The 144,179-nt window shown below is 33.7% G+C and overlaps 2 protein-coding genes and 1 non-coding gene across 12 annotated transcripts in view; 1 reads left to right on the top strand and 2 right to left on the bottom strand.

Moving 5' to 3' along the window:
- LOC120634781 overlaps window positions 1–30,604 on the top strand; it is an 82,557-nt gene extending 51,953 nt beyond the window's left edge. For 3 of the 10 annotated variants that reach the window (XM_039905558.1, XM_039905560.1, XM_039905559.1), the window contains exons 4-19: window positions 3,606–3,709; window positions 8,322–8,471; window positions 9,800–9,929; window positions 10,891–11,008; window positions 11,869–11,986; window positions 13,464–13,553; window positions 14,691–14,944; window positions 15,394–15,497; window positions 16,320–16,340; window positions 16,741–16,926; window positions 17,821–17,909; window positions 18,818–18,918; window positions 20,645–20,732; window positions 21,501–21,713; window positions 23,221–23,373; window positions 29,145–29,219. In XM_039905558.1, the coding sequence (XP_039761492.1) occupies window positions 3,606–3,709; window positions 8,322–8,471; window positions 9,800–9,929; window positions 10,891–11,008; window positions 11,869–11,986; window positions 13,464–13,553; window positions 14,691–14,944; window positions 15,394–15,497; window positions 16,320–16,340; window positions 16,741–16,926; window positions 17,821–17,909; window positions 18,818–18,918; window positions 20,645–20,732; window positions 21,501–21,713; window positions 23,221–23,373; window positions 29,145–29,193 (1,968 nt within the window). In that variant the 3' untranslated portion in view covers window positions 29,194–29,219. Of the gene's footprint in view, window positions 1–3,605; window positions 3,710–8,321; window positions 8,472–9,799; window positions 9,930–10,890; window positions 11,009–11,868; window positions 11,987–13,463; window positions 13,554–14,690; window positions 14,945–15,393; window positions 15,498–16,319; window positions 16,341–16,740; window positions 16,927–17,820; window positions 17,910–18,817; window positions 18,919–20,644; window positions 20,733–21,500; window positions 21,714–23,220; window positions 23,374–24,173; window positions 24,292–25,240; window positions 25,271–27,560; window positions 27,672–29,144 lie in introns of those variants that run through there. The other 7 variants (XR_005659255.1, XM_039905561.1, XM_039905562.1 and 4 more) reach the window with 7 other exon arrangements.
- Trnac-gca lies at window positions 2,589–2,660 on the bottom strand. The gene has a single exon. It is a non-coding gene; the product is annotated as a tRNA-Cys (tRNA).
- A 14,103-nt stretch (window positions 30,605–44,707) lies between the features above and the next one.
- On the bottom strand, window positions 44,708–94,551 carry LOC120634761 (protein enabled). Its single transcript, XM_039905539.1, has 14 exons — window positions 93,849–94,551; window positions 81,789–81,954; window positions 78,618–78,773; window positions 75,544–75,659; window positions 74,605–74,827; window positions 73,141–73,253; window positions 71,179–71,284; window positions 70,249–70,299; window positions 68,606–68,809; window positions 48,326–48,502; window positions 47,454–47,559; window positions 46,631–46,716; window positions 45,716–45,836; window positions 44,708–45,050 (listed from the first exon to the last, which is right to left on the bottom strand). The coding sequence occupies exons 1-14, from the start codon at window positions 94,352–94,354 to the stop codon at window positions 45,022–45,024; spliced, it is 2,160 nt and encodes a 719-aa protein (XP_039761473.1). The 5' UTR covers window positions 94,355–94,551; the 3' UTR covers window positions 44,708–45,021.
- Between the last annotated feature and the right edge of the window lie 49,628 nt (window positions 94,552–144,179).

The raw sequence follows: 144,179 nt of genomic DNA on the forward strand, positions 1-144,179 counted from the left end.
CAAACGCGCCCTGGTCTAAGAAGAAGCCCGCAACTTAGCCGGTTGTTATTTAGTTTTTTATTATCACCATCTCACATTGTCATTTAAAACTATTAAAGAAGCAACCTGATTAGAGCAATAATTAACACCCAAGCATTTTTATCGTTGACGTAGTTCTTAAAACTATAATAGGACTTTTCTATAAGTATACGTTTAATACAAACTTTGAACTTTTTCAGAGACATCTCCAAGATATCAACTGGTAGTTTATTGTAAAATTGTATATTGCACTGCAAGTTTATTTTCACATTTTCTCTTAAATTTAGTTATATTTTTGTGAACATACATTAAATTTTCAAATGTGTATTGGCTTACATCTTTAAATTTATCTCTCGATGACTCGCTCGGACCCATTTTATAGATCGCACGAACAGCCCTCTTCTGCAGCACGAAAATAGTGTCAATATCAGCAGCATTACCCCATAGTAAAATTCCATATGACATAATGCTGTGAAAGTAGCTAAAATAGACTAACTTAGCAGTTTCTATGTCCGTCATGTGGCGTTCTTCACTGCATAGACGGCATCTTCATATCAACCCAATACCGGTCCACCTTAGGGCACGGGTCTCCTCCTACACTGAGAAGGAGTTGAGGCCCACCACGCTGTTCCAGTGCGGTGCGGACTCCAACATAACCGAGAACTCTCAGGCATGCAGGAGGTTTCCTCACGATGTTTTCTTTCACCGTTGAAGCAAGTGTTATTTGTATTGCTTAAAACAAAATAGGTTCTACATTAGTAAATAAATTTTGCATGTTTTGAAGTTTCGAGAAGGCAGTAAGTATGATGTGAAATTGCATTTTATGAAAAAACGTAGTAACTCCAAATTTAGTTTCGTCCCCGTGGGAAATTAGGTACGAAAAGTTGGATTATAAAAACTCTCCTTTCTACAAATGCTGAAACTAGACTACTTTTCAGTTTTGCGTACATATGGTATTTATAAATGTACCGACGACATAAAACGAGTTTCAGGTCACAGCGAGTGGAAATCCCTACAGAAAAATTTGAAATTATAAATTTCTAAATTTTACTCCGCCGGTTATTGTACCAGGGACCGCCCACTTATGAGACCACATATCACACCCCTGCGCCATGAGGGTCCTTGAAGGATATATGTAGACTCTCGAGATAGTAGTACAATAGTAATACTGAATTTGTAGTAGTACTGCCATGTTTATTCTGCCGCCAAGCAGCATTGTTGTGTTCCAGTCTGAAGGGCGTGGTTGCTGTTGTACTTCCAGGCACATCAGGCTAAACCTACGCCTCAGGTTTATAGACACCGCAGCACTTTGAGTTCCTTACATTATAAAGAAAATGGACTGTAGCAATATCAATTTAAATTCAAATTAAAAACTTCTTCATTCCTGTAGTCCTATCACAGGCACTTATGAAGCGTTCATACATACATATTTACGTTATTGTAAGAGGATGGTGATAACTTCGTTCGCCAACTTAAACCTAAAGCTACGAGGTTTCCAAACGCGCCCTGGTCTAAGAAGAACCCACAACAAACTTAGCCGGGTTAATTTTTTTTTTTGTTATCACCATCTCACAGTAAATTTGTATTAAGCTATGAAGCTTGAGAAATTCACACCCAAGCTTTTTCTATCCTTTCCTAATCCTCAAAATTATAATAGGATTTTTCTTTAAGCTTACCTTTTATATAAACTACTAGTATTATAAAAATATTAGAAGCAAAAATAAACTCGTTGTGCAGTTTACTTGACTACACAAAATTGCTAATTCTTTCAAGGGCAATTGTATATTAATTTATAACAAATTACCGAATAAAATCTTTGAGAAGAAAACGTAAGTCTTCAGAAAAATCCTAGTTTAATGTTCAGGATTACTTAAACCATAAAAAAAGCTTGGGTGTGAATTGCTCTATCTTCATAGCTTGATATTAACTTACTGTGAGATGGTGATAACAAAAAAAGATTACCCGGCTAAGTTTGTTCTGGGCTCTTCTTAGACCAGGGCGCGTTTGGAACCCTCGTAGCTTTAGGTTTAAGTTACACATATATGTATGAACGCTTCATAAGTGCCTGTGATAGACCTACATGAATAAAGAAATTTTGAATTTGAATTTATCGTAGGTCTATAAAAAATACGTCACGAAATTTCCCGAAATACGCCCATCCGAGCATGAAACAAGCGGCCCAGAACCGTGGATTTTGGAACTCTCTGTAAAAGATCTATGTCCAGGATATGAGATATCGAAGAGAGAGATTGAAATGATGATGATGATGGCACTTCAGATGAAATACCTACCTTGACGTCCTAAAAATAAGGATTATAATTCTTAAACATAACTTCAACAATCATAAATTAATATTGCTTTAAGTGATGTAGACCCTCGAAGCATTCGTTTTAAGTTAAGGAATTTAGTTATGACCGTCACTGACTGATGACAATGAATGTCCGTGAATAAAGAATTATTGAATGAGGACTTGCAAATTACGATTTTTATATATTTTGTATATATATGATACGAGACCAGGATTTTTGATGGGTATTGCAATAAAAGTTACATAAAAAAAAAACCGCTATAGGGGACACCCGGATTTGAACCAGGGACCTATCGATCTGCAGTCGATTGCTCTACCACTGAGCTATATCCCCTGATATCGGTTTCAACTAAAATTAGTTTCATGTTACATATAGATGCCTTCGAAAAAGGATGCGTGGGATGTAAGACCAAATACAGAACTGTATGTTATGTGCTATATTGGAATTTACTTCTTGGAGTTAGGGTTGATTTTTGTTTGCTCACGTTTTCTTTGTCGTGTTGACATGTTTAAAGGTAAGCGCCCACGGGACGCAGAAATTCATAAATCGAATGTGGCTATTATATAAAACTGGTTCGATAAATAACATAAAAATGCAGATAGCAGAAACTGGCCACTTAGTAAAGTTTACTCCAATAATTGGACACTACCTTCAGTCTCACTTCGAGGAAATCCAGTACGATGCGCGGCACGCATGATTTTCAGAGTAATATTGAATAAAGTCATCGGTGAAGGAAAACATTGTGAGGAAACGTGCATTCCTCAGAGTTTTCCATAATGTTCCCAAGAGCGTCTCAATCGCCTACCAATCCCCAAAATAAAAAAAAGGGACGTTTAACATCAGTGATCGCAAGATTTACGCCTGTCGCAAGCCTGTCGCGAGATACGTATACACCCTGCCGTTCGCCGTTATAATCCCTGAGTCGCCTCGTACGATATCCACGGGTTGGTGACTACTGTATTCTAATCTGACTCATACAAGCGCACGAAGCAAGCACGATCACACACACACACACACACACACACACACACAAGTACACGTACATAACAAAATCGCACTCACACTGCATGTTTTACTCGCATGTCAGAATTATATGAATAAATTGAAATAAAAATTTGTTTTATAATGGAAGTGCGAGATCTTTTGGCACAGGTTTTAAGTTCTCCGCCTTAACTTCTATTGTTTTATGTGAACAAATACATTTTCATTTCATCTGCCGTCACCACAGCGGATATATCATTACTGCGATTTATTGATCCGGCAATGTCTGTGTTTCAGACCATAACCTGTGACTGCGAGGCTACTCCAGCGTTCCAGTTGAAAGCTTTCAGCCAGCGCGGGGAGAAGGTGGAGGTGTCACATTACAGGGTTAATGTTAACAGGTGAGTGTTTATTTGTGCCACTTAACTCGGTAACTCTGTCGGTACTTTTACCACCATTATTATTTATTATTTATCAATAAATTAATTCGTTTACTCATCATACTAAATTTATTATGTAAATTAAGCTTAATTTGCTATACTCCGCGAACAGCAGGAGAATCTGTATGGTGTTATTTATAATTTCTTCATTCCGTATACTCCACACCAAACAGATCGTCGCCACTGTACCCTCTTCGCACGTTTCCCTCCGAAACCGGAGCATCCTCAGGAGATGTTCACTTTACAATGAATAATTGTTAAGACAAGAAGTGTTAAGATTGTTGTTTGCTTAAGCATTAGTATAGCAAATTAAGCTTAATTTACATAATATATTATGGATTTCTGCAAAGTAACGCCTGTTTCTATCCAATATCAACGTGCCGCTAAGATGTGGAACGCCCTCCCGGCAACTGTGATTCCTGCCACGTATAATTTGAGTACCTTCAAGGCAAGAGTGAATAGGCTTTTTCTAGGCAAGCGTGCTCCAACCTAGACCTCATCATTGCTTTCTAACGGGCATGATTGTCGTCAAATACTATACTATACTATTGATAAAAATCAATATACTAAATTAATTACATTATTATTCTCATTATACATATGAAATAGCCATGTTAGAAGTATCTCTACGTGATCAATTCAGAAATGAGGAGATCCGTAGAAGAACTAGAGTTACCGACATAGCTCAGCGAGTCGCGAAGCTGAAGTGGCAATGGGCGGGGCACATAGTTCGGAGAACCGATGGACGTTGGGGTTCCAAGGTGTTAGAGTGGCATCCCCGCACCGGTAAACGCAGGGTCGACCCCCAGCCAGGTGGACAGATGACATCAAGCTAGTCGCGGGGAGCCGCTGGATACAAGCGGCCCAGAATCGTGGAGTTTGGAACTCCCTACAAAAGACCTATGTCCAGCAGTGGACGTCAGCAGTGGCGTGCACAGGGTCTTCGGCCAGGGTATGCATAAAGCAGATATATAGCGTAAAATAGAAATATTCCCCTCCAATACGAGCAATATAAAATAATTTGGGTATGCAGTGCTTAAGTGCATGTATGATATTCACGCCACTGGACGTCAGTAAGTCGATTTGATGATGATGATGACTTATGACTTATGTTTTTTTTAAATCTAAAATATTCTACAATAATTCTACAATAAATTACCCATTGACATCTTGGAGATGTCTCTTAAAAAGATCAAAGTTTGTATTAAACGTAAGCTTATAGAAAAGTCCTATTATAGTAAAGGACTACGTAATCGACAAAAAAGCTTGGGTGTGAATGATTGCTCTAACCAGGTTGCTCTTCTAATAATTTTAAATGACAATGTGAGATGGAGATAACAAAAAAAAAACACCCGGCTAAGTTTGTTGTGGGCATCTTAGACCAGGACGCGTTTGGAACCCTCGTAGCTTTAGTTTTAAGTTTACGAATGTGGTTATCGCCATCATATCACTACCGTGTAATTCTCGTATACGCATCAAAAGTGCCACCTATGGACCTATATACTTTAATAAAGGTATTTTTGACTTTGGTAAAAAAAGAAAAGAGAGGAATACTAATAAAAATGGTAACAATAATAAAAAGAAACAAACTCGTAGATAAATTAAATAAAAATTACATCAAATAGGTAGTCAGTTACATTCTTTGAGAAAACTGGAGGAACTCGCATAGTAATTTATTGCAGTCAGTTAGGAGACTCCTAAAAAATTTTATTTAAATAAATAAACAAATAAATATACTACGACAGTACACCCATCGCCATCTAGCCCCAAAGTAAGCGTAGCTTGTGTTATGGGTACTAAGATAGCTGTTGAATTTTTTTTTTTTATGAATATAATACACATCAATACTCATAATATGCAGATAAACACCCAGACACTGAAAAACAATCATGTTCATCGCACAAACATTTTCCAGTTGTGGGAATAGAACCCACGGCCTAGGACTCAGAAAGTAGGGTCGGTCGGTCCATTGCGCCAGTCGGCCGTATTTTATTTAAAGGAGACAGTTGAATTCAATTCAATTTTATTTATTTTCTGATACAGGTAAATAGGTGTTACAGAAGAAAATATGCAGATCTTAACTGTATCACGCCAAATTGGTATGCAAATTGTGGTCAGGGTAGTATTTAAATTTTGTTTGATTTTACTACTAGGTACAATTAAGATATTGGCAATTACAATAATTCAAATTCAAATTCAAATTTTATTTATTCATGTCGGCCTTACATAGGCACTTATTAAGCGTTCATACATATACGTTTACATAACAATCAGGAAAATTAGACAGCTTTCCGATGTTGAAACAGCTAGGCTTGTTTATTTCGCATACTTTCACAGTATTATGTCCTATGGGATCTTGCTGTGGGGAAAAGCTGCAGATATTGAAAGTATATTTATACTACAGAAAAGAGCCGTACGATCAATATATAAACTTGGATCACGCGAATCGCTTCGTGAAAAATTTAAACAAATAGGTATTCTTACAGTAGCTTCGCAATACATTTATAATAATATAGTCTTTGTGAGGCAAAATATTACTCTTTATAAATCAAAAGCTGAAATTAACAATCGACTTACCAGAAACGGTCATAAATTAGTGATATCTGCATATCGTCAGCGAAAGGTGCAGAACTCCTTTGTGGGGTTGAGTATACGCTTTTACAACATGATTCCTAAGGAAATTCTTGACCTACCAATGCATACATTTAAAAAATGTGTAAAAACGCATCTAGTACAGCGAGGTTACTATACATTTGATGAATTCCTCAATGACAAGGTAGAATGGAAGCAGCCAGCCTCGCTCTCATCTCCCGCAAGATAGCAAAATGATTGTAAATGTTGATGTTGGAAAAGAGCAACTACTGAGTTTCTTGCCGGCTCTTCTCGGTAGAATCTGCTTTCCGAACCGGTGGTAGAGACACACAAACATGCATACTTGACGTTTCAAAAGTGCTTATAAAGTAGGCCTACTTGAAATAAATGAATTTGAATTTGAATTTGAATTTTTAACTGTAAGGGATGGTGATAACTTCGTTCGCAAACTTAAACCTAAAGCTACGAGGGTTCCAAACGCGCCCTGGTCTAAGAAGAGCCCACAACAAACTTAGCCGGGTAATTTTTTTTTGTTATCACCGTCTCACAGTGAATTTATATTAAGCTATGAAGCTAGAGAAATTCACACCCAAGCTTTTTTATCTTTTAAGTAATCCTTGATATTATAATAGGATTTTTCTGTAATGTAATAATATTAATTACAATTATGAAATAATGCAATACAATTAATAAACAAATAAACAAGAAAAATTAAACCAAATTAATTGCCTCGTACCGCAGGAAGAGGGGTGTTGACCAACTGTATTTTGATCTGAACTCAAACAATAAGAACTTTTATACTGTTATAGATTTTTTACAACAACATTTGTTGCATTATTTGCATGCAATACACTGTAACCTAAAACCTTTTTAAATATGTAACAGCTTTAAAACGTGTATTTTGCAAATAAAGAAGTAAAATTAAAAAAAAAAAATCACAATTAAGTTTACATGTACTAACGAATGTCATTTTAAATATTCATCAATAGTATAAAAAGAATGTCTATTTAAATATTGAAATAATTTATCTTTTAAACATTTTGACATTTATTAGTGGCTTCATTTCGTCAGGTAATTTATTGAATATTTTTATCGCCATTATAAAAACTACTTATTGTTATAGAGAACGGTTTTATGTGCGGGGAATCTTGATCTATTTGTATGACGTTTATTTTCAAATTCCGTTAACAATGTTAACGGCCGACTGGCGCAGTGGGCAGCGACCCTGCTTTCTGAGTCCAAGGCCGTGGGTTCGATTCCCACAACTGGAAAATGTTTGTGTGATGAGCATAAGTGTTTTTCAGTGTCTGGGTGTTTATATGTATTTTCTAAGTATTTATGTATATATAATTCATTAAAATATTCATCAGTCATCTTTAGTACCCATAACACAAGCTACGCTTACTTTGGGGCTAGGTGGCGATGTGTGTATTGTCGTAGGATATTTATTTATTATTTATTTATTTATTATTGTTTTTATACTAACTTAAAAAAGACTACCTCATAAATATATAATGATGGGAGTGTTAATATGTCAAGCTTTAACAGTAAGCTTGGTATCGGGGATCTAGCGCGACCATGCTTATATGTGCCTTGCTGTGTTCCGGTTTGAACTGGTTGCCGGTCCAGTTCAGCAGTTAAACCATCTCCTTTCTACCATCGAACTGGGAGGTACCGAAAGAACCTGCACCGTTACGTAATTGAAATCAGCACGTACGAAGCTTTTTGCTTCTTCCTATCTGATCCGCACCGCAAAGGCCTGGAATGCCTTCCCATCTTCCGTCTTCCCCGATACCTATAATCTGGGTACCTTCGAATCAAGAGTGAACAGGCATCGTCTAGGCAAGCGCGCCCAATCTTAGGCTGCATCATCACTTAACATCAGGTGTGATTGCAGTCAAGCACTTGTCTATATATGTATTAAAATAAAGTGGGCTGTTGAAGGCCCAAAAATGAAGATGATGTAAAATTTGGTTTCCAGATTCCGCGCCCGTCTCCACGTGGTCTGCATAACGGACAAGTTGACTGGCGAGCTGAAGTGTGACGGCTGGCCGGATGTCAAGGTGGCCCTCGCGCCCGTTGGACCACTGAGGCCCAACGCTGACGAGTCCGAACTGCAACAGCTCATAAGGTATTCCAACGCTCCCACTTTGGCTATCACCGTTGCCATGAATACAAACTAGAAAATAAAATATTTTTTTTTATAAATGAATTGTGCTACAACTTTATTTATTTATTTATCACAACCAAAAAAAAAAGGTTCACAAAAGGCGGACTCATTTTTCATTTAACTTTAATAGAAAATTTGGTAGAACTCCGATATACTGAATTGAATATACCTTTTCGATGGTACAGGCGTGGTATACTGCTCTAACGAACAGTGATTAACTCTTACTCATATTTAAGTATGTTTTAGTATATATTAGTTTATTATTATTAGTATTTTATGTGTATCTTGATAAGTATTAGTGTGATATTGTTCGTAAGTATGTATATAATAATAATACACCCACCAATCGGTTTCCCTTGGTTTTCCTAATCCTAAGGTTACCTGGAAGAGATCGCTACTAAGCGATAAGGCCGCCCTTTGTATCCTACTTTTTAAGTTGATTTTTGTTGTGTCCATTGTTCTTTTTTACTATTTGTGGTGTACAAATAAAGTGTATAAATAAAAAAATAAAAAAAATAACGAACATTGGTTCTGAGTCTGTTTTACCGAATATGTTAACTAATCTGACGGTCCAAAAGTAGTGCTGTCCTTTTCACTCTGCATCTCCTGGAAAAGAATTTGAAAGAGCTGATGCTATTGTCGATGTAATGAATAAAATTTAAACTTATGTCGAGTCGACCGTTATTGTTCCGATCGGCCTTTCAGTCAATGGTCTTCTCGTGAAAAGCTTCGACCAACATCTTAAGAAGCTTTTGCTTGGTTGTTGGACCAAGGGTCGGATACAGAAGGCAGTCCTTGAAACGGCGCGTATTGTGAGGAGGTTCCTCACTTTGGAGCCCTGACCGCCGGATGCTTGGGCATTCAAAAGCCCCCATTCAAAAGAGGGTGGATATTTTTTCTTATAGATTTTTAAAAGTGTTTTATTTTTCAAGCACTGATATTTTCTTGTTTATTTAGAACAGTTTAAAATAAAATTATAAATATAAAATACTCAGCACTGATAAGAATTAAAAAAAAAAAATGAAATTCAACCAATGATATCTAGTAAATAATAATTATAATTCTTTATTTGGTAACTATCTACACTATTATTTAACAGAACAATTATAAACAGTAATAATCAAAAGCTAAAACAAAAAACTTACAGGAGATATCATATTAAATTTACAAAATAATAACAAATTAGAATTTCTGCCTTCACACAGCCTTCATCAAACTCCATAGTTTAATATAAAGCTAGCAATATTTAAGATATATTTCCCATCTTAATTGATTGAATATATTCACAGTGACATAGTAGTGAGCGCTCTACGGAACACTCATCTGTACTTCAACTTCGCGCATTACCCCACCTGTCCACGCCTCAGACGATATGTACCCGAGGCAGGACCGCGGTTACCCCTCCACTATGACTCTATGGTAAGTGTCAATAATACTTAATAGCAAGCTATAAAGCATCGTATAACTATACGAATAGCTGATCTCGCTCAGTGGCGTGCATAGACGTTATGCACAGGGTATGCAGATGATATAAATTAAAGAAAATCTCCAGTATGAGTTAGAAATACTTAAATGTAGGCTTTTTATGACTCTTACAAAGCCTATCCTTAAGTTTTTTATTACTCGCACTGGAGATTTGCTTCATTTTATATCATCTGCACCCTTCAACTAAGTGCAATTAAGAGATCGGAGACATTGCGCTACACAAAACTTAGCTTTTCATATAATTAACATAACTGTAATATAAACATTGATTAAGTGTACTTTTTAACTGAAATAAATAAAAATTCACTGCCAAAACCACATCCTTAGCCACCGCAACCCCCTTAACCACCCCTACTCACAAACTTATAGGCATAGCCACACCCACAGTCGCACCCACTACCACAAAAAAGTGCCACAACCACAGCCACGCCTTTGGCCTCTCCCACTCCGCCAGCCACAGCCACTCCCATTGCCACAGCCACACCCACATCCACACCCATTACCACGTCAATATTCTTAGGATTGTATTGTTTTTAAAGAAAAACCCCCCTAGCGACTCCCACTACCACGCCCTCAATCACACCCAAAGCCACTCCCATAGCCATACCCACATCCACACCCATTACCACGCCCACTCCCGATCCCACAACAGTCCACGCCTGGACTAAAGGCCTCTCCTAACGGGAGAGTTTGCCCGTAATCACCACGCTAGGCAGACGGGTGTTACCTAAAAAAATTAGAGGTTGGATGGGCTTCGAATTCGGCCCCTCGAAAGTGAAGCCGAATTCCTAACCACTTTGCTATCATCTACAAATACATATCTACTACAAAATATACTTATACACATACCTACATATATGTACTATAAAAATGAAATGCCCATCTTTATTTCCAGCTGCACTCCGACCGTCAGAACATGTACACCTCTACCCCGAACTCGACGGCCGGCTGTGTCCAACTGCTGGGCGAAAAAAGGCTCCTAGTTAAGATCGTCAGTGCTAAAGACATCGGGGGTAAACATGGAACATAACTTTATTACGTTTGTTATAAGTATGTGTGCGTGCGTGCGTGCGTGCGTGCGTGCGTGCGTGCGTGCGTGCGTGCGTGCGTGCGTGCGTGCGTGCGTGTATGCGTGCCCGTGTGTGTGTGCGTGGGTGTGTGTGTGGCATTGTAACACTCCAACGTATAACACATTTAGATGTTTATTTTTTTTGGTTTGATAGGTGCATAAGTCGGGTGTGTTCGTAGCTATGTTTGATAAAAATCGGTTCAAGATGGCCGCCGCTATATAATTTATTTATTTATTTATTTATTAGCTTTTCAAGGGAAACAAACAGTATAATTATACATAAAAGTAATGCCGTATTTTTGTATCACATAGACCAATAAAGTTTCCACAACTTGGTTATACATATAACACGATAACATTAACCACAATTGCTTAGGAGTAAGTACCTAGCAAGCAATTATTATACAAAAAAAAGAAAAAATAACAATAATGTAAGTAAAACAAAAATGAAAAACAAAAACTTTAAAGCTATAGTACTTATTTTGTCAAAATAAATTTTCTAAACGTGCCAATTTTGACATGAAAAATGTCCGTCTCACAATATTTGTTGTTAAAAGCCTTATACCTTGTCTTCCATCTAGCCCACGCGAAGGGAGGTTTACGCCTTGCATTTAACCTACGACATGCAAAATCGATATTACTTAGAAGAAGTGGCAGATTACTTTTTTTTGTTTGAAAGGTGCATAAATGTCCTATTGACGATTTTAAGTGCAATAATTTAATTTAAACCTCTTCCTTTTAAGTCGGTTAAAAAGTAACCTTCTCTCTTATGAAATTGACACTAATATCATTTTGGTTCCACAGGTAAAACCGGCTGCGTAGCGCCATACTGCGTGGTGGAAATGGATGAACCTCCGCAGAAGAATCAGACCGGCTTCAAGAAAGACACTACCAGTCCTCAATGGGAGGAACACTTCCTTTTGTAAGTTAAAAAAAAAAACCAAAACATAAAAAGCTGTAATAGATAAACAACCACAGAGTTAAGAACATACAGAATCCGCTTTCAGCTATTATAGTATGCAGTGCATTGTGTCCCAAAAACGGTGGAAACCCCCTGCGCACTTCTCACTTTACAGCCGCGGAAATTTGCTAGCTCACAAACTTTATCCTATTTTTCCCATTTCAAACAGACTTCAAAAAGAAGGAGGTTCTCAATTCGTCGACGTCTTAACTTCTAAATATTCTATTTTCGTTTAAAACATACACTAATGGCATATTTTTAATTCAAAATTCATTTATTTCAAGTAGGCCTAATACAAGCACTTTTGAAACGTCAAGTCTGTCCGTGTGTAGTGACTCTACCACCGGTTCGGAAGGCAGATTCTACCGAGAAGAAGCCGGCAAGAAACTCAGCAGTTGCTCTTTTCCAACATCAAAAATTTACATTTTATATTTTAACATTCATTTTTCTATCTTGTGAGAGATGAAAGCGAAGCCGGATGCTTCCAAGCAACCTTGTCATTAAGAAACTCATCAATTGTATAATAACCTCGCTGTAATAAATGTGTTTTAACACATTATTTAATTTCCATTTATTCTCCAGGTGGTCCCATTTAAATTTCAACCAAATCGGTCGAGCTGTTATTAAAAATCAACAATAATGTAACAAAATACCAATTTTTTTTTGCTTTTTAGTTCCTGGGCGTATATTGAAGTCGTTTTTTTTTTTTAAATATAAAAATAATTTTATGATAAACGTTTAGAACATTAAAAATTATTACTGTCAACTGCTAAATGGTATAAGGTTACTAGTGTCGTGTCGTGAGGTTAGGACTTCGGCCTCCCACTCTGGGGTACCTAGTTCGATCTCCAACACGTACCTCGTAATCTTCGTAAATATCACTTGATTTAAAAAAGAAGGAAAATTGCATAACTGAGTTATTTCCATAATTTTCCAAATATATACGAGTATTTTACGACCTAAAAATAAAGATTATGATCGCTATGAAGCGATAAGGCCGCCAAATTTTATACGTTGTTTTGTTATACTTTTCTTTTTAATGTTCTTTTTGTGGAGTGCAATAAAAGTATATTCATTCACTCATCCATCCATTCATTGACATTCATTTTGACGGCCGATTGGCGCAGTGGGCAGCGACCCTGCTTTCTGAGCCAAGGCCGTGGGTTCGATTCCCACAACTGGACAATGTTTGTGTGATGAACATGAATGTTTTTCAGTGTCTGGGTGTTTATCTATATATTATAAGTATTTATTTATATTATTCATATAATTATTCATCAGCCATCTTAGTGCCCATAACACAAGCTATGCTTACTTTGGGGCTGGATGGCGATGTGTGTATTGTCGAAAAAAATAATAATTCATTAATCCATTCATTCATTCATTCATTCATCCATTCATTCACCCATTCATTCACTCAAAGATTGTTCTTTTACAGCGATCTGTCTCCACAAACAGCAGAGTTGTTGTTTGAGGTGTACGACCGCACGGGGCCGCCGTCTCCTGGAAATTCTACCTCACAGCATCGGTAAGTACCTTTATACAACGCGGAAATGAAAACCGAAATAATACTTCATATGCTTCAGAGGTACGTTATCTACTGTCTATGAGACTTATCTGTGAAACTGAAACGCTAATAGTTCTTGAGTAAACCACTGCCAAAGTTTTTACTGAAAGAAATCAGCATAGGTACTATGCGCGTGTCGGTCTTTTATCTTCAATAGGGTTGCCACACTTAGAATGTTTTGAATTCGTTTGTATTGAAAAAGAAATATGCTTCTTTTGATTTAATATTTTTACATGGTCATGATTCCTCATGAATTAAATAACTCGCTTTCAACACAAATCGCTTAAGGACACGTCTCTGTCGGAAAAGTGGTAACTAGCCACGGCCAAAGCCTCCCACCGGACCAAACCGCTAACGATTCATCATTTATTTATTTATTTATTGTTATTAGGTACACAAAACAGGTAATAACTATATTATAGTGAATATAAGTAATAACAAGTTTTGTTCTAAGCTACAACCCAAAGTATGTGTACACAACTTGGAATTAAATTAAACAAAAAGTAAAGATAAAATTAAAGTTGAAACAAAAAAGAATCACTTAAAAAATAATATATATCTTATATCTTAATATATATAAATCTCTTGTCACGATGTTTGTCCGCGATGGACTCCTAAACTACTTAACCGATTTTAAATTATATTGGCACACCGTGAGCAGTCTGTTCCAACTTAAGAGATAGGATAGTTTAGATTTTTAATTATAGTCGCAATTTTATTTTATTGCAAATTATTTTTCTATAATTAATTGACAGTCAGATGTTATATATATATAATACTACTATACTAATTTAAGGCTTAGCGATACTGAATGCTTTAAAAATACAAAAACAAACGCAGACGAAGTCGCGGGCAACAGCTAATATATATATATATATATAATTTCCCTTAAGATTTCCTATTTGTATTAAAAGGTTTTATATTAAATCATACTATATTATGATTTAGATGCCCCCTGAAACTGTCAGTGGTACGTAGGTGATAGGTGGAAACGCATATAAATAATTCAGGAAAAAAAAACTACATATCGCGAAAGGCGTCTACTGAACCCTACATAGTGCGTGGAAAATATACCCTTGACCTTTTTTGTTATTCCAGGTTCTTGGGCTTAGGTCTTGTGGGGATAGACGAGCTGCTGGCAGCACCCTCACAGCGCCAGCAGATAGGGCTCCAGACGAGACCCATGGAGGACCACGATGTCAGCGGAAGCCTCACCGTCGAGTTCCTGTTCATAGAAGGCGCGGACATACCGGACCTGGGTTCGAAGCCTTTCAAGATCAAGGAGAGTCTCCGCACAGTGTCGCCTCAAGGACGTCTCACCACCACCACCAAAACTACTTTCCAGCAAAACGGTAAGATGCTCATCTAACGTCGTAATTGTGAACTCATTACCGGTTCACTACAGGGCACGGGTGCACCAAATGTGAAGGGTTTATTATGAAAATTAAGCTTAATTTGCTATACTCCGCGAAAAGCAGGAGAAATTAAATAATTCAAATTCATTTATTTCATGTAGGCCTATTTTATATGCACTTTTGAAACGTCAAGTATATGTTTGTAGTGACTCTACCAATATTAAAACAATTAATAGTAATTTATTTAAATGCGACTTGGCAGGATATGTGACCAGTGATATTTATTAAAATTTATGAACACCTATCTAAACATGTTGCATGTACCATATTCAAGAAAAATAAAAATTGATTGATTGAAGGGCTACCTTGAGTAGAGATATTTTTGACTTTGACTTTGACTTTGACTTGTAGTGGAATTAAAAAAAAGTCTTGTTGTCTGGTTCCAGGTCATGACACCAGTCAGCTTACTGAGTCAGCTCTGCGTGAGCTGGAACTCAGCCCAACCAGCGCAGCCAACAAATCCACTCTGATCATACACTCTGTGCAACGGGTCAGTTCCTATTCTACATTATCTGTGGTTGGCTCAACATGTCTTCTTAACACTTGAAACCACAAAAACAATATTTTGGTTCTGGCATATTTTGGGACCAACCTTCCTTGGGATTTTTTATCATGTACACAGGGTTGAATAAAAATATCAGAAAGCTCCCGACCTGTGGTTGTTCGCGTTAAAACAAACAACTTTTGCTCTACAACTTTTTTTTTTTACTCTATAGTTTGTGAAATATTCAATACTCAATATTTAACATAGTAACTCTATTTGTTACTACTCTGTAATGTCACATCGGCAACAGCGCGCGAACCGAGTCTATCGTGCGGTCAATGACCCGACTACGCCACGTGCTCGAATCACATGTATTTGGTTTCACAGTGTAATGTCACTTTACAGAAGTAACATGAGTTATTAATTTTTTTGTGTGAAATAAATTAATGATGTATTTAAAAAAGTCGTAGAACAAAAAGTGTTAGTTTTAATTATAGGAACGACAAGGCAAAAACTTTCTGGTTTTTTTTTTAAACTGTATATATAGACGAGCGCTTGACTGCGATCACACCTGATGGTGCACCCTAAGGTGGAGCGTGCCTGCCCAGAAGACGCATATTCACTCTTGATTTTTAGGTTGTTTTTTTTTTTAATTTTGTTTACAATGCGAACTATACCATACGGTAGACGAATTTTTCCAAGTACATATTTTAGTAAAAAGTTTCATACATTTTTTTGTTAACAAAAAAACATGAGTACATAGATGTAAATAACAAACAAATGGTTTTTGTTTTTTTTTTTGCATGCGTATGGACTTAAACGTCGCAGGAGCCGACGAAGTCTATCAAGGTTAGTTTTGATTGCATTTGATACTTAACATGTTAAACTTTTAACTTAGTATTTGATGTCATTTGTTCATGCGATTATAGCTCGTAACATTAATCTTGTAAATATTTTTTTGTTTATTGATTTTTTATCGCATGCTAGCCCCCAAATTAACTCAAACTTAAAATGTGTTTTTTTTTCGTATATTGGTAACAATTATGAGAGGTTTAGTATTTCAAACTCAGAAAAAAACTTAAAATAATTTTAAAAAAGCTTTAAACAATGATATTTTAAAGCATTTTATAAAAAAAAAAAAAAAAAGTGTTACAAGTTATCTGTGTACCAATCATAAACTAAGAATCTCAAATTGCTACTAAATGTGTGCAGTGTTGCCATACTAACCCAAAAAAACCTCCCAAAAAAGGTGGAAATAACAGACTCTGGAAAATTTATTGAAGTCGAGAGGGAAGCCGTAGAGAGCAATCTACCGGTCATAGACAAGCAAGAGTTTAAAGAGCAAAAGAGTGTGACCCCTAACCAATCTCCCGCCAAAAGTGTAAGGATTAAAGAAAACGGCGCCAAGGCTAATGGCGACACAGAAGTGATAAAAGTATGTTGTTTTTTTTTTTTTAATATTTTCTTTACATTTTTATTAACATTTACTAAATGTTGTATGATTTTTGTTGTTTGATTTGTAGTTTTGCAGCACTTTGTTACTTTTCTCGACTTTCTGTGTTTAGGACATATACCTAATTAAAAAAAATACTTGGCTTATTTAGTCATGTTTTTAGGGTTTAATAAAATCGATAATTACGTCAAATTTAAACGATTGGTCATCTTTAATCGCCTTTTTAGATAGTAGGACGACTTCTTAAAATTGCATTCCTGTCCATTTGAATACGGGCTGACTTGCCAATAATAAATAACTTAGCTGGAGATCCAATTATACAGGTTCTCAACAGCTATCAAAATGTTAAATTTATTCCTTTATTTTTTTTTAACTAGCTGTTGCCCGTGACTTCATCCGCCTTATTTACGCTTTATTTATTTTTGAAGAATAAATGAGTAAATACTTTAACCATGTAGTACTATCATGTAGTACAAAACTTTTATGTATCGAATACTTAACTTTTACGCAAAATTTTGATACTTTAGGTAAAATTTTATAAAGGATCTTTTAACTTTTTTTTATAAATAAAATTATTTTCTATGTTACTTCGTGCTCATTTTGCTTTCTTTAGGTAAAACAATGGTTAAAATCGGTCCATTAGTTTTGGAGCTTATATATATAGCTTTGTACCCAACAAATAAACAAAAAAAAAAATTATCGTCGTTACAATATTTTGTATAGATAGGCCCTTAAACATTCAATCGTTATTCGATTCTATCAATTCTGGTCGGTTTTTTTATCGTTATTTTGTATTTTCTTTTAATTTTAACAGGTATCGTTATAAAGTCGAACTTTGACTTCAATTTAACGTTTACGCTTGTAATATTTCAACAGCAAGGCGGCTACGTCCAAATGGAAGCTACACCCGAGCCTGCACCCAGACAAAAGAGAAAAAGGGACTTCTTTGGCACTATCAAACGGAGGTACTACTTTCCAAACTTATGTAAATTCAAGAGAACAAAATTAATTAACTCTCAAACGCATCAGTAAACATACGAATAAAAAATCTGCTATACACATGTTAACTCTGGTGATACTGAATCTTAATAACGATTTTATACGCTATGCGAATATTACGATTTTATTGAGCTGCATACAAAAGAGCGTAACGGTAGCGGTGTTAGCCCAGTGGGAAGGAGCTCGACTTCACTTTCGGGAGGCCGAGTTTGAATCCCAGCACGCACCTCTAACTTTTCTAAGCTATGTGTATCGGGGAAAACGGAAGATGGGAGACAGGGTTGCCAGATCGATTCTTCATGTTATCAGGAGCAATGACCGATTTTTAGGGCTTTGGTCGGATGAAATAAAAAAATAAGTTAATAATATATATATACATAATATATTTAGTAAACAAACATATTTTTGCATTGCAATGTAGATATAAGAAAAAAAAACATAGTAGGTATTTGTGACACATAAGATAAGAACGGAATGAGCATGTTTATTGTTTTTGTTCTTGCCATTTGTTCGAGTACTTGTAATTTTTTTTCGTGTGTTGTTTGCAAGTTTCGTTTGACGAAAATGTGATCTTGAAATTATCGAACTTGCTTTTCGGGAGATTATTTGCTTTGTCGGGAGTCGGGAGGACATACGAAAATTCGGGAGAATCCCGCCAATTCCCAACCCTAATGGGAGGGCATCCCAGGCTTTTGCGGTGCGCATCAGAAAGGAAGAAGCGAAAGCTACGTGCTGATGGTATTCCAATAACGTAACGGTGAAGATTCTTTCGGTACCTCGCAGTTCGATTGTAGAAAGGAGATGGTTTAACCAAATCGAATAGCTCCTGAACACTTGCTAAGCAAACTGTTTATTACCGAAACTCCCTTTTCAGGTTAGGCAGAGCGCGAACTCGCGGCGCCTCCTTGGACCTTCAAGACCAGGATATGGAGAACCAGCGTATCAGAAGTATCAGCGCCGAAAGAAATAGCCACGGTAAACTGTTTTTAATTAATTAATGAAATGACACTAAAAATCCATTACCGGCCCACTACAGAACACGGGTCTCCTCCCACAATGAGAAGGGGTTAAGGGTGTAGTCCACCACGCTGGCCCAGCGCGGATTGGTGGGCTCCACACACCTTTGAGAACAGTATGGGGAACTCTCAGGCGTGCAGGTTTCCTCACGTATTTTCCTACACCGTTGAAGCATGTGATATTCGAATTACTTTAAACATAAAATTACCAGTGAATAAAAGAATTAATGAATGAAAGAACGAATGAAAGAATGAATGAATGAAATGCACTTTTATTGCAGACTACAAAAATTACAAAGACCAGAAAAGAAATGACAACACAACATAAAATTTTGGAGGGATAATTGCAATTGCGTAAAAGACTACGGAAAAGGGTTTTTAGGAAGTTATTTTACACACACTACAAAGTACTTTATCACTATCGACCTCCCAGGCACATTGGCGAGCGCTGTTTGTCTTATAATTGGTAAATCCAGGTTTCTACACCCGGCATAGAGAATTAGAGAATTTTTTATTTCCGTTTTTTTTTCTGGTCTGGTCTGGGTGACGGGATTTGGTGTGGCTAGATAAAGATGTGCAGCCAAGCGATTTATCGGTTCCGGTGAAACGCTGCGTAGAAACCGATTAGTGGCTTACCCTTATTTTTATACCCCTAACAGTCGACTTACAAGAAATGGTCATAAATTAGTGACATCTGCATATCGTCTGCGAAAGGTGCAGAAGTCATTTGTGGGACCTACCAATCCATAAGTTTAAAGAATGTGTTAAAACACATTTATTACAGCGAGGTTATTATACAATTGATGAATTTCTTAATGACAAGGTTGCTTGGAAGCATCCGGCTCCGCTATCATCTCTCACAAGATAGAAAAAATGAATTTTGAAATGTAAATTGTTAATGTTGGAAAAGAGCAACTGCTGAGTTTCTTGTCGGCTTCTTCTCGGTAGAATCTGCCTTCCGAACCGGTGGTAGAGTCACTACACACAGACAGACTTGACGTTTCAAAAGTGCTTATATTAGGCCTACTTGAAATAAATGAATTTTGAATTTTGAATTTTTTGAATTTTTAACAGGAGAGAGAGAGGGAAAGAAAAGTAAAAAATAAACCACTCTTTTTATACTATCTTTAATTTTATTTTAACAATACAAAGCGTGGCATGTTCCTTACAACCCACACAAATATGTCATGGAGCATCTCTTAAGTAGACACACGAAGAGTAGACAAACATACTAAGAGTATATTTTCAGAATGAGTTCTTTTTTTTTGCATTTATACTTCGACAATAGCCCCAAAGCCAATTGACATCTAGCCCCAAAGTTAGCGTCACTTGTGTTATGGGTACTGAATATTATTAATGTATAATATACATAAATACTTATAATATACAGATAAACACCCAGACTGTGAAAAACATTTTCCAGATGTGGGAATCGAACCCACGGCCTTGGACCCAGAAAGCAGATTCGCTGCCTACTGCTCCCGTCCGCTGTCATTGTCTTTGTTTGCCAGCTGAGTTTCTTGCCGGCTTCTTCTCGGTATAATCTGCCTTCCGAACCGGTGGTAGAGTCACTACACACAGCCAGACTTGACGTTTCAAACGTGCTTATATTTGGCCTACTTGAAATAAATGAATTTTGAATTTTAATGTGAGTAAATAGTGAGTTGTTATGTTTCTTTTTTCAGACAAAGCTCTCACTCTGCCCAATAGAAATGTGTACTCAGCTGGTGCATCTCCCGCGCAATCTGGAGATGAATCTAGAACTTCACGAAGGTGTGTACAATAATTTGGTTTTAAATAAAAAAAAAAGAATAAAAAAAAAAAATTTAGTCAATATATAAATTTTACAACCAAAAGTTGCTAACTTGTACATATTTTTATTTTTCTGTTATTTTTTATTATTATTTAAATCTATTCGAAAGTTAGTTATATACAAGTGCTATATAACAGGAAAACTTTAAAGCGCTATAAGTTATAATTACTATACATGATATTATTATAACGTGGTATTTATTATAACATAAAAGTCGTTAAATATAGCTTTCTAACAGTTAGGTCCAATTAAATAATTGTATTTTACGCGATTATAGATAACATTAGCACTAAATGTATTTTTTTTCTCTTTTTCCATCTGGCAACACTCACGCTGGGGATAAAACGCACTGCAATCTGGTAACATTGGTTTTTCATACTAATTCTTCTACTCTCTAACTTTCTGAAACGCTTGAATAATCGTTTCCCCATAATGCTTTAATAAATCTTTGTATTGGTTTTTATTTTCCATTAATTTAAAAAAAAAAATTTCATTTCTCCATTTTCATGAACTTTCCCAATCATAACTTAATAAAAATAAAACTTTAAAACCATAAACAATCAAACATTTTTTGGTTCATACCAACATTTTTTTTTTTTTTAATTTTTTTATCAAACTCGTATCATTTCTCGTCCGTTTTTATCTTCATTTGAAAAAAAATGTCGATCATCACTTCCCAATCCGTAACAATACATCGTTCCGCGAAAAATTCAAAATTAACGGACCAGATCGTCCCTCAGCGAAGTCTCCGGATTCAGTACAGCATCAGCCCGGACCTTCATCCACGAGGCTTCCACCCTGGTCCTGGAGACCTTAGAGGCGGGGATTAAGAAGCATTACCTGGTGCCTTTGACAGTTGCGCAACGATCCAGATGGAGGCGAAAAGGCGTAAAGTTGCATATTTTTAACGAGCACACTTTCATCGCTAAACATCTTAGTGGGTAAGTAAACATTTTTTTTAATCAATTTTTTTTATTTTAAAAAAGAAAGATAAAAATAAAAAAATTGCTTGAATGTGTGGGTGGTCAAAATAAGTTGTTTTACGATAATTTAAATACACTCCTAAAATCTACTGTCAACGAGAAGCAAATCTTTTATGATTTTATGGACTCAAACTCATTCATAAAAAGAAAAATAAAAAATAAAAAATATTTTTTTTTATTTATGGAAATAATAATTATAGTTAAAGATTTCAAGTCAAATTTAAGATCAAATTGTCATTTAAATATATGTTAACACTGCAGTAAGTTTCATCGTTATGTATAAACGAACCCAAATTTAATACAATTAATTGTACACCAAACCATTATACAAAGTTTAACTACAACAATATTACAAATATTAGGCAGGTGAAATAGTCGGCCTTATCGCTAACAAGCGATCTCTACCAGGAGTTAATCGACAAACTAAAATATATATATATACATATATTATTACGATACACACATCGCAATCTAGTTCTCAAGTAAGCGTAGCTTGTTATGGATACTAAGATAGCTGATGAAAATGTATAATATACAACAATAGTTATAATATACAGATAAACACATTGACAAACATTTAGGTTCACCACACAAATATTATCAGTTGGAATCGAGACCCACAGCCTTAGACTCAGAAAGCAGGGTCGGTCACTCCTACCTGCCTTCCTGAAAAAAAAAATACATAAATATACTTTTGAGTACTGAATATTTGTTGCTGAAATGGTGCACTGTGTCAAAAATATTAGAATCCACATTCTAAATTCATATAAAATTAAAAAAAACTTGTCTAATCTGCCAAGAAAATATTGTGTGTGGTTATTTATATGATGACTTAGTGAGAACTGTGGGTTGGTACAGTTCCGCACAACTATGTCTAAATACAAAAAAATTAGAATAGTTATGATTGTATATGTATCGGTATATGAGTGCGGATTGGTGGACTCCACACACATTTAAGAAAATTTACGGAGAACTCTCAGGCATAAATATTCTGCGTCAATACACACATCGCCATCTAGACCCAAAGTAAGCGTAGCTTGTGTTATGGGTACCTACTAAGATGCCTGATAAATACTTATAATATACATATAAACACCCAGACACTGAAAAACATTCATGTACAGCACACAAACATTTTCCAGTTGTGGGAATCGAACCCACGCCCCTTAGACCCAGAAAGCAGGGTCGGTGCGTCGCTCGGCCCAATGCGCCAATCGGCCGTCAGGCATGCCGGTTTCCTCGCGACGTTTTCCTTAAACGTTGAAGCAAGTAGTATTTTAATTCCTTAAAACGACCATAACTAAGAAAATTTTCATCATCAACTCTTAATTGATTTAAATAAATATACTTAAATAATTATGCTATAGAAAACATTCAATTTTGATTTATAGATATTCTTTAGGGTTTTATACGACTAGCTGGCCCTAAAAAGTTGGTTTTCACCGTCGGCTTTGTTTCCCCCCAGTGGAACAGTATGTGAGGTTTGCAACAAGACGGTGGCGCGTCGGCTCGGCAAACAGGGCTACGAATGCCGCGATTGCGCCATGAAATGCCACAAACACTGCCACGTGAAGGTCCCCAACTCCTGCCCGAAGTCCACCGTGCACAATATGGAGCTGTGAGTATATGCTTTTTAAAAAAAACAATAAAAAAATACGGCTGTACAGCACTATATCTTGGTCTGTTAAAAAAAATTAAAAAAAAATTAAAACTTTATGGTATCTGATTTCTTTTTTAAAGAAATTAATAAAATTCTAATTCTAAATAAAAGTAAACTTCAAAGAAAGAAAGGGCAACTTTTCTATAAATAAAAAAAAACATCGATTGAGTGCGGTTTTTAGTTTGAATAAAGCAAATCATTACAAATACAATTTTTTTTTTTATATATTGACTATTTAAGGCCGATAAGAAAAATATGAAACTATATAACACAATTAATTTTATAGTGGTGATTTTTTAGCGGGAAGTACTACTCAGTGCTTTTATTCAACTTTTTGACAACTTTTTTAACTAAATTATATACGCTTTGACGCTTGTCTCTAACAAGCGTCAAGAAGCACAGTTCATTTTATTACTAAAAAAAAAATTAAGGGTGAACTGAGTTTTATTAGAACTTATATTCATGAATGCTAAACTGATATACAGTTATTTCTGCAATGCTATACTTCTAGCACTTCCTTCCACCTATATTATATACTACCATACATTTGCAACAAAAAGTTACATTATGTGCAAACTAACTAACGTAATATAGCTTTATTTTCTTGTCAATTAATTGTAGGTTTTGAATGGAACAGTAGGTACACTAGTAATTGAGAATGTCATAAACTGTCAAATAGTGACAGTATAGTTCAATCACAGATAATTAATATAATTATTTTCTATTAATTATATATTTATTGTAACATACGTTCTCTGGTTGCCTACCCAATGAACACGAGCTTCCCAAGCAGCTTAAATGGTAACCTGACGTAAATATGCTAGAATTAAGTTAACAGAAACCGCATCATTCCAGCATATTGTAGGCAAATACATAATCATTGTTGTGCTTTGTATATATAATAATATACCTATGAAATGGTGGTAAGTTTATTAAGTAAAACGAGATTTTATTGCTATTATAATATAATACTTCAAAAAGTTTATTTAAATGGTACGCTGAGACATTTTGTTTTAAATTAATTTTAAACATTATTTTAATTTTTTTATAATAATAAACTTCTAAATAACAATTACAACAATAACTATTAAAGTATTAGCAAATTAATTAAAAGTTGTTGTTAATTATTATTAAAAAATTACACAAATTGTTAAATCATTTCTGTCTGTTGTTTAAATAAAGCCTCGTTTTATATAAGGAGAAGTTAAATCCTTACATACGTTAATTAACTCATTCACAAAACTTACAGAACATGAATTTAATTTTATATTTAACATAAACCACAATTTAATTTATCAGAAAGTAGTCTTTATGCTTGTATTTTTACAATATTGATAAAGAATGTAGATGTCATGCTAATAGCAACGATTATTTTTCTATAACTATACGTGCTAGATTAATATTTTTCTTAAAAGCCGCTTTTAAGAAAGAACTACGAAGATAAAAAATAGTTTACGAGATTTCTAATTTAAACATATTTAACTGGTTAGCCCATATTAAGATCGATTGCTTTATCTTAAATTGTTGTTGTTGTTCTTGTTTAATCGTTTTTAAGTCAACTGTGTCTTTAACTTTCCAAATGAAAACTTTGCTGGTCTAAAATGTATTTCGTGGTTCTATCGGGCAAGACAAAAATAGTTTTATTTTTCAGTAAAAGGTTTGAATCGTTTGAGTTTCTGTTTCTTTGGTTACCTAATTATTTTGTAAAGTTTTTTTTTTACCATAACAACATCAATTAACATTTACAACAATCTCGTAAACTCTTAAACCTAATTCATGATCCGCTACGCAGCTTATATGTATTTTGATTTTCAATGCTGCCAAGGTCCCATTCCCATAGTTTTGGAAATGGAAGGTATTTTGTAGTTCATTAATTAATTTAAATCACGCTTTTGTCACTAAACATCTACAGATATGCGAACTAGCAGACTGTCGGTTCCAACTGTTAGTCGGATGTATAATTGGAGTAGTTTGACAGGTCCATATCAATACCACCTTAATAAAATTAGCGTGTGCATGCTAAGTAGAAAAGATAGAATTTCATATTAACTCTATCCTCGCAAAAAGTTGAAAATTTATAAGTATATATAATACTTATAAATTTCACGCGATTTTAAATCTGGTAATAGTTTAATAATGTATAACCTGACTGGAATTAATAATTAAGTCGGGCTAAATTTGCATGTCTGTAGACAATAGTAAATATTTAAGTAGTTGTCTACTATTGTTGTGTTACAATTAACAACTGTAATGTATTTACAAATAAACGTGGAATGACGCCTTAATAGTTTTGCACTATTCAACAGCTGACAGCGCCTATCGAATGACACAGCGTGAAAAACACTACATTGCTATTCAGACTTCACGCCACGTTTATTTGTTAAGTCATTATTGTTGTTAATTGTTAAATATCTTTTTTTTAATGTGTAATTGTAAAACTATTGTTCTGTTATTTTGTTTATTTTTTCGTATATTAATGCGAAAATAGGAAAGTTTGTGTGAATCCACTATGCATTACTGAGCGCGCAACACTGTTTAAATGTTTGTCATATTGATGCAATTAAGTACATACATATATTTTCTTTTGTTTTGTTTTACTTTACTTTATTTTTAGTATCACTTAAAGATTTTATTTAACTAACTAACTTATTTTTTAGTGTAAAGTAAATAAAAAAACAACTATTTTTATAAATAATATTCATTTTATATAATCATCATCACAAGCCTTATACGTAAAGTTAGGCACTGGGCTACTCCAATGTGGAATATAAGGCTTAAAGTGCTCTCCGAGGAACTGGTTGTATACCGAATTTCCTATAGCCAAACTGGTACAAAGAATTCCTAACAGAAAAATCCAGTACCCAATAATTCTTTTCCCAACCCGGGAATAGAAACATACTAACCTAGTCGTGGCTTTAAAACTAAAAAGTTATGGAAAGATTCTTTGAATTTTAAGGCAGATAAGAAATGATTCTTTCCTTTTGATTTACTTAACTAATGCCCGTTTTCACTAACGAGAAACTAGGCAATGCCTAAGCTAGTAACCCCTAATCAAAGAAGATTCCAAGATACCTTTTACCCATCGATTTTCACTAGGCAACTCATTTAGCTTGTCTATGGTTCTTGCCACGAGGTTCGGTATATTGTGTTTGTATTATCTTATTTTTCATTATTCGTATGGATCTAAGGTTATAAAAAAAAACTAATTTATGTTTCTTTCATCTGTCAAGTGTCAGGTTACGAGCTCCCAAACATTACGCACAGCTGAATCAGTGCCGTAATTTTAACGTCTTTAGTCATCATCCAAGAGTTGGTGAAACGTTTTTTTTCTTCTATGCATCACCCAAAACATTAGGCATCCGTCTTAAGCGTTTTCTAGGTTTAGTGAAAACGGACATAAATATCTTAACATTATTCTACGGTTTTTAGAACTATATTATTTTTAAAACGCTTTCGCTTGTTTTCTTCCCTTCTGTCACCTTCATTTTTAGATGATCAAGCTTTTGCAATAAGTTTGAATCAAATTTTGTTGTGAAGTCGGAGGCTAAAATTAATGCCTTTATTTATAGGATACCAGTGAGATATAGTTTTATTATAAATATTTAACTGACATAGTATAGTAAATTAAATATAACTACAACAAAATTTATAGATAATATTATATACATGGTTATTTAGAAATTGTTGACTACCGTCAGAACCTTAATTTATTTTTTATAAATTACTGATTGTAAGATTCAGTTGTAATTGGAAGGACTTAAAATCACATTTACAAGTTTATGCGTGTGCGTATGAACGTGGGTGCGGATTGTTTCTTGCAAACCCAAAACCTTTTTGTTGCCTATGACCTTAAATGTAAACACAACTGATGTTTTGGTTGTCACTGCGTATTCTTTTTAACCATTCTACGTATTATAAGTATTGTGCTCAAGAAAAACTGTTTCTACTTTACATCCGCAGTCGACAATTTTTAATTGATCAGTGTTAAGTGTTATATGCACGATATCATTAGTAAAGTAGTTGTTTTTAGCTAATATACATATATATATATCATTCAGATTTACTGTAACTTTAATGTTATATATTCTTAGATATAGTTCATTTATATTTTTATAAAATTAACCTTCTATTAATTATTCTTCTAGATCCATGCTACCAGTGCTAAGCGAATAAAGAAGCTAAGAAGACTGCAAGAAAAAAATATAAAAAAAAATAAAAAAAATCGCGAGCTATTCAGGTCCTTTGAAAGTACTAAAGTCTGTAGTCGCCTTTATAATTGTTTGGCTTGGTTTTTTTTTCGTTGTTGCATGCTTTTGTCGGAAATCTTTACTAATACTGTAAAAGCGAAAATGACACTGTTTGTTTGTTATTGAAACTTTTACTTCGTTCGCATATGAACAGTCTCAGAAAGACAACAAGGCCAGAGTGTCTGGGTGTGATTATCTACCTACTTATACGTATTCGATCGAGTAACAGTTAAATACGATTTACATGGCATCAAAAGAGCGTCCCATCTAATGACAATACTATTTCCCAGTATTGGAGGTAGCAAATTTCACGCTGGGCACCGTTTTAAAAAAAAAACTGAAACAAATAAGCTTTAACTGAGGAATCAAAGTCACGTTTTGACAGCTGCTTTCGTCTATGGAATCTTTCTAATTGATTCTTCACGTAAAACTTTAACGATTGAAAAATTTTCCCCGTAGTTTTTACTTTTATTAATTGGTTTGTTGTTGCTTACCAAAATGTTGTGTGCATGTTTTTATTAGAACTAGATCCAACGTATGTTTTTCTCGTAAAAGCTACACTGTTTGATTATATTTCTAGCTATATGTTTGGATATACTTTTTAACACTGTAAATGACATAGTTAAGACAGCACAAATCTATCGACTGCGTTTGAGTCATGTTTGTATACATTGTGATTACCGACGCGCAAGCCAACTTAGCGTTCGTTACGCAAACGTCGCGGGCAGAGGCGGAACTACGATACATCCCAGCCATTCGTTGCCCTGAAGGATATTCCAAATATGACTCGAATAGCACGTTAAGCCATCATTACGATCATAAATCACTGACACCTATAAATATACAAATTGCAATATATTTTTTAAATTTGTATTAGTGTTTTTACCTACACTTGGAGGAAATAACAATTTTATTAATTTTTAAAACTCATCTAAGGATTACAGAAATGAGAGGATTTGAACCTGCGACACTGGAAACGCTTTGACAACTAAGCTACGGATCTCCTACCGCTGATGCTGAATTTTTTTAAAACACAGACAAAAATTATGGATTCTATCGGATCCATAATTTTTGTCTGTGTTTTAAAAAAATATAAAATTGCAATGTTTCCTAAAACCTCAAAGCTGCATTGAACGGTGTAATTTTTTTTCTTACCTGTTTGGAGTATATTCTAAATTATCTTCCTGGTCCTTTTTTTTATAAAGTACCTGTGTTATAAAAATAAATTAAAACAAAACAATTGTGTTAAAAATAAGTTGATACGTATAAAAATATTTTTATACGTATCAACTTAATAATTTTTTTATTCGACTTTTTTATGACTAAAAATATATATATATTTATCTTTTAATTAATAAGACTGGTGAGAAAAAAATAACTATTCATCCCTCTTTAATAAGGGAAGAGTACGTTTTATGCTGACCACTGATGTTTATAGTCTATGGTGCCAAATAATTAATTCAATGTTTTCCGTTTTTGCAGGGCTTACATCACGTCTCCATACACAGACAAAAATATAAGAATGTTGTGATCTTCGGCTTATGCACAAATAAATAAATAATAAAAAAATAACTAATTGAATGCAGCTATGCGAAAACATTCCAATCGAATTCACAAATCTCAAGTCGTCATTTATGTACCGGCAGTATACCTACCCACCGCAACTGAACGCACGTCCGCGCTAGAGTTTCATAAATATGGTCTGAAGAACTGGACTATAAAATGCGAAATATATTACGCAAATCCTGGTCGGTAGATCTGAAGATTAGAGCGTTGGACCAACAAACGCAAAATATAGACTTTTCTGTGTAAAAATCCCACAAAGAGATACTAGAAAGAATAAGACGTAGCTGCGTCGGAGCCCGATTTGAATAATTGTGGATTAGAAAGTTTTCGCAAAACTACGTCGAAATATTTTTCGAATGCTTAGAGCGTGAACTTAATTATTGTTAGGGTAATATACTAGATTCAAATACTTTCTAAGAATTTCTTTATACATGAATATTTATATTTTACTTTCAAAAAGAATCAGCGGGGTTAATGACTGTAATTTCGTGACAATTACTAATTTAACGTCACAAAACCAATTGCATGCGTTCACTCTCTAAGCTGACGATTATTATAAATAATTATATATACTTAAATTATTTAATTTATTAAGATTCAAGTACAAGTTTCTCATATTGTACGCTACTTACTTAAACATATTATAGGCTTTTTTTACAAAAATATATTTATAAATGTATGTGAAACGTTATATGAAATTGTATATTAGGTTTAAGAAACGTAGTAATCCCATTGTCCTTTAGGGTTTTATACGGACAATTATTGATTGTATCGTAAAATCGATGTAACAATAGATTTCAAAGTTCTCGCTCTAATAAGAAAACTACGCCATGTAACCACAGCTTTTTGATGCAGTGGTTAAAAAAAACAGCTCTTATTAAAGTCTCTATTCTATTTCCAGTTAAATTAATATAGAAAACCAACTTTTTAACTTGTATGAAATAAAAAGTATGTGGCGCCTAGACGATGACGATGGGCTTATAAATGAGTCAGTGTTTTGGACTTTATAGTAACAAAAAAGTCACTGCCAACCATTAATAACTGCTTTTCATTTTATGAGGAGTTTATTTTAACTGAATTGTTCGTATAAACGTCGCCTTGTAAAATTTTATAAAAATAAAGTTCTTACCGCTTTTCTCACTATTGGCGTTAATGTTAGATTAGCTTAGAAATCGCTAGAACCCACCTTAAAAACCATTTCCAAACGCATCATTCACTTTATTACCATATTTATATTAAAAATAAAAAAAATAGCCAAAGTATATCGAAAGGAGGATTTATTTAAATCGCTACCTCACTTTGATGTTACGACAATACTTATTATGTAAATTTGTTACCAGTAATAAAAACCAATTAAAATAAACTATTATTATTATTATTTAGGTTTCCTTATTAATGAAATATTTTGAACGTCTTTTAACTTATTTATTTTTAGTGAAATCAAAGTTACCTGTATCGAATATTAAAAAAAATCTTAACATAATTTTATTTGTATTTAGTTTTTAACGCGGTCCAAATGATATCATCACAACTTGGTTTTAATATTTACGAAGAAATGAGGAGCATTAACACTAAGAAAGCTCGAAAATCAAATTATAATTACTTAGTTTTTAAGTGCTTGCGCACAAAATTATACTCTCGAATTGTGCAATAATATTGTCAAGCTTTAAAAAGGCTTTACCAATTTGTTAAAAAAAAAACACGCTATAAGCTTCGATTTTCAAAATTTTACTATCACGAACGTAATTTCAGTATGGCAACATTTGACCACCATGTTTTGTTCGATTTTTGTATTTAATGTGATTTTGTTAAACGAGTCACGAGTGTTTGATACTTTTACTATTTAGTGTATTTGCTACAAATATTTTTGAAAAATTTACATTTTAGTATCATATTTTATTTAACTTATTTTTTTTTTTTAATCTGGCACCTAACACACAAATTATAGTGTCGTAGAAATATTTGTAGCAATATCTTTTTTTTGTTAAATGGACAATATGCAGAAATGTACATGACAATGTTTTCTGGTACAAAATTGCTAACGCATAGTTATTTGTGTCGTTAAAAATACGACGAAATATTGTTTATATAAATGTTGGCATTGTTTTCTGTTATTTTATTTTCCTCTTCTTTTTAAATAAAAAAAAGCCTTTTGTACTCTGGTTTTTCATTTCTGAAACTGAACACACTAGCACTAGGAATACCTACTGAAAGAGCTTTTTTTCTATAAAAATAATTGACTGTCTAAGCAGACGACCCACCTGATGGTAACTGGAAAACCATCGTCTATAAATAGAGTAACACTTCATAAGGCATGCAAGGAACACGCACTGCCAAGTGCCGCCCCGTCTGCACCAACCTGTGGCGTAGGTGTTAAGCCTCATGCACATAACTAAGAACATATGGAAGCATAAAAAACAACTCCGCTTTAGAATGCTTTCTCGAAAAACTGTTAGTCACTTAATACCATTTAGCAGGAAAATGGGAAAAAATATTGTGAACTAGCAACATTCCGCGGGTATAATGTGAGACGTGCGCGGGGCGTTTGAACTGATTTTTGACTTAATGCTCTGCATACAATAATGGTTGAATATAATTTTTATTAATACATAACTATAACCTAAAATAAACTATTTAAAAACTAAATAAAATCTAAAACGTCCTCGAAACCACCGCAGCGAGGCACAGTTCCTAAGGTGCTGGCAGCATTGCCCCTTTGGATGGCCAAACTAATTTGTTGGCCAAGGTAACTGCCCGCTCTAGGACTCGATAACCCTTTTTTTATAATGGTTGAATGTGGGATTCTCATGTGCCTATAATTACACCGGAATACAGCAATGCTGTTCGGCGGTACTACTTCCCTGGACGAGGTCTGGCTCAAAAAACTACTTACACCCTTAATCGCCTCGTACGACACCCGTGAGAAGAGTAAGAGTAGGGTGACAATTATTGTATTCCGATCTGCCGTCACCACACTGATCATTTGCTTACATTATGGATTATTGTTATAGGGTAATTTTAATTAATGACTAATGAAGGGAAAAAATTGAGGCAATAAAACAAATCACTTATTTCACTTACGTATCAATTTATTGATTCCAGCATATGTACACGTACAACAGTAAGCTAGCACTCCTCAGTAAACGCCAATCGGAAAAAAGCTACTTATTATTGTAGATTTTAGTAGAAATAACGACATTCGTTTCGTTAACTGTTTTACATCTAAATTATATAAATTTAGAATAGTGAATATTGTTACAGCCGGTGTAACATTGCTTTATTTTTACTTGAGGTTTCTTCTGTGAAATGCAATATGCGAAACGCTTTAATCTTATTTTAAAACATTATGCCTGTTTTCATTAATAACTAACAAAGCAATGTCAAAATAAGTAACGCCTGATCGAATTCCTAACCATACATCAACCGTTAACCAATAGTTGTCGCCTAAGAATTGGTGAAACGTTTTTTAAGGGCATCGCCTAAATCATTAGTTATTGGACTAAGGCAATGCCTAGGTTTAGTGAAAACTGGCATAAGTTACTAAACAGCGTTTTTCTCCGAAAATATAATATAAAAAAGGGTTTTTTGTTTAAGTTATTGCAGTGCCAAAGTTCCTAATAAGCAACGTTACATCGGCTAAGTGTAGTTTGTTCTAATATATTGGCAGTGTTCTAAGGTATCTTAACTTAGTATGGCGTTTACATACATCCGAACCGTTCTATATTCATTCAATAGATACGTTTATATCATTAATTACTCATACATAACGATTATGCGACTATTTTTCTTTTGTTACGAAAACTCCGAACACAGAATAATAAATACTACTAATAAATAATACGTACCGAAACGTATATTTTCCCCTTATTTCGTTATGGTACTGTTAGTTTTTGCATAAGCAAAGATCACGGAACCGTTTACAGGTTTAAATTATTAAAATTCAAAAATTTCAAAATTCATTTATTTCAAGTAGGCCTAATATAAGCACTTTTGAAACGTCAAGTCTGTCTGTTTGTAGTGATTCTACCACCGGTTCGGAAGGCAGATTCTACCGAGAAGAAGCCGGCAAGAAACTCAGCAGTTGCATTAAAAGGAATATGTTTCTCTCTTGTATTTATTACCCTGTGTTCTATACTCTAGCAGAATTAATTAATAATGTAGGTAATTTATATAGGAATCACTAGTTATCATTGTCGAAATAAACACCATTAAATCAAATCGGTCGATTAACTAAATTGAAGATAATGTTGCCAAAACAAAAAAAGCTACCACGAAAATTGGCTTGTCTAAATGAGTTGCCATAATAAAAATAAATTAACTACCACACAACACAAAATAATATAGAAGGAATAATAAATAACACAAAAAAAAAATGGCGATCACAAAAAAATATAATTCGTAAAATAAATGATATTAATCAATAATATTTACAATTATCCAAATGACTACAAAAAAAATGAAAACAATAGTTATTTAATAATATTATTAATAATTATTTGTAAGTTGAATTACGTACACCATCTGGTAAACTAAAGTTACGGCGTTTACTTTTCGAAATTCTTTAATAATTACCGCCATTGTTGTAATTAAAACTAACAGCTAAATTCAATATGTCTCTCATATTTGTAAAGTGCACGTGTTGGTACAAAATGTGTATAAAAAATGTTTTGCAAAAAAGCATAGACAAAGTAAATTTTCGAATTACGACATAGACTGTAAACATGTAAAAAAAAGTTTCATGTTTTAGGCATCTATATGAAATTTAATTTCAATTTGATAAAAATAAATACTCACTACTCTACTCAGATGAGCAACTGTTGGCTACACTTCAATATTTCAATTAAAAAAATCAAAATGGCGGTAATGTGTAAAGCTTCAAAATTTCGCAAGCTATTTGATAAATCACAAAAATCATTCAGCAAACCTAATCAGTATTATTTAATTATACTTTATTTTAATCATTGTATATGAACTTAAAGGGCAAATAAAGATGAATTTAAAAAAAAAATTAATTAAACCTGTAACATGCCTCGAAGTGTTAAATAACAACGCGCGACTGCGAAACAGTCAAGTTCTTTGAAGAATAAATTATTAATTGTTTTTTTTTATCATTTTAGTAAAAAATTGCGCTTACACAAATTGAAATGTAAAACTGCCGAAAAACTCTTTAAGAACAAAGCTTTTATCAAATTATACGTTCGACAAAAAATAAACTTAAGCTCTTATTAGGCGTATTTAATAATATTCATCAAAAATGGCGTAAACGTTTTAAATAACATACCTTTCATACTAAGAGCTGGCGAACTATTCATCTACAGTAACTATATCGCTTTAAATTATATATACAAGATCATTTAAGAGCTTCGCACGCATGTAAAACCTGCAGTGAAAGCAATATAGATGCCCTTTTACATTCGCATACAAATATATAGCAGCTTGCAGGTATTTCACCGTATGAGGACCGTTTAGTGGGTTATATTATGTGTAACTGCTTAGAGTGATACATATAGGAAAGCGTACCCAACGTTTGAGGTTATTTGCATTTACATATTTTGAACTGAAATTAAGAGTCATTTTGCATTCTATGAGGGCAATTAATCCTATTTCTTTATAAGAATCAAAATACTTAATTGAATCCATAGATTTGTTAATTTTACAAATAACAAAAAAATGGTTCCCCTTTCATTTACATTTAAAAACAAACTACTGGCAAATAATTGGGTATAAAGGTATACAAAAATTACCTTATTTCTTGCAAGTGTATCAAATATTTTGAAAATTCGTCCGCCGGCTCTTAGTCTATTCTATGAATAAATACAATCTTTGACATAACTGAGACCAATACAAAAATTGTATAAACATTTTTTTCCCCATTAAACCGACGTAAATTTGGTTAGTTTTAGTATATTTAATACTTATAAATACCTTACAGATTACAGATAAATATCACTAAGAGTTATCTATTTATACAGAATATTAGGTAATATACGTTTAATCCCAAATTTAATGAAGGTATTTATTTTTTTTACTCCAAGTTTATGATTGAGAATCATAAACTCGAAAGTTGGACAATATTACCTAAAACTCAGTATATTATGTATGCAGTACCGATTATAAAAAAAATTAATCACACTCAGTCGTTTAAACTGTGTCGAGCTTCGGAGGTAACTTTTGGCTGAAATCTCGTCACTTGAGTTAGCGCTGAATCAACTCGAGTGTATAAAAATTCGAATGACATCATCACCATGTCGTCACCACACGAGACAAATAAATACGACGCGTGATGACAGCGTCATTCGTTCGTTCTTACTCAGACACAGACTCAGATTTTTTGACAATTACTAAAACCTCGATTCAACAAAACTGTCACGTTTAATATTGTTGTTGCTTGTCAAAACGACAATTTTGTATGACAAATAGAAGTAAGCTGTCAAGAAAATTTGCGTCGCAATACTAATTGCAACTCAAGTGAAGAATTTCGTTAACGCAAAAAATTTCATCCGCTATTCACAAACATTACTATGGAGCCGATATTTTAGATTTCTAAACGATAAGATTTATTAAATAATTTTAAAATTGCCTGCCTTCAGTTGAACTTAAAAGGGGAGCGGCAATAATATTTAAATTTTATTTTGGAATGCATTCTACTCGTTAGTTGGTTTTAGGACGTATCCAAATTTGATTTTTTAACGCATGTGCAGTCTTTGCCAGTGGAATTACCGTCGCGTGTCTAAGAATATAATATTAATTTTTTTGTTATGATTTTTCATTGCCCCTGTTTGAAAGAACATCTAAGTCCTAAAATAAATGACTTCATAGTAATAAATTTGAACACTAATGGAATTCTCCAAGCTCTAAATTGCATATACACTCACGTTAAATGCATAGTCAGTAAAAATAATATATAGGCAATATAAAAACGAACCATGGAATAACGTATGCTATCATGAGCACCAGGTTTAATTTCATGAAAAAAAAACCGATATTAATGTGCGAAATATAAAATCCCAAAAAGGATTTACTTTATGGCATAAAAATGTCAAAATCCTTTTTTTATAACAAAGGATTATTAACAATTCGAAAGCAGACTAAATGAAAAATATAGACCGTCTCCTCGAAACAAATGAGTTAAAAGTTGAGAAATATCTGCGGTCTATCTTTTTCGTTCAAGCCTGTGTTTACTTTGTAAAAAATAAATTGTAAAACATAGTAATAAGATATAATATTGTGTAAAAAAATCAAAACACGAATGTATTGAAGTGGTCAGGCCGTTATGACATATTTTTATGGAATGGCATATAACCTTAATTGCTAATGCTGCATTTACTTTTCGGCAATGGAAAGGAATTAACAACTTTAAAACTTTGACGGCGTCGCAAAGCATGTTGCGTTAGTGTCAAGAAATGTCACTTAAAATAAATCAACGTCAAAAGCGTTGACGTATACTGAAAGATACAAATTACTATTATTGAATAAACTCATTATTTCATGATATGATTGTCACCTACGTAAGTAACGCCGTGCACAGATTTTACGTTAGCTCTAATACGTACTGGATCTGGTACAATAGGAAACATTCCTAATATTATTCTCAAATGGTCAACCTACAAATACTGATTTAGTTTATATTTCTGACACATCAACTTGGCTTTACTACACTGCCGTTTGCCTAGAATTGCCAAATTATTCGAAGTTATTTCCAACAGTACAAAGAACTGTGGATTCCAGTTTTGATCCAAAGTTTTATAAAAAAATCTTTAAAAAAAAATATAATTTAGATCTGTACTTAATTATTTGTACTGGTAATTGAACCAATAATTTTCGATAACAAGGTAGTGAAGAGAATGTAAGTATGCTCATACAAGCGAATAAATTAAATTTTGTTAGGCTACGTGTAGGTAATGTTATCTTTTAACGTTAGAAATATTTTTTTTAATGGAGTGAAGTTAAATAATTAAGGCGTAACCAAATAATTATTTCATTATTTTCTTCAAGCGACTGTATCTAGGATGTACTACAAATTCTATCAGTTATGGAAGACCACGAACGGGGTTCAAATTTTATCCGACGAGTGTTTCTTTCTCTTCTCGTTATATATATAGTAACTATTAATACACCCGTTTTCTAAAAAAAAACCTATTATACTATGCCCGCTACTTGAAAACACAGAGTATACAAATAGTATACATTTAAAATTAGATATAATACATGAATATACAAGGCTAGTTGAAAAGGGGGTACTATGATGGAAAGGTGGTACTATTTTAGAAAGAGGGTATTGTAAAGGGGGTATTATGTTAGTTGGCCATTATTATTTGGTTAATTAATATGAAAACCGTTACTTGAAATAATTTTTTTTTTTTTTTACTTCATCTAGTATTAGTCATACTTTTTAAAGGGATACGTTTTCAAAAAACCTTTATATTGTATGTTTTAAAAAAATGAGTGTGTGTGTGCGCGCATCGTAAAAGTATACTCTCATAATTTTTCAAAACGGTCCAAAAGAAGTATAACTTCAAAAGTGTTATATACTTCTGTATACTCTGTGACATAATCGTTATCGTATATCGTCAATAAATATAATAATACTAGGTATAACTTGATACTAGGCGATTATTACACATTCTTAATATGTATTCTTGACGGTTTTTAAACGTACAAATATACAGTGGCGTGCACTTGGTTTCTTACCAGGGTATGCATACAGTGGAAATTCCATACATCCTCCTCCTCCTATACCGGTGATACATAAATTTTAGGATAGGCAGTGCTTTTGTGCATGTACGAAGTGCACGCCACTGCAAATATATAAACGGTGTCATGTGAAGATCAAATAGTGTACTGATCAAGTGCCCGGATCCTGATACTCACGAAATGTAAATAGTCACGAAATTATTTTATGACACTTCTTCATAGATACTGTTATTTTTGAGAAAACGTCCATAACAAGTAAAAAACGATATAAATACCAAAATCCTCAAAGTTGTCAGTCCATAACATTTTAATCGTATTACACTTGTCAAAGGATTTCTTGACTTCAATTTTGACACACCACGTAGTCAATTTTGAATACATAAATTAGAGTTACTTATACAATTTTAATATCGTCAAAAATCAGAGCTGTTATTAACAATTTAAAACATAACTCTTTAACCATTTTGTGACGTCATAAAATATGTTTTGTGCGCAGTTAATTTTTTGATAGTGCATCCGCGAGACCAGAATCGTCGGATTCTTTGCTAATCTTTGAAATAAAAATGAATTAATATCCGATGTCTAAAAAGTAGAATATTTTTTGATAACTCGCTTTTTCTATCCATCTTTATTTTGCAAATTTTTTATATTCATGGTTTTTCACACCTGAATCAAACCTACTACCCTTTTGGTAGACATCGGAATTATAGCTCACTTGTCAAGGATAGAACTTTTCAGAATTGTATCAGCTATGCAATGTAAAACATAACTTTTTTTGAAATACACCTGGACTGGAGTAATCAAAGTAAATATAAAAAAAATACAATACAGATAAATAAATAGTTACGTCGAAAAACCGGCAACAATATTGAATTATAATTGTATATCCTTAAACTACGTACACAGTTAATACGTATATCCCAATAAATACTTTTTTGTTTAAGTATAAAATTAGAAAAAGAAAACAACATGCTTCATTCTTGATTATTTAGTGCGCAAACGATTTTCCCTACTATTAAAATATTGATTGCCGTTATTAAAACCTATTGCCAAACTTGGATACAATCAATGCAATGACTCTATATACGGGTGAATTTCGTTTAAACCTGAACGTGCGGTGAAGGAAAGGATAGCTTGAGTTCATTTAACATTACGATATGCACAAATACTTAAAAGATGTGTCATAAAGTAAACATTCAAGAAAAAATATTTATCATAAATTAAAAAAATTAAAAAAAATTGTAGAAAATGGTTCACTCGCTGCCCACGCGTCATACTTTAATTAATACTTTATGTCACATGACTTACAGTTCACATTTCAATGTTTTCATAATTAATGAGAAGATTATACAATATCCTATCTTTAATAGGGATTAAAAAATATATTCGCCTTCGCATACCATATTGCCAGTGGCGTGCACTGGGTTTCTTACCAGGGTATGCATATAGCTGGAAAATTGTATAAAATGGAAAAAATCCTCCTCTAATACGGGCTATATTTCAATTTTAGGGTATGCAATGCTTTTGTGCATGTATGAAGTGCACGCCACTGCATATTGCCTCAAGTCGAACTCGATTCAAATTAAAGAATGTGCGTGTTACGACATGTGTCATAAAATAAATAAAGATTTTTTTTATGTCAGTACGAGCGTTTGCGAGCGTGTACACAAATCATTTGCTATGGGTGTAAATTAATTGGAAATAATTCTGACTAATTTATTTTAACATGTCTTCCCATTAACAAAGGCAGCATTAATCAAAAAAATAAAAAACATACGGTACTTTTGTTATGAAATTTAAGCTTAATTTGCTATACTGCGCGAAAAGCAGGAGAATACAGATTCTCCTGGTAAAATTTATAATTTTTCGCTCTTTATACTCCACACCAAACCGAAGATCTGTTTGGTGCTACGCACATTTCGCTCCGAAACCGGAGCATCCTCATGAGATGTTGACTTTACAATAAATAATGAATTGTTAAGAAGTTGGTCTTATCTGATTGGTGGAAAGATTGAAGAAATTATGAATTACACCATAGAGTTTCTCCTGCTTTTCGCGGAATATAGCAAAATCAATTTTTATAACCTATCATGGAATTCCGCAAAGTATCCAATATTTAAAAACGGTGCTTTTGCTAAAACTGTATATTTAAAAAGACGCCAATAACAAAAGGGTCAACTTCTGATATGGGCTTAGTTATTGCATTGATTGCAATCAGAATTTGGTGTTACGGTTTTTTTTTCTTAATATAACACCACAGTTACATATATTGCGCATAATGATATCGTTGTTGTTTTCGTCTGGCAACACTAACTATCGTTAAATACAATCACAGTGTCCAGGCAACACTGGCGGACAGTTTACAAGTTTATAATCATTACAAAGTGTCACTAGCAGCACTTATTATACAATTATTTAATAACTTTTACATTTCAGCCTTATTTGGGGCATCGAGCATTAGTATCTATCCCTAAGTCACCATAGGCGCGCATGCTCGACGTTTTATCGCGCATGTTCGGAAGTGTGGATATAACGTCGCGCAAACGAACATATATCGTTAATTTTTTGTTACCTGTCTTGTAATTTCAGCAATCTCCTTTAATCTTTTGGTGAAACAGTGTTTTTTTATCATACATTTTATCTATCCGATCTAAAGTAACTCTTAAGCAGTAGTAGATTTGCTGATTCATTTTTTGCGCAAAGAATCAGCCTGGCTGTTTACCGTGACAATGCTGCCAGCATTCTTGGCAGTATTCCATGCAGCCATGACCTTTACAGTAATTAGATTAGTTTTAAGTTTTATTGTAATTTACTACACCTGTAATAAAAAATTAAAACATTAATTTCTGCATTTATAAATTTGGAAACAGCTGATCAAATGTAGTACCCATTCGAATATTTTTCTCTGTTGCATAAAACGGCCCGAAATGATTGAATTGATACCCCCGCCGCATCGCGCCGTTTACACTAACCATAGGATGCTTCTTATAACCAAACTGTTAATTTTATTTTCTTGATTTTTTTACTAATGAATAAAAAATACATAAAAAACGGGTCACTGCTGTTAGCTGACAAAAAAATCACCGTTTAAAGTTCATGTCTTCATTTTTAAAGTATATTTTTGATCAAAAAGTCACAAAAAAGATTATCTAGATATCAAGAGAGGTAAAAAAAAATGTACCATATGTTCTTGAGGACCTAGCATACCCAGTTTCAGCCATACACATATCAGTATCATTTTTTTTTAATTTCGCAAACTATTCATTAATTCCATCAAGAGTTAAAAAGATGCCAACTAACACAAAGAGTTTAAGATTTCACATACAGTTCATTGGTTTACGATTATCTGACATTATGATACGTTGGTTCATATGTTATTTTAACTTTAGACATTGCTATTTTACTTGACCACACCGGTCAAGGTGATGGCAGATCAGAATACAGTTGTAAAAGACCCCTTTCTCATATGACAGAGTTTTATCGCTATGGAAGATACCATTTTTGATTTTTAATGATATTATTCGAGAGTACAAACATACATTGTTAACTCTTTGTGCTAGTTACGATCTATCTGTAGCACTACTATAGATAGAACCACATTGGCAACACCCCGCAACACGTAACGCGTCGCGTGTCGAGTCAAATCAAATCGCAGCGTTGCACGTGTTTCCATTCCCCAATTTCGCCGTGGTATGGACTTTAATTTTAACACTCAAATTACATTTACAATCAGTTATTTTTACAAATGTATGTTAGTTAACATTTCTATCCCGTATAATATACTGACATATTACAAAACTTGGTGTTTTTGTTTATAATTATTCATTATTTATTTTTATAAATAAACGTACTTTAAGACGGTTACAATAATCATTATTATTTTTTAATATGTATTGTGTAATACTTGTTTTTCTATAATCATACTCTTAATTATTGTAAAATGGAACTGCCAGTGCTATCCAATAGCTACAATGCCGTTATCCAATATTGTGTTGAATACGATTTTAATAAGCAATCATTATTGAGATCTATTCTTGATACCTGAAACTGGTGAAACTTTTTGCCCAGTTTTGCTCGGACTCATGTTGGATAACCGCATTATAACATGACGTCAGTATAGTGTGCGTCACAAAAGTCAACGATGAAATCTACCAAAGAGAGTGTAAACCTCTACAGGGTTCTGATTTTCTGTCACATTCTATTCGTAATCCACGCCAACAATTTGTGACGCAAAACGTGATGGTCATTTTATGAAGAAGTGTCAAAATTTACGGCAATATTCTGAGTTGAGGATTTCAAAGCGCTAATAATCTGTGACATTACTACCGTCGCTTAAATTGGTATTATTATAATATTGCTGACTTTTTCTTACAGAATAATTATATTTTAAGTACTTCCAGATATGTCAAATAAACTGTATTATAAGATAATACTTTTTTAACCAATGAAATCCTAACTCAAGTTTGTGACGTTCATTTTGACACTTCCTCATAAAAGGATTATCAAGATTTGCGTCAAAAATAGTGGGAATGGATTAGTACTGTAAACCATGCCAAGATAAAATCAAGAAGTTATTTATCCACACTTGTCTATTTCATTATTTTTTATAAAAAAAATAATTTTATAAATAGAAAAAAAACACACAAGTGCGTTAGAATAAAGCAAAAATGTATGAATTTTTTTTAAACATACTTTTAACTAAAAATGTTTGTTTTCCTTATAAAACAAGCAAAAATGGACTCTAAGTGACTGATATTATTTTACATACTTTGAGGATAGATTTTAATTTTAACTTACGTGACGCACACTTTGAACACATTGCTCACTATTTTTAAACTATGTATATTCTTCATACAAAAAGTTATGTAATAAAATGCTTCCTACAAATTTGGTGTATTGTTTAAAATTCCAACGTACATACTTGTATCATATAACCCATTTTGGTGAGTCTTCTATAAACAATTTAGCTTAATTTGCTATATTCGGCGACAACTAAAAAAATTTGTGGTGTATTTTATTTTCGGTATGCTTTAAAAAATGAGTATTGTACTTTAAATAAATTAGGGAAATCTGGCTTAATTTGTTAGTGGATTTTCCTAATACCAAAGCGCATTTGGAATCCTAAAAGCTTTAGTTTTGAGTTAAAGAGTATCGTTAACACAAATGCACGATTCGTAAGCACTTTTGCAGACAAGAGAGAGTGTAAAAAAAAGTCCATTAAAAATGCTTTGTTTTTAAATAAACGCTTATTATCAATGTATTTATTGTACTACAAAATAATAAATCAAATTCCTGCCATATGTGCTCACCAACCAATCTGTCTGTTATTATTTTTAGTATAAAAATATGTTTTTATATAAAAAAAAAAAAAAAAAAGGCGGTGGCCTTCAAACTATGAACTTTGCTGGCAGTTTTCGCAAATAAGTTACCAAATCTATATTTGGGTTTGCATCGATTTTGGGAATGACATGCAAATTAGTACTTAATACATATTTTGAGTTGCTTACTTTTGGCTCTAGTATAGTTCATTGACTCGTTGGCGCCGTTGATAACTAAAGTGTTCGTTAAACGTTATCATATTCGGTCAGCTCAACTATCGGTGCGGGTATATCAAAATCGATAGAGTATACTTGTATCATCAAAACCGTTGTGCAGTTATGATTTTCTAATAATGAGGGTAGTGCGAAATCTTCTTCGCAATCGCTGCAGTGAAGTGTACCTCTAGTTGTGTGGAGGAAATCGAAATTATTGTCTCTTCTTATTCCATGCACGGCCATCATATGCCGCGTGAGATAGTAGTTTGTCGACAGGTATTTGAGGCATATCTCGCATTTATGTTTTGACAAGATAGTCTTCTTTTGATCTATAATTGGTTTCTTTAATGAGTTCAAATCTAAGTTAGTTACATCACTAAATTTGACCGGCGAACTTTTTTCTAGTGGTACTATAAGTTTTTCCACAAGAACTCTGGGTTGAAAAAACGCTGGCAGGTTTTTCATTAGCTTTATAAATCATTTTAGGAGGTGTATGAGCATTACAATCCAATAAAGCCTCTGTGAATGCTTTTATCTGTCGCTTTTTCTCGATTTTTTTTTATTTTTTTTATAATAATATATTTTAAAAGTCAGAGTAACGATTTAGAAGTAAACCGAAGAATTAAAGACGGCTGGAACAAATACTGGAGCTTAAAAGAAGTTTTAAAAAGCTGCATGCCAATAAAAGTAAAATCAAAGGTTTTGGATACATGTTTGTTGCCGTCAATCGCTTATGCTTGCCAAACCTGGAATCAGATGAAACCCAGGCAATATATTTGAAGTATAAACTCACACTAAAAATATTTGAGTACCGACCTAGAACAGTCTTCGATCCTAATGTCGAAGGAAAAAAGGAAGGAACACAATAAAAAAAAATAAAAAAAAAATCAAGATAATGTGCCGGAATGCTTGGGGCATTAATGTGAATAACATTAAAGTTTTTCACACAGTCAGAGAATGGGATTTAGAGTGACATTGAGTGGAAAAGAGACTGCTGTAGCTTAGCACTGTGATAAATACCTTGTAAGAATAATAACAATAATATATATAGACTAAATTATATCTCAAACGCAAAAGGCAAAAGTTGTGCGTCGGCTACTAGAAAGACTCGGCTTATACACCGCAATGCATTATGATTAGGGGAGTTCAGATGACTAATACTTAGAATTTCGATTCGTTTATTATAATTAATGAATAAAAGTACTATAAATGATTCAATTTCATTCTATTTTAATTATCTGTAGCATATGGATGTACTGCAGGCTATTTTAACTACAAATTAAGTGAAAACAAAAAAAGAACATACAATAATACACCACTTTTTTAAACTTGTTGTCGCGAATTAAAGCAGATTAGGCTTTAATGTTAATAATTAATTGTTTATCATTAACTCCGAACTAACGCCTGCTTCTATCCCATATGTCTAATGTGTATAAATAACGTAGTTGAAATTACTATGGTACATAAGTGTATACTGTATGGTAAGCTTGCTTAGAACTGTCCCATGTTATGTACGGTATGATTGCTTAGTACTGTTCCACCGGTGCGGCCTGCGAGGGACTAGTTTACCTACGCGCGAACTCCGCCTTCATGGCTGAAAAATAAAACATTACTTTGATTAGGTTAGGAACTGACTCGTTTGTCTAGTGGTTAGCATGTTCACAAGGTCCTAGGTTCGAATCCTGGGTCGGGCCAAATTATCAAATTATATAAGATTAGGGTAAGCCCGGAGTAAGGAAAGGCGGTGGCGGCTCTAGTGCCACGGAGTCCACCTTAAGCCGTCGGTCAAAGCCCACCAACCCGCATTGGAACAGCGTGGTGAGCTCTCATAGAAGAGACGAGGCCTGTTTTTAGCAGTGGGACGTTATTGGCCTGCGAATGCTGATTTTATAAGATTTTATAATTACTTTTAAATCTTCAAGGATGCTATTAAATAGATAAATAAAAAATTCGGATTGGTGGAATTAAGACATACAAGCTGTAGTGAGCCGGTAAAGTGCTGATATGATGATGAAAATATCTTAATTAGTTTATTAGTATATTTATACTATATCTGTGCATGTCTCTCTATTGTATATCTATATTCTATTTGTATCAGTTATTTCTATAAGTACCCTACTCAGCTCTACTCTACATTTTTCTCAGATTCGAGGGCTTCTGGAAAAAAGCTTTTAAGAGATCATTTGTCTCTGTGCATGTCCTGTCCTTATCATATTAATTTTCGGTACTAAATAAATAATTCAAAAAGTAAATGTTTACCATCGAGTATCTCCCGCTTCATCTGGGTGACTTGCGAGCGTATCTCACGCAGCACGTCTTGTTTGAAGTTGTCCCACTCGGCAGCAGAGACGCAGCCATTCTCGTTACCGCCGTTCACTTGCTAAACAATACAATATTACAATAATTAAAAAAAAAAAAAAACCATCAAACTGCATTTCTCGATACGCAACTAAATCAAAGGTTTCAATAAATATATAATAAATGAATAAATATATTACGGACAATACACCCATCGCCATCTAGCCCCAAAGTAAGCGTAGCTTGGTTTATGCGTACTAAGATACTAAGATAAACGATGAATATTTTTTTGAATAATATACATAAATACTTATAATATGTAGATAAACACCCAGAGACTTAAAAAAATCATGTACACACAAAAACATTGTACAGTTGTGGGAATCGAAACCTCAGCCTTGGACTCTGAAAGCAAGTTCACTGCCCACTGCGCCAATCGACCGTTAAATTATATTAATTGGATTGTAGGAAAGTAGTGTAACTTTGAATTAATGATATACAATTTTAAAAAATCTCAATTTGCCATACTCTGCGACATACAGAATTTACAGTAAAGGAGTAAATTATTAAACTTCTCATAGCTTTTTATTGGCTTCATGATATTATTACATTTTTTTTTTAAATTAAAGATAACTCAATGAATACAGATAAAGTCAGTGATTCTACTAGGATTATCTTGGTCGTGGAAATTACAGAAACTTAAAACAATACTATACGTAATTTTTTTTTTTAATTTTTTTCGAACTCTTATAAATACAGATTAATTAATTCTGTAATTTCCACACCAGGATTCCCTGTGTCGTGGAAATCCCAAAACACTTGAAAAATAAAAATTAGTTAAAGGGACGTCGGACCCATGTTCTAAAGAAAAGGTACCTTTAGTATAGTTTCCTCGCTCGCGGAACCGAACCGCTTCCGCGCCGCTCTAGGGGATTGCGCAGGCGCACTGCCATCGTTGTTCGCTGTAACACATAAACCTTTTGAAATTTAGTAACATATAAGACAAAGTTATGTTTTCCTTATCCTAAGGTTTCCTGGCAGAGATCGCTACTAAGCGATAAGGCCGCCTTTTGTAAACTGCTTCTGTCTGTTTTTTTTATAAACAAATGCAATTAAGTATACGTAAATAAAAATAAAGTTATTAACACACATGTTTTTGCAATTTATAAGTATAGTAACAAGTTCTTAATATTTAGTTGCAGAACAGTTTTTGCCATTTAGTACACAAGACACATATTTTGGCATTGAGTTGACAAAACTAGTGTTTTCAATGTGACAAGAGTTGACAAAACAAAAATTTTATTACGTAGCAAGACAAAGTTAGTGACATTCAGTTCAGTCAACTAGAGAAGCTACTGTCATATACATATTTAGATATTTAATTACGTAACAATACAAAGTTTTTGTCATTTAAATAAATAAATATCCTACGACAGTACAGACATCGCCATCTAGCCCCAAAGTAAGCGTAGCTTGTGTTATGGGTACTAAGATGACTGATGAATATTATTATGAATAATATACATAAATACATATAATATTCAGATAAACACCCAGACACTGAAAAACATCCATGTTCATCACACAGACTTTTTTCAGTTGTGGGAATCGAACCCACGGCCATGGGCTCAGAAAGCAGGGTCGCTGCCAACTGCGCCAGTCGGCCGTCGTTTGTGAGTTTCTATGATGCGTCACTCACTCGAGTTGCCATTGCAGGCGGCGGGCATCCGATGCGGCAACGTTGCCGACCTCTCCCACGACTTCATCGGCGTGGAGCTGGCCGAACTCTCCGTTGACGACTCCTGCTGGAATTCATTATATTTCACTGTATATTTTTAATAAGTATCTTCTCATACAATTTTTTCGCGTACAATTTCAGCTAGGCAAAGTTTTTTACTGCAAAGCTGCCCTCACAGCCACTGCAGGGTAGGCATAAAGCAGGAAGATCGCATAAAGTTGTATTAAATTTTTTTTAGGATATGCAGTGCATTTGTGCATCTATGAAGTGCACGCCAATGACTGGATGTATTATTGCGGCACATAGACGGTTATAGCCTAGTGGCTTCGACTTTCCTTTCGCGGAGACCGAGCGACCGAGTTACGTGCGTTTTAAATAGAAACAAAATATCATAAATTAAATATTTAAATATTATATCGTAAGGACACCTGCATGTCTGAGACTTCTCCATAATGTTCCCAACGGCGTGTCAAATATCAAAGTCAACAAATACGCACTTATATTTTTTTTTGCTTTAAACGCACATAAATTAGTAAATATATATAAATATTTCTAACTGTACTTATAATTTTATTTTTCTCTTTTAATAATTTATTATATTCGTTATCAGTAGTATGTACTACATGGCTGTAATTGCGATTTCCCGTCTCTCATGTATATTCCTATCGTTGAGGTCACTTTTTTTGAGAATTTTGCCTCTAATTTTATTTATGTATATTTTTAATTTATCCTATACTACACAATAAAGATGTTTAAATAAATTAATTAAAAAAATAAAGAAACTGGGCTATCACCTCACATCGTTACCTCGTTTATTTTAATTAATACATTACCTCGCTTTTATCCAAGTGCGCGAGGTGTGCCCTGCGCCGCGCGAGGGTCCGTTGCATCTCGTGCATCATACAGTGTAAGTTGCCGCGCGGGTTGGCCGGGGGGTCGGAGCCCACCCCGCCCGGGGGGGAGGCTTCGCTGCCGGGGGTCGCACTACCCGATGACTGCTGTTGTTGTTGCTGAGAACACAGATAAGACTTCATCATTACCCATAACTTTTGTTTTTTGTTAAGTGATGTTTTTTGTTTGGACATATATATGTAGTGATTCATCTGTTTTGCTTGAACTCTGAAACTCTAATTTTTTGGATGGCGACGATTATCTGCGACGATTATCCGCGACGATTATCTGCAGTTTATAATTTTTTTTAACATCGTGTCCCAAAAATTTGTCTTGACGTCCGGTGAGCCAAGAGATGGCGCTTATTTAGCCCAACGGCTAAGTCTAGCAATTCAAAGAGGCAATTATTTTAATTATCTGGGTGTTTATCTGTATATTACAAATATTTATGTATTATTATTCATAAAAATATTCATCAGCTATCTCAGTACCCATAACACAAGCTACGCTTACTTTGGGACTAGATGGCGGTGTGTGTATTTTCGTAGCATATTTATTTATTTAAATGACAAAAACTTTGTATTGTTACGTAATTAAATATCTAAATATGTATATGACAGTAGCTTCTCTTGTTGACTGAACTGAATGTCACTAACTTTGTCTTGCTACGTAATAAAATTTTTGTTTTTATGTGTTTTCTAATTGGAATCATATGTTGAAATAAAAAGCATGAAATATATATTTTCGGTTAGTACTTATGCAGGATCATCGTTTTCATCTGTTTTTGTACCCATTAGCACAGCTGCTAATAATAAATATATTATTAATAAATTAAAAAAAAATGGCGAATTCACTCACATTGTTTTGCCTAGTTGAAATTGGTTTTTGAGCGCATAAAAAAAAACTCTGAATGAGTATACAAAAAGGGGTTCCTCCATTTATGACGGCCGATTGGCGCAGTGGGCAGCGACTCTGCTTTCTGAGTCCAAGGCCGTGGGTTCGATTCCCACAACTGGAAAATGTTTGTGTGATGAACATAAGTATTTTCCAGTGTCTGGGTGTTCATCTGTATATTATAAGTATTTATTCATAAAAATATTCATCAGTCATCTTAGTACCCATAACACAAGCTATGCTTACTTTGGGGCTAGATAGCGATGTGTTTATTGTCGTAGTATATTTATTATATTAAAAAATAATGCACTTAAGTATATAATGAATTTTAGTATTTAATGTACTTAAGTACTTAAGTAAATAATGCACTTTATGTTTATTGTCGTAGTATATTTATTATATTAAAAAATAATGCACTTTAGTATATAATGTACTTAAGTAAATAATGTTCTTAAGTATATAATGTACTTAAGTATATAATGTACTTAAGTAAATAATGTACTTAAGTATATAATGTACTTAAGTATATAATGTACTTAAGTATATAATGTATTTAAGTAAATAATGTACTTATGTATATAATGTACTTAAGTTTATAATGTACTTAAGTAAATAATGCACTTAAGTATATAATGTATTTAAGTACATATTGTACTTAAGTAAATGATGTATTTCGGTATATAATGTACTTCAGTTAATAATGCAATTAAGTATATAATATATTTAAAGTATATAATGTACTGAAGATCGCTACTTAGCGATACGGCCGCCTTTTGTATTCTACTTCTGTCTTTGTATTTCTTTTGTTTTTTTATTTTCCTAACTTCATTGTGGTGTACAAATAAAGAGTTAAATAATAATAAATAATAATGTATTAACGTAATAAATGTACTTAAGTATATAATGTATTTAAGTAAATAATGTACTTAAGAATATAATGTACTTAAGTATATAATGTACTTAAGTATATAATGCACTTTAGTAAATAATGCACTTAAGTATGTTTTGTATTTAAAGTATATAATGTACTCAAGTATATAATGTACTTAAGTAAATAATGTACTTAAGTATAAAAAGTATATAATGAACTTTAGTTATAAAGTTTATAGTGTATTTAAGTATATAATGTACTTAAGTATGTAATGTATTAACGTAATTAATGTACTTAAGTATATAATGTATTTAAGTAAATAATGTACTTAAGAATATAATGTACTTAAGTATATATTGTACTTTAGTATATAATATACTTAAAGTAAATAATGTACTTAAGTTATAACGTATATAATGTATTAAAGTATATAATGTACTTTAGTATATTATGTTCTTAAGTATATAATGCACTTAAGTATATAATGTACTTAAGTAAATAATGTCCTAAAGTATATAATGTACTTAAGTATATAATGTACTGAAGTATATAATGTATTAACGTAATTAATGTACTTAAGTATATAATGTACTTTAGTATATTATGTACTTAAAGTAAATAATGTACTTAAGTTATAAAGTATATAATGTACTTAAGTAAATAATGTACTAAAGTATATAATGTACTTAAGTATATAATGTACTGAAGTATATAATGTATTAACGTAATAAATGTACTTAAGTATATAATGTACTTAAGAATATAATGTACTTAAGTATAAAATGTACTTAAGTATATAATGTATTTAAGTATATAATGCACTTAAGTATATAATGTACTTAAGTAAATAATGTACTTAAGTATAAAAGTATATAATGTATTTAAGTATATAATGTACTTAAGTAAATAATGTACTTAAGTATAAAAGTATATAATGTATTTAAGTATATAATGTACTAAAGTATTTAATGTACCATAGTAATTAATGTACTTAAGTATATAATGTACTTAAGTATATAATGTACTTTAGTAAATAATGTACTTAAGTATATAATGTACTTAAGTAAATAATGAACTTAAGTATATAATGTACTTAAGTATATAATGTATTTAAGTAAATAATATACTTAAGTATAAAAGTATATAATGTATTTAAGTATATAATGTACTTAAGTATAAAAAGTATATAATGTATATAATGTATTTAAGTATATAATGTACTTAAGTATATAATGCACTTAAGTATATAATGTACTTAAGTATATAATGTATTTACGTAATTAATGTACTCAAGTATATAATGTATTTAAGTATATAATGTACTTAAGTATATAATGTACATAGTATATAATGTACTTAAGTAAATAATGTACTTAATTATATAATGTATTTAAGTAAATAATGTACTTAAGTATATAAAGTATATAATGTATTTAAGTATATAATGTACTTTAGTATATAATGTACATAGTATATAATGTACTTAAGTAAATAATGTACTTAAGTATATAATGTACTTAAGTATATAATGTACTCAAGTATATAATGTACTTAAGTAAATAATGTACTTAAGTATAAAAAGTATATAATGAACTTTAGTTATAAAGTATATAGTGTATTTAAGTATATAATGTACTTAAGTATGTAATGTATTTAAGTATACAATGTACTTAAGTATATAATGTATTTAAGTAAATAATGTATTTAAGTATATAATGTACTAAAGGACATAATGTTTTTAAGTATATAATGTACTTTAGTGTATAATATATTTAGTAAATAATGTACTTTAGTATATTATGTACAAAAGTAAATAGTGTACTTAAGTATATAATGTACTTAAGTATATAATGTTTTTAAGTAAATAATGTACTTAAGTATACAATGTACCATAGTAAAAAATGTACTTTAGTATATAATGTACATCGTATATAATGTACTTAAGTATATAATGTACTTAAGTATATAATGTACTTAAGTATATAATGTACTAAAGTATATAATGTACTTAAGTAAATAATGTACTTAAGTATATAATGTACTTAAGTATATAATGTACTCAAGTATATAATGTACTTAAGTAAATAATGTACTTAAGTATAAAAAGTATATAATGAACTTTAGTTATAAAGTATATAGTGTATTTAAGTATATAATGTACTAAAGGACATAATGTTTTTAAGTATATAATGTACTTTAGTGTATAATATATTAAGTAAATAATGTACTTTAGTATATTATGTACAAAAGTAAATAGTGTACTTAAGTATATAATGTACTTAAGTATATAATGTATTAACGTAATTAATGTACTTAAGTATATAATGTATTTAAGTATATAATGTTCTTAAGTATATAATGCACTTAAGTATATAATGTACTTAAGTATATAATGTTCTCAAGTATATAATGTACTTAAGTAAATAATGTACTTAAGTATAAAAAGTATATAATGAACTTTAGTTATAAAGTATATAGTGTATTTAAGTATATAATGTACTTAAGTATGTAATGTATTTAAGTATACAATGTACTTAAGTATATAATGTATTTAAGTAAATAATGTATTTAAGTATATAATGTATTAAAGGACATAATGTTTTTAAGTATATAATGTACTTTAGTGTATAATATATTTAGTAAATAATGTACTTTAGTATATTATGTACAAAAGTAAATAGTGTACTTAAGTATATAATGTACTTAAGTATATAATGTATTTAAGTATATAATGTACTTAAGTAAATAATGTACTTAAGTATAAAAAGTATATAATGAACTTTAGTTATAAAGTATATAGTGTATTTAAGTATATAATGTACTAAAGGACATAATTTTTTTAAGTATATAATGTACTTTAGTGTATAATATATTTAGTAAATAATGTACTTTAGTATATTATGTACAAAAGTAAATAGTGTACTTAAGTATATAATGTACTTAAGTTTATAATGTATTAACGTAATTAATGTACTTAAGTATATAATGTATTTAAGTATATAATGTACTTAAGTATATAATGCACTTAAGTATATAATGCACTTAAGTATATAATGTACTTTAGTGTATAATTTACTATAGTAAATAATGTACTTTAGTATATAATGTACTGAAGTAAATAGTGTACTTAAGTATATAATGTACTTAAGTATATAATGTATTTAAGTATATAATGTACTTAAGTATATAATGTACTTAAGTTATAAAGTATATAATGTACTTAAGTATATAATGTACTAAAGTAAATATTGTACTTAAGTATATAATGTACTTAAGTATATAATGTACTTAAGTATATAATGTACTAAAGTAAATAATGTACTTAAGTATATAATGTACTTAAGTTATAAAGTATATAATGTATTTAAGTATATAATGTACTTAAGTATATAAAGTATATAATGTATTTAAGTATATAATGTACTTAAGTATATAATGTACTTTAGTGTATAATTTATTATAGTAAATAATGTACTTTAGTATATAATGTACTAAAGTAAATATTGTACTTAAGTATATAATGTACTTAAGTATATAATGTTTTTAAGTAAATAATGTACTTAATTATATAATGTATTTAAGTAAATAATGTACTTAAGTATATAAAGTATATAATGTATTTAAGTATATTATCTACTTAAGTATATAATGTACTTTAGTGTATAATTTATTATAGTAAATAATGTACTTTAGTATTTAATGTACTAAAGTAAATAGTGTACTTAAGTATATAATGTACTTAAGTATATAATGTTTTTAAGTAAAAAATTTACTTAATTATATAATGTACTTAAGTTAATAATGTACTAAAGTATATAATGAACTTAAGTAAATAATGAACTTAAGTATATAATGTATCAAAGTAAAAAATTGTCTTCAGTATATAATGTATTTAAGTAAATAATGTACTTAAGTATATAATGTACTTTAGTATATTATGTTCTTATGTATATAATGTATTTAAGTTATAATATACTGTAGTAAATAATGAATTTAAGTATATAATGTGTATTAGTATATAATATACTTAAGTAAATTATGCACTTAAGTATATAATGTATTCAAGAATATATTGTACTTAAGTAAATAATGTACTTAAGTACTTAAGTAAATAATGTACTTAAGTATATTATGTAAGTATATAATGTATTTCGGTATATTATGTACTTAAGTAAATAATGCACTTAAGTATATAATGTATTTAAGTATATAATGTACTTAAGTATATAATGTATTTAAATACATAATCTACTTAAATAAATAATGCACTTAAGTATTTAATGTATTTAAGTAAATAATATATTTAAGAATATAATGTACTTAAGTATATAATGTACTGAAGTATATAATGTATTAACGTAATTAATGTACTTAAGTATATAATGTATTTAAGTAAATAATGTACTTCAGAATATAATGTACTTAAGTATAAAATGTACTTAAGTATATAATGTATTTAAGTATATAATGCACTTAAGTATATAATGTACTTAAGTAAATAATGTACTTAAGTATAAAAGTATATAATGTATTTAAGTATATAATGTACTTAAGTATATTATGTATTTAAGTATATAATGTACTAAAGTATATAATGTACTTAAGTAAATAATGCACTTAAGTATGTTATGTATTTAAAGTATATAATGTATTTAAGTATATATTGTACTTAAGTATATAATGTACTTAAGTATATAATGTACTTCAGTATTCAATGTACATTGTATATTATGTACTAAAGTAAATAATGTACTTAAGTTTATAATGTACAGAAGAATATAATGTATTTACGTAATTAATGTACTTAAGTATTTAAAGTACCATAGTAAATAATGTACTTTAGTATATAATATATTTAAAGTATATAATGTATTTAAGTAAATAATGTACTTAAGTATATAATGTACTTAAGTAAATAATGTACTTAAGTAAATAATGCACTTAAGTTTATAATGTATTTAAGTATATAACGTATTTAAGTATATAATGTACTTAAGTAAATAATGCACTTAATTATATAATGTATTTAAGTAAATAATGTACTTAAGTATATAATGTACCATAGTAAAAAATGTACTTTAGTATATAATGTACATCGTATATAATGTACTAAAGTAAATAATGTACTTAAGTTTATAATGTCCTTAAGTTATAAAGTATATAATGTATTTAAGTATATAATGTACTTAAGTATATGAAGTATATAATGTATTAACGTAATTAATGTACTTAAGTATATAATGTATTTAAGTATATAATGTTCTTAAGTATATAATGCACTTAAGTATATAATGTACTTAAGTATATAATGTTCTCAAGTATATAATGTACTTAAGTAAATAATGTACTTAAGTATAAAAAGTATATAATGAACTTTAGTTATAAAGTATATAGTGTATTTAAGTATATAATGTACTTAAGTATGTAATGTATTTAAGTATACAATGTACTTAAGTATATAATGTATTTAAGTAAATAATGTATTTAAGTATATAATGTATTAAAGGACATAATGTTTTTAAGTATATAATGTACTTTAGTGTATAATATATTTAGTAAATAATGTACTTTAGTATATTATGTACAAAAGTAAATAGTGTACTTAAGTATATAATGTACTTAAGTATATAATGTATTTAAGTATATAATGTACTTAAGTAAATAATGTACTTAAGTATAAAAAGTATATAATGAACTTTAGTTATAAAGTATATAGTGTATTTAAGTATATAATGTACTAAAGGACATAATTTTTTTAAGTATATAATGTACTTTAGTGTATAATATATTTAGTAAATAATGTACTTTAGTATATTATGTACAAAAGTAAATAGTGTACTTAAGTATATAATGTACTTAAGTATATAATGTATTAACGTAATTAATGTACTTAAGTATATAATGTATTTAAGTATATAATGTACTTAAGTATATAATGCACTTAAGTATATAATGCACTTAAGTATATAATGCACTTAAGTATATAATGCACTTAAGTATATAATGTACTTTAGTGTATAATTTACTATAGTAAATAATGTACTTTAGTATATAATGTACTGAAGTAAATAGTGTACTTAAGTATATAATGTACTTAAGTATATAATGTATTTAAGTATATAATGTACTTAAGTATATAATGTACTTAAGTTATAAAGTATATAATGTACTTAAGTATATTATGTACTAAAGTAAATATTGTACTTAAGTATATAATGTACTTAAGTATATAATGTACTTAAGTATATAATGTACTAAAGTAAATAATGTACTTAAGTATATAATGAACTTTAGTTATAAAGTATATAGTGTATTTAAGTATATAATGTACTTAAGTATGTAATGTATTTAAGTATACAATGTACTTAAGTATATAATGTATTTAAGTAAATAATGTATTTAAGTATATAATGTATTAAAGGACATAATGTTTTTAAGTATATAATGTACTTTAGTGTATAATATATTTAGTAAATAATGTACTTTAGTATATTATGTACAAAAGTAAATAGTGTACTTAAGTATATAATGTACTTAAGTATATAATGTATTTAAGTATATAATGTACTTAAGTAAATAATGTACTTAAGTATAAAAAGTATATAATGAACTTTAGTTATAAAGTATATAGTGTATTTAAGTATATAATGTACTAAAGGACATAATTTTTTTAAGTATATAATGTACTTTAGTGTATAATATATTTAGTAAATAATGTACTTTAGTATATTATGTACAAAAGTAAATAGTGTACTTAAGTATATAATGTACTTAAGTATATAATGTATTAACGTAATTAATGTACTTAAGTATATAATGTATTTAAGTATATAATGTACTTAAGTATATAATGCACTTAAGTATATAATGCACTTAAGTATATAATGCACTTAAGTATATAATGCACTTAAGTATATAATGTACTTTAGTGTATAATTTACTATAGTAAATAATGTACTTTAGTATATAATGTACTGAAGTAAATAGTGTACTTAAGTATATAATGTACTTAAGTATATAATGTATTTAAGTATATAATGTACTTAAGTATATAATGTACTTAAGTTATAAAGTATATAATGTACTTAAGTATATTATGTACTAAAGTAAATATTGTACTTAAGTATATAATGTACTTAAGTATATAATGCACTTAAGTATATAATGTACTTAAGTAAATAATGTCCTAAAGTATATAATGTACTTAAGTATATAATGTACTGAAGTATATAATGTATTAACGTAATTAATGTACTTAAGTATATAATGTACTTTAGTATATTATGTACTTAAAGTAAATAATGTACTTAAGTTATAAAGTATATAATGTACTTAAGTAAATAATGTACTAAAGTATATAATGTACTTAAGTATATAATGTACTGAAGTATATAATGTATTAACGTAATAAATGTACTTAAGTATATAATGTACTTAAGAATATAATGTACTTAAGTATAAAATGTACTTAAGTATATAATGTATTTAAGTATATAATGCACTTAAGTATATAATGTACTTAAGTAAATAATGTACTTAAGTATAAAAGTATATAATGTATTTAAGTATATAATGTACTTAAGTAAATAATGTACTTAAGTATAAAAGTATATAATGTATTTAAGTATATAATGTACTAAAGTATTTAATGTACCATAGTAATTAATGTACTTAAGTATATAATGTACTTAAGTATATAATGTACTTTAGTAAATAATGTACTTAAGTATATAATGTACTTAAGTAAATAATGAACTTAAGTATATAATGTACTTAAGTATATAATGTATTTAAGTAAATAATATACTTAAGTATAAAAGTATATAATGTATTTAAGTATATAATGTACTTAAGTATAAAAAGTATATAATGTATATAATGTATTTAAGTATATAATGTACTTAAGTATATAATGCACTTAAGTATATAATGTACTTAAGTATATAATGTATTTACGTAATTAATGTACTCAAGTATATAATGTATTTAAGTATATAATGTACTTAAGTATATAATGTACATAGTATATAATGTACTTAAGTAAATAATGTACTTAATTATATAATGTATTTAAGTAAATAATGTACTTAAGTATATAAAGTATATAATGTATTTAAGTATATAATGTACTTTAGTATATAATGTACATAGTATATAATGTACTTAAGTAAATAATGTACTTAAGTATATAATGTACTTAAGTATATAATGTACTCAAGTATATAATGTACTTAAGTAAATAATGTACTTAAGTATAAAAAGTATATAATGAACTTTAGTTATAAAGTATATAGTGTATTTAAGTATATAATGTACTTAAGTATGTAATGTATTTAAGTATACAATGTACTTAAGTATATAATGTATTTAAGTAAATAATGTATTTAAGTATATAATGTACTAAAGGACATAATGTTTTTAAGTATATAATGTACTTTAGTGTATAATATATTTAGTAAATAATGTACTTTAGTATATTATGTACAAAAGTAAATAGTGTACTTAAGTATATAATGTACTTAAGTATATAATGTTTTTAAGTAAATAATGTACTTAAGTATACAATGTACCATAGTAAAAAATGTACTTTAGTATATAATGTACATCGTATATAATGTACTTAAGTATATAATGTACTTAAGTATATAATGTACTTAAGTATATAATGTACTAAAGTATATAATGTACTTAAGTAAATAATGTACTTAAGTATATAATGTACTTAAGTATATAATGTACTCAAGTATATAATGTACTTAAGTAAATAATGTACTTAAGTATAAAAAGTATATAATGAACTTTAGTTATAAAGTATATAGTGTATTTAAGTATATAATGTACTAAAGGACATAATGTTTTTAAGTATATAATGTACTTTAGTGTATAATATATTAAGTAAATAATGTACTTTAGTATATTATGTACAAAAGTAAATAGTGTACTTAAGTATATAATGTACTTAAGTATATAATGTATTAACGTAATTAATGTACTTAAGTATATAATGTATTTAAGTATATAATGTTCTTAAGTATATAATGCACTTAAGTATATAATGTACTTAAGTATATAATGTTCTCAAGTATATAATGTACTTAAGTAAATAATGTACTTAAGTATAAAAAGTATATAATGAACTTTAGTTATAAAGTATATAGTGTATTTAAGTATATAATGTACTTAAGTATGTAATGTATTTAAGTATACAATGTACTTAAGTATATAATGTATTTAAGTAAATAATGTATTTAAGTATATAATGTATTAAAGGACATAATGTTTTTAAGTATATAATGTACTTTAGTGTATAATATATTTAGTAAATAATGTACTTTAGTATATTATGTACAAAAGTAAATAGTGTACTTAAGTATATAATGTACTTAAGTATATAATGTATTTAAGTATATAATGTACTTAAGTAAATAATGTACTTAAGTATAAAAAGTATATAATGAACTTTAGTTATAAAGTATATAGTGTATTTAAGTATATAATGTACTAAAGGACATAATTTTTTTAAGTATATAATGTACTTTAGTGTATAATATATTTAGTAAATAATGTACTTTAGTATATTATGTACAAAAGTAAATAGTGTACTTAAGTATATAATGTACTTAAGTTTATAATGTATTAACGTAATTAATGTACTTAAGTATATAATGTATTTAAGTATATAATGTACTTAAGTATATAATGCACTTAAGTATATAATGCACTTAAGTATATAATGTACTTTAGTGTATAATTTACTATAGTAAATAATGTACTTTAGTATATAATGTACTGAAGTAAATAGTGTACTTAAGTATATAATGTACTTAAGTATATAATGTATTTAAGTATATAATGTACTTAAGTATATAATGTACTTAAGTTATAAAGTATATAATGTACTTAAGTATATAATGTACTAAAGTAAATATTGTACTTAAGTATATAATGTACTTAAGTATATAATGTACTTAAGTATATAATGTACTAAAGTAAATAATGTACTTAAGTATATAATGTACTTAAGTTATAAAGTATATAATGTATTTAAGTATATAATGTACTTAAGTATATAAAGTATATAATGTATTTAAGTATATAATGTACTTAAGTATATAATGTACTTTAGTGTATAATTTATTATAGTAAATAATGTACTTTAGTATATAATGTACTAAAGTAAATATTGTACTTAAGTATATAATGTACTTAAGTATATAATGTTTTTAAGTAAATAATGTACTTAATTATATAATGTATTTAAGTAAATAATGTACTTAAGTATATAAAGTATATAATGTATTTAAGTATATTATCTACTTAAGTATATAATGTACTTTAGTGTATAATTTATTATAGTAAATAATGTACTTTAGTATTTAATGTACTAAAGTAAATAGTGTACTTAAGTATATAATGTACTTAAGTATATAATGTTTTTAAGTAAAAAATTTACTTAATTATATAATGTACTTAAGTTAATAATGTACTAAAGTATATAATGAACTTAAGTAAATAATGAACTTAAGTATATAATGTATCAAAGTAAAAAATTGTCTTCAGTATATAATGTATTTAAGTAAATAATGTACTTAAGTATATAATGTACTTTAGTATATTATGTTCTTATGTATATAATGTATTTAAGTTATAATATACTGTAGTAAATAATGAATTTAAGTATATAATGTGTATTAGTATATAATATACTTAAGTAAATTATGCACTTAAGTATATAATGTATTCAAGAATATATTGTACTTAAGTAAATAATGTACTTAAGTACTTAAGTAAATAATGTACTTAAGTATATTATGTAAGTATATAATGTATTTCGGTATATTATGTACTTAAGTAAATAATGCACTTAAGTATATAATGTATTTAAGTATATAATGTACTTAAGTATATAATGTATTTAAATACATAATCTACTTAAATAAATAATGCACTTAAGTATTTAATGTATTTAAGTAAATAATATATTTAAGAATATAATGTACTTAAGTATATAATGTACTGAAGTATATAATGTATTAACGTAATTAATGTACTTAAGTATATAATGTATTTAAGTAAATAATGTACTTCAGAATATAATGTACTTAAGTATAAAATGTACTTAAGTATATAATGTATTTAAGTATATAATGCACTTAAGTATATAATGTACTTAAGTAAATAATGTACTTAAGTATAAAAGTATATAATGTATTTAAGTATATAATGTACTTAAGTATATTATGTATTTAAGTATATAATGTACTAAAGTATATAATGTACTTAAGTAAATAATGCACTTAAGTATGTTATGTATTTAAAGTATATAATGTATTTAAGTATATATTGTACTTAAGTATATAATGTACTTAAGTATATAATGTACTTCAGTATTCAATGTACATTGTATATTATGTACTAAAGTAAATAATGTACTTAAGTTTATAATGTACAGAAGAATATAATGTATTTACGTAATTAATGTACTTAAGTATTTAAAGTACCATAGTAAATAATGTACTTTAGTATATAATATATTTAAAGTATATAATGTATTTAAGTAAATAATGTACTTAAGTATATAATGTACTTAAGTAAATAATGTACTTAAGTAAATAATGCACTTAAGTTTATAATGTATTTAAGTATATAACGTATTTAAGTATATAATGTACTTAAGTAAATAATGCACTTAATTATATAATGTATTTAAGTAAATAATGTACTTAAGTATATAATGTACCATAGTAAAAAATGTACTTTAGTATATAATGTACATCGTATATAATGTACTAAAGTAAATAATGTACTTAAGTTTATAATGTCCTTAAGTTATAAAGTATATAATGTATTTAAGTATATAATGTACTTAAGTATATGAAGTATATAATGTATTAACGTAATTAATGTACTTAAGTATATAATGTATTTAAGTATATAATGTTCTTAAGTATATAATGCACTTAAGTATATAATGTACTTAAGTATATAATGTTCTCAAGTATATAATGTACTTAAGTAAATAATGTACTTAAGTATAAAAAGTATATAATGAACTTTAGTTATAAAGTATATAGTGTATTTAAGTATATAATGTACTTAAGTATGTAATGTATTTAAGTATACAATGTACTTAAGTATATAATGTATTTAAGTAAATAATGTATTTAAGTATATAATGTATTAAAGGACATAATGTTTTTAAGTATATAATGTACTTTAGTGTATAATATATTTAGTAAATAATGTACTTTAGTATATTATGTACAAAAGTAAATAGTGTACTTAAGTATATAATGTACTTAAGTATATAATGTATTTAAGTATATAATGTACTTAAGTAAATAATGTACTTAAGTATAAAAAGTATATAATGAACTTTAGTTATAAAGTATATAGTGTATTTAAGTATATAATGTACTAAAGGACATAATTTTTTTAAGTATATAATGTACTTTAGTGTATAATATATTTAGTAAATAATGTACTTTAGTATATTATGTACAAAAGTAAATAGTGTACTTAAGTATATAATGTACTTAAGTATATAATGTATTAACGTAATTAATGTACTTAAGTATATAATGTATTTAAGTATATAATGTACTTAAGTATATAATGCACTTAAGTATATAATGCACTTAAGTATATAATGCACTTAAGTATATAATGCACTTAAGTATATAATGTACTTTAGTGTATAATTTACTATAGTAAATAATGTACTTTAGTATATAATGTACTGAAGTAAATAGTGTACTTAAGTATATAATGTACTTAAGTATATAATGTATTTAAGTATATAATGTACTTAAGTATATAATGTACTTAAGTTATAAAGTATATAATGTACTTAAGTATATTATGTACTAAAGTAAATATTGTACTTAAGTATATAATGTACTTAAGTATATAATGTACTTAAGTATATAATGTACTAAAGTAAATAATGTACTTAAGTATATAATGTACTTAAGTTATAAAGTATATAATGTATTTAAGTATATAATGTACTTAAGTATATAAAGTATATAATGTATTTAAGTATATAATGTACTTAAGTATATAATGTACTTTAGTGTATAATTTATTATAGTAAATAATGTACTTTAGTATATAATGTACTAAAGTAAATATTGTACTTAAGTATATAATGTACTTAAGTATAAAATGTTTTTAAGTAAATAATGTACTTAATTATATAATGTATTTAAGTAAATAATGTACTTAAGTATATAAAGTATATAATGTATTTAAGTATATTATCTACTTAAGTATATAATGTACTTTAGTGTATAATTTATTATAGTAAATAATGTACTTTAGTATTTAATGTACTAAAGTAAATAGTGTACTTAAGTATATAATGTACTTAAGTATATAATGTTTTTAAGTAAAAAATTTACTTAATTATATAATGTACTTAAGTTAATAATGTACTAAAGTATATAATGAACTTAAGTAAATAATGAACTTAAGTATATAATGTATCAAAGTAAATAAATTGTCTTCAGTATATAATGTATTTAAGTAAATAATGTACTTAAGTATATAATGTACTTTAGTATATTATGTTCTTATGTATATAATGTATTTAAGTTATAATATACTGTAGTAAATAATGAATTTAAGTATATAATGTGTATTAGTATATAATATACTTAAGTAAATTATGCACTTAAGTATATAATGTATTTAAGAATATATTGTACTTAAGTAAATAATGTACTTAAGTACTTAAGTAAATAATGTACTTAAGTATATTATGTAAGTATATAATGTATTTCGGTATATTATGTACTTAAGTAAATAATGCACTTAAGTATATAATGTATTTAAGTATATAATGTACTTAAGTATATAATGTATTTAAATACATAATCTACTTAAATAAATAATGCACTTAAGTATTTAATGTATTTAAGTAAATAATATATTTAAGAATATAATGTACTTAAGTATATAATGTACTGAAGTATATAATGTATTAACGTAATTAATGTACTTAAGTATATAATGTATTTAAGTAAATAATGTACTTCAGAATATAATGTACTTAAGTATAAAATGTACTTAAGTATATAATGTATTTAAGTATATAATGCACTTAAGTATATAATGTACTTAAGTAAATAATGTACTTAAGTATAAAAGTATATAATGTATTTAAGTATATAATGTACTTAAGTATATTATGTATTTAAGTATATAATGTACTAAAGTATATAATGTACTTAAGTAAATAATGCACTTAAGTATGTTATGTATTTAAAGTATATAATGTATTTAAGTATATATTGTACTTAAGTATATAATGTACTTAAGTATATAATGTACTTCAGTATTCAATGTACATTGTATATTATGTACTAAAGTAAATAATGTACTTAAGTTTATAATGTACAGAAGAATATAATGTATTTACGTAATTAATGTACTTAAGTATTTAAAGTACCATAGTAAATAATGTACTTTAGTATATAATATATTTAAAGTATATAATGTATTTAAGTAAATAATGTACTTAAGTATATAATGTACTTAAGTAAATAATGTACTTAAGTAAATAATGCACTTAAGTTTATAATGTATTTAAGTATATAACGTATTTAAGTATATAATGTACTTAAGTAAATAATGCACTTAATTATATAATGTATTTAAGTAAATAATGTACTTAAGTATATAATGTACCATAGTAAAAAATGTACTTTAGTATATAATGTACATCGTATATAATGTACTAAAGTAAATAATGTACTTAAGTTTATAATGTCCTTAAGTTATAAAGTATATAATGTATTTAAGTATATAATGTACTTAAGTATATGAAGTATATAATGTTTTTAAGTATATAATGTACTTAAGTATATAATGTATTTAAATACATAATCTACTTAAATAAATAATGCACTTAAGTATTTAATGTATTTAAGTAAATAATATATTTAAGAATATAATGTACTTAAGTATATAATGTACTGAAGTATATAATGTATTAACGTAATTAATGTACTTAAGTATATAATGTATTTAAGTAAATAATGTACTTCAGAATATAATGTACTTAAGTATAAAATGTACTTAAGTATATAATGTATTTAAGTATATAATGCACTTAAGTATATAATGTACTTAAGTAAATAATGTACTTAAGTATAAAAGTATATAATGTATTTAAGTATATAATGTACTAAAGTATATAATGTACTTAAGTAAATAATGCACTTAAGTATGTTATGTATTTGAAGTATATAATGTATTTAAGTATATATTGTACTTAAGTATATAATGTACTTAAGTATATAATGTACTTTAGTATTCAATGTACATTGTATATAATGTACTAAAGTAAATAATGTACTTAAGTTTATAATGTACAGAAGAATATAATGTATTTACGTAATTAATGTACTTAAGTATTTAATGTACCATAGTAATTGATGTACTTTAGTATATAATATATTTAAAGTATATAATGTATTTAAGTAAATAATGTACTTAAGTATATAATGTACTTAAGTATATAATGTACTTAAGTATATAATGTATTTAAGTAAATAATGTACTTAAGTATATAATGTACTTAAGTATATAATGTACTTAAGTAAATAATGTACCTTAGTATATAATGTACTTAAGTAAATAATGTACTAAAGTAAATAATGTACTTAAGTATATTATGTATTTAAGTAAATAATGTACTTAAGTATATAATGTACAGAAGTATATAATGTACTTAAGTAAATAATGTACTTAAGTATATAATGTACTTAAGTATATAATGTACTAAAGTATATAATGTACTTAAGTAAATGATGTACTTAAGTATATAATGTACTTAAGTATATAATGAACTCAAGTATATAATGTACTTAAGTAAATAATGTACTTAAGTATAAAAAGTATATAATGTACTTAAGTATATAATGTACTAAAGTATATAATGTACTTAAGTAAATGATGTACTTAAGTATATAATGTACTTAAGTATATAATGTACTCAAGTATATAATGTACTTAAGTAAATAATGTACTTAAGTATAAAAAGTATATAATGTACTTAAGTATGTAATGTATTTAAGTATACAATGTACTTAAGTATGTAATGTATTTAAGTAAATAATGTATTTAAGTATATAATGTACTAAAGGACATAATGTTTTTAAGTATATAATGTACTTTAGTGTATAATATATTTAGTAAATAATGTACTTTAGTATATTATGTACAAAAGTAAATAGTGTACTTAAGTATATACTGTACTTAAGTATATAATGTATTAACGTAATTAATGTACTTTAGTGTATAATTTACTATTGTAAATAATGTACTTTAGTAAATAATGTACTAAAGTAAATAGTGTACTTAAGTATATAATGTACTTAAGTATATAATGTACTTAAGTATATAATGCACTTAAGTATATAATGTACTTAAGTAAATAATGCACTTAAGTTTATAATGTATTTAAGTATATAACGTATTTAAGTATATAATATACTTAAGTAAATAATGCACTTAAGTATATAATGTACTTAAGTATATAATGTATTTAAATACATAATCTACTTAAATAAATAATGCACTTAAGTGTTTAATGTATTTAAGTAAATAATATATTTAAGAATATAATGTACTTAAGTATATAATGTATTTAAGTATATAATGTATTTAAGTATATAATGTATTTAAAGTATATAATGTATTTAAGTATATAATGTTCTTAAGTATATATAATGAATTTAAGTACATAATGTACTTAAGTAAATAATGCATTTGAGTATATAATGTATTTAAAGTATATAATATAATTAAGTATATAATGTACTTAAGTAAATAATGCACTTAAGTATGTTATGTATTTAAAGTATATAATGTATTTAAGTATATATTGTACTTAAGTATATATAGTGTATTTAAGTACATAATGTACTTAAGTAAATAATGCACTTAAGTATATAATGTATTTAAAGTATATAATGTATTTAAGAATATAATGTACTTAAGTATATAATGTATTTAAGAATATATTGTACTTAAGTAAATGATGTATTTAAGTATATAATGTACTTAAGTATATAATGTATTTAAGTACATAATCTACTTAAGTAAATAATGCTCTTAAGTATTTAATGTATTTAAGTAAATAATATATTTAAGAATATAATGTACTTAAGTATATAATGTATTTAAGTATATAATGTATTTAAGTATATAATGTATTAAAGTATATAATGTATTTAAAGTATATAATGTATTTAAGTATATAATGTACTTAAGTATATATAATGAATTTAAGTACATAATGTACTTAAGTAAATAATGCATTTGAGTATATAATGTATTTAAAGTATATAATGTAATTAAGTATATAATGTACTTAAGTAAATAATGCACTTAAGTATGTTATGTATTTAAAGTATATAATGTATTTAAGTATATATTGTACTTAAGTATATATAATGTATTTAAGTACATAATGTACTTAAGTAAATAATGCACTTAAGTATATAATGTATTTAGAGTATATAATGTATTTAAGAATATAATGTACTTAAGTATATAATGTATTTAAGAATATATTGTACTAAAGTAAATAATGTATTTAAGTATATAATGTACTTAAGTATATAATGTATTTAAGTACATAATCTACTTAAGTAAATAATGCACTTAAGTATTTAATGTATTTAAGTAAATAATATATTTAAGAATATAATGTACTTAAGTATATAATGTATTTAAGTACATAATGTACTTAAGTAAATAATGCATTTAAGTATATAATGTATTTAAAGTATATAATGTAATTAAGTATATAATGTACTTAAGTAAATAATGCACTTAAGTATGTTATGTATTTAAAGTATATAATGAATTTAAGTATATATTGTACTTAAGTATATATAATGTATTTAAGTACATAATGTACTTAAGTAAATAATGTATTTAAAGTATATAATGTATTTAAGTATATAATGTACTTAAGTATATTATATAAGTATATAATGTATTTCAGTATATTATGTACTTAAGTAAATAATGCACTTAAGTTTATAATGTATTTAAGTATATAACGTATTTAAGTATATAATGTACTTAAGTAAATAATGCACTTAAGTATATAATGTATTTAGGTATATAATTTACTTAAGTATATAGAATGTTTTTAAGTACATAATGTACTTAAGTAAATAATGCACTTAAGTATATAATGTATTTAAGAACATAATGTACTTAAGTAAATAATGCACTTAAATTATATATATAATATTAAATATATGTACAAAAATATAAAATAAATATATATTATATATAAAATAAATAAATATCAAAATAAATATATATATTATATAAATATATAATATTAAAGATATGTACAAATATATAAAATATATTCCTTGCATATATACAAACTAATACTCTAGTATAAATACTTAATAAATGATGGTGATACCTTGGCCTGCCGTTTGAGCCTGGCCTGCTGCAATTGCGCCGCAAGGCCGGACAGGTCGGCTGCGGGGGGCTGCGGTGGCGGCGGTGGGGGCGGGGGACACGCGGGGGTCACGGCAGGGGCGGCGCCGGGCGGCGGGGGCGCGCCTGGAGGCGGCGGCGGGGGCGGTGGAGCCGGCGCTTGAGGTTGTGGGGGCGGAGTCTGTTGCTGTAAGGAGATGAACACGTATAGACGAAAAGTTTTTAGTCTATATTCAGTTTTAAATATAACCTCTATGGTACAATAATAATTATTAAAATCGGTTATAATTTGTTGGAGTTATGGTGTAAAATCGTAAAACACTTTCAAACCCTTTCCCAAAGGAACCGTGCTTAGTGTCGGGATAAAAAAATATCCTATATTACTTCTAACACATCCAAGAATATGTGTACAAAGTTTCATGAGGATCGGTTGAGTAGTTTTTGCGTGAAAGCGTAACAAACAAACTTACATTCACATTTATAATATTAGTAGGGAAGTAGGGATATACATTAATACTTATAATTATAGTCGGAAAAATGTAATAGGCCCGTTTTGACATTTGTGCAAGACCATAGAATGTAACTTGGAACGAAACTGAAAGAAACAAAAAAATAAAAATCAATTACATACAGTGTTTTAAAAAATACGTAAATTTTTTTGGGACGTTAAATAATATGAAAGAATATATCGCGAGTATTCTTTTTGCGCTTACTTCATAGTAGCATGCAATTTATAATTGTTGCGAAACGTTCCGAAAACAGTTACGTTCTGAGTCTTTTTTTTTTTTATCCTAGAGCTGTAACCATTTTTTTACTGAATATCGAAATTAAATATTGTGTAGTTATCTTTACTGCAAAGAATAAGCTTGGTTCTCAAAATGGGTTCTAAACAATGAGTCTGAGATGATGTATCTGACCAAGCGGCACATGACTGAAGCGTCCCCGCGCGCACTGCGCAATTTTTCGTTCCTCATCTTGTAAAGTTGACTGTGCGCTCGTTTAAGTTTGATATATATTGTTTACTATTACGTTAACTATGGCTCTTCTAATTTGGACATTAATTTAAACATAGTGATTTGACTCGATTTTTGTGTTTGTTGTTATATAGTACTAACTCTGTTTCAACATGTTGAAAAGCTGACGTATAATCAACAGCCAGTCACGCGTATTGGTTGTGAAGTTAAAGGAATACTTTGAACGAACGAACACTTTACAATACATAATAATATGAATCAAGTACTGATACAAACTTGAATTGATTTATCGTGAGTATCGAGTACAGAGTCTTATGGTTCCATAACTAGTTACGTCGCGATGACAAATGTCAAAACGGGCCTATTACATTTTTACGACTATAGTAGATGAACACTCACTGAATAACAATCGTGTTCATCACACAAACATTTTTCAGGTGTGGGAAACGTACCCACGGTTTTGGACTCAGAAAGCAGGGTCACTGCCCACTGCGCCAATAAAAATAAAATAAAATAAAAATAAAATCATTTTATTTCAGGTCGGGGACCCATATACAAAATTTAACACAAAATAAACTCTAACTCTAACTCTAACTATAACTAAAAAGTAACCACGCACTTGTATGAAAATGTAGTGTATTAAAATTCTTACCATGGGCGGGGGCTGTGGAGCAGCCGGTGGAGTGGGGGGTGCTATTGGACCCTGGAAATGTAAACATTTCACTGTTAGTTTACGCCTAAACGTGCGATGTTTGCTTACATGCGGCATTCATTATTCTAAATTTATGCCAATCTATCGGTTACAGAATGAAGAACATACAGAAACCGTGTCCACGAATAATATTGAAGCATCAAAAACTACTCAACTTTAGTAGCGTTTCTCGAACAGGCGGACACTTCATTAATATAGCAGTTGACAGTAATTTTTTTACCTCTAATGTTCTAAACGTTTACCATAAAATAGGGAGAATGGGAAAAGTTTGTGAGCTAGCAACATTCGGGTGTGAAGTGAGACGTGCGCGGGGCGTTTTCTCTGTTTTTGACACAAAGCACTGCATGCAATTATGACTGAATGAGGATTCTGTGTGTTCTCAACTCTGTGTGTAGTAGTTATACTGGAGTTTTTTTTTATTCACTATAAGTTAACGGTTGATGGCAGTTGTATTTAACCTCTTATCGGTTTTTACGCGACCTTACCGGAACGTTAAGTAGTTTAGCGGTACGTCTTGGTCGGTAGGGTGACAACTTGCCACGGCCGAAGCCACCTTCTTTGTTACTGTCATCATGCATATAAATAAATAAATAAATAAATATACTACGACAATACACACATCGCCACCTAGCCCCAAAGTAAGCGTAGCTTGTGTTATGGGTACTAAAGATGACTGATGAATATTTTAATGAATTATATATACATAAATACTTAGAAAATACATATAGACACTGAAAAACACTTTTGCTCATCACACAAACATTTTCCAGTTGTGGGAATCGAACCCACGGCCTTGGACTCAGAAAGCAGGGTCGCTGCCCACTGCGCCAGTCTAATATGGTGTACTTTAGCAGTTCATAGTGGGCATACGTTAGCAGACGGCAGGTTCGCTGGCAGGTTCTGGTGCGGCGGCACTGGCGGTGGCGCTGTGATGGTGGAAGCGGCTGAGAGAGACATGTTTGGTGGCATCGGGGCACTGGAAACAAAAATAATGTTTAAGAGCACTGCCTGGGGAATCTAGATCGTAATTTTCTAAAACAGGTTTAGTAAAAAAAAAAAAAAAAACGGAACTGTTACAGGGTTCATACTTCATTATAATCATCATCATCATCGGTGAAAAAAAAAAAAAAAAAATTATTAACATCGTTCGTGTTCCAAAAATTGGTCTTGACGTGTGGTGGATACATCGACATGTAGCCCCAAAGTAAGCGTAGCTTGTGTTATGGGTACTAAGATGACTGATGAATATTTTTATGAATAATATACATAAATACTTATAATATACATTTAAACAACCAGACATGAAAAACTTAATTTTTCGAAAACCACTTAAAGAAAATAAAATATGAAAGAAATGCCCAGTGGGGACATTACTTTCGCGGGGCCGAGTTCTAATCCCAGCACGCACCTCTAACTTTTCCAAGTTATGTGCGTTTTATGGAATTAAGATATCACTCGCTTCAACGGTGAAGGAAAACATCGTAGGAAACCTGAGAGTTCTACATAATGTTAAGCTTCCTTGTTGTTTCCGCGTTACACTGTTAAAATCATTAGGGTTAACCAGCTACACAAACACCGAAAAAAAAAAATTACATAATGTCCTCAAAGTCGCTATAAGACTGATGTGAAAGGCAAATACTAATTTCGGCATCGACGGTAGGAGAGCCGTAGCTTAATTAGAGAAAGCGCTCAGGCCGCGATTGCCAGAGAGTCGCAGGTTCAAATCCTGTCGGTTCCGAAATTTTTTATATGCATTTTAAATTTATAAAAAAAAGTTGGTTGTCTGTAAAGTCGGCTTACTGACGATAGTTGAACGTGACAACATCAAAGAAAATACTGATGGAATGGTTGCATTTTTCAAAAGAAAATTTTAATTTTATTTGTTTGATAGATATTATCGTTGCTATAAACAATTGACACCACATTCACTTTTCACTGCACTACATCCTTGCAAAATACATGTAAATGTATTATTGTATAGAAGCCGTCCACGCGGACGCATCGCTCACTCAAGTAGGAGAGAGGCAGATGTCGAACGCGGAGGCCGACTGTGCCTCTTTGTCGCTCGTTCCGCGCTCTCGCTTGCAGTTCAAGCCTTGAATGGAACGCCTCAGAGCGAGGTAACGCCGCATACGTCATGTTTTTTCGTGCGTGCAGCCGGCTCCATCGTTATAAGACGTTGTCACGTCAAAATGTCCTCAAAGGTTTGTGAAGTCCACCATTCCGCACAGGGCCAGCTCGGTGGACTACGGCGTTAACGTTTCTCCATTGGGTTACTCCATTGGTTGACATGATGATGATGATCGTCATCATGTCAACCAATGGACGTGCAGTGCTGCTCATTGTATAGAAAAGTCCTATTATAGTATAAAGGACTACGTAATCGATAAAAAAGCTTGGGTGTGAATTATTGCTCTAACCGGGTTGCTCTTCTAATAATTTAAAATGACATTGTGAGATGGTGATAACAAAAAAAATACCCGGCTAAGTTTGTTGTGCGCTTCTTTTTAGACCAGGACGCGTTTGGTAGTTTTGACGACCTTTGACGACCCTCGTAGCTTTAGTTTTAAGTTTACGAATGTGGTTATCGCCATCATCTCACTACCGTGTAATTCTTATGTATGCATCAAAAGTGCCACTAATGGGCCTTACTTACTTACTTGAATAAAGATATTTTTGACTTTGACTTTGACTTTGTTCTCTTGTAGGGAGTTAACCATCCCATCAAAGCTATGCCCAATAACGACCACGCTATATTTTATCGCACCGACACCATTACGTCCTCGGACGAGCTCTGTCACAAAAAGCTCTATATGAAACCCAAGATGTTACCTGTTGGTGCGGTGGTGGCCGTGGCCGGGCGGCGCTGGCGCGTGCGGTAGCGTGTGGACGCCGTGCGGTGGCGGCGCGGGTGCGTTTTGGACCACGCTCACTGGCGGTGCGGCCTGGAATAAGACAGAACGCACACATCACTATTAAACACATGAATCAGTCAATCAATTTTTATTAGTTGACTTGACAGCCGATTGGCGCAGTGGGCAGCGACCCTGCTTTCTGAGTCCAAGGCCGTGAAAATGTTTGTGAACATGAATGTTTTTCAGTGTCTGGGTGTTTATATGTATATTATTCATAAAAATATTCAACAGTTATCTTAGTACCATTAACACAAGCTACGCTTACTTTGGGACTAGATGGTGGTGTGTGTATTGTCGTAGTATATTTATTTATTTATTTGTTTGCTGATATAGGTAAATAGGTGATACAGAAAAAAAATTGTAGATATTAACTGTACCACGCCAAGATGGCATGCAAATTGTTTTTAGGGTGGTATTTGAAATTTAAAGTGAAGTTACTTGCACCTTGCACCTCGCAATTGAGATATTGACAGTTACAAAAATTTAATAATGTTTACAAAAATACAAATAATTACAATTTTTATTCTTGAAAAATATCAAATTTGAAGGCCGAGTTGCGCAGTGGGCAGCGACCCTGCTTTCTGTTTCCAAGCCGTAGGTTCGATTTCCACAACTGGAAAAAAAACTCTGAGATGATGAATGATGAAGTTTTCAGAGTCTATAATATATTATTAAAAAAATATTCATCAGCTATCTTAGTACCCATAATTATTTTTTATTAAATGTATGAGAGAGATATTATGCTTCTTTTGATTTAATATTTTTACAGAGTGATTCCTTATGAAATATACTTATGCATACTTCAACAGTATTTCGTAATGGCATATATATATTTATCAAAAATAAGCATCAAGAAAAATGGTAAGTACTAAAAGGGGAAAATGAATAGAAATCTTGTTATGACTTTTACTCTAGTTTCGAATGTAGATATATGTATGTTTTCCTCTGAATTTGATGCTTTAAATAAAAGTAGCATCTGTTACTCTTCGTCCTTCCATCTAACTCCAGTCAATTGGTTACTTAGATATGGCGTTAAGCAAAGACAAACAAAAAACGCAGTTTTTTTTTTGTTTCATGAGAGACCTTCTTTATGTGACTTTGCTTTGAATAGATGCTAGCACACGATTCTCGCGATATGCTGACGCTGTTTTAATCTTTAAATATATATATATTATCATTTTCCTTTAATTCATTTCATATTTTTTTTCCGAATGAGTTTGAATCTCATTCCGTAGAATCAGAAAAGATTTGCACACTGTCGTTGCCAGTAGATTGTGTGGGTGTGTATTTTAATTAGTGTGAATGAACTTATTGTGACCCGCAATTCTAGCAAATAAATTATTATTATTTTGTTTTTTTTTTCGTGGATTTAGATCCTCACCGGATGATGGTGATGCGGCGCGTGGTATTGACTAGGCGGGTGGTGTTGCGGTTGCGGCTGGTGTTGCGGCGCTAGCTGCGGTTGGTGTTGAGGTGCTAGCTGCGGTTGGTGCTGCGGTTGGTGTTGCGGCTGGTGCTGCTGATGCGGCGGTATGTGCTGTTGATGGAGCGGCGCGTGGTATTGCGGCTGTTGGAGTATCGCCGCATCCTCTCGGGTCATTGTTCTGAAACGAGAGTTATTCATAAGCAACGCTTAAATTACGGACTTTCGTAAGACGCTGCTTGCACCATTTGACGAACCAAGCTATAATTTTTTATTTATTTTATTTTATTTATAAATTTGCTGTCAATCTTCACTTTTGTATGCAAAAGTGTTTGTTTTCCGTGATATTTTAATGCCTACCATTTAAAACGTACTTTCTACTATAAAAAGTTAACACTGAGTCTGAGTTCAGGGGGACAAAGTCAAGCTTTCAGGGGGACCGGGAGGAGCTCGGTCCCCCTGGCTGGTGATAATCCTAACTTAGCAGTATTTGATATAATAGGTGCTCTCGCATGATCGTCCGAAGAGTTAAGAGGCGCGTGCCGGGACAGAACTCCGGGGTCCCCGAAACGGATGTCGAGGACTTACCATCCCTCATCTTCACCAACCCATTGCCGGCCCACTACAGTGCACGGGTCTCCTCTCAGAATAAGGTTTAGGCCGTAGTCCACCACGCTGGCCAAGTGCGGGTTGGTGGACTTCACACGCCTTTGACATCGTTTTGGAGAACTCTCAGGCATGCAGGTTTCTTCACGAAGTATACCTGCACCGTTTAGGCAAGTGATGATGATATGTTTATTGCTTAAATTAAAACGCACATAACTCCAAAAACTCCACAAAAGGAAAGCTGAAGCCTTACCAACTATCGCTAAGGCTATCGGCAACTAGGCTAGTTACCTGTATCCCATGTCCTCGTCATAGTGAGTGTTAATGTGCCCATTGTAGGGTACAGGCGGGTTGGGGGGCTGCGGTGGAGGGGGCGCCGTGTTGTTCATCACTTTGTTCGCTAGGATCTGCAAGTTAATATTTTTAATTTTTAACCCACTACAAGTTAGTCATCAAGGGATTATGGGGTGAAATGGAAATAAATAATATACAACGTTACAATGAAAACCGAAATAATACTTCACAGGATTAGAGACATACTCGATATATAAACTTAGATCACGCGAATCAATTCGTACCAAATTTAAAGAAATAGGTATACTTACAGGAGCCTCGCAATATATTTATAATAATACTAGCTGTTGCCCGCGACTTCGTCTGCGTTTGATTTTGTTTTTAAAGTATTCAGTATCGCTTAGCCTTAAGTGAGTATTGTAGTATATATATAAATATATATATAACATGTGACAAATAATTTGCAATAAAATAAAATTGCGACTATAATAATTAAAGATCTAAGATAACCTATCTCTTAAGTTGGACCAGACTGCTCACGGTGAGCCAATTTTATTTAAAATCGGTTAAGTAGTTTAGGAGTCCATCGCGGACAAACATCGTGACAGGAGATTTATATATATTAAGATAATCTTTATTAAACAAAACATAATTATAAACAAAGTCGATGTAAACAGTCGACTAACTAGAAACGCACATAAATTAGTGATATCTGCATATCATCTGAGAAAAGTACAGAAATCCTTTGTGGGGAAGGGTATATGATTTATAACATGATACCGAAGGTAATGTTAGATCTCCCTTTACCTAAGTTTAAACAATATATTAAAACACATTTAATAAATCGTGGTTACTACACGATTTATGAATTCCTAAACGACAAGGCTGCTTGGAAGCAGGCCACTCCGCTCCCATCTCTCACAAAACAGAAAAATTCTAAAGATTGTTAAACTTTAAAATGATGTTGGAAAAGAGCAATCTGCTGAGTTTCTTGTCGGCTCTTCTCAGTGGAATCTGCCTTCCGAACCGGTGGTAGAGTCACTACAAACAGACTTGACGTTTCATAAGTGCTTATTAATCAGGCCTTTTTGAAATAAATGAATTTTGAATTTTGAATTTTTGAACATTATGTACCACCTCTTAGACTTATCTGTGAAACCGAAAACCCTATAGTTTTTGAGTAAACCACTGCCATAGTTATTACAGAAAGAAATCAGATACAGCCCTAACATCACATGCAAAATAAACATCATGTGACTCCTGTCACTTTATAAGGGACGCGTCTCGTAGCGTAGCGTAGTACCTATACTATGCCCGTTACGGTATTTTATCTTCAATAGGGTTGTCACTTAAAATGTTTTGAATTCGTTTGTATAGAAAAAATAAAAAGGCTTTTTTTGATTAATATTTTTACAGAGTGATTCCTTATGGAATACACATATGCATTCTTCAAATTTATTTCGTAATTCGGTAACACGTTGTATAAATATATTATGTAGTGTCGTTACCCACCGCCATCTAGCCCCAAAGTAAGCGTAGCTTGTGTTATGGGTACTAGAACTGATGAATACTTGTATGAATAATACATAAATACTATTAGTCTTATCACATCAACCCATTAACGGCAATGAGAAGGGGCAAAGGCCACGCTGACAAAGTGCGGATTGGTTGTAATACTTATAGTTAATATAGATCCAACACACAGACACTGCAAATCATTCATGTTAATCACACATACATTTTCCAGTTGTGCGAATCGAACGCACGGCCTTAGACTCAGGAAGCAAGATCACTGCCCATAGATCGGCCGTTACACAGCTGGTTGTCACTGCGTACGTTTATAAGGAAAACTCTGTACCTTAATTACTATAAAGTTATTGTAAGGTAAGTCAGGATTACCATTCCAGCAAGAATACGAATTTTTTTTTGTCTTGTCACTATGCGATAATCACCGATTTTCAAACACAATACACAGCTTATAATGAGCGACAGGAAAAATCGCTGGAAATAGGAGAGGAATGCGGAAAATATTTCTTGAAGAATACTGTAGTTGCATTCTGACGAGTTATGCGGATACTTCATAATTACCGTAGGGTATGTATTTTCAGGGCCAGTAGCGAAGACACCAAAGAAATAAATTCCATATCTGCACTACTAAGTCTGCGGTTTTCAAAGGAGATACTCTTCTGTCACTTATGAGCTAAGGTTTTTTCGGTGTAGCCCTCTCCAGCCCTTATTACCTCCACCCTCTTTCACCTCTCTATATGTTGCTCCCTACCCCAACCGTGCAAATTCAAAATTCTAATTCAAAAATATTTATTTATGTAGACATACCACAGGCAGTTATAAAGCGTTCATACATACGTTTGCCTCATATTTCATATATTTGTATGGGCCTCATAAGAAGGCTCAGAATCACTCAGCGTGCGATAGAGAGAGCAATGTTGGGAGTATCTCTACGTGATCAAATCAGGAATGAGAAGATCCGTAGAAGACCCAGAGTTAACGACATAGCTCAGCTAGCTGCAAAGCTAGTTCGACGGCCGACTGGCGCAGTGGGCAGCGACCCTGCTTTCTGAGTCCAAGGCCGTGGGTTCGATTCCCACAACTGGAAAATGTTTGTGTGATGAGCATAAGTGTTTTTCAGTGTCTGGGTGTTTATATGTATTTTCTAAGTATTTATGTATATATAATTCATTAAAATATTCATCAGTCATCTTTAGTTCCCATAACACAAGCTACGCTTACTTTGGGGCTAGGTGGCGATGTGTGTATTGTCGTAGTATATTTATTTATTATTTAAAGCTGAATTTGAAATGGGCGTGGCACATAGCTCGGAGAACCGATGGACATTGGGGTGCCAAGGTGCCGGAATGGCGATCCCAAACAGGTAAACGCAGCGTTGGTCGGACCCCATCGAGGTGGACAGACGACTTCGAACGAGTCGCTAGGAGCCGCTGGAAACAAGCGGCCCAGGACCGTGGATTTTGGAACTCCCTACAAAAGACCTATGGAGGTTAAAGTGTAGATGAAAGCATACGTTTGATGCACCAGGTCGGAGGGTTACTTACTTCGAGAGTATGCATCATGGCACGTGCGAAGCTGTCCGCATCTTCGCGGCACGAGAAGTTCAGCCCGTAAACGTGCCGCGCGTCCCGCCATTGGTGGAACGTGGCAGTCGCCTGATTGTACTTCAGACCCCGGACTATGCCGCAGTTTATCACCACCTGGAATAGACGTTATGACAGTAACAAAGAATCGCAAAAATGTTGTATTCATCTACTTATTCATTTATTTATTAGTTTGTCAAGGGAAACAAACAGTACTATTGTTATGTACATCAACATAAGAGCAGAGCCGTATTTTTATATCACATAAAGCATTAAGTTTCCACAACTTAGTTATACATAAACGATAACAATAACCACAATTGCTTAGGGATTATAAGTATAAAGCGAAAATTATACAACAAAATTAAATAAAAACAAAAGTAACACTCATTTTGCCATAATTATTTTCCTAAAAGAGCAAATTTTGTCGTGAAAAATGTCCAATAATAATCCTATCCTATTCTTCTAATCTTCTAATATTTATAATTATAAATGTCAATGTAAGTTTAGTTGTTACGCTTTCACGCAAAAACTACTTAACCGATCCTCATGAAACTTTGTACACATATTCTTGGAAGTGTTAGAAGTAATATAGGATGTTTTCTTAGCTTAATGTCGGGATCTTTATATCCCGACATTAAGCTCGGTTCCTTTGGGAGAGGGGATGAAAGTGTTTGACGATTTTACACCATAACTCCGACAAATTATAACCGATTTAATTAATTATTTTTGTACTACAGAGGTTATATGTGTTTTATTTTGCCCAAACTGTGTAGAGGACAGAACACCTCAACGGACAGCAGCAAACCCCTCATTTAAGGCTTAGCGATACTGAATACTTTAAATTTTTTTTAGAACTACAACTAAATTTAATGCCACATCAAAAAACAAAATTAAACGCAGAGGAAGTCGCGGGCAACTGCTAGTGATATAATATAGTTCATGTGTTATGGAGAACGTATTTTTATTTATATTCTAAGTGAGATTGGTATTTATTTTTAATAAATAAAACTGACAAGCGAAGCGGTGATAGCTCAGTGGGTAGGACTACGACTTCACTTGCGGAGGGGCGAGTTCGAATCCCAGAACGCACCTCTAACTTTTCCAAGTTATGTGCGTTTTAAGAAATTAAAATATCACTTGCTTCGACAGTAAAGGAAAACATCGTGAGGAAACCTACATGCCTGGGAGTTCTCCATAACGTTCTCAAAAAATTCAAAATTCAAAAATTCATAGAATTCAAAATTCATTTATTTCAAGTAGGCCTAATATAAGCACTTTTGAAACGTCAAGTCTGTCTGTGTGTATTGACTCTACTGATGCGATCTCAAAGGCGTGTGAAGTCCACCAATTTTGAGAAAAAACACTATTTTTAACACTCATAATATTTATGAATCTCTTTTTATTATTAAAACGAATTAAAAATTTTCTTTAAAAAAGTACGTCCAGGACAGAACTTTTTCGTGTGTCTGTATGTGCGGATCCCGTATCTTGTGGTCACGATAACGAGCGAAATACTTCACTTATCGAGTTGGTTTTTTTTTAAAGGCTTCAGTATTTTGAGGAATAGAAGCCTATTACTTTTCACGGTATAATTAGATCGAGTTTAATTATTATGAATGAATAAATGAATGAATGAATACACTTTTATTGTACACCACATAAGCATATGGTAAAATTATAAATAAAAAATTAACAAAAAGTTTACAATTTGGCGGCCTTATCGCTACATAGCGATCTCTTCCAGGCAACCAAAGGCGTTAAACACAGCTCAAGAAGAGAGGTAAGGTGATGCATTCAAATAAACATGCATATTTACCTATATATACATATATTTACAAAAAATCTCAATTTTATTGAAATGAATGAGATTATGAGGGATACTTTTGGATTTTCCAACAGTTTTTTTACTGTTATTGATCTATTTTCTCGTATAAGCTCATAAGCTTGATAGAAAGTTTATTTGGCCTAAAGTAGTCCGTGGGTTGGAAACCCACACATTGAGTTTTGTTATTTTTGTAACATCTGTTACTTTGATCCATACTTGACGACTCAGGGTCGGTCACGATTCTGCCCACAGTGCAGAAATTGGTTTACGTAACTCTACATGACACTTAATTAAATTTAATTCAAAATATCTTTATTCATGAAGGCCTATCACAGGCACTTATGAAGCGTTCATATATTAGTTTAGGTACATAATTGGTACATAATAACAAATTGTAAGGGGGTGGCGATAACTTCGTTCGCCAACTTAAACCTAAAGCTGTGAGGGTTCCAAACGCGCCCTGGTCTAAGAAGAGCCCACAACAAACTTAGCCGGTTTTTTTTGTTGTCACCATCTCACGGTAAATTTAAATTACTTATGCAGTCAAAACCCCAGATTGTCTAACTCTGGCCATCGTTACTAATATTATAAATGCGAAAGTTTATTTACTACTTGGGATTGAGTATACGCTTTTATAATATGAGTAATTTTGGACCTACCAATGCATAAGTTTAAATATTGTGTTAAAACACATTTATTGCACCGAGGTTATTATACAATTGATAAATTTCTTAATGACAAGGTTGCTTGGAAGCATCCGGCTCCGCTTTCATCTCTCACGAGATAGAAAAATGAATTTTAAAATGTTAAATGTAAATTGTTGATATTGGAAAAGAGCAACTGCTGAGTTTCTTGCCGGCTTCATCTCGGTAGAATCTACCTTCCGAACCGGTGGTAGAGTCACTACACACAGACAGACTTGACGTTTCAAAAGTGCTTATATTGGGCCTACTTGAAATAAATGAATTTTGAATTTTTTGAATTTTTTTACTTATTATCCCAGGGAAACAGCTAGTTAAATAATAGGTTTCTAACGACCTCCGTGGCAAACATTGTCCAGTTGTGGGAATCGAACCCACGGCCTTGGACTCAGAAAGCCGGGTCACTGTCTGTCGGGTCAAATAACTTATGTTTTGTTTACCGCGAGAAGACGAGGGGTGGTGCACGCTACTGTTGATGGCCCATCAGAATACAGATTCTGATGGGCCATCAACAGTAGCGTGCATTTCATACATGCACAAAAGCACTGCCTACCCTAAAATTTAAGTATAACTTACCAGGCCAGCACTTAAATGGTAGTTTACCTCATGGTCGTTCAGCTTCCTGCCCACCACTCGGAAGGTGTTGTGCTGCGTGTGATGGTAGATGTGGACTTTGGACAGGCCGGAACTGGAGCCCGAGGGTATCCACTTCTTCACAGCGTCGTCATACACCATGACGGAGGCGCGGGCGCTGCTGATTGATTGCTCGCTGGGGACAAACACATTTTAAAATAAGAACTTTTTTTTTTTTTGATACGAAACTTCTTTAGAATCGTTGGGATTTTCAAACTAGATGACACGGAAAAATAATTCCATAGAATTTTATTCCATACAAAATAAAATGCATAGGACAGAGTGAGATAGAAAACATTATACATTTTTTTACCTATTTGAGTCACCATGGAAACTAAATAATAAACCTTACATTAATCCTAATAGTTCTAATACTCTACATCCACTTCAATCTCTCGTAGGCTACTTTTCAGAAGTTATACTTCTGCCGTGTGTGAATAAATTGCACAGGATTTTTTTTTAATGTGAAACATTTATAGGCGGAGGGTAAACCTGATTGTTGGCGACGCTTCACTACGCTATATGATTGAATTTTTGTATTTCGTATTTAATAATACAAAAGAATAGGCGTCGTTTTAGTCAATGGTCTTCTCGCGAAAAGCTTCGGCCAACATCTTAAGAAGCTATCGCTTGGTTGTTGGATCAAGGGTCGGATACAGAAGTAGTCCTTGAAACGGCGCGTATTGTGAGGAGGTTCCTCACTCTGAAGCCCTGACCGCCGGTTGCTTGGGCATTCAAAAGCCAAAGCGGAAGGTGGATGTTTTTTCTTATACATTTTTAATAGTGTTTTACATTTATATTTTTAAGCATGGTTAAGAATTTAAAAAAAAATGAAAATCAATAAATCATAAAAAGAATAGGTATTAATTTTGTAATAAACAGTAATTATTAACCGCCTTATAAAAAGGAGAGGTATGTGTTAAATAAGGCATTACAAATTTTTTCTACAAATTCGTAGGTGCTTTATCTTTTCAGTATGCAATATCTGATTCCTGTCGTAAACTGTTCATATAACTTATATAAAACAGTTTCGATGTTTCACATCTGATAGGCGTGCCGCGACGGCTTACACATTGTTTTTTTTTCGTTCCTTCATTCGTTGCCTCCAGTGGCTCCCAGCAATTTGCTTCATGTCATCTGTCCACCTCGTTGGACGTACGCTGCGTTTACCGGTGCGGGGACGCCTTTTCAGTACCTTAAGACCCCAACGTCTATCGGTCCTCCGAGCTATGTTGATTTATTTGATAAAGATCGTAGTTAAATTTCTCTTAGAGATTTGTAAATTTCCCGGACTAAACAATTTTACAGGCATTCAATATAAATGCTGCAGCACTGAACTAAGATGATTGTATTAAAGTGATTCAACTTCTTTGTATACTCATTGTCAGAGACGGCGCGCAATTATCGTGAAGTTGTATTATAATTTTTTTCAATTATCTTTACAATAACTATTACAATTTATTCCTAAAATGATGATGATTTAGAATGATTTAATATTAAATCATTAGCGACGATATTTGCACGCCTATTTTGTCGCAAAGAATGGAGGGGACTTTATGACTTCAATATATTAATACCCATATTTAGCAAATAAATATTCTATGAGTCAGACACCGGAGACAAGGAGCAAAAATTGATTTGCAATATTCCGTGAAACACAATATTCCTATCATTCTGAAAATTTTCCTTTGATGCGTCACTTGTTATGTAGATACGTGAAAGTTGTGAAGCCGAGAATAATTTAATTCCATCATCGAAACTGCTTACCTACTAGGCCTAATACAATAATCTAATCTACCTTTTACGACAAACTCTCAAAAAAGGTACAAAGCGATTAGAGATAACACGCTCACTTCTCATAATTTGTTTGGTTATATAGAGCAACAAATCTCAGAGTGAGCAGATGCCTCCAACTGCGTTTGTTAACACTGTCAACTAAGATTTTTCAAAAGCAAAATAAAATATTTTTATTAACATCTTGTTTCTATCCTCTCAGTTCTTCTATTTATTTAATAAAGATGGCAAATATTGACGCATATTTTTTTCATCTTTTTTTATTTTGAAGTACCCAGTATCACTCTCAAGATTAAGACGCCACTCACATAAAAATACGAGTGCCGTTTAGGCTCTATGGGTGTCTAAAAATAATACATAAATTACATATATACACTCGATAAACATTACCCACCTTCTTTAGCAGTAGAGTAAAAAAAAATACATTTTTAATACATCGACATATCGTTAAATTACTAGTTTAGTAAATAATAAGTAAATTTTAAAGCGGTGATAGCCCAGTGTGGGGGACTTCGACTTCACTTTTGTGGAGGCGAGTTAGAATCGAAGCACGCACTTTTAACTCCTCTAAGTTATGTGCGTTATAAGCAATTAAAATATCACTTGCTTCAACGGTGAAGGAAAAATCTAATCTAAAATACATACTATCGAATTGTGGTATGCTCTCCCTACGAACATACGACAGGCAAAATCGCTTGATATGTTTAAAAATGCAGTTAAAGCTTATTATCTTGCGCAATAAGACGACTGGTTTTTATTTTCATATCACTATTAATTAATATAGCTTTTCAGAATATATATTAGTTTATTATTTTTAAATTTATTTATAAATATTTTATTTTATGTTTTTATTTGTGTATATTTTGTTTATGTATTCGTATGTAGTTATTGGTATGTAGGTTTATAATAATTTTAAACCACCTATTTGTTCTCGCTCTTGTTGTCTCCTAATCTTAAGGTTGCCTGGCAGAGATCGCTTTTTAGCGATAAGGCCGCCTTTTGTATTCTACTCCAGTTTTTTGTGTTTCTCTCTATTCGTCCTTTATTTTCCTAACTGTGTAGTGGTGTACAAATAAAGAGTTTAAATAAATAAATACTAGCAACTACCTCTATACGTTCATAAAGCAATCAGGTTATATATCTTCGGCGAAGTTAATAATATATTTTTGTTGCAATACTGTGTTTTAAATTTTTAACGCAGTCTCTTACACTATAAAGCGTTACGTACCGATACCCTGTCGGTGGCTTAAGCTTTGCGCAAAATGTTACGTAAAACTCTCCTACGCGTTCATTTCACTTATTCTAATTAAAAGGTATTTAAACGTTGCTACATTAATTGGTCTCGTATTTATAAAGGTATCCGAGGTACTTATATGTATACAGACCGGCCTTAGGGAGTTATTTTTAGGGTTCTGTTATGGTAAAAACTAACCTTAAACCTTATGATGGACGAATGAATGAATGCCTGTATACCCTTTTATCGTACACCACATAAACATATAAAAAAATTTAAATAAAAATTTAACAAAAAGTTTACAATTTAGCAGCCTTATCGCTACATAGCGATCTCTTCCAGGCAACCAAAGGCGTTAAACACAGCTCAAGATAAGAGGTAGTTGGTGCATATTAATAAACATATGTATTTGCATATATACCTATATACACATAAATACTCTTCTTAAATATAGTTAGTTCAACGGGTACACAACCACGAATATCTTAGTTTAAAATATTTAATTACATAAATACTATTTTTTTATATATGATGACAGTTTGTCTAGCTTACCACTAATACTAATCGATTTAAAGAAGAAGCTATAGATACAACTAAGCAGCATTGTTGCAATGCCGTGTTCCGGTCTAAAGGGCGTCGCTGTCGGTGTAATTATCGGTACATGAGGCTGAAACCAACGCCTCTGGTTGTTGGACACAGGGCGGCACAGTGCATGACGTGTTCCTAACAAGCCTTGTGAATAGGCGGTGGGTTTCCATTTTCCGTCAGGGGGACCCCCCTCATGAGGGTGTGTGATGTAGCAATGCCCCGGACGAGGCGCCTTCCCGCCCGGCGATCTGTGTATTGGTGGTCACAGGAAATCGCGGCTCTCCGTGTCGTACAGTACAAGGCGCGAGCCTACGCTATTGATTGCGTCCGAAGAGGATCTCCTAGAGGAGATCATAGCTAATAGATAATCGAATGGCCAAAATGGCCTCTGCCAATAAGGAGTTTTTGGCAACCCTGGACAGGGATCCGTGGGGCCGACCATACTGAATCGTCAGAGGCAAGATGCGATAGCTGAGGCTTGGGATCGCTTGCGGCAGAGTAGGAAGGCACCAGGACCGGTGGTAGTCCTGGGAAGGGTCCTGATGATGGCTTTGGAGCACTTTGGCGGCCGTCTGAGGCAGTTGTTCAACGACTGCCTCGAGGCGGGACGTTTCCCTAAGGTGTGGAAGGAAGGACGTTTGGTTTTGCTACAAAAGGAAGGTCAGGAATCTCACTCAGCTTACAGACCAATCGTCCTAACTCCTAATCGATGAGGTGAGCAAGATGCTAGAGAGAGATTTGGCCTCTCGAGTAAACCAACATCTTGCTCAACTGGACTGGGAAATGAAGGAGAGACGGGTGACCTGTGGGGTTCTACAGGGGTCAGTCCTCGGAGCCCTGTTGTGGAATATGGGGTTTGACTGGGCCATCCATCCAGCTCCCTCGGATGAGAATAATACGTTACGCGGTCGATACTTTGATTGACGTCCGAGAAAGCAGCTAGGAGGAGGCGGCGCGGAGGGCCACGGTGACCACTGAATTGGTGGTTACCAGAATTGGGATGGGGCTTGGCGGCGCATTCTAGCATCTTGGTGTATGAGAAAGCGGTCAAAATCAGGGCCCACATGAAGTACTTAGACCTTGTTTTAGACCGCAAGTGGAATTTCAAGGAGCACTTTCGTCAACTTGCTCCTCGAGTGGTGGGGACAGCTGCCGCACTTGGTTGACTGCTTCCAAATGAGGGAGGCCCTGGAGCCCTATGCCATCGTCTATTTGCAGGGGAAGTGAGGAGCATGGCGACGTATGGGGCCCTAATCAGGGCGCTTCTACGAAAGCCGCAAAGGTTACTGTTGCCTTTGCGGCTGCGTGCGTCTTAGCAGGCACTCCCCCCCCTGGGAGCTGGAAGCGGAGGTACTCGCTGAGACGCATCTCGTTAGAATAGAAAGACAGGCGAGAGGGGAACGATTGGCTCTCGAAGAAGTAGGGTGCAGCGGATGGCTGCCTTGAGGATGCGGGACCGCTGGAAAGCTAGTCTGGAGGATGCCCGCTATGGTAACCGCACCATAGAGGCCATCCGTCCGGTTCTCGGCCAGTGGATTAAGCGGAAGCATGGCTCACTCTCTATGCGGCTCGTGCAGGTTATGACATGGTTTTTTCGATCGTTACCTGCACCGAGTTGCGAGGAAGGCACCGACCCGTCTTTTCATAAGTGCGGTTCTGCGGATGACACTGCTAATGTGCTCCGGCGTAGACGTACGGCGAAAGGAGGACCCCTCTATGCTTGGTCCGTCAATTATTACAATAAAAAAAAACTGCCATACAGCTAACACGTTAGCCCACCTATATCATAGACTGCATCATGATATACCAGCTGGTGAGTTTGCAGTCAACGCTTAACTTGTAGTGGAATTGAAAAAATTCAAGTATCCTTAAGAGATGCTGATGTTGAAAACCATGGCCTAGCAACAAAAAGCAGTGTACATAAGTTCAACATGTCAGTTATGCAAGAGAATCGGCCGAGGGCGGACGTGGGCCAGATTGCCTCAGAAGGTCATATCACTAATGTCCCGATAGCTGGGTTCAGGTTAAACGAGATTGATTGACTTTTATACGTTATTGCAAAAGATTCTTGTTAAAGATATGTCGACGTTGTTCCGTTGAATTAGGGCTGGCATTTTTGAAGTTATACTTCTTTTGGCGCGTTAGGGAAAAATTATGACAGTAAACTTTTACGGTGCGCGCGCTAAGCGTCACTATTAACCGAACCATGAAGTTAGCTATAGTCAACATTGTAGTTTCTCTAAAAAAGGTTTGACAGTTGACTTTCAGTAAATCAAACAATACCTTTTTTCTATTGTTACTGTCGTTTTTTTTCTACAAACGTAGAATAAGGCTAAAGATAAAATGTTCGAAAAGATTTTAATCTTGTTACGCAAAAGAAGTACAACTTCTAACGCGTGTACATAAGTACAGACACTTTTTTTTTTATTAGACTGCACGGCTAGCTTGGGCAGGAAACAAAGATATCTATTTATTTATTTATTTATTTATTAAAGGAACACCAACAGCTTCTTCGCAATACATATATTTTGTTTCTAATCAGTGAGACTAGAACACAAGTGGAAATAATATCCAAATGATGTATAATAATAAACGGGGGTAACCTTTCCTATTCCCTGTTCCCGTGCATTAGCAGGTGGACATGGTAATTATATCCCTTGCCAGGGGATATAATCGAGGCCAGTGGCGTGCACTGGGATTCCTACCAGGGTATGCATACAGCAGGAGAATTGCACACAAAAATCCTCCTCTTATACCAGTTATATATACATTTTAGGGTAGGCAGTGCTTTTGTGCATGTATGAAGTGCAAGCCACTGATCGAGGGATATAATTTTTGTCTCCTGCCTGCGCTAGCCCTGCTGCTGTAGCTAGGGCGATGCTGCCTGTTCACCATTATATTCCCTTAGTCGCCTCGTACGACACCCTCGGGAGGGGGGTGACGATTGAATCTCATCTGCCACCACACTCGGCACACCATAATCTCGTCATCAGTATCACTTCAACCGATTGACATCCACTTTTTAGGTTCGGTTAAATATTAATTTTAAATCACCGTCATCCCACATAAATGGTTATTATTTAAAAATATTCTATTACTTTTAGAATGTAGAACTTGTTACTTTTATTTAACTAATGACGTTGATGCAGGAAAACGTCGACCAATCACAACCCGCGGTGGTGGTGGGGTGATTGATCGACGAAAAGGCATCGACGTGGATGACGGGGGATTCAGGGAGTTGATGGGAAGGTGGAAAGACGTGAAAACAAAGAGTGTGAAATGTGTATTAAGAAAAGAAAAATAAATTATAATTAAAATACTAAAGAAGAAAGTTGTGTTTATTGTCACTGACCCCCCCTTCACACTGCAGATTTGTAAGGAGTTTTAGAATCCAGGTCCTGGGCCACTTGTTTCCAGCGGCTGCCATCGACCTGTTTGATGTCATCTGTCCACCGCGTTTGGAGCCTACATACGTTGCGTTTACCGGTGACCAGTTCCAGCACCTTGGCACCCCAACGTCCATCGGTTATTATTAAACTCTTTATTTGTATACCACAACATTAACATATTTAAAATATAACAAAAACAGAAACATATCGAAAGAAGTAGTAATACAAAAGGCGGCCTTATCGCTTAATAGCGATCTCTGCCAAGCAACCTTAGAATTAGAAAAAAAAAAGAAGAGGAGAATATATCGGTTCTCTAAGCTATGTGCCCCGTTCAAAGCCACTTCAACTTCGCGACTCGATGAGCTATGTCAGTAACTCGAGTTCTTCCACGAATCTCCTCATTTATGATTTGATCACTATAGAGATACTCCCAGCATAGCTATCCCTATTGCCCGCTAAGTGACTCTGAGCCGATATAAGAGGCCCATAGAAACCATGCGCAGTGGCGTGCACTTTGTACATTCACAAAAGCACTGCCTACCCAAAATTGATACATAACTCGTATAGTAGGACGATTTTCGGCGTTTTTGTCAATCTTTCCACTGTATGCATACCCTGGTAAAAAACCCAGTGCAGGCCACTGACCATGCGTTATCAGAGTTAACTTACAAAAACTTTTCACCAATCTTATACTAAGATATAAAGCAGAAGAGTTTATTTACTCGAACGCGATGATATCAGGAACTACCGGGCCGATGAGAGAAAATATGTTAGTGTTGGATAGCCCATTGATTGAGGACGGCTATAGGCTATATCATCAAGCTAAGGCCAATAGGAGCAAAGCACTTATGAAAAAATTTACAAAATCGAGTTTATTATGAAAATCATGAAAATTAAGCTTAATGCTATACTCCGCAAAGCAGGAGAATCTGTATGGTGTGATTTATAATTTCTTCAATTTTTATACTGCACATCAAACAGATCTTCGGCAATGTACCTTCTATTCTATTAACATCCTCAGGAAATGTTGACTTTACAATGAATAATTGTTAAGTCCAATCCAATATCCAAAGTCGGGTTTTTTCCCCTTTGAGAGCTTCAAATTCAAATTCAAAAATGTTTAATTCATGTAGACCTTATTACAGGCACTTATGAAGCGTTCATACATTTAACATGTTACACTAATGTTAGTGATGGTGATAACTGCATTCGTTAACCTGGTCTAAGAGCCCACAACAAACTAAGCCAGGTTAACTCAACAAATTTTCACTGCGTAATCGGTTAAAGTTTCGATAAAATTATGTATGACAAAGTTGTTCCGGCATATGTCTATCTTTTACGGCTGACTTATACGCGGACGAAGTCGCGAGGGACCGCTAGTTATTTAAAACTGCTATTGCAAAATGTCCCCAAACGCATTCCAAAAGCTGTCGCACAACAAAAAACAGCGTGGGTCGGGTTGCTGAGCTTATGTTGCAATTTTTTTCACAAACTGACCTCTCCATATTGTTATTACGGTCAGCACATGTTGCGCGTCTTTATTTCTACCTCCTACTACTTTCGTCGCAATTTAGATAGACAGTAATTTATAAAGCGGTGATAGCCCAATGGGTAGGACTTTGACTACACTTTCGTTGGAGCGAGTTCGAATCCCGGCACGCACCGCCACTTTTATAAATATTAAGAAATTATAAATTTCCAAATTGCCCGTGCCGGGAGTCGAACCCTAGACCTCCTACTTAAATTCACAGCGCTCACCGCTGCACCAGCGAGGTCAACAAAATCGCATAAAGTTAAAAAAATCGCATAAAGTTAAAAAAATCGCAAAGTTAGAACGCGTGCCGGGTTTCGAACTCGTTCCCCCAAAGGGGAGGCCGAAGCCCTAACCAAAAGGCTACCACCGCTTTATTACATGTAACGATAGTTAGACCTTGGATGATAAAAAAAACAAGCTACAGAGTTCTATGTCATTACAAGGTTGATAGAAAGTAAACAAATAATTGTCGAGGCTACCACCTTTACCTATTACAGAAGAGTACCAATTCGTAACATATTACGTTTGATAGTTCATTCGGAATTGTCTATGATAGGTGGGCATACAATTTTCAATTCATCAAAGTCATTATAGATTTTAAACTAAGTTTCTCGTGGTTAATCAACATTTCCTAAATATAATTCAAAGGGTTGAAATATCTGTTATTCTAGTACCCATAACACAAGCTACGCTTACTTTGGGGCTTAGATGGCGTATTTATATTTATTACTAGCTGCCCCGGCGAACTTCGTACCGCGGATATTTTTTTTTTTTTTTTTATGAATGTTATATTTTAATACGTATCATCCTATTCCGGTCTAAGAGGAATCTACTACTATTACACTACTACTAACACAACTTTCTTTTATATATATAGATAACCATTTCGCCCCCAAAGCTATATAAACATGTGTTAATACTATGCTACCGGTAATAAACTCGACGTCGTATAGGCAGCCATTTCGAGTTCTCAGACAGATATGCCATTTATTTGTATAGATAACGAACAATCTAAGGCGGCCAGTAGGTACCAAAAAACCAACAAATTGTTGACAATCACTTTTATTATACAAAATTACAATGCACCAGACAAATACAGTTATTTCGATTCTACTCGAACTTTCACTAATCAAAGAAACACTCTCTGGTTTTGACGACCTGGCGCGGCGGTGAGCGCTGACGTTCTAAGTGGGCGGTCCCGGGGTCGCTCCCGGGAGATTTGGGAGTTTCGAAGTTCCAGTAACACATCGTTTAGAAACCGATGGAGATACCGAATAGCAACGGCCGAAGCCTTCCACCAGACCAGACCTTCAGAAATAAAATATTCCCACCACTCACCAATGCACTTGGGAGGAGTCACTCACACAGCCACAAAAGAAATAGCGCAGAAACGAAGGGGTGTTATAACATTGACGCGCGTGCGCGCGCGCCTGGCGGTGTGTGCGTGTGTGTGTGTTTGTGTTTGTTTTGTGTGTGTGGTATACCAATATTCAGTACACGTGCATACCCACACACATGTGGGCATGCATGTGTACTGAATATTGGTATCAAATGATAGGGCTTGGCTAATACAAGAACATACACGATATTGAAGGAGGTTTTCCTAATTTCAAATTTATGTATTATTTAAAAAATCCTTTTATCTTAGTTACAAACTGTTTCTTATCACTAAAACATCTTAATCCCTCCCCAAGCACTCCATAGTACTTTTCCCATTACCGTTCCACACTAATTCTCAGAACAATTAACCAAATAATTACTCCGTCCAAAGGTCTATTTCTACCTGGCCATTGTTTGGTTTAAGTTCTTATGAAACTCTAGTATTTAGAACAACGAAACCTTTGTAGCTATCTCCATTCTCCAGCCTCAATAATTGTTATCTCCAACGGTTATATTTTATTCTAGTGTAAGCTACGATGCTATCTATTTGGCAGGTAGATTATTACGTGGAGATTGATCCATCTTAAATGTACAACGCGTAAATGAAAACCGAAATATTACTTTACAGGCTTCAGAGTTAAATTATGTACTATCTGAAAAATTCAAAATTCAAAATTCATTTATTTCAAGTAGGCCTAATACAAGCACTTTTGAAACGTCAAGTCTGTCCGTGTGTAGTGACTCTACCACCGGTTCGGAAGGCAGATTCTACCGAGAAGAAGCCGGCAAGAATCTCAGCAGTTGCTCTTTTCCAACATCAAAAATTTACATTTTATATTTTAACATTCATTTTTCTATCTTGTGAGAGATGAAAGCGGAGCTGGATGCTTCCAAGCAACCTTGTCATTAAGAAATTCATCAATTGTATAATAACCTCGCTGTAATAAATGTGTTTTAACACATTCTTTAAACTTATGGATTGGTAGGTCCAAAATTACCTATCTGTGAGACTTATCTGTGAAACCGAAGGCCTAATAGTTTTTGGGTAAACCACTGCCATAGTTTTTACTGTAAGAAATCAGATTCAGCCCTGACATCACATGCAAAATAAAAATCAAGTGACTGCTGTCACTTTATTAGGTACGTAGCGTAGCGTTGGTACTATGCCCGTGTCTGTCTTTTATCTTCAATAAGGTTGTCATAATACACTTTGAATGTTTTGAATTCGTTTGTATGGAAAAATAAAAATGCTTCTTTTTCACTGTTTCTTTCAACTACGGATCACGAGGTATTGTTTTCAACTCCCGGGTATCAGGAACGTCACACAAAAAAAAACATTTTTACCTTCTCGTGAAAATTGTGTCTGACAACTATAATTATTAGACACAATTGTCAAGACACACAAAAAAAACGCTTTTATGAGGGTTTTTTTTGAATTTTTAACTGTTTGAATTTTTAATATTCCTTGTTAAAAATTTCTGGACGCTTGATCTCTATTATGCTACATAATAGACTATATTAAATAGAAATTCCTATGCTTAATAATTTAATAATCGAAAAACTTGTTTATTGAAAAAACATTGTTACCTTCTCGTGACAATTGTGTCTGACAACTATAATTATTAGACACAATTGTCAAGGCACACAAAGAAAACGCTTTTATGAGGGTTTTTTTTGAATTTTTAACTGTTTGAATTTTTAATATTCCTTGTTAAAAATTTCTGGACGCTTGATCTCTATTATGCTACATAATAGACTATATTAAATAGAAATTCCTATGCTTAATAATTTAATGATCTAAAAACTTCTCTCTATATCTATATCTATCTCAATTCATACTCGGAAAATTAAATCTATTGGGATGTGCAATTTCCTATTAGTACCTTGTCTTTGTGAGAGAGAGCGTATGTTTTCAAACAACGATCCTAAGATTAATTACATCACACTAACATAACTTTATTCACGTTAGTCAAAACACCCCATATTCATTTAATATTTAAAAAAAAAAACTTCACACCACCTGGAGAGTTACTATGGAATGGACACACAAACACACAGCAGTTTATTACCCATAACGCTTTTGCATCAGAGATATAAAAGCTTTTACTTACTTGGCCCAATAATCCTCCCAATTCTTCTCCCGCGTAGACCCGTACCCTCTAGGTAAAGTAGCAGTTTTACCCCTTCCATTTAGGGTACTACAGTCCCTTTTGTCCGGAAGACTCATAACCGAATGCCGGACTGGCTCCGACCTGAAGGACTGGAATGAAATATGAGACCCTGCGTCTTCATTCGACTTCAAACTACTTTGAGACCCTCTCAGGCCGTTTTGTATCAAATTAGTTTGACCGTACTCATGTCTATAATCCTCGATTTTGGTGCCGTTGTCACTTTGTATCCTGTTTAGTTGCGGTCTCGGCAAAGGCTTCCGGTATTCGAAGTCTGTCTTCATGGAAGACGACCGCTTCATTTTGGGCGATTCCTGGACGCTGGTTAGTGAGGGCATCTTGGATTCCTTCTCCAGGTCGATTTCTTGCTCGATCTGCGTCTGTACGTGGGCTAACATCTCCTCTAGATCGCCCAGATCCGGGTTTATGTTCATTTTCATACGTCGCATGATTGCACTTTGAATTCGCACAGTTAACTTGAAATATGCACAAACGCCGTAGCGTAAAACTTATTTTTTTCAGTCACTCACAAAGATTTCACTGTTGTAAAAAGGAGCAATATTTAAAAGAGCTCCAACGCATATTCAAACATTACCTAAGACAGTTCTTTGGCATTAACTAATTACTTAAAACTCTCATTGTAACTGCACTCAAATTATAAACGATATTTTTTTTTATTTATTAAAATGGGATCCTTTGCAACCGCTATATACCCTTGACGTACTCTTTAGTAAACCGAAATAAAACTTATTTGTTTTTTTTTTTACAAACAATCATCAATCAAGGTTAATTTAATGACTTATCTCACAAAAACCTAAAAAACATTTTAGTTAAATGCACGCAACACGTCCACTCGGCTCGAAGACCGGGCGTAAACTAACAACTATAAGTATAAAGTAACATTGTTTCGTCAAGTATGACATAGTTATCAGCTGTCAAGTTAGCCTCGTTTCACTTATCATGACATCCTATAGATAAAAGCAAACAATTTTTTTTTGGCAGTAATATTTGTCCTTCACCCTAACGCAATGAGGAAGTGTCGTATTGTTGTCTTGTTAGGACAGTGATCGATTACTTTTTAAGATCGTAAAAAGAATTAAGACGACCACCCTGGCGCAACGGTGAGCGCTATGAATTTTAAAAACTAAAAATATACTACGCCAATACACACATCGCCATCTAGCCCCAAAGTAAGCGTAGCTTGTGTTATGGGTACCAGTATAGCTGATGAAATTTTTTATGAAAATAATACACATAAATACTTGTTATAAACAGATAAACACCCAGTCATTGAAAAACATTCATGTTCATCACAGAAGCATTTTCCAGTTGTGGGAATCGAACCCACGGCCTTGGACCGTCTAATTTAAGCAGGAGGTCCCCGGGTTCGATTCCCGGCAGGAGAATTGGGGTATTTATAATTTCGGAATTTTCTCTGGTCTGGTCTGGTGGGAGGCTTTAGGCGTGGCTAGTTGCCGACAAAGACGTGCCGCTTAGCGATTTTGTGTCCCGGCGCGATGTCGCGTAGAAACCGATTAGGGGTATGACTCCCTATACCATACTCCCTAACAGGTTAGCCCGATACCATCTCAGACTTCATCGTCAATTACCACCAGTTGAGATTGCAGTCAAGGGCTAACTAGTAGTGGAATATAAAAATAAAAAGACTAGCATGTTAAGAAATTAATTAATCGCATTGTAACCACGATTTATTAAATACTAGCGTACCCAACCCGCTTCGCCGGGCTACATTTTGCTTCATTTTATTTAAACAATAAACTTACATCATTAAATTTTTAATTTGAGTCTTATAATATATTAAATCATTTATTTCTCTCCGTATTCATTCCCTTCTATTCTCTTCTCGAGCGGGTGAAGATCATTATCTACACCCATGTACACTCAACAATAGAATATCATCATAGTAAATAAAAGCTGTATTTGACAGTTCAAAAATAGCAGTGCTCCGATCGTCACCAAACTTTACAGGATTACTCGCCAGGTCAATCCGGAGATTCCCTGAAAGTTTCATTGAAATCGGTCCAGCCGTTTCGGTGCCTATACGGAACATACCCGCACACTTTCTCTTTTATACAGATAGATGTTTTAACACATTGTTTAATCTTATGCATTTTACTATTTTTAACGTAGAACTTCTATTTGAGAATAAGTATATGGTTTCCTACATTCGAAGCAAAGATAAGGTGTTGAATGATGTGAGACTAAAAGTGCACTCCAGGCAGGTATATTAAATTCTTTAAGCATTACATTTCTGCATACTACGCTTTGCTCTTGGAATCGTGTCGAGTTTTCTGATAATCGTACGTTATGATATCATCTTATTTTATTTATGAGGAAGGTGTGGACTACTGGGTGTTTGCCAGCGGCGAAAATAAAATGAAGAAAATCTCCATTAAGAGTTATAAAAAGCCTACCCTTAAGTATTTATAACTCTTACTGGAGATTTCCTTCATTTTATATCATCTGCATACACTGTGCATACCCTAAATGCACGCTACTAGTGTTTGCCTGCGATTTCGTCCGGTTATAATCTCTCTATCTCTCTCGAGCGGTGATAGCGCATTGGGTAAGAGCTCGACTTCACTTTCGGGGGTCCTAGTTCGAATCCTAGCACGCATTTTTAACATTTTTAAGTTATGTGCGATTTAAATAATTAAAATATCACTTGCTTCAACGGTGAAGGAAAACATCGCGAGGGAACCTGCATGCCTGAGAGTTCCACATAATGTTCTCAAAGGGGTGGGGAGTCCGCCAATCTGCACTGGGCCAGCGTAGTGGACTACCTTAACCCCTCCTCATTGTGGGAGGAGACCCATGCTCTGTAGTTGGCCGCAGTGGCGTGCATAGAGGGAAAAACTTAAGGATAGGCATTGTGGCATTTAGAGTTATACGAAGCCTAGCCTCGCATTTATAACTCGTACTGGATATTTTGTTTATTTTATATCATCTGCATACCCTGTGCATTCCCTCTATGCACGCCACAGGTGGGCCGGTAATGGGTTGATGTGATGATTTGATGACGACGATGATGATGATGATGATGATGATGATGATGACGATGATAATCTCTTTGTATCAAAATTCAAAATTCATTTATTTCAAGTAGACCTAATATAAGCACTTTTGAAACGTCAAGTCTGTTTGTTTGTATTGACTCTACCACCCAAGGAGAAGAAGCCGGCAAGATCATTACTTTTCTGTTTCCATTCACATCAAAATCAATCTACGTGTTGTCATGATTAGCCAGGACGAACAGATCAACAAATACCTATATGTTTTAGGACCAAGCTATCGTCCAGACACTTCAATTTAATTAACTTGTTAATATATACTATTATTAGATTGTAGATAACGAGTATTAGTAGCACAATCACATTTCCAACTAATCGTTTTCCAGCCGAGAAATTCGTAATCGTTTCCGATTAGAACAACAAAAAAATAAGATTCCGAATGTGATTTTTAATGTTTCCTCCTTAATAATATTGAGGTTGAGCTACATACCAAAATAATATAATCGAATTTGTCAATATTTCGATCCAGTTACATTGATCGTGGTCACGACGGGACTGCGGAGGTGCGAGATTGTCAGTGCAGTATTGTAGAACAGTTCGTGAAATACCAACAAAAAACACGAAAGCAAGTAGTTAGATTATGCCCGTGTCATCCAACTGGACATCTCTTACCCCCGCAGTCCCGTCGTGACCACGATCCATGTAACCGGGTCGAAATATCTGTAGTCAATACAGATCATAGTTAACTCTCACGTCTATCACCAAATAGTTAATTTGATAATTTAAATTTTGCAGTATTATCAACAAAGTGATAAAGATAAAATTTGAATGCGTCGCGCTTGCTGAGATGGTGTTTACACACTGCAAAGTCGAATCTAGTCCAAGATAATCACGAGACCTCATACCACAGTTATGAGACGCCATTGTTATATAAACAGACATATTCTAGATAGCGGCGCAGCGTCAGCTGATGGAGGCAATAAAAGATAATGAATCTAAATACGAGGTAGTATTAGTGCTTTTTGTGACAGAGCTCTGCCAGCGAAGTACTACCTACATGCTTATTTCTGCCGTCAAGCAGCATCACTTGCCGACGGCCGATTGGCGGCAGTGGGCAGCGACCCTGCTTTCTGAGTCCAAGGCCGTGGGTTCGATTCCCACAACTGGAAAATGTTTCTGTGATGAACATGAATGTTTTTCAGTGTCTGGGTGTTTATATGTATATTATTCAAAAAAATATTCATCAGTTATCTTAGTACCCATAACACAAGCTGCGCTTACTTTTGGACTAGATGACGGTGTGTGTACTTTCATAGTATATTTATTTATTACAAGCGTACCCAGCCCGCTTCGCCGTTTTAGATTTTGCTTTATTTTATTTAAACAATAAACTTACAACATTAGATTATTAATTTAAGTCTCATAATATATTAAATCATTTATTTCTCTCCGTATTCGTAAGTGTTTATTTATGCCAACCCTATTGAAGATAAAAGACTGACAGTCGCATAGGACCTACGCTACGCGACGCTTACCAAATGAAGTGATAGGAGTCACTTGATTTTAATTTTGCATGTGATGTTAGGGCTGTATCTGAATTCTTTCAGTAAACATATGGCAATGCGTTACTCAATAACTAGCTAGGGTTCAGTTTCACAGATAAGTCCAAGAGAAAGTAAATAATGTACCTCAAAAGCCTCTGAAGTATTACCTAGGTTTGTTTTTTTTTTTAGTCCACGACCTATTCCAACGTTCTTCAACATAGTACTTAAAATTCTCTAATAAAACACAATACCTTATAAAATGCATGGCCCGACCCGGGTTTCGAACACAGGACCTCGTGATCCGTAGTTTAACATGCTAACCATGAGACCGACGAGGCATTCAGACCAACGACTAAAAGACGAAAGTGGTCCAAGATAATCACGAGACCTCATATATTACGCGATTGTTATATCAAAAGGCGTATTCTAAGAATGAAATCTTGATTGATGCAATAAAAGCGATCAAATCTAAGACAATTAAGGGCACCTATTAAACTGAAGAGTCGTTTGTGTAGCGATTTGTATGGCAGTTTGTAAATTAAAAGGATTGAGTCATTCCGACTGTTAGATTATATTGTGTAACCGATTTGCTCAGTTGCGGTGGAATATTAAGATGCTCAGATATTGAAAACTGCACTATAGTTACCCGTGAAAAATGTATAGTTAAAAATTAATAAAGTCTTTGCACTCGGAATTGTTCTTAATGTTCAAAATTGTAACTCACTCCAGCAACTGAACTATAACGAACACTGTCAAATGTCATCTGTCAGATGTCATATGTCAAATGTCACCTATTATGATCATTGTCTTCTCCTTCTTCTTCTTAGGGTTAATGGCTTTTTGTCATGCCTGCACTGCACAGTTTACTTTGCCAATGTCGGGATGATCATGTCACTATTGTCCGTATGACGCAATCTAGCGTCAAGTGTGATGAACGGCGTGAACGGATATTGCCCAGAGTGTCGCGAAGCTGAAGTGGCAGGGCAGGGCACATAGCTCGGAGAACCGATGGACGTTGGGGTCTTAAGGTGTTTTAATGGAGATCCCGCACCGGTAAACGCAGTGTTGATCGGCCCAGGACCGTGGATTGTGGAACTACCTACAAAATACCTATGTCCAGCAGTGGACGTCCATTGGTTGAAATTATGATGATGATGATGATGATTAAAAGCTGAGTATTTTTTTTTTTGACAGCCAATTGGCGCAGTGGGCCTGAGTCCAAGGCCGTGGGTTCGATTCCCAAAACTGGAAAAATGTTTGTGTGATGAACATGATTGTTTTTCAGTGTCTGGGTGTTTATCTGTATATTATAAGTATTTATGTGTATTATATTCATAAAAATATTCATCAGCTATCTTAGTACCCATAACACAAGCTACGCTTACTTTGGGTCTAGATTTGGAGGAGAATTTGTGTCGTTTTATGCAATTTTCCTGGTGTATGCATACCCTGGTAAGAAACCCATTGCACGCCACTGATGGTAGTCATTCCTAATCGGTTACTACGCGACATAGCACCGGAACACTACATCGCTTAGCGGCACGTCTTTGTCGGTAGGATGGTAACGAGCCACGGCCAAAGCCCCACCAGACCAGCCCAGAGAAAATTCAGAAATTATAAATTCCCAAATTGACCCTGCTGGGAATCAAACCCCGGACCTTGTACTTAAATTTACAGCGTTCACTGTTGCGCCAGAGAGGTCGTCAGGTGATTAGAAGTGGGTAGAGTTTTTATGGCGTTCCGGCCGACGGGAAGCGAGCGTGTAGAAATCATGACCGGGTCAGCCGTGGAAAGTGATCTGACTGAGTCGGGATGCGTCACAGTAAAGGGCGTAGCGATCGACACAGTGGTTATAGGGGGAGGCAAGAAGTTTGTGAGCGTTATAAGATCAGCACCTCATCATAATCACCCAATTGGCCATTTCTTTGGCTTCTCATTCTGAGGACACCCTGTAAAGGACACCGGTCCTTTACAGGGTATGAGTCTCAGAATGAAAAGGGTTAACGCTGGCCAAGTGCGGATGGGTAGACTTCACACGCCTTTGGAAATATTATGGTGAACTCTCAGGGATCAAGGATTTCTCACGTTGTTTTTCTTCAATTGTTGTTTAGTTACTTCGATCACAAATAACTCTGAAACGTGCGTGCGTGCGTGCGTGCGTGCATGCTGGAGATCGTATGGATCAGAAACCTGGGTTACTACGAATAAAAAAAAAAATTGTAGCCGACATCAATATAATAAAGAGTGTTTAGAGATTATAGAGTTTGACCTGAAGATTAAAACTGAAGTGGCCGATGACTTATCGCTGCCGCTACATCCTCCGCTGTCTCGTATTCAACATGAGCGCTACCTATATCATATTTCTTTGAAACTGTTCGACCCGCTCACTGTACTGCTTCAGTTATTGGAAATGAGGTGAACTCAGCGATAAGTGTACCTACAATAAAATATACTTTTGCGGAAACCAATAATAAAAATATTTTTTTTCTCATTTTATAGTGTTTGTACCGTTTGTAATTTGACGGCCGTCTGGCGCAGTGGGCAGCGACCCTGCTTTCTGAGTCCTAGGCCGTGGGTTCGATTCCCATAACTGGAAAAATGTTTGTGTGATGAACATGATTGTTTTTCAGTGTCTGGGTGTTTATCTGTATATTATAAGTATTTATGTGTATTATTCATAAAAATATACTTCAGTCGAAGAAGATTCCTAGGCATACATTTACCTTTAACCAATCGATTTTCAGTAGGCAACTCATATACTTAACCTTATTTGTCTTGCCACAAGGTGGGGTAAATTGTGTTTGTATTATCATATTTTTCTTATGGATTTAAGGTTGTGAAAAAAAATAATTTCATCTGTCAAGTGTCATTTTAAGAGTAACCTTTACTTTACGATCCGCCGAGTCACAATCTTAACTTTAGACATCGTTATACATCCCATAAGAGTTCGTGAAACGTTTTTTGCTCTAGGAAGCACCTAAATAACTAGACATCCGATTAAGGCTATTCCTTCGTTATTGAAAACGGACATAACACTACTAAATATAGGTATATTTAGTGTTTAATAATTGCCATAACTCTATCAGGTTAGCCCGCTACCATCTTAGACTGCATCATCTCTTAACACCAGGTGAGATTGCAGTCTAGGGCTAACTACTAGAGGCAAAAAAAAAAACCTATGGGCGTACGGGACGCACTTGCTAATTCACCTCGCTGCATATTAAAACGCAATATGCATAAATCAGCCTGTCTGTACCTACCCCGTAACATTGTCGGCTTATCACGAGCTTTAGTTTTCAACACAATACCATTTTTATACTATAATAATATTCATGATAATAAAGTTGCATTCGATCCACGGATTCTCGGAATATCGTTATACTAGTTTCCTGTAGGTACTCTTACAGTATTCTTACAGTAGCTTCGCAATACATTTATAATAATATAGTCTTTGTGAGGCAAAATATTACTCTTTATAAATCAAAAGCTGAAATTAACAATCGACTTACCCGAAACGGTCATAAATTAGTGATATCTGCATATCGTCTGCGAAAGGTGCAGAACTCCTTTGTGGGGTTGAGTATACGCTTTTACAACATGATTCCTAAGGAAATTCTTGACCTACCAATGCATACATTTAAAAAATGTGTAAAAAAGCATCTAGTACAGCGAGGTTACTATACATTTGATGAATTCCTCAATGACAAGTTAGAATGGAAGCATCCAGCCTCGCTCTCATCTTCCGCAAGATAGCAAAATGATTGTAAATGTTGATGTTGGAAAAGAGCAACTACTGAGTTTCTTGCCGGCTCTTCTCGGTAGAATTTGCTCTTCTCGGTAGAACCGGTGGTAGAGTCACACAAACATGCATACTTGACGTTTCAAAAGTGCTTATAAAGTAGGCCTACTTGAAATAAATGAATTTGAATTTGAATTTGTACAGAATAGTAATATATTAATTATATGGAAATTTAACTTAGACAAACGTAGTAATATCCGCAGGCAGGCGAGTCGACGCAATGGGTCGGAGTGTATTGTGAAGAATAGCGGAAGGAAGTAATACAACGTGTAAATGAAAACCGAAATAATACTTCACAGGCTTTAGAGGATCATTATTTAGTATCTCTGAGACTTATCTGTGAAACCGAAACGCTAATTGTTTTTGAGTAAATCACTGCCATAGGTTTTTCTGAAAGAAATCAGATACAGCCCTAACATCACATGCAAAATTAAAATCATACGACTCCTGACACTTTATTAGGTACGCGTCGCGTAGCGTAAGTAGGAGTACTATGCCCGTGTCGGTATTTTATCTTTAATAGGGTTGTCAAAAGTAAACATTAGAATTAAATTGTATGAAAAAAAAAATATGCTTCCTTCGATTTAATAATTTTACAGGGCATTCGATCGTTGTCCCATATGCCTCGCGACTTGCTGTTATCTGTGAAGGGTTACGTCCTTTATCTCCGACAATATTTATCGGATTTTCATTACAATTAGACAGTACATGCTTGATACTACACACTTTCAAATAAAAAACTATGAAGTAAAATTGATAAAAAGTTTCGTCCCATTTCGCGGAGGAAACTTATTGTTTATCGGGATAAAAAGTATCCTTTATGTTGACACAGTATATCAGCTACCACTATACCAAATTTTATTTAAATCTGTTCAGTAGTTTTCACATGATGCCCGGACAGACCGACAGACAAACACTCAGACAGACATACACACAGGCAAAAATTAAATAAAAATACGTTTTGGACTCAGTGTCGATTACAAAGCATCACCCGGTTAAAATTTTCAAAATACATATATTTAATGTGCAGAAATCTTCCAGTTACAGTTTTATTATAAGTATAGCCCTTCACTGTCAAGTTAGTTAGCTATCAAAACGGGCGGTATTTCGAACCGGAAGTGACGGTGGCGCAGTAGGTACTGATAAGAAATATCGATATGTCAAAAATGTAAACCACAGATTATAATCATGTATATTTATAGCAGCTTCATTTTTGTGACTTTTGGAGTAGAGACTTTGGGACCGTGGGGTCCGCAGGCAAGGAAGAAGGCCCTTTTCAAAGAATTATCGAAAAGGGTTATCGAGTCTACCGTAATCCTAGAGCGGGCAGTTACCTTGGCCAACGAATTAGTTTGGCCATCCAAAGGGGCAATGCTGCCAGCATTTTAGGAACTGTGCCTCGCTGCGGTGGTTTCGAGGACGTTTTAGATTTTATTTACTTTTAAATAGTTTATTTTAGGTTATATTTATATTTTATGGAAAAATAAATATGCTAAATAACAAAAAAAAAAAAAAGAATAGTAAAACTACCATCATGCATATAAAATAAAGATTTTTTTTTATTTTTCATTGCACTACAAGATAGCCCTTGACTGTAATCTCGCCTGGTGGTAAGCAATGATGCAGTCTAAGATAGTAGCGGGCTAACCTGTTAGGGAGTATAGAAGAAGAGGTTAATTTTGCTTGTATGATGTCGCAGACGAAGTCCCGCGATTTAGTCAATAATTGATAATGTTAACTGATAACGAGTGGTAATCAATTTGAACTCCACTCGAAGCTACTCCATGCTGGTGTCACGTTAATTGTTGACCGAGGGGGAAACGTGATTGGGCACTTCCTGCACGCGCATGTAATTAAGTAATACACGGTGCACAAGCCCGGTAACTTCGCATGATGTTAGATGCACTGGCGCTTATGGAGTTAGCGAATTGTCGTTCAATTTAACTATTTAAGAAATTAAAAGTACACCTACGTTACGTACACGCGGAATAAGTAAACGTTCTTTGGTTTATAAAACGACTTCAAAAAGGGAACTGTTTTTTTTTTTATTCTTTCCAATAGAGAATTAGATTTTTCTGGTGGGAGGCTTTGGCCGTGGCTAGTTACCACCGTACCGACAAAGACGTGCCGCTAAGCGATTTAGTGTTCCGGTGCGATGCGGTGGTATGACAACCATACACCCTAACAGGTTAAACCGCTCCCATCTTTGAGAATCATCGGTTACCAGGTGAGACAGCAGTCAAGGGCTAACTTGTTGTTGATTTAGAAAACAGCTACTCGTATCAAATATAAGTGCAAACCCGCAACTCCTGTAATCTAATACATCTCAACATCTCCCCCCATTTCTTTAAAGAGCCAAGGCAAAGGTATATAACCGTACAGACTTTAAGGCTTAATAAAAGGGCTCGTGGTAAAGCGCACAGGGGAAACAATTTAATTTAGTTCATTTTTAATATTTTTTAATGTTTGTTACCTCAGAACTCTGTCATTTTTAATTTAGTTAAACGTTCTGAACCATTATTTTTTGCTAAAACGGTTTATTTTCAATTGTTTGGTTGCTTCGTCATTAATTCAAGTAGTTCCCTCGATCTCTCGAAGGAACGAAGAAGATGGAAGGGAGAAATCGAGGGAACTCTTCAAATATGCACACCTACAGCAATTTTTGTCTTTTTGATAGAAACTTGCGCATTTTTTTTAAAAATGACTCATTTGATCAAGTGATAATGAAGACCGATCGACTTGTAACTCGATTACTTAACAGAGTTGCTAAGCTATTTATGCCCATCATAACAAAGGAGATAATGGTGAAGTACATTGAAAGAAGTCGGTTTTTTTGTTAAAAAAAAATTGTCGTCATCATCATCGACCCGTTAACGGGCCGCTACAGGGCACGGATCTCCTCTCAGAGTGACAAGGGTTAAGGTTAAGGCCGTTGTCCACCACGCTGGCCACGGATCGGTATTCCTTCACCGTTAAATAAATTGCATAAATTAAAAAAAACATGACATTCAAAAAGTTAAGGGATTCGAACTCAGTTCCCCCGAAAAGGAAGCTGAAGCTTCACCCACTAGCTTCACCCCCTTATTCGAAAAAATTTCATTCGTTGGATCATAAAGGAAAATATTGCGAGCAATTGCTAATAAATTTTAAAATTAGCGACCAATCTTGCTATAAATTTGTAATTTAAAGACCGGAAAAATTTAATAACTAATCGATGTATTATAAAAACGTGGGAACGGCTTGCTTAATTGGCATGGTTTTCACGCGTCATTGAAACCACGTTGGTGCGACTCAAATTATACGCATCACGCAACGTTATACGAGTACTTACCTTATGTTTATGTTTGCCTAGTAACTGATTGGAAACACAGATAATTTTCCAAGAATGGCTTTTGTATGAACTGCATACTAACCGAAACGACTGGTCTGGTGGGAGGCTTCGGCCTTTGCTTAATACTAACCTACCGACCAAGACGTGCTACCAAGCGGTAGAAAACAATTTAGGGTTTAAAATAACTAACAGGTTAGCCCGCTACAACAATCGGTCTGCTTTGAGAAGCGAAGCAACGTGATAATATCTAGTGAGGAGGCTCCTCACTCTGGAAAGTGGATATTTTTTTTTATACATTTTTAATAGCGCTGTTTATATGTATATAATTTAACATTATTAAGAATTTAGAAAAAAGAAAATCAATGAATGATACTGAATACCAAAAACGGTAGATGGACACTTTAATATTACCCCTTATCATATAATAGGGGGATATAAATTTTGACCCGTGCCTATGCTAGCCGTAAGGTGATATCTAAGCGTATCAACTTTAATTACAAACTCCAACGTCTGTAAGGTAACATCTCATTACCTTTTGAAGAGCCATCCGTAATCATGGGACATACCGATCTCGAAACAAGCAAAGTTTAAAGTAAATCGTATTACTCAAAATATAACAATTTTTCATAAATCATGAAAACTTCGACTTTAATTTCGGGGGGCCGAGTTCGAACGCACGCACCTCTAACATTTCTAAGTTTGTGTTTTAAGCATTTAATTTTGAAATCGCAGAAATACCGAATTATTAGCAGCCATATTGCTGTACTTCCACCGAAAATAAATTGAAGCTTCCAACAAACTTTGGTATAATCAGGGGATTTTAATTCTATCTCCTATCTATGGTTGTCGTTCAGACCTTCGAGCACGTAACAATAATACAACACACAGACTAATACGTGCAAGTAACTGTGACGTAGATAGAGCATAGTGCAGGCTAAGGATGTTATTAATGTATTGGTGTCGGCATGTCTATTGTGACGTCACAGAAGCATTGTTCAGCGCTTATGTAACGTCTTGGGAGGTCGTGCTTGATTTGCCTAGTGCGATGCTGAAAGCGAAGTTGGTGGACTCGACACACCTTTGATAACATTATGTAGAACTCACGATGTTTTCATTCACCGTTGAAGCAAGTGATAGTTTAATCACTTAAAACGCACAAACTTAGAAAAGTTAGAGGTGCGTGCTGAGATTCAAACTCGGCCCCCCGAAAGTGAAGTCTAGCTCTTACCTACCGGGCTATCATCGCATATAAAATACACAAACTATACATATAATACATATAGTGCAGATTATGATCACCAATTTTTGATAGATTGTGGATCAAAAAGATTTCTGACTATTTACGTGAATTAATCCCTCAAATGAACGAAACCATTTTAAAAACAAACAAATAGCACTTCCAGCTTGAATGAGTGCTTAAGTAAAAGGAGATATCTCAAAACCAAAAGGCTCTTCAATGGAAAATTTAAGTTTAAATCTCCGCTGTATTCCGCCGAATATTTTCCACTAAACACTCGAAATCTTCAACATCCCATTACAGCAGAAAGTAAGCGGATCTCAAAGCTCAAGAGAGCGTGGCACAATCCTTCCAACAACTAGCGGAGTCTCCATTCATTGTGACGTTATTTGAATAAAAAAAAAAACTTTCGATCCACCGCAATCCACTGAAGCTAGGAAAAGCCTTCTCGGCAGATTTAACAATGGCCTAACCTGACAAACTCACACTACCAACTCTACCAAACAGATGTGAATCTTAAGCTATAAGTCATAAAGACTAGTTGGATGGCATACAGTGTTGTTAACCCCGTAACTTGAATTGGTTGGTTTTATGGGAGGATGAACTCTATGTAGCGGAAATAAGGATTAGGGATAAAGATTTCACGGGAAGCGAACCGTAACCGCATTCCGTGCGGTGATGCGGAAATGTCTTTGTATAATTGAGGGAAAATACTGTAGCAGATTCAGCTGCTTGAGAAAAATTTTAACAGGCTGGTATATAGTGTTTCCGTATGACGCAAACGTCTAATTTTTGCGAAGGACCGGATAAATGGTGGCAAAGAAGTTGTGAAAATTAACCTATGCTACGCGAAAAGGAGTAGAATCTGGACTTAATACATTTCTTCAAACTTTATGTTCCAGACCATAGTAGTACTCTCTAGACAAGTTTCGCTTCGACACTGGAGCATCCTCAGGAGATGTTGACTTTACAATGAATCGATTACATAAAATATGAGCAGTACTTCTGCGGTAGTACTTCCTTGGACGAGCTCTATCACGAACATCACGTATGCAGTAGTATGAAATATCATCATCATCAAAGTTTACAATTCCAAGAATTCGTTCCCGAGAGCCTGTGACAGTAACGCGATTATCTTTGGACACGGTGGGACGGGTTGATGTTCGCATCGACCCATCACGTCTTAGAAAGGGTCAAGTTTTACAGATTTTCTCACGCATTCCTCGGATGTTTCCCCCTTGTTGTGTCACGCTTGCTTTTGTTGGAATTCAAGCTCTTTCCTTTTGACATCAAAAAGCGAAAAGCAACGCTTAGTTTTTTGTACTTGTCTCGGAAATTTCTCAACCGTTTTCGTGATTTTTTTCTCATCTACAGTGGCATGCACTACTCTTAGATTTTTCCACTTTATGCTAGCAGGAGCTTCATGCCTCCCTGGTAAACTCCCGTTAAAAATTATATTACCAGCATTGGTTATCTTCTATAACAGATCGTTATTGAAGTACTAAATATAAATACGAATTGAATTGAATTTACTGTATTTCTGTCAGTATTAACTTAGAAATTAGGGAAAAATTGTGGATGGATGGAATCGTCTCAAAATAAATGATTTTATGATAAAAACGTAAATCATTTCAAAAACAAACAAGCTTTAGCTTAGTTTACCTCCTACCGAAATATAGATAAAAAAGGTTTAGTTATGAAAGAGATGCAAACTAAGCTTCATCAAAACCTACCTCAAAAGCACCTGTTATATGTTAGAGTTTCAGTTATTATTTACAATGAAATTCTCTAAATTACAATTTAAATATATATTAATTTATTATCATAATCCTGTGTGATTTAAATATTTGCACGCCGAAATAGCAGAATATATTGAAGCTCTGTTTTATTAAGACCTATTTTGTACCCATATTCCTGCAAATAAAAACTATTCTATTCTATTCAAACGAAAAAAGCGTCTCCAAATTATGAAGTTTGCAACAAAATCCTTATTATTACTTTACTAATCCCTATCCCTACTAAGTACTAATATTATAAATGTCAATGTAAGTTTGTTTGTTACGCTTTCACGCAAAAACTACTTAACCGATCCTCATGAAACTTTGTACACATATTTTTGGAAGTGTTAGAAGTAATATAGGATACTTTTTATCTCGACATTAAGATCGGTTCCTTTGGGGGAGGGGATAAAAGTGTTTGACGTTTTACACCATAACTCCGACAACTTATAACCGATTTAAATAATAATTTTTGTTCTATAGAGTTTATAATATGTGTTTAATTTTGCCTAAACTTTGTGTAGATTTGATGAATGCGATTGGAGATAGAGGATAGAACTCCTCAGCGGACAGCAGTAAACCCCTTATTTAAGGCTTAGCTATACTGAATTTTAAAAATTTTTTAGAACTTTAACTAAATTGAATGTCACATCAAAAAACAAAATAAAACGCAGACGAAGTCGCGGGAAACAGCTAGTAAGTAACATATAAAACTCAGGTCAACAATGAAATAGACAATTTCAACAAAACACTGGTGCTGACACTTTTATGTACCTACTCGGGAATCGTGGTTACTTTAATGGCGAAGTGGCACGCTCAAGCTATATGACTATATGTAGTATCTTGGGGCCGTTCCTCAACATACCTTATTCATTGATCAAGACACACATTACGTCAGAAAAGGTACTAGTTGCTCACGGAAACATCCTTAATTGGAGTGAGACGAATCGGTTACTGGTTGAACTATAAAAACGCCAATTTTGGCACTAAACTCATTATGTTCGGCGCCGTTTTAGTAGGTGGCACATAAAAAAACAATAAGCGATTGATATTGTATGAGCTTTGATAGCTAATTGGTTTTAATTTAAACTGTGTAGTTTCCCCCTTGTTGTGTCACGCTTGCTTTTGTTGGAATTCAAACTCTTTTCTTTTGACATCAAAAAGCGAAAAGCAACGCTTAGTTTTTTGTACTTGTCTCGGAAATTTCTCAACCGTTTACGTGATTTTTTCTCATCTACAGTGGCGTGCACTACTCTTAGATTTTTCCACTTTATGCTAGCCGGAGCTTCATGCCTCCCTGGTAAACTCCCGTTAAAAATTATATTACCAGCCCTGGACATCTTCTGTAACAGATCGTTATTGAAGTACTAAATATAAATACGTTTACAAATTTTTTACTATGTAAAACTTTGAATTTACTGTATTTCTGTCAGTACTAACTTAGAAAGCAGGGCTAACACGGGCAAGAGACAAAAATTATATCCCCCGATTATATCACCTGACAAGGGTTATAATCTACGTGTCCACCTGCTAAAGCACGGGAACACGGAATAGGAGAAGTTTACCACCGTTCATTATTACACATATATTATTTGGATATTATTTCCACTTGTGCGCCAATGCTCTGAGAGTTGATAAAGCTGTGGAAGAAGGTAAATTTATATCCTTTCCCCGGGGAGATAATTGTCTCCTACCCATGCTAGCCGTGCTGGAATGCCGTGTGGTGACGGCAGATCAGAATACAATTTGTTACCACCCCTCAATATTATATACAGTCAAACCTGGATAAGCGAGAGTTCAAGGGAGACCAATCTCATTCTCGCTTATAGAGGTTTCTCACTAACCCGAGTTTCTCGCTAATGCAGGTACATGGGTAGCGTTTCTCTCTTATAGAGATACGCAGCAATAACAAGACATATTCATGCACTATGTAATTTTATTTTATTTAGAACTTATTAACATTTTAAAAAATCCGTGAATTTCGTTTGGGTTTCTGTTTTTGTATTTTGAATGTTTTTCTCTAACTCATAAATTTTGTCGAATATTGCTTGCTCGACTGTCGCTTATAGAGGTATAGATAAATAGCAGTCTCACTTACGGAGGTCCGTGAGGGAAAAACTACTCTCTCTTACAAAGGTTTCTGTTTCTCGCTAATAGAGGTTTTGGGAGCTTAAAATCACGGGTCCTGGCTATTAGTCTCACTTATAGAGTTTTCTCACTTATCCAGTTCTCACTTACCCAGGTTTGACTGTATATATATTTGTATAATTTTAAATATTATTTATTGCACCACCTACTTCTTTTCTATGTTTTTTCCTTTTACGCCATTGGTTGCCTGGAAGAAATCGCTATGTAGCGATAAGGCCACCAAATTGTACTCTCTGATATGTATTTATATCTCTGTAACTATTTTTTTTATTTGGTGTACAATAAAAGTGTATTCATTCATTCCTGTGGTTCTCATACGAGGTGACTAAGGGAATATAATGGAGACTGGGCATCAACGCCTCAAGTCGGCAAAATGCGAGAGGATTTGCATTTTTTCACATTAAAACTGATGTTTCCCGTCTACCAACTTGAATAGTAAACCATAGTTACCGCAAAAGTTTTAATGAGATAGTCCGTTGTTTTATAAAACTACTGTTTGCGCCGTGTTACTGAATTGTAACTTTATACACAGGTACGTTTACTATTTTTTCAAATTATATGACGCTATTGCAAATTGCATAAAGGACATGATTTTGTTAATGGCAGTTGAAAAAATGCAATTCCTCTCATTGTACCAACTGGAGCGGTACAGAGCCAGCTATTTTTTTTTTTGACAGCCCGCTAGGGAGTTCGATCTTTGCGGAGTTATGTGCGTTTTAAGTAAAGCGGTGAAGAAAAACATTGTGCGGAAACCTTAATTTTTTTTTTTGTTACGACAATACACACACCGCCATCTAGCCCCAAAGTAAGCGTAGCTTGTGTTATGGGTACTAAGATGACTGATGAATAATTTTACGAATAATATACATAAATACTTAGAATATACATATAAACACCCAGACACTGAAAAACATTCATGCTCATCACACAAACATTTTCCAGTTGTGGGAATCGAACCCACGGCCTAGGACTCAGAAAGCAGGGTCGCTGCTCACTGCGCCAATCGGCCGTCAAATTCTCATTCCTGAGAGTTCTCCATAATGCTCTCATGAACTATACTAATTCTCACTTGTTCTGCGTGGTGGACTTCGGCCTAACTCATCTCATTATGGGAGGTGATCCTTACACTGTAGCGGGCCGGTAACGGGTTGACATGTCAAAGTCAAAAATATCTTTATTCACTTGTGGCACTTTTGATGCGTACATAAGAATTACACGGTAGTGAGTTGATGGCGATAACCACATTCGTAAACTTAAAACTAAAGCTACGAATGTTCCAAACGCGTCCCGGTCTAAGAAGAAGCCCACAACAAACTTAGCCGGGTATTTTTTTTGTTATCACCATTTGACAATGTAATTTAAAATTATTAGAAGAGCAACCTGGTTAGAGCAATAATTTACACCTAAGCTTTTTTATAGATTACGTAGTCCTTTATACTATAATAGGACTTCTCTATAAGCTTACGATTAATAAAAACTTAGTTAGTTGTTATGATGAATCTCATCCCCATTTAAGAAGTCGTAATATTTTAAGTTAGAAAAACCGTATTGTGGTAAAGTAGCCTATTGTATACGATAATAAGGTTCATTTTAATTGACGGGTTGTTATAACTTCAAAATGCGTGTCTTCGTTAGTGATTTACTTGCGCCTGCTTACCTTACTACAATGCATAATAACATGCATAATAGATTTATGTAATTATAGATATTTTTCTTATTAATAAATAACATAGATATAAACTTTATTTATTTATTTATATATTTCTTTTATAAATATAACCTGAAATAAACTATGAAAAACTAAACTGTAACTGCCCGCTCTAGGATCACCGGTAGACTCGATAACACTTTTTGATAATTCTTTATAAAGAGCTCGTGTCTTAACTCCAAAAGGCACGAAAATTAAACTGCTATCCCGGTTTTCATATTTACGCCTCTTGGCCTGCTCGGCACAGGAGATAAATAAAAGACAAGACAATACAAAACTTTCTGGAATCTATACCATAGTATATCTAATATAGCTCGCGAATCTGTCCGTGGGAAGCATTAATTGGCGGCACTGTTGTTATTGTCTGTCTGATACCCACGCGCCTGAATCGAAGAAGTGCCCCAAATTGCTTGTTTCGCTGGGTAGGCGACCTCAGTCCGTGAAGTCTGCACTCACGTTGAAATCGCTGTTTGTTTTTCTTCGTCTTAGTTTAGTTACTACAACAACAACATATTTTAAGTTGTCTTACATGACCATACTAATTATTCTATTTGTTTTTTTTGCATTACCCACTATTTGTATTAACTACTAGTTAAGATAAGCGTATAATCACAATTATTATATTAAGCGCAAATATTAATTATACGTTAAGTTCCTGATCAAAATACAGCAGCAGTCACCTCTTCCCGCGGATAGTGAACCCTCGCTTTAGTTTTTAGCTTTAGCTAAGTTTTACTTAAAGCTTTAGTTACGTTAACGAATACGGTTATCGCCACCATCTCACTAACCCTGTAATTCTCATGTAATGTACGCATCAAAAGTGTCACCTATGGGCCCTACTTGAGTTTTGTACTTGTCTCGGAAATTTCTCAACCGTTTACGTGATTTTTTCTCATCTACAGTGGCGTGCACTACTCTTAGATTTTTCCACTTTATGCTAGCCGGAGCTTCATGCCTCCCTGGTAAACTCCCGTTAAAAATTATATTACCAGCCCTGGACATCTTCTGTAACAGATCGTTATTGAAGTACTAAATATAAATACGTTTACAAATTTTTTACTATGTAAAACTTTGAATTTACTGTATTTCTGTCAGTACTAACTTAGAAAGCAGGGCTAACACGGGCAAGAGACAAAAATTATATCCCCCGATTATATCACCTGACAAGGGTTATAATCTACGTGTCCACCTGCTAAAGCACGGGAACACGGAATAGGAGAAGTTTACCACCGTTCATTATTACACATATATTATTTGGATATTATTTCCACTTGTGCGCCAATGCTCTGAGAGTTGATAAAGCTGTGGAAGAAGGTAAATTTATATCCTTTCCCCGGGGAGATAATTGTCTCCTACCCATGCTAGCCGTGCTGGAATGCCGTGTGGTGACGGCAGATCAGAATACAATTTGTTACCACCCCTCAATATTATATACAGTCAAACCTGGATAAGCGAGAGTTCAAGGGAGACCAATCTCATTCTCGCTTATAGAGGTTTCTCACTAACCCGAGTTTCTCGCTAATGCAGGTACATGGGTAGCGTTTCTCTCTTATAGAGATACGCAGCAATAACAAGACATATTCATGCACTATGTAATTTTATTTTATTTAGAACTTATTAACATTTTAAAAAATCCGTGAATTTCGTTTGGGTTTCTGTTTTTGTATTTTGAATGTTTTTCTCTAACTCATAAATTTTGTCGAATATTGCTTGCTCGACTGTCGCTTATAGAGGTATAGATAAATAGCAGTCTCACTTACGGAGGTCCGTGAGGGAAAAACTACTCTCTCTTACAAAGGTTTCTGTTTCTCGCTAATAGAGGTTTTGGGAGCTTAAAATCACGGGTCCTGGCTATTAGTCTCACTTATAGAGTTTTCTCACTTATCCAGTTCTCACTTACCCAGGTTTGACTGTATATATATTTGTATAATTTTAAATATTATTTATTGCACCACCTACTTCTTTTCTATGTTTTTTCCTTTTACGCCATTGGTTGCCTGGAAGAAATCGCTATGTAGCGATAAGGCCACCAAATTGTACTCTCTGATATGTATTTATATCTCTGTAACTATTTTTTTTATTTGGTGTACAATAAAAGTGTATTCATTCATTCCTGTGGTTCTCATACGAGGTGACTAAGGGAATATAATGGAGACTGGGCATCAACGCCTCAAGTCGGCAAAATGCGAGAGGATTTGCATTTTTTCACATTAAAACTGATGTTTCCCGTCTACCAACTTGAATAGTAAACCATAGTTACCGCAAAAGTTTTAATGAGATAGTCCGTTGTTTTATAAAACTACTGTTTGCGCCGTGTTACTGAATTGTAACTTTATACACAGGTACGTTTACTATTTTTTCAAATTATATGACGCTATTGCAAATTGCATAAAGGACATGATTTTGTTAATGGCAGTTGAAAAAATGCAATTCCTCTCATTGTACCAACTGGAGCGGTACAGAGCCAGCTATTTTTTTTTTTGACAGCCCGCTAGGGAGTTCGATCTTTGCGGAGTTATGTGCGTTTTAAGTAAAGCGGTGAAGAAAAACATTGTGCGGAAACCTTAATTTTTTTTTTTGTTACGACAATACACACACCGCCATCTAGCCCCAAAGTAAGCGTAGCTTGTGTTATGGGTACTAAGATGACTGATGAATAATTTTACGAATAATATACATAAATACTTAGAATATACATATAAACACCCAGACACTGAAAAACATTCATGCTCATCACACAAACATTTTCCAGTTGTGGGAATCGAACCCACGGCCTAGGACTCAGAAAGCAGGGTCGCTGCTCACTGCGCCAATCGGCCGTCAAATTCTCATTCCTGAGAGTTCTCCATAATGCTCTCATGAACTATACTAATTCTCACTTGTTCAGCGTGGTGGACTACGGCCTAAACTCATATCATGGGAGGTGATCCTTACCCTGTAGCGGGCCGGTAACGGGTTGACATGTCAAAGTCAAAAATATCTTTATTCAAGTAGGTCCATAGGTGGCACTTTTGATGCGTACATAAGAATTACACGGTAGTGAAATGATGGCGATAACCACATTCGTAAACTTAAAACTAAAGCTACGAATGTTCCAAACGCGTCCCGGTCTAAGAAGAAGCCCACAACAAACTTAGCCGGGTATTTTTTTTGTTATCACCATTTGACAATGTAATTTAAAATTATTAGAAGAGCAACCTGGTTAGAGCAATAATTTACACCTAAGCTTTTTTATAGATTACGTAGTCCTTTATACTATAATAGGACTTCTCTATAAGCTTACGATTAATAAAAACTTAGTTAGTTGTTATGATGAATCTCATCCCCATTTAAGAAGTCGTAATATTTTAAGTTAGAAAAACCGTATTGTGGTAAAGTAGCCTATTGTATACGATAATAAGGTTCATTTTAATTGACGGGTTGTTATAACTTCAAAATGCGTGTCTTCGTTAGTGATTTACTTGCGCCTGCTTACCTTACTACAATGCATAATAACATGCATAATAGATTTATGTAATTATAGATATTTTTCTTATTAATAAATAACATAGATATAAACTTTATTTATTTATTTATTTATATAGTTCTTTTATAAATATAACCTGAAATAAACTATGAAAAACTAAACTGTAACTGCCCGCTCTAGGATCACCGGTAGACTCGATAACACTTTTTGATAATTCTTTATAAAGAGCTCGTGTCTTAACTCCAAAAGGCACGAAAATTAAACTGCTATCCCGGTTTTCATATTTACGCCTCTTGGCCTGCTCGGCACAGGAGATAAATAAAAGACAAGACAATACAAAACTTTCTGGAATCTATACCATAGTATATCTAATATAGCTCGCGAATCTGTCCGTGGGAAGCATTAATTGGCGGCACTGTTGTTATTGTCTGTCTGATACCCACGCGCCTGAATCGAAGAAGTGCCCCAAATTGCTTGTTTCGCTGGGTAGGCGACCTCAGTCCGTGAAGTCTGCACTCACGTTGAAATCGCTGTTTGTTTTTCTTCGTCTTAGTTTAGTTACTACAACAACAACATATTTTAAGTTGTCTTACATGACCATACTAATTATTCTATTTGTTTTTTTTGCATTACCCACTATTTGTATTAACTACTAGTTAAGATAAGCGTATAATCACAATTATTATATTAAGCGCAAATATTAATTATACGTTAAGTTCCTGATCAAAATACAGCAGCAGTCACCTCTTCCCGCGGATAGTGAACCCTCGCTTTAGTTTTTAGCTTTAGCTAAGTTTTACTTAAAGCTTTAGTTACGTTAACGAATACGGTTATCGCCACCATCTCACTAACCCTGTAATTCTCATGTAATGTACGCATCAAAAGTGTCACCTATGGGCCCTACTTGAGTAAAGATATTTTGACTTTGACGTTGATGTCATACGAGGCGACTGAGGGAATATAACAGAGAACGGGCAGCAGCGTCCTCTGTGCTACTACTACCATATGTGTTTACCAACCCGTCTGGCCAGCGTGGTTATAAGCTATTTATTGATTGTAAGTATGTATTGGATAAAAGCAGGCGTTACTGGATAAACACCAAACTGATCTTCGGCAATGATGACTTTACAATGAATAATTGTTAAGACAACAATTATTAATTAAGACTTAACAATTATTTAAAACAATTGTTTGACGTCCGATTGGCGCAGTGGGCAGCGACCCTGCTTTCTGAGTCCGTGGGGTGTCCGGGGTTCTATTCCCACAACTGGAAAATGTTTGTGTTATGAACTTGAACGTTTTGCAGTGTCTGGATGTTTATCTGTATATTATAAGTATTTGTGTATATTATTCATAAAAAATATTCATCATTCATCTTAGTACCCATACCACAAGCTACGCTCACTTTGGGGCTAGATGGCGATGTGTGTATTGTCGTAGTATATTTATTTATTTATTATTTAATTAATAATTGGTAAGACTTAACAATTTTTAATAACAATCAAGAATAGTTAATACTTAACAATTATTGATTGAAAAGTCATAATTACCGAAGATCTGTTTAGTGTGGAGTAAAAATATCGAAGTAATTATAAATTACACCACACAGATTTTTATGATTTTCGCGGAGTATAGCAAAATAAGCTTAATTTTCATAATATTATTGATTGATTGGGTTTGACGCCATGTCCTATTTGATTAATGTTTACTGGAAGCCATATTGCGAATCTGGAGTCGAATCTGAGACCTACCGCTTAAAAGCCATAGCACACTGCTCATCGCATCAAGGAGAGCTACCGTACATTAAATAACATTAAAGCTTTCATCAAACTTTCACCTCACCTAACTGTCAAAATTCCATTAGAAGCATCACACTTTTAGCTTTGAGGCTATATATAACAACATTTGACTCCCCACTTCTTCTAAGTAATATCGATTTTGCATGTCGTAGGTTAAATACAAGACGTAAACCTCCCTTTGCGTGGGCTAGATAGAAGACAAGGTATTCGGCAAATAACTTTTTATCTCGTGCTTTCGACAGCAAATATTGTGAGACGGACATTTTTCACGAAAAAAAAGCACTTTTAGGAAAATAACTATTTCTGAATAAATATTATAAGCTGTCAATTGTGGATAATGTTATCCTTTATGTATAACTAAGTTGTGGAAACTTCATTGGTTTATGTGCCACAAAAAAACGGCATTACTCTTATGTGTAATAAAAAATAGTACGGACAGCCCTCTTTGGAGATCATGTATGGAGGCTGAAACACCAAAGCACGTGATGCTGGAGTGCACGGGCGTGACAAAGCAACGCGAGATCTTACTGAGATCCCCAGCCACTTTCCCGGAAGTCCTCAGCAACCTGGGCGGTATGCTAGGCTTCTGGAATAAGCTTGGATGGCTGGAGTAGCGCACAACAAGAAACGTGTTTACGTGCGGAAATTTTGACGCACAACAAGCGACGTGTTTACGTGCGAAAACTGTCCAGATAAGAAGAAAAAAAAAGACCAAAACGCCCACCATGGCGCTAGAGAATCGATAAATAAACAAACCAGTGTCTGGGTGTTTATCAATATATTATAAGTATTTATGTATATTATTTATATAATTATTCATCAGTCATCTTAGTACCCATAACACAAGCTATGCTTACTTTGGGGCTAGAAGGCTATGTGTGTATTGTCGTAGTCTTTCTTTGCCCTAGCCTTATCCCATCATTTGGGGTCGGCTCTCCTCGTCTTTCTGCGCCAGGACTCTCTGTCTTGGGTTGTCACGTCAATTAGATTTGCGTTTTTAATATCCTTGGCCACCGTCGTCCACCACGTGGAAGCAGGGCGTCCTCTTTTTCTTTTATGTTCAGGGAGTGCCAAGGCTTTTCGCACGGCGTGATCGTCACCGCGCCGCATAACGTGCCCGTACCACCGTAGTCTGCCTTCCGTCATTTTGTCGGTTATAGGGGCGACCTTATAATGCCTCTGATGTATTCATTACGCACTTTATCGAGTCTTGTTACACCTGCTGCCCATCTCAACTTTTACTTCATATTTATTTATTTATTTTATATAAACATATACAGACTGATGCAAGAATTAATTATATATATGTCTTCCCAGATATAATTACAATTGCTTCAACGTTAGAGATGTACCGATGTTAGAACTGCGGTTAGATTTAACCGCAAACAGCTCTTCAGCCTTTGACAGTTAACTATAGAAATCGAAACTTGATTCCATCAAGTTATATCCAGACATCTTAACTACTATTATATATCTTGTGTATCCATAATCCTAACTAATATTATTAACTAGCTATTGACCGCGTTTATTACGGTTTTTGTTTTTTGGGAACCGATTTTACACGCTTTTCATTAAATATTGGATAGAAGCAGGCGTTACTTTGCAGAAATTCCGTGATATATTATGAAAATTAAGGTCAATTTGATATACTCCGCGAAAATCTGGAGAGTCTGGATGATGTCATTTATGATTTCTTCAATCCTATGTTACTAGATATCTAGTTACCATTTAAATAATAGAATTGTAATCACCTTTTTTTATGTATATATTTTCGTTGTCGAATACTGTTTTTACGTACTATTTGTTAAACTGTCTCGTTCCTAAGGATGGCGTAGTGTAGGTAAGTTAGTAATGTATTAAAATATTATTTTTGTCGATAAAAAAAGGATGCATGTATTACGTAATCAAACAACATAAAGTCACACAAACTTCACGGTACCCAGTCGCACACTCTCGTTAAAACAATCGTATCACCCATTTCAATATACTGAGACATACCGGCAATTACTTCAAGCAATAAGTATTGGCACAAATTGTAATGTCCCCTCCCCCTCATCTCTCCTCTCCTCCCAGTGACGAGAGTAGCCGCATTTCGACGGAGTTTCATTACGGGCATGTGGGTCAATGAGACAGGGTCCGCGAATCGCAATTAAAAAGTGTCTGCGTCTTTAACATCTTGAGATGACCGCGTCGAGATACGATTTTGAATTTTATTCTCTCGCTCAGGTAGTTAGTTATACTTGATGATTGATCTGTTCATCATATGTCATTAAAAGTCAAAAGTTTCATTATCAACCTATACCGAGGCGAAGAATACTTTACATATCGGAAAAGCTCTATTGCAGGGGTTCCCAACCTTTTTTAAGCAACTTACAAGTTAAGAAATTTTTCACGGCGCCCCCGCCTTAATCTAGCTTGTTAAAATAGATGGTACTTTTTAGAAAGGTAGATAGGCGCAAAATCTAAAACATCCTCGTTAAGAAACTAATAAAACCATAATAAATAAAAAAAAATAACAAAAACTAACAACGGGATGCCTGAGCTAGGTGGTCAAAGTGTGGGAGAAGCGGTGACACCGATAATAATAAATAAAAAATATACTAAGACAATACACACATCGCCATCTAGCCCTAAAGTAAGCGTAGCTTGTGTTATGGGTACTAAGAAGACTAATGAATATTTTAATAAATAATATACATAAATAGTCAAAATATACATATATACACTCAGACACTGAAAAACATTCATGTTCATTACACAAACATTTTCTAGGTATGGAAACCTAGCCATCAAAAAAAAATATTTTCGACGGCAGCGCGCGTAGCCCAGGTTGGTGTGCCATCTTTCATGTAGGAATTTAAATAAATCACCTTTGTTACCTATTTGCGGCTTCAAAGCCACAATTATTGACTAAATTTTTTAGGTATAGCTTGATAACTAGAAGAATTTATATATGTTATGTATATATTTAATTATAAATTTTTATCCCTTGAATCCAAATGACAAAAAAAAACTTTTTAGTTTTTATTTAATATAATTTATTTCAAAGACGTTTTTGATTTTGTTTCCTTTTATTTTTTACCGTGATAATAAAAATGAAATAACTTCAATCGGTTTGGACATTTACAGTAGTGCGTCTACAATTTCCTAAACACTTTATATTAAATTCAAGGTGTGCGATCTGGCAGTGAGAAGGTAATATTTAAATTATGTAACATGCACGAGTAAACAAGGCTGAATCGATATATTAACATAAATCCTTTGAAGGAAGGCCTGATCTTTTACCTCATGGATAGATTGATATTTATTTAAGGATATAAATGTACGTGTGGTGGAATTAACTGGCATTTGTACATCACAGTTTTTTTTTTTTTTTTTTTAAGTATATAGACAAGTGCTTGACTGCAATCACACCTGATGGTAAATGATGATGCAGCCTAAGATGAAGCGCACTTGCCTAGAAGATGCCTATTCACTCTTGATTTGAAGGTACCCAGATTATAGGTATCAGGGAAGACGGAAGATGGGAGGGCATTCCAGGCCTTTGCGGAGCGGATCAGAAAGGAAGAAGCAAAACGCTTCGTACGTGTTGATGGTATTTCAACCACGTAACGGTGCAGATTCTTTCGGTGCCTCGCAGTTCGATGGTAGAAAGGAGATGGTTTGACCAAATCGAATAGCTCCTGAGCACACTCTCCGAAATGGAAAAAAACAGGGTAAATCCAACAGAACAGACGATAAATCGTAACTACTATAACTAGGTAATTCTTGATCATCATATCGACCCATTAGCGGCTCACTACAGCAGGGCTGGCACAGGCAGGAGATAAAATTTATATCCCCGATTATATACCTGGTCAGGGAATATTATTATCGACGGCCGACTGGCGCAGTGGGCAGCGACCCTGCTTTCTGAGTCTAAGGCCGTGGGTTCGATTCCCACAGCTGGAAAATGTTTGTGTGATGAACATGATTGTTTTTCAGTGTCTGGGTGTTTATCTGCATATTATAAGTATATATTTGTATTATATTCATAAAAATATTCATCAGTCATCAACCCATAACAAAGCTAACGCTTACTTCGGGGCTAGATGGCAATGTGTGTATTGTCGTAGTATATTTATTTATTTTATTTATTTATACAGTCAATATTGCAGTGAATAATATTGACGTGTGCTTTAACGGTGAAGGAAAAACTGTTTGCCAGAGAAAGTTTTAAAGGTAACTTTAAATCTTCAATAAGCCCCGCATATTGTAAATCATATTGACTGCATGCGGGCAGCCTAAAAATGCACGTAGCTCCGCAAGGTTGATGTGCGTGCCGGGAATCGAACTCCCCATCGGAGGGGAGGCCGATGTCTTAACCACTGGGCGATAACCGCTTAAAAACAACTAATACTTTGTTTGATCCCTAATATTTGCAGATTATAATATTAACTATGTTATTGTGGAAATTAACTGCGCGCATAATATTAATATCTTCATGTAACAAATTGGATTAATTACTTAACAGTGTTTAACAAATAATTGCGCGACCGAGTTTATTGTAGGTACGGGTATAATATATCCTACTGATAAGGATAAAATGTAGTACATGTATGTCATGTTGCATGAAGTATCTATATTTCCGCCATTTTTATATTCCTATTGAACTTCCCCCATATTATCTGTTTATATATATATATATATATATATTTTGTGTGCTTGTGTATGTAACTGAACTCCTAAACGGCTGGACCGATTTGTATGAAATGTTTTGTATGCGTTTGGGTGGCACCCTAAATGGTTTAGATTCACAAATCATCCCGACAGATGGCGCTGCAGTCGGTATCTAGGTTGTTAATCTATACTGCAACTAAACGGCTTAATTCGTACTGGAGATTTTCTTACTTTTTTATCATCTGCATACCCTGTGCATACCCTCTATGCACGCCACTGCCTCTTGGCAAAACTTTGCCCGAATCTGGTATCGAACCCATAACCCTGTGATCCGTAGTCACACATGTTAAATACTGTACCAACAAGGTAAGTACTAAATACCGTACCATGTACCGTTAGCATTAAACAACTTTTTGTATGTTTAAACATGAAACGATACATGTCGACTATTCTTGAATGTACGTCGCATTGTGAGAAATTAAAACAAAAAAAAAGGGTAGCATTATTTTAAGACAATGGTCTTTTTTTTTCTCGGCTGCCCTTGACTGCACGTCCATATGGCAAATGATCTCACTTTTTTTTCTTAGTTTAACTTCTCAAGTTGTGACTCGATCAACTTCTAGTTTTTCTCGATTAACTAACTCATAGTAATTCGGAACTGGACATATTTCACTCCCCGCCGCATCAGCTCCAAAAGCAAATTAAAATGTTGTTAGCGTGTAGGTAATCTGAGATATTAATTATATGTTTGAATGTTTTGTTTTTATTATTATTTTGAATTTGAATTATTGGTTATTGTTTTTATTGTTGTTTTTTTTTATTCTTAATGTTATATATAGCTTATTTTTATGTTTTAATTTAATGTGTTGTAATTATAACACGTTGTTACATTCTTTTAATAGCCCTGGCGAGACGAATTAGGCAACTGTCCACGACGCAGCGAGCTAGTCCAGTTCGGATTAATAAGACTTCACACGCCTTTGAGAACGTTATAGAGAACTCTCAGATATGCAGGTTTTCTCACGATTCTTTCCTTCAGTGTTAGAGCAAGTGATATTTTATTTGTTTATATTAAAAACGCACATTGCTCTGGACGGTAAGGGTTGCGTGCGTCCTCAAGCGGTAAGTAGGAATACCGTGGGGTTTTAGTTAGTAAGTGACAGTAGAGTCTGACATAACCTCTAAGGTATACCTGAGGATTTTCTCGAAGTAAGGGGGGGGGGGGGGGGGGGGTGCCTTGCTGCAAAAAGGAGGCCGAAGCCGTAAGCCCGCTACCATCTTAGATTGCATCATAACTTATAACTTACGTAGACTAATTTAAAAAAAAAAAAATTAGTCTACGTAATCTCGTTTATAAAAGTAGGTTACAATAAAAACCCACAGTTAAATTGCATAGCAGTTAAACAGCTGTGTCACCTGTTACACTAAACCAACCATAAACTGTAGGTCGGAATGTATCGTTTATGGACTTAGTCGTATGTATTTCATACTTTTATTTAACGACCTGCCTCTCAGTTTCGTGGTTGCAATCATAGGGTCCTAGGTTCGAGGGTCGGCTTAGGACATTGGAAGGTATCGCGTTTTTTTTAAATATCAGTACCTCAGAGAGTAAGTTAAACCGTTCATTGTGTGTGAATAATGTTCGACGCCCACCGACGATAGGTATTTTTTTTTTTTTTTTTTTTTTTTTTTTTTTTTTTTTTTTTTTTTTTTTAATAAAACCGTTTTGCTTTAAAACCGTGTCGGGTTTGGGATTGATTTTAATACTTGCAGCTACCAAGCAGATGGCACACGTAATGGTAATGGTGGAAACCATCGCTAATAAACAGAGCAACACTTTACAGGGTATGCAAGGAGCACGTCCTGCAACATGCCGCCCTGTGTCCATCCATTTGAGGCGTAGGTGTTAAGCCACATGAGCCTGTGATTACACCGGCAACCACGCCCTTCAGACAACTATGCTGCTTAGCGGCAGAAATAAGAAGAAGAAGAAGAAACACTTTATTGCACGTATAACATACAGAAAAAGAAACAGTAAGGAGTTTACAGTACACAATGTAGAAATGCCAAGGCGGCCTTATTGCTTCAAGCAATCTCTCTTACAGGCAACCTTTGTAGATAGGACTTACAGCAAGAGAACGGGATAGTGCCAAGAGTGTTGATAGATATACAAAAATACCAAAATGTAAAGATACAAATACATATATAATTTAAATAAGTATACGTTATACATAAATATAAAAAATACATAGTATATAAATAGAAAATATACATAATATATATAAATATATAAGAAACAAAATAAGCATGGCGTTAGACACATTCCACTAAAATCTTTTAAAAGTTAAATTTAAAAAAAAACCCATAGTACCCTGCAAGGCAAGCCTATGCAGGAGACATCAATTATATCCCCTGTGGGGCTAGCACGGGCAAGAGATAAAAATTCTATCCCCGGATTATATCACCTAGCAAGGATTATAATTAACATGTCCACCTCCTTAAGCCCGGGAACATGGACTAGGAGAAGTTTACCTCCATTTATTATTACACATAAAGAAGTTTGATAAAGCTGTGGGAGAAGAAAAATTTTTATTCTTTCCCCGGGGATATAATTGTCTCCTGCCCATACTAGAGACTAAAATATCCACGGGGAAAGGATAAAAATGTATCTTCTCCCACAGCTTTATCAACTCTCAGAGCAATGGCGCACAAATGGAAATAATATTCAAATAATATATGTGTAAATTAACGGGGGTAAAGTAGTAGTGCAATGTCGTAGTATATTTATTTTATTTTTAACTTGTGCTACTCTGAGAGTTGTAAAGCCGGTTATTATATCAGCATGGCTTATGCTATAAGCCATGCTGATATAATAACCGTGTTCACATGCCAAAGTATATTATGAAAATTAAGCTTAATTTGCTATACTCCGCGAACAGCAGGAGAATCTGTATGGTGTAATTAATAATTTCTTCAATCCTTATACTCCACACAAAACAGATCACAAGCTTAATTTTCATAATGCATTATGGATTTCCGCAAAGTAACGCCTGCTTCTATCCAATACACATGCCAAAGCACCGCAATAGGGAATTTGAGGAGTTTACCCCCGTTTATAATTGCACATATTCATATCTGGATGTTATTTATGCTTGTGCGCCAATGATCGGAGAGTTGGTAGAGCTATTTCAGACCATAAATTGTTATCCTTTTCTAGAGAGAAAAATAACTCCTGCTCATGGTAGCCGACATATAGCTAATAACGTTTAGCGTTTGAGCTTAGGTTGTTTGCCAGTTTTTAATTATAGTTAGCAGATATAGAAAATGATTAAGGTAGTTAAAATTAATAAAATATGGTGTACATTTAAAATCACACTTAAAAAATAACCTTCACAAAAAACCTTTCAACTCAAGATATATATGCCGAGGAACCCATTTCAAAACGGAAACAATGAAGGTACAATTATTAAATCACATACAATATGTAATAAACACGTCACATTTCACATACACAATGAATTATTGTCACTATTGTCACAACACGATTAATCTACAAAATGATCTATAGATCATCGATCCATGCGTCTGCGCGTACGCAGGAAGCGCGAAACACTAGTTTTAAATGTAACCGAGAGCGGGAAATTGTAAACACCGAGCGGAAGTGAGAGGGATGTATGGAGCAAGACAAGGATAGATTGCGATTTGTTTATGCGACATCAAATCTTGGTTAACATTGACATAGAATAGTTAATGCTAGGAGTTGTTCTATAGTTATATTTTTAGTTTGATGCCTAATGATTGAAAAACATTTAAGTCTGTAAATTATTATTTAAGGAAAAATAATGTTTACGGAAAATTCCTGACCCCGTGCCTTATCATAAATATGCTACTTTTGTTAAGATGCTGCAAAATAAAGTAGAAAACATCACTAACTTTTGGGATAAAATAAATAATACAATATAAATGCACTGAGTATTTCAGTTTTTTTTTTTAATTTTTTCAGACCAGATACATTACTGCTGATGTTTACGGTATAGTGAAATGCTGTTATAGTAGTCTTACAGAAATACGCGTACATGCGTTATCACATGGGATAAAGTAAATTCAATCAGTAAATGTATCGAATAAAATAAATTTGCTTTTCGAATCACTGCAATGCAGGCTCACATTACCTTTACCCTAGTATGAGTTCTGCTAGTTTTCGAAAACAAAACATTGATTCCTTTCCTAAAACTGCACACAGAGGGACGATCCCTGACGAACATTCTGTGAAAAAATCTAAAATGAAAAACCCTTAGAACTACAGTATAATTTAGCGGGGAGCGTTGATTGTTTTCTGATAACCCAATAAGAGTAAATTGTAAAACCTACTTTCAACGTCGTATAACACCGGACTTGTTCGATTATGTATGTACTCACAGATCCCAACAGGCGTACTTAGGTCGTACTTGAGTTCGCAGGGTGTGCAATACTTTAATAGTATACATAATACACGAATAAACAATAATATGTTAATATGAAAACTGTCTGAGCCTTCGAGACATACTAACTCATACTTGGGGTAACGTTACCTGTCACAGATTAAGGTCAAAACTTTTAACTTTAGTACCTACGTGTCACTGCGCTTGCGATAGCGTATATACGGGTGGATTTAAATTCTGAGAAGTTTCTCTGTCAACTTTCATATATCGTGTCGGAATAATTTAATTAACAAAAACTGACCAAAAGCCGAATATTGAATATAATAAATGCGAATGTGTATGTTTGCTTGTTTATTGAGGATAGGCTTAGCCGTTGAACCGATTGGCATCGATGTAGCTTGCAACATCAAAATGGAAGTAAGATACAACAATATTGATTTAAACTGGTATCGGTGAAATTTCGAATAGAAATCTTGGACCCTATTAGGGGTGCTTGTGGGATTATTAAAAACCGAAAAAAACATTTAGAATTAAATAAATATTTTTTGACATTTATGACGGACGTTTTGAAATAACAGCCTCTTATTTATAAGATCATATTATAATTATTACTGATGGCATAACTTATACATACTTTTTTTGAATTATTGTTATCTCGTAGACCCCTGACGCCAGTAAACTAGATCTTAGGCATTTTATCACACCGAAGCAGTGTCGCATCTACGCATTGATAAAAGTCTATATCATGTTTACATTCAGTGACACGCAGCGTTTATTGAGATGAATCCGGTGACAGGAAGCTGGTTACAGTGTCGCGTGTGATTTAAATAACGTCGGTTACTATGCAATCTATTTCATGCGTACATTAATAATAGCTCAATTATTAATAAAGGAAAGGCCAAATAACGGCGTCTTTAACGGCGTTCTATTTTGCGTCCAGCGCTGCAGCGCGCTCGGTTTAAGTTAATGAACGAAGTTATCACCATCCCCTTACAATTATGTAAACATATTATATGCATGAACGCTTCATAAGTGCCTGTGATAGGCCTACATGAATAAAGAAATTTTTAATTTGAATTTGACCAATTAGTGGCATATGGACCCGTTAGAGCAGAGATCTTATGGCACCTTTTCAGTAGCCTTAATAATGAATAGGTGATCAGAATAGGTACACTATATTTTTCGGGTCATTTCGGGGCATCGCTTAAGTACATTAAAATCTGTATAAGAATCGAATTCGGTTTTTATTTACCAGAATTTATATGTAGTTCATTAACTTTAATAATTATTATTTAAATTAATTTTTATTATTATTTAAGGCAAGCATTATTAGTAAAGGCAAGGCGAAAAACGTCGTCCCACCTGCGTCATGCAGCATTCAAGTTTGCGGTAAGCGCGCGACCAATCGCAAGGAGTACGCGTACGAGCGGGTGCCATATGACGAAAGCACGCTGACGCAAACTTAAATACCGTATTGGAGACGTAGGCGGTAGGACGCAGCAGTGTTGTATTCGCTTCAGCTTTACACGACGCCCACATTGCCGCGTCACGCGTTTCCCTTATCTTGTCAGTAACAAAAGAGGCAAAGTTGAAAGCAGCGGTTTGGCCTTGCCTTTAATCGAGAGCCACGCAGCCGCGTTCCACCTACGCCCTAATCGCGTTCAAATTTGCGTCTTGCGAGCGACCAATCCAAAAACGCGCCCTTTACATTGTTATTGGTCGCACCCATTCGGTGCTCTTACTCATTGGCTTAAGAATGTGATGTACTGATTCTTAATATATACCTGAAACAGAAAAAATACTTGTTAGGTCCGAGTTTATGGGTCGAATATTGAATACAAGCATACAACTTTGATGTTTTACATTTGCCGTAGCTCCCAGGACTGCCCACTTATTTATTTATTTATTTATATTCTTATTCTAACACATATCATGACAGAATCACCAATACCTTATAACAGTCCACTGCTGGACTAAAGCGTTAGCTTTAGCGTTACTTTGCGGAATTCCATGATATACAATGCAAATGAAGCTTAATTTGCTTTACTCCGTGAAAAGCAGGAGAAACTGTATGGTATAATTTATATAATTTCGTCAAACTTTAGACTCCACACCAAACAGATCTTCGGCAATGTACTCTCTAAACGCACGTTTCGCTCCGACACCGAAGCATCGTCAGGAGATGTTGACTTTACAACAAAACTCTTAACAATTAAAAATTATTCATTGTAAATTAATTTTTATAAGCTTCCTTTTATATTGTTTTTCGGTTCGAGCTAGAAGTATTAAATGTTGGTTATAATGTTAAATGTGCGGTTCAACCCTGTGCCTCGGAGAAAACCCACGGTCCCTGTTTTTATTTCGGAAGTTTGATATTAATAATCGTTCGCCCGTTCGCATTGTAGTAGCGTGGTGGGTTTATGCTCTAGAATTCTCTTTCCTATGAATGTGGATTTGAGAAGATTATTTTGCACGTAATAGAACATTAATAAAGGAAAGGTAGTGAATGATCAAGCCAATTTTTATATTTAATTTCTGCATTTAGAAGTTTAGCTTTGACAGGGCCTCATGTCCATCACACAGATTTCAGGTTATTCTTAAATTTAAATCTATTCGTTCAAGTTCATTAAAGCAAGTGACTAAATGAATACTGAATACAGATACAGTTGATAAAAAAAAAGATTTCAATATTTTTTTTTTCTTTTGCATGAAACGAACGCATTTGATTGAATCGGCACCGCCATCGCCCCGCGCCGCTTACACTCGATATAGGATGATGCTTGTACACCAAAAAGATTTTTTCTGTTTATTATTTTTTTCAATTAATTATAGACATTGGACAGATTAAACCGGGTCACTGCTGTACGACGAGAAACGGCAGCGTGTTTATATAATATATTAAATTGTATATATTTTTAACTAACATTTTATAAACTTATTTCAGGGCTCAACTAGACTGAAAAGACAGCTATAAAAGAAAAAAAAAAGACAGAGCTATCCACTGCAACGAAGAAAGACGTCCTTCGTTTTAATGAGACTAACCCAATTATGAATAGGGAATGACTATTCGCTTCTAGGGTTCCGCACCCTGAAGGAGTCCAAGGGAACCTATTACTGAGCCCTTTTACAAACAGACTGTCCGTTTGTCTGCCAGCAGGATCTTTCCCGCGACCGGAATTAGAAGTATAGGAAGTAGAGTTAAAATTTTAAAATAATAAAAAAAAAGTAAGGAACATGTTTTTTGCTCGATATGTAAATATGAAGTGTTTGTTTTTTTGTTGTTTGAAAGCGCTAATCTTCAAAAGTGGCATTTAAAAAATCTTTTTTGTCATCACGATACGGTGATGCGATGCGGGTGGGTCGGGGTGTTTTGTGTAGAATAGCGGATAAAAACTGGAAAAAGGTAGGCTATTATCAGAAGTTGAAAAGGTTTTGCGTTTTCTTCACGTCTACGTAATTTAAAGCAAACGGCGAATTTTTCATGTTGAATTCGTAAGACATACGGATGACGTCATCAGTAGGTAAATCTAGTAACATTAATACAGTCGCCTGTGGTTCATTTCAAAATGAATCTTCACCTTTTTTTATTTGGATAAAAAAAGGACGCGAACAGACGCAGAAATCTTAAAATTCAGCCCCCATTCACCCGGCGTATTGCCTCGACAATGGCGCTATGTAAACTATTCACTGCCCGACTAAAGTCTACAGTCTACGCCTCGGGGTGCCTTGGAATGAATAGCGAGCCTACACCACTGCAGCTCTACTCTGTCAACTTCGATGGAGGTAACTTTTAAAATTATAAAGAGAATTCTACAAGCATCAAACCTTGGATTTCCTAAAAGAGTAATTAACAATGATAATAAATGCTTTTATTTCAGGCCATGAACTCATACGACAAAAAAAACAAAAGATACGGTAAAGATAAGCAAATGAAAACTACGTTAATATAAATTAAATTACCATTAAATCAAAATTTAAAACGAAAAAAAAAACAAATAAAAATTGCAATGAAATAAAAAAAAGTATCAGGGTACACTCACAAATTTCAAAAATATAGAAATATAGAATATTTCCGCTGAGCTTGTCTTCAATTTTTGATTAAAATTAATCTTAAAATACTTCAAAACAGAGGATTTAAATTCGGTGTTTTTTTTTTTTTTTTTTAAATGACTGCTGGCTCTGAAATCTTCCGTCATTTAGAAAACCTCGAACTTCAAACACCTTTGAGGACGTTGTGAAGAACTCTCAGGCATGTTGGAATCGAACTAGGTTACCCCGAAGACCGAAGCTCTAACCACTAGGCTATTACCGCTAAGGAAACTCTGTGTGTTATTTAAAGGACTTACTTCCCATAAAAATTTCATCTTATTCGGTTTAGTAGTTTTGTATATGTATATGGTTTTATATTATTACCAAAAATCACTATGTTAAATAATTTCGAAATACTACGTTAACTGATGAAATTGTCATAAAACTGAAAGTGTTGACGCATACAAAATGCAAAATAAAATAAGTAATATTAAAAGTCCACAGTACAAATAAAGACTCAAGTACTTTTCAGCTTTCAGTACCACTATAGGGTAATTTCAAGTGGCTTATAACCTAAGTAAGGCAAAAAAAACTGTTGGAATTTTCATAAATAACTATTGCAAAAAGTTAGCTTTTGGGATGTTAAGCTTCTTGAACACAACAGCAGTTTATCCAAAGCGTATGACCTAGTGGGGCTTCTTGATTTTCCACATGACTTGCGCTTATCACCTGCATCATATGGCAGCCTATTAGGTTACTCGAACACAGCTGTTTGTACAGCGCCATGTGAATTATAGATTAACGTCTCTTGCCGCTAGATGGAGTTAGGAGTATATCATAATTTCAACCCATTACAATTTCACAGGGCATCTCCGCCCACAATGAGAAGGGGTTAAGGCCAGTGCGAATTGGAGGACTCCACATACTTTATGGAGAACTCTCAAGCATGCAGGTTTCCTCATGATGTTTCCCTTCACCGTTGAAGCCAGTGATATTTTAATTGCCTAAAACGCACATAACTTAGTAAAGTAAGAGGTGCGTGTTGGGATTCGAACTCGGCCCCACGAAAGTGAAGTCCACTGGGCTATCACCACTTGAGTTAGGGATTCATCATCATCATCATCATTTCAACCAATTGACAATTCAGGGATGTGGGAGTTCCACAATTCGCGGTCCTGGGCCGCTTGCCTCCAGCGGCTCCCAGCGACTCTCCTGTCATCTGTCCACCTCGTTGGAGGCCGAACAACGCTGCTTTTATTGGTGCGGGGTCGCCATTTCAGCACCTTAAGACCCCAACGTCAATCGGTTCTCCGAGCTATGTGCCCTGCCCATTGCCACTTCAGCTTCGCGAGTTAGGAGTTAAAGCATATATATATTATTTAATCTAGCGATATTTATAAGGTAGCCTGTGAAGCTAGCAATTACCTTGGTCAAAGAACTAGTTTGGCCATTCAAAGGGGTATTGGGGCAAATAAATGATGGGTTGTTATGATGATGAAACCAAATCAGTCAGTAATATCTATTTAAATATAATAAAGTATATTTTACTTTGTCCAAAAATTTTTATAATAACTAAGAAAACAGTACTTTTTCATGAGATTTTTGTACTTTTGTAATTTTTCATATCGTGTTTTTTTTATATTGCGGAGAGCTAGATTATAAATAGTTTATGTTCATTAAACCTCATTTAGCATCACCCCTATATCAAGTATATTAGTAGTAGTTGCATGTAGACAAAAGCTAGAACACCAGAAAATCCTAACTTTTCGCCTTTAACTTTGGTCCTAAAGTGCGATGAAAAAAAATACTTTAGTCGCAGTCAGTAAAATCTAATGGCGCGACCGAAGCCTCGCATACGACCAGATTCAACCTGGGACCTAACAATCCTTAACACTGCCTAGAGAGATGGTCAATGTATTAAAACAAATCATGGTCAAGGACAAAAGTTGTTATCAATAAAAAAAGTACCAGGGCCGCATGACAAACAAAGATATTAAAACTCAGATGCCTATGATAGTGCGTTAACCCACAAGCTAAACAATGAATTACAATACAATACAGCACCTGACAACATCCAAAACCATAGACAACAATGATTTGTATATTTGCATACATTATAATCACACTTGCTAAATGAAATAAAATTGAACAGAAAGTAAGGCTTAGTATACATAGTGGCGTCGTCAACCGATTTATTTCCGATCACTAGTAATAATTGACTGACAAAGCAGATTGCCGCTCTTATGGTAAGAGAAAAACCATAGACTATAAACAGTGGCGTGCATAGAAGAACACAAAAAACTTAAGGATAGCATTTAAGAGGGTAAAAAAGCCTACCCTTAAGCATTTATAACTCGTACTGGAGATTTTCTTTATTTTATATCATCTGCATACACTGTGCATACCCTCTATGCAAGCCACTGACTGTAAAGATACCATCACGTCGCAGGGCATGTTACGAAAACGTCCTACAAATTGTCGCACTGTGCACATCAACGACTCATGTGCTTACATTATAACGATAACCTTTCAAATCGGTAGCATTGCTGCTTTGCAGTGGTTACTACCGGTACTTCCCCGGGCGAGTTGCCCGGGGAAGTACCGGTGGCAAAATGAAAACATCTTGATAAATCCTGCATGCCTGAGATTTCACCAACGTTATCTTATAGGCGTGTGAAGTCTACCAATCCGCACTGGGTCAACGTGATGTACTACGACCTAACTCCTCGTCATTCTGACAGGAGACTGCGTCCATCATGATATTCTAGATATATAGATATACTAGCTGTTGCCCGCAACTTCTTCTGCGTTTGATTTTGTTTTTTGATGTGGCATTAAATTTAGTTGTTGATCTAATAAAAATTAAAGTATTCAGTATAGCTAAGCCTTAAATGAGGGGTTTGCTGCTGTCCGCTGAGGAGTTCTGTCCTCTATCTCCAACCACAGTTTGGGCAAAATTAAACACATATTATAACCTCTATAGTACAAAAATAATTATTTAAATCGTTTATAATTTGTCGGAGTTATGGCGTCAAATCGTCACTCATCCCCTCTCCCAAAGGAACTGAGCTTAATATCGGAATAAAAAGTATCCTATATTACTTCTAACACTTCCAAGAATATGTGTTCAAAGTTTCATGAGGATCGGTTAAGTAGTTTTTGCGTGAAAGCGTAACAAACAAACTTATATTGACATTTATAATATTAGTAGGCAGTACATTTATAATATAGAGTAGGGATAGGGATAGGGATAGGGATATACCCCGCGCCCGCGACTTCGTCTGCGTTTGAATTTGCTTTTAAAGTATTCAATATCGCTAAGCCTTAAATGAGTATAGTTGTATATATAATACCATATTATTTATTGACAAAAAATTTGCAATAAAATAAAATTGCGACTATAATTAAAGATCTAAGCTATCCTATCTCTTAAGTTGGACCAGACTGCTTACGGTGTGCCAATTTAATTTAAAATCGGTTTAGTAGTTTAGGAGTCCATCGCGGACAAACATCGTGACAGGAGATTTATATATATTAAGATATGTAGAGAGAGAGAGAGAGTTGGTCTCGCACTTAATGCATCCACACCTCATTCAAAAAACATGTCAAACATGTATGTTCTACTATTCTACTTTTTTATCATCCCTTTTAGTATTGCGGGTATTCAATATTAACTTTTGCTTTGTTGATTAGCTTTTAGGCTTTTATTTTAATTAAGCATGTTGTGGTCATTTCCAGAAGGTTTCAATCTACTGTCTTACTCTTTTTTTTTGTTGCTATTCTCATGATTGATTGTTACCAGTTTAATGCTCCAATAAAAAAATATATAACGATATATGATGTACAAATATGATTACCAGCGTTACCTGCGAATTCATATCTTTATTTTTTTCTTTTTGTTTTAAACGAGCCATATTTATAAGGAGAGCACTGTCGCCTATAACACAGGTTTATACCTAGCTTAGGGACAGTTGATTTCTGTATATCCGTGTTAACTATAACATTAATATAAGTTATACCTATTGTGCAGATGTAATGTAAATTGTACCTATGTTTTATTGAACAATAAACAAATATTTATTTATTTATATTTATGTCTTATAACGGTCCGCTACTGGACTAACTCTAGCTCTATTCCAAAGGAAGATTTACCTATAATTACCAAGCTGGGCAGACGGCTTGGTGATCATAGTGGATGGTAGTAGTAACACAGAGGACGCTGCTGACCGCTCTTTGTTATATTCCCGTAACAGCCTCGTACGACACCCGCGTTAAGCGGTGGTAACTGCCGTATACTGATCTGCCGTCACCATACAGCTTACTTTTATATAAATTAATGCACAAAGTTAACATAACATTACGCAGTGACAACCATCAGCTGTGTTTACGTCAAAGTTGTGGAAACTTCATTGGTCTATGTGATACAAAAATACGGCATTACTTTTATGTATAGTTATACTGTTTGTTTCCCTTGAAAAGCTAATAAATAAATAAATAACGCAGAAAAAAAATATAAACGTTTGATCTGTTATTTCTGATCTTCCGACCTTGTAGACAAGATTTATAGATAGAAGACATGGTGGTAGTGACAACTGTATTTTGAAGTACGGCAGTTCCACACGGCACGGCAGTGTGTACTCAGCCTTACCCAATTAATTCTAGGCCATGGTTCATATAATTTAGCCGGCTAATACATGTCATGATAACATCCGGTCGGATGAGCCTATTAAATCATATGTACGTGTGGTCAGGACCCCTAACTGTAAATGAGGGTCCAAGTGCATGAGCGGCAGCGATTTTGTTATACTCGCAGGCTTCTGATAAATTTTGGCTTTTGACTAATGCCCATTAGCAACGCTGTTATTGTCAAAAATATCCATACCATTTTTAGCAAACAACAAGTTTGAAATTTAACCTTTTCGACACATGATTGAATATAGAAAATGGAGATAATACACCATGATCTTTGCATCGTCTGAGTACCTTACAAGACTGAAGTATATCGGAAATGCACCCGTATTTATATCAAAATCACCGAAACAATGTCAGGAACATGAATTGTTAGTCAAATTTAAATTTAATTATTTCTTGAAAACTATTTATTAATTAAATAAAACTTAACACGTTTGTTAAAATGCTGATCAATTTGACCCATCGAATCGATGAAAACCAAACATGAAGACCGATGTCCTGGTTGGACCACGGTCCTCGAGCATCACCATAGCTCCCGTACAAATTTAATAAAATATCTTCAACATTTAAATTAATAGTTATAAAAAAATTAATTATTTACTCGCTTTTCAAAATAACTGTAACACTATACAAGTTGATACTATACTACCTGTTGCCCGCCACGCCATTATCGTTATTACAATACAGGTTATTTTACAAAACTGTAATTTGATTTGGATTTTCCCATGAAAATGGTCCCCGGTTGCTTTTTTGGTGAAAAGTACCATGTCTGTATCTTCCGGAGCATAAAAACAAATAAATAAACAGACAGACAGACACGTCAAGATAGCTGGACTGTTTGAACCTAACATCAGTAAAAAAATATCAGACACTTTCATATTTAGAATATTAGCGTAATAGCATAAGGGCTCTATTTGTTTTTTAATAAATAGATTACCAACCAAGATTGCAACCAGACGGTGCACCTGATGGTAGGAGGAAAACTATCACCTATAAACAGAGCATGTGTCCTGCAACGAGCTGTGTCCATCAACCTGAGAAGGCGTTAAGCCTCATGTGCCTATAATTACATAGGCAAGCGCGACCTTCAGGCCGGAACACAACAATGCTAATGAAATAAGCACGGCGGTACTTATCCGGACGAGCCTTGTGACAAAAAAATCCCAACTACTTGTTCCACGAGTTTGTCCCACTGGCACTTCGTCCACCTCTCAATCACCGACCACGACATCAAGAATAATCCAATTGCGCATATAAGAAGCAAATATACGAAATGAAAAAGTATATATACAATATACATTGTTAAATATCTGCACACCTTTGACCGCTGTATCACTTAACTTGGGTCAAACAAAATTGCATCATGCATAATATTACCGGGCGTTGAACGCTCGCGAAAAAAATGAGGCTACCAATGATACTAAAAAGGTAGGCGGCGGATCTTATGGCAGGACACATTTTGACTTAACGAGCTTTAGGGACGTCGCACATCGCGACTTTTTTAAGCGATTGAGTAGCGATATTATCGCAAAAATGTTGCAATGCCAGTTCGCTGGGCGTTTAGTAATTTTTAAATATATAGGTTACTAGCTGACCCCAGCGCCATCTGTCGGGCTGATTTGTGAATGTAAACCATCCAGGGTGCCACCCAAACGCATACCGAAAAATTCATTCAAATCGGTCCGGCCGTTTAGGAGGAGTTCAGTGACATACACACGCACACAAGATAGAAAAACAGTTTTCCTGACCTATTTCGGCCACGGTTAATATACAGAGTACATTCCAACTACGCGGGAGATGTTATAGTGCATAAGTGTGTGCTCAAACACAGGTGCACTTCTCAATTCCCTCACTCTCATAGTCTGATGGGAGTGCAGCTCCAACACGACCCGGTAAGAGATCAGGTGTTCAGTACCGACAGCTTAACCTGCTCTCCGAGGCCTCCACAGCCAATTTTAAAACTCCAATTTTAAATTTCTAGATAGAAAAACCCAATACTTTTCATAAGCGCGACACCGGGGATCGAACCAAGGACCTCGTAGTCGAACATGCTAACTAATCAACGGGGTAGTTAGTAAAAAGTTTTATAATTATAAATATGAGTATATATATGGTGAAAAAATAAGTAAAGTAAACAGATGTGCTTGCGCAGTTGTACTAGGGAAACATGAATCACGAGTACAGTATAGCTTTACCGGCGTAAGCACGATTTTGCATCGATAATTTCGCGATACACACGCTTTGCATAAACGATACAGTCACCATCCGACACCCCCAATCATCTCATAGTTGCGGCTTCTTTTTACTCACGCCAAACTCGCGACTCTCAACAAGAGGCGGCCTTAACATATCCTTCACGACCCTGACGATCAGATTACTACTGACCACGCTCCCTATCAACTTCTGCACAGCGTCTTCGCCGGCGATTATGAAGGCCCCGACTTCTGCCGTCATCCGGACGTGGACACAAGCCACGGCCTCTGAGGCTTGCGGATTAATCACCGTCCGAAACCCCCGTCACTCCCAAGGTCGCCTGAGCTGAGGTTCGGCCTCAAATGAGGCGCCCTCAGGCCGACCTCTTCTCTTCCTCGAGCTCTTTGGTTCACGTCAATCGATACAGTCGTGTTCTACAACAAATTAACTCGATCGTTTTTCAATTTTACATTCCTAATAATCAATTGATGTAGGCTGTAGCCAATGTGCCATATTACCGTCTAAAACTACCCACTTTTTCGAAAAGTTAAAATACCTTATAAATCATAGTCGTCAAGATATCCATTGTGCATAAATATTATATATAACACTTATATAACCTTAACCCATTTATAACACAATGTATAAGGAAACGAGGAATTCTCCGGCTATTACCTAGTTGTCGACGACTATTCGTCAAAACGTCTCGATAAAGAAGCGTCGGTGTTAACGGGCGTTGATATTAGCGCCTTTAAATGTACTTAAATGGTTTTGACAAATGATCGTGGAGTAATCACAAGGTTAAAGGGCGTTTTATTGTTAATGGTTATGTGTGAAAATTAAATAAAATATGCGTTTCAGCGGCTGCTTAGATGGTTAAAAAGCCGTAAACTTCTACCATATCTAATGACCCGTTTTATAATATAATTACCCGCCAACCTGCATTAAAAGCGGTGATAGCATAGGTAAGACTTTGTCTTCGTTAAGCCTACCAATCTACACTTGGCCAGCATGGTGGAGTACAGCCTAAATCCTTCTCATTCTGATAGAAGACGTGCCCTGTAGTGGGCCGATAATAGGTGATAATGAACCCAAATTAGTGCAGCGTGGGAGTCCAAGCCCTTAAATCCTTGACTTTCTGAGCCCAGTGCCCAGCAATGGGGGATGTTTGAAATGGATGAAGGTTTCCAGATATACAAGAGTACATACCAGATATAATATTTTTGGTTTAGACTCCCGTTTTCCCGAGAAACTAAAATTATAGGAAACTAAAACATACTCTGCCTTGTTAAGATCTACCAGGAAATCAGGAATATGTAGCAAGAGCACCACACTACACAAAATATTGTTAGTATTAAGCGCGATAAAAACTGTTAACGAAAACAAGAGGTAGCTCAGAAAGTAGATTTACCAGGCTAAAGGAAAAAAAATCTTCGGACCAGTAGTAAATTCATTACCATCGGACTAATTTAATATATTCTCTTCTCTAATAATCATATTTTTTATAGAAATCGACAACGTGCTTTTAAAATACCAGGAAATCAGAAAACATAAAGTACCGTGACATTTTACTTGCAACGCCCGAGTTAAAGGTACTAGGAAATCATAAATATTTAGAAGGTAGGTTACGTAGGTACGTGAACAAAAAATGGGACAATCTCCACCGCAGATCTTTGTTGTCCGAGATATGAACTAGTTTTTGTTGAATAGCCTTCAAAGCAGTTTCTACTAAGCCAATATAAAGGCACGAAAGCTCTATTGTCGAGATTGAGGCAATCAACTGTGGAAGACTTTAATAAAGCAAAATAAGAATACCCGTTCACTGGCGGTCAGAGAAAGGAAGCCATTTTTGTATCTATTTTGTTATAGACAAAAAAAAGTTCTAATGTACGACGTTGGAACCATAAAGATGACTTTTTAATTTCTCAGGTTGTTATGGCAACCTTTGAACATCAGATTCTAGATCAGATTGATATATAGATGACAAGTATCAAATGCCAATGACCACACTCGTGTAACTACCAAGAGATTATAAAACACTTGGAGACTTCAAAACGTTATGAAATAAAAATTAGCATTGAACCCTCTTTTCTCGCTTAGGTTGGGATAGCTTAGACCCATTACGCTACTGAAACGGTGATTGGCGGGCTTTTAACGGTAATCTCTAAAAAATTCAAAATTTATTTATTTCGAGTTTGGCCTAGTTTATAAGCACTTTTGAAGCGTCAAATCAGTCTAATTTTATAATTTCAAAACCGACAGGATTTGAACCTGTTCGGTTCCGAAACTTTTTTAAATGTATAAACTTAACATAAAATAAACACTAATAAAAATTATAAAATGGCAATGTCATATTTTGTTTCAAACGTGTCTCATTGTAATATGGACCTTTGAAAACGTAGATCGAAATTGCAACGTCTTCTACTAGATGACGCCACAGTCGCTATAAGAATGATGTAAAAAGGCATATACTAATTTCGGCATCAATGGTAGGTGAGCCGTAGTTTAATTGGAAAAAGCGCTCAGGTCGCGATTGCCAAGAATTATATGCTTTTTAAATTCATAAAAATGGTAGTGACTTTACCACCGGAAGGCAGATTCCAAAGTCAAAGTCAAATATTTCTTTATTCAAATAGGCACATAGATGGCACTTTTGATGCGTACATTACATGTAAAATATGACATAGGAGTGAGTTGATGGCGATAAATAAATTCGTCAACTTAAAACTAAAGCGAGGGTTCCAACCGCGGCCTGGTCTAAGAAGCCCACTACAAACTTAGCCGGTTGTTATTTTTTTTTGTTATTACCATCTCACATTGTCCTTTAAAAACTATTAAAGAAGCAACCTGGTTAGAGCAATAATTTACACCCAAGATTTTTGTCGTTGACGTAGTCCTTAATACTATAATAGGACCTTTCTATAAGCTTACGTTTAATACAAACTTAGAACTTTTTCAGAGACATCTCCAGTATATCAACTGGTAATTTATTGTAAAATTGTATACAATTTCCTTTAAATGAATTACTTATTTTATGTAGTCTAGTATTGCACTGCAAGTTTATTTTTGCTTCTAATGTTCAAATAATTGCAGTCACATTTTCTCTTAAATTTAGATAAATTTTTGTGAACATACATTTCACTGAGAAGAGTCGGCTAGGTCTACACAATATAAACAAAGCCACTTTTCGCGTCTGTCCGTTTAACCGCTCACTTCTACTACAACGGATTTTGATGGGACTAAAGGCCTTAATAGGAGGGTTTGCCCATAATCACCAAGCTGTGTAGTAGCACAGAGTAAGCTGTTCCCGCTCTTCGTTATATTCCCTTAGTCGCGTCGTACGACACCCGCGGAAAGAGGGGTGGTGACAACTGAATCCTGATCTGCCGTCAACACACGGCATATATTTATTAAGTTCAAACTGAAGCCCGCAAAATCTTAAGTCGGGTAGGCATTTCGTTTATCACCATCTCAAAAACTCTAATTGATCTTATCAAATAAATAAATAAATATACTACGACTATACACACATCGCCATCTAGCCCCAAAGTAAGCGTAGCTTGTGTTATGGGTACTAAGGTGACTGATGAATATTTTTTTGTATAACATACAAAAATACTTATAATATACATAAAATCCCAGACACCGAAAAACATTCATCCGCATCACACAAACATTTTCCAGTTGTGGGAATCGAACCCACTTCCTTGGACTCAGATAATTATATTTATTAAGTTCAAACTAAAGCCCACAAAAACTAAGTCGGGTAGGCATTTCGTTTATCACCATCTCAGTTTCACTTAAAAATTCTAATTTAGATAATCAGGCGCTTGTCATTTATATAATCTGTTATGTACTAATTAATGAGATATTTCTATAAGCTTAGGATTGCTTAGACTTGCTTATTTAGTATCAACTATCAGTAGAGCTTTTTGTAACAGTCTCGTTCTTGGGAGTACTACCCCATGCTTATTTCTGCCGCTAAGCGGCATTGTTGCAATGCTGTGTTCCGGTCTGAAGGGCGTGGTTGCCGCTGTAATTACAGGCACAATGTAATGGACACAGGGTGGCATTTTGCAGGACGTGTTCCTTGCATGCCCAGCGAAGTTTTGCTGTATTTATAGCCGATAGGTCTAACATCAGGTGTGCAAACTGCTTGGTCTGTCAATGAACACAGATAATGTCGCTTCAAAAAAATTTTTTTTTTTTAATTTAATTTAGTTGATATCCTTTTACAATTGAATGGTATATTTTTTATGAAACCTTGGCTATTTATGTACGTAGATACCCACTTTTCCAGTTATGTATGAAACTTGTCCAGGAAACCAGAATCGGTTTGTTTTTATAAAAAACAATTCTCATAACCTGATTGCAGTTAAACATGATTCCTTATGAGCTGGCCAAGTTTTTATGTTATACTCCATAATGGTACAAGGTTATGGGAAGCAGCTAAAAGCACTTTTTACAGGAAGACTTTTTTCCGCACCCAGTCGAAAAAGAATAATAATAATTTATCTGCTAGAATTGTAAGTCATAACAAGTTATTTAACAGTAGTTAAAGTGCAGTGTGCAAATATTTTTTTACTATACATATATCACACACAAATTTCAATGATATTGAGTAGTATTAAAAATAATATCGATTACATCAAAATACATTATATCTGCCAATGCAAAAGTTTAAACGATGGGTTAAAACACATTTAGTAAATCTTGGTTACTATATTTTTTTTTTTTTTATTTGGGACAGAAAACAATTACATATTACAACGATACCATAAATTGTGACTGTGAACATAAGATATACATATTCTTGGAAGTGTTAGAAGTAATATAGGATACTTTTATCCCGACATGAAGCTCGATTCCTTTGGGAGAGGGGATGAAAGTATTTGACGACTTTACACCGTAACTCCGACAAATTATAACCTACGAATTATAATGTGTTTAATTTTGCCCACTGCGGTTGGAGATAGAGGAGAGAACTCCTCGGCGAACAGCAGCAAACTCCTCATTTAAGGTTAAGCGATACTGAATTCTTAAAATTTTTGTAGAACTACAACTAAATTAAATGCCACATGCCACAAAAAAAAATCAAACGCAGACGAAGTCGCGTTTTTATTGTGGTATGTGGGCAGGCAATAGCTAGTAAATAATAAATGAATAAAATAAATAAATACCAATGAGAAAGTGTATTCATAATATTCCTATACCAATCCGCACAGGGACGTGTTGGACTTATACTCTTTTCATTGGACTCGGGGACCCGTGCCCTGTAGTGGGCCGGTAATGGGTTGATATGAAGACTATATTCACATAATATTCACTTCGCAGCCCTAACTTAGGGAAGGGGGAAAAGGGCATCGTGTAAACGGTGTATTTACGCGCGCGCTAAGTTTTTTTGCACTCTCGAACGATGTGTCACGACATTACTCACGGCATTCCTGACACGCGAGTCAATGCGGCCCCGGATCCCCAGAATACGCTCTCAAGTTATCGGAAATAACTTTAACTGACGTTTGAAAATCGCCGTGTGGTGTCGGCAGATCATAATACAGTTGTCACTAAACCCCATCGGTACTTAAAAAAGCTCATGAAAATTCAAAATTCGAATTTCAAGTAGGCACAGTTTATAAGCACTTTTGAAACGTCAAGTCAGTCTGTTTGTAGTGACTCTACCACCGGTTCGGAAGGCAGATTCCACTGAGAAGAGCCGGCAAGAAACTTAGCAAATTATTTAATAAATTTTCTATCCTGTGAGCGATGAGAGCGGAGCCTGCTTGCAAGCAGCCTTGTCGCTAAGCAGATTGCTCTTTTTCAACATCATTTTACAGGTTACAATCTTTTAAATTTTCTATCTTGTGAGAGATGAGAGCGGAGCCTGCTAACTCATCTGTAGTAAGCAAGTAGTAAGTGTTACTTGTATCTACATCGTATCGCCCTCTGCTCCTTACAATATTATGTGGATAGTGTTGTGGATGACATATTAACCCCCTTTTTTTTTCCTTTTGTTAAATTTAAGAGCGGTTTGCTGCTGTCCGCTGAGGAGTTCTATTCTCTATACCCAACCACAGTTTGGGCAAAATTAAACACATATTATAACCTCTTTAATACAAAAATAATTATTTAAATAGGCCCTTTCATCCCCTCTCCTAAAGGAACCGAGCTTAATGTCGGGATACAAAATATCCTATATTACTTCTAACACTTCCAAGAATATGTGTACAAAGTTTCATGAGGATCGGTTAAGTAGTTTTTGCGTGAAAGCGTAACAAACAAACTTACATTGACATTTATAATATTAGTAGGGATTGAATTAAAATTAATATAATATTTCTCAGGTGACTTCATGTGAACTATGGGCACATTTTATTACTATAATACAAGTATAACATAATATGTACTGTCAATAAACTGCATTCTAAAATTAACCTTAAA

The sequence above is a fragment of the Pararge aegeria genome, chromosome 25 (genome assembly GCF_905163445.1).
Source record: "Pararge aegeria chromosome 25, ilParAegt1.1, whole genome shotgun sequence".
Taxonomy (NCBI): Eukaryota; Metazoa; Arthropoda; class Insecta; order Lepidoptera; family Nymphalidae; genus Pararge; species Pararge aegeria.

Bases quoted from the DNA above. Each gene is read 5' to 3' on its own strand.
- LOC120634761 (XM_039905539.1), bottom strand. From the start codon at position 94,354: ATGCGACGTATGAAAATGAACATAAACCCGGATCTGGGCGATCTAGAG. The intron at 75,660-78,617 runs GTAAGTAACCCT...ATTAACTTGCAG, and splicing joins CCATGATGCATACTCTCGAA to ATCCTAGCGAACAAAGTGAT. The intron at 45,837-46,630 runs GTACCTTTTCTT...TGTATTGTTTAG, and splicing joins GCGAGGAAACTATACTAAAG to CAAGTGAACGGCGGTAACGA.